Genomic DNA, 142372 nt, shown 5'->3' with positions numbered 1-142372 from the left:
TAGGTATAATCTCTTTTCCAAGCTTTGTTTGAAAACCGGATTTAGAATCCATGCTTTCATTCTCCATCTCCACCACTCTCATGCATGCTGATTCTTTCAGGTACGGAGAAGTTATCTCACGACGCAATTCAGTATATGGCAATGACACTAAAACTGTGGCCACAGTAGGATTGAGTTGTTTTCATCCAGATTATTACAGGTCATTGGTCCAGAATTGAATACATAATATCGAGAGTAACCGGAGGTTGACACCTATTTTTATACCTTCGTCTCGTCGAGATAACAATGAGGAAATATCGAATTGTACGGTAACCAATCGTTGACAGGTAGCTACTTTGCTGAATCCGAATCTATCGGGTGGCCATGATGCCTTCTAGGGGCCAATCTTGGTCTGTGTATTAGTGAGACGATCAATTGGTGTTAATCGCGATACTTACACTGCCGATATGATGAGGAGCCTATGGGTCACACACTAGAAGATAATTTAAGATCCAAGAAGAAAGAAAGGCATTTCGTCTTTTAAGGTAAAATGGTTTTTGATAATTTCACAGTGCAATTAAATTTGCTGAGGTCGTAGCCTTTATTTAATTGTTTAGAAAAATTAATAAGTGAAATTACGGTTAATGTGTGTTCGCATTATTTAATTAATCTCATTATTGTTAATGTTAATTATATTAATTGATTTTATTGAAGATAATGATAATTAAATAAATATCTAATTGGGAGTGTTTGGCAACATAGGGTGTTTGGTGTGTGCCCAAGCCCATCCGATGGGAATAGGACAACTTAAATAACACTATAAAAGAAAAGATTTTAGTTGAAATGTGTGTGTTTTTTATTATTTCATTTTTCATTGAAAAAGAGAAAACCTCCAGCCCCAAAATACTCTCCCACGCCAGGTTTGGTTTTGCCAAAATCAAATACCTTTTGTTTTCTTCTTGATTTCTTAAGGCCAAGAGGATCTAGCAAATCCTCCTTGGTTCTTGTTGTTGTCTTCGTGTGGACCTCCACGGTTCGATCCTACACTTGGATCGGTAGCAAACACGTTCAGAGACAATTGGTGGAGCCTCCAAACGTGGGTATGGTTTCTTAAACCTTGACTGATTTTTTTCTGCAGATTTGATTATTATATAAACTTGTGATTTTTGTACCCCTCTTGGTTCTAAGGACGATCCATAGAGTTTTATGTTTTTGTTTTCCGTTGCGTAACTGGGTCGTTTCCTAACAATAAGCACTCCAATGAACCCAATTCCCACTAGAAAGGAGTCAAATCTCTTGTACCATTCCTAGGGGATTGTTTGAGTCTATATAAGGACTGTGGCAACAGGCAGATGCTCAGGCAGGTTTCTATCTCTAAACCCCAATGGCTGACTCTATAAATTTTCTCTTCCATTCACCATGTAAAAATGTTGTTTTAACATCTAACTGTTCCAGTTCTAGATCATATTGAGTTACTGCAGCTAGCATAAGTCTAATTGTTTAAACTTAACCACAGGAGAGAAACTTCTTTAAAGTCTATACTTGCCCTTTGGGTGTAGCCCTTTGCCACCAGTCTTGCTTTGTATATTGTGAGACTTGAAAAAGATAAACTGAAGTTTCTAGAGAAAAGCACAATTTCAATAGCTTTATTTTCTAACTGAATGAATGAGCTTACATGAATTTGTTCTATACATTGAGAAAGAGAAGACGTTAACTGAATAATTGGAAAAGAGTAAAGTACAGAAAGTAAAGAGAAGAGTAAGTTAATATGATTGAAAACGACGTCACTTTGCATTTAGTAAAGTGCCAGCAGAACGGCACCGTCTTGACCTTTTGCTGATACTTCCCCTTAAGCAAAACTGGTTCACTTCACTCTCAACTACTTCCCAAACATTTTAACCTTTTGCTGATACTTCCCCTTAAGCAAAACTGGTTCACTTTTCAACTCTCTCAATGTTCCACTCAACAACTTCTCAGATTAGATCAAATCAATTTCTCAAATCTGCATTAATCTTGTAACTTAAACCATCTTCTGAAATCACTCTAAAATAAGCCATTAACTTCAAAAAAAAAAATTCACATTTAATCTTGCACCATATCAGCTCCTCATTACAACCAGCTCCTATAAGCACATTAATCTTCAAAAAAAAAAAAAAAAGAGGGCAGCAAATCTGCAGCTCGGCACCAATTAACCCTCAAATCATCTGCAACAATTAACTCCTCAAACCAACCTACATTAATCGGCATTTTACACTAATACTTGCAGCAAATCTGCAGTTCTGCAACAATTACTCCTCAATCATCTGCAACAATTAATATGCAATGTGACTCAACGCATCATCTGCAACAATTAACTCCTCAAACCAACCTACATTAATCTGCAGTTTTAACACTAATACTTGCAGCAAATCTGCAGTTCTGCAACAATTAACTCCTCAAATCATCTACAACAATTAATCTGCATGTGACTCAACTGCAATTCAATCATTAAACCTGCAGTTTTACACTAACACTTGTAGCAAATCTGCAGTTCGTTCATTTTGCAACAATTAATCTGCAGTGTGACTCAACTGCAATTCAATCATTAAACTTACTTTTTACAATAACACTTGCAGCAAATCTGCAGTTCTGCAATAATCAGCTCCTCAAACCAACCTGCATTAATCTGCTTGCAAGTAACATAACTCAACCATTAACTTGCAGTTCAACTTAACCTAAATCTGCAGTTCAACATTAATATTCACAGCAAATCTGCAAAATCAGAACACCATTAAACCTGCAGTTCAACTCAACCATTAAACCTGTAGCTTGCAACAATTAATCCCTCTAATCAACCAGAGCCAGGGCCCTCTGTAAAGCTCGAATTTCCCTCAGTTTCAGTCACTCCAACAACAGTGAGCTACCCTTTAACTCATGAACTGAGCAGCAGACATGCTTTATCAAAACATCCAATTTGCAGCTTTGAAGGAACATACTGCACAACTATTTGTTTTGACAGAACCTGATCTCTGATGTAGTGAGCGTCGATTTCGATATGTTTTGTTCTTGCATGAAAAACAGATTCGCTGCCAAGGCTCCTGCACTGACATTATCACACCATATCACTGGAACAGTAGGCATTTTCTACCCTAATTCTGAAAAAACACTTTGCAGCCAACGATTTCAGTGGCTGTGAGGGCTAAGGCTCTATACTCAGCTTCAGTAGAACTAAGAGCAACAACTTTTTGCTTGCGAGAGCTCCACTGTATCGATTAGGTCCTAGGTAAATGTATACCAATTGTTGACCTTCTATCATCCAAATTACTTCCCCAATCCGCATCTGCATAACATTCAACACTTAAGAGGCTGCTGGTTTAAATTGCAGACCATGATATGTGTTCCCTTGATAAATCTGAGCACTCTCTTGCAGGCTTGCCACTGGAGCTCTGTAGGTGCTTGAAGGAACTGACTGAGTTTATTAACACAGAAGCTTATATAGGTTTGGTTTAGTAAATATTGTAATGCTCCCACGTACTTCTATAGAGACTAGGATCCTCAAACAAAGGACTATCGGTGGAAAAGTTTGTGCCAACAGTCATGGAGTTGGACAGGCATGTGCTTCAAGCATTCTGTTTTGGTGTAGATCAACAACATATTTTGTTTGCCGAGGTGAATTCCTCTAAGTGTTCTGAGGGCTTCTAACCATAGAAAATATTTGATTGATCCAAGTGCTTTTAGGGAGAATTAAGGTTCAAATCTGTAACAAGTTAAGAATAAATGAATGGTTGGATCCAGTGATGAGAATATCATCTACATAGATGAGAATATAGGTTACTTGATCCCCATTTTTAAGTGAAGAGGCTGGAATCAGATATGGAATCTAAATCCTTTGTCAAGAGTGCTCCCTTCAACTTGTCAAACCAAGCTCTAGGAGCTTGTTTAGACTAAAGGGCCTTATTGAGCTTGCATACATGAGATGGAAACTGAGGACCTCAAAGCCTTCCGTTGCTTCATAAATACAGCTCATTCAAAGTGCCATTAAGGAAAGCATTATTTACATCAATTTGTTGTATGTCCCAATTATGGGTGACTGCTAAAGTAAGTACAATTTTGATGGTTGAAGGTTTGATACTGGGCTGAAAGTTTCAAAGAAATCCAAGCCAGGTGTTTGTTGAAAACCTTTTGCAACTAGCCTAGCCTCGTACTTTTGTAAAGTCCCATCAGCATTAAATTTAACTCTAAAACCCACTGTTTCCACAATGTTCATATCAGAACTCTTAGGCACTAATGTCCAAGTGTGTTCTTGACAGAGCATCATACTCACTTTGCATAGCTTCTTGCCAAGCTTTGCTAGCTAAAGCCTCTTGAACTGTAGAAGGTTCAGCTGAACCTCTATATTTCCAGAAGTGATAAGGGCAGTTTCATGTTACAGCAGCCTTTGCTCTATGACCATAAGATGTTGATTCTTACACCTTCAGAACCAATGGATAGAGTAGGAATTGTGAGATCTAAATCAACTACAAGTGAGCATGTGGGAAGTTTGTGGGTATGTGGGGATGATGTGTTTGGAAAGTGAGAAGGGGCTAAGTCACAACACAAGAACGATTAGGTAAAGATGTGGATGGGATAGATGAGTTTACCAATGTGAGGAAACTGTATTGGAATATTTTCAGAATTGAAATTGTTACAATCAGGGGCAAGAGTGGAATTTGGAGAACAGAGAATGAGATTGGAGTTACCTTGCCTTGTTAGAGTATAACTTGGTTGAAAACAGTTTTCTACTGACAGTTGTGCAGGAGCTATATCATTTGAAGATAAGTTTGTGTAATGTATGACAAAAGGAAATTGAGAAACGGATTATTTTGAGTAATGAAGGCTGAGGTGACAGATGGATTTAGATTGTGAATGATGGCTAGAGGAGTTACAATTCCAGCAAATGGAAACTCTTCTTCATGAAACCTGACATTAGGAGTGATAAACAGCTTTCCTGTAGGACTTAAACACTTAAAACCTTATGCACAAGACTATAACCTATGAAAACACATTTCAAAGTATGGAAACTAATTTTATGTTGATTAAAGTCTCTAATGTGAGGAAACATGAACATCCAAAAACTTTGAGAGAAGAATAAAGAGGTGATCTATGAAACAATGTTTGATAGGTGACACAAACGTAGAACAGAGAAGGCATTCTGTTGATTAAAATACTGCAGTTTCAAAGGCACACCAAAAATGCAATGGCATGGATGCTGGGCAAGTAGTGTTAAACCTGTTTCAACAACATGCCTATGTTTTCTTTCACTTCTTCCATTTTGGAATGAACATATGCATATGAATGCCTAAACATTGCCATTTTGTTCAAGATATGGAATTAGACCTTTATATTCACCACTTGATCGGATTGTAAGCATTTTAGTTTGTAACCAAATTTGCTTTCTACTAAATGATGAAATTTAATGAAAACTGAATGAGTTTAGCTTTAGTTCTTAGAGGAAAAAGCCAAGTGAACCTACTGAAATCATCTACAAATTGTACATAGTATCTAATCCTTCAATGAGAACTATAGGAGCAGGTCCCCAAAGATCACTATGAACTAAAGCCAAAGGTTCAGTACTCTAGATGAAGAGGAGGGAAACTATTTTTATGCAACTTTCCAAGTGACAACATCACAAAATGACATGGAGTGAGGATTTTTTGCTTTACTAAGGATCCTGTTAATTTGACTTTAATCTGACTGAAAAACTTCAGTATGAGGATGGCCAAGTCTTTTGTGCCAAGTTAAATTCTTTTCTAAACTCTTACTAGTTTGAATTTCAATGCTAGTGTAGATTCGGGACTTAAGTCAGAATCTTGTATAACTACAGGACTTAAATCAGAACTAGATTTATACTATCAACCTTCAAGTTAGATTCACACATGCAGTGTTCAATAAGTAATTCAGTAGAGGAATCAATAGAGGAATGATCAGTATTTTATTATGAGCAGAGGAATATTACACATACTCAAATGAGACTTACAATTGTCATTTAGATTCTCAGAGTTATTAGAGTCTTCTAACTAGACTTATTATACAAAAATGAACTGGAACAGATTTTACTAGGCTGAGATTGTAAGGCAGACACAAAGGATTTACACCAATTGAGACAGACTGATCATTGCAATTTGCGATAGGTAGAAGGTAAGATTCAACTGATATAGTCCTGCTTTAAGCTCTCTTGCAGAAGGACTGTTTTGGTAACCTTGTCCTTAACAACACACAATCAGAATGAAACTCAACCACAACATTATTGTCTTTAGTAAACTTTGAAATACTAAGTAGGTTTTTTGTGATTTAGGGACACAAACATTTTTCAAATGGAGGCATTTAGATTGCAAGGAACTAGGTATGATGTAAAGCCAATATGAGAAATGTTTGGAACTCACCATTGCCAACTTGTAATTGCTCAGCTCCCTCATAATTCTTGCTGCTATGCATTTGACTCAGATCAGATGTGACATGATTAGTAGCTCCGAGTCCATATACCAGGCTGATCCTGTGCGTAGTCTGGTTTGCAACCAATGGAGACCATTTGACAAGTGAGAGTTGCAAAATAAGCCTGACTAGGTGAAAAGACTGCTGAATGGGAACTTTGAACACTGAATTTCCACCAATGAGATTGATAAAGTAAGTTGTTGGCCTCTGAGAATTCTTGTGTAGAGTGAAATCCATGGAGGAATGAGCAGGATTAGGTACAAATTGAGACTGATTCCCAGTATAGAATTACCACAGTAAAATTGTCAGCTGTTGATTTCCAAAGTTACCATATCCAAACCGACTGCCATATCCAACAGAATTATGTGTAGGAAGAAGTTTCCTAAATTTCCAGAATTGAAAGAGCCAGAAGACTAAAACTGTGGTGGAGATCCAACTGTGGAGGAGCTCCATTGTAGTTGGGTTGTATCTATGGTAACATTGGACTGCTGTATGTCCTATCTTGCTGCAGACTTGACAATAGGTCTTCCTTTAGCATTGCCTCTACCACGACCTCTGTTGTGTTATTGAAACCTGATGGTCTATAGGTATGAACCTGTTATCAAACTGTCCTGAATAGAGTTGGACGAAAGTGACCAGGTGAACCAGCAAATCCAGAGGGTATATAGTGAGAGGAATAGTCTGATACGGCTATGAAGTAGGCATTGTAGTTACAGCAGATGCAGGCACAGAAGTATTACCAGAATTACTAGATATGCCTGACGAATTACCAGAATTACTGATTGCAGCAAGATGTACTGAACTGTTTGGAAATCCATAGTGTTGAATTTTTCAATACGCATTTCATACTTTTGCAGCAATATTTGTGCTTCTTGCAACGTAACAGAGTCATTTAGATTCAATTCTGGATGTTAAATTGACGCCAACAGCGTCAAATTCTGGTCCTAATCCATCCAGAATATGTTGAAGTAAATCTTCATCCAACCAACCTGACCACTGGAGTTCAAACTTTCGGCAATTCCTTTCATCTTTTTAAAGATCACCAATTGTTAAATTTCCTTTTGAGTACTTTGTAATAAAGTTTTCAAATGTAGAGCTCTAGCCTTTGATCACTCAAAATTCATGTTCAAGTGTAAGCCAAATGTCAGTAGACGTCGACATTTTGACACAGAGCTAAACATGCATTCTGAAATAGATGCTAATAACCAAGTAACAAGGAACTTACCAGTGCATTTCCAAGCTAAATAAGTTGGATTAATACCTGTCCAGTACTAGATTTTACCTCATCTATTGACCTAGATTCAGTTTGATTCACTAAGATTCAGGCTCAGACACAATTAAAGGTTTTGGACAGGAGATAAAACCTGTTAGTGGCATCAAGCTCATGTGCTCTTACTGCAGAAAGAATTTGACTTCAGAATCGATAATTGTCTCTGTAATTATCTCGTGTGAGCTTCAGATGAACCACCTGGAGACGTTCGAAAGCTGAAAGAAAAGGTCGGGGAGCTCTGCATGACTTCATTCAAATTACGGAGGAATTGCTAGATGAAGAAAGTTCGCCATTGACGCTAGTCTATGGCTCTGATACCATGAGAACTTGAAAAAATAAACTGAAGTTTCTAGAGAAAAGCACTTTCATAGCTTTATTTTCTAACTGAATGAAATGAGCTTACATGAGATTTTTTCTTATACAATTGAGAAAGAGAAAGACGTTACGATAATTGAAGAAAGAGTAAAGTGCAGAAAGTAAAGAGAAGAGTAAAGTTAATATATTGAAAACGACATCACTTTGCATTTAGTAAAGTGCAAAGCAGAAACAACACCGTCTTGACCTTTTGCTGATTATTGGAGGGTCTGACTTGTTAGACCTTCCTTCAGTTTATAAAGCCACTTGAAGTCAATTAGCTTCTAGTCAGTAGGTTTTGGGACCAGAGTCCAAGTACTGTTCTGTCTTAGATTTCATCTCCTCCTCATTGCTTCCAGCCACTTTTTACTATCTTTTGAACTCACAACTTCCTATATGTCTCTGGTTCAGACCTCAGTGTCCTACCCCAGCCACAAGGGCTATATAGATCAAATCTGCATAACTGTATCTGTTTGGGGGCCTTATTTCCCTTATGACTCTGTCTTTGGCTAGTTGGTAGTCTACTAGGTTCTCATCTGTTCTTCATATTGTTCTCAGGCTGCTCAGTTTCTTCATATTGGTCCCTAATGTTCTACAGTTTGGTACTTTATGGTTCTGTTTGTTAGGTTGTTATAAGTGTTCTGTTAGGTTTTGTGGCTCCACCTCAAACTGTGATCTCTCTGTTTATCAGTAGTTCAGGATCTGTTCTTGTTACCTGCATTGTCGTAGACACTTTGCAAAAGAAGGTTACTTTTAAAGAACTACTCTCGGCTTATTATGATCCTAACTCTTGTACATTTCTCTCCCACAACTATAAACTTTAGTACCATCCTGGTACCTAGGAAGACACATTTTAGAGACCTGAGTTCAAGCTTACCCTCTCTTGCATGTGCATATTCTGCACACTTAGGTGGTTTAGGTTAGGTTTCCTTCTAGACCATCTCTCTCAGGGCATTTAAAACCTATTGAGCTGGATGGACTTCTATTGATCAAATAAGTAGCTGTAGTTAGGGCTTCTCCCAAAAGGTCTTGGGTAGCCCACAGTGAACAGAGACACCTGACTCTTTCTAGGAGAGTCCTATTCATTCTCTCTCGCAACCCCATTCTGTTGTGGTTGCCCTAACAGTTCTATGCCTTTGTAACCCCTGATTTTGGCAGTAGGTGTCAAACTCTATTCAGAACTTCAACCATTATGCATTCTAAGGGTTTTGACCTTTCTATCCAATTGTGTTTCTACAAGGGTTTTCCAACCTTTGAACTTGGTTAGGGCTTCGTCCTTAGTCCTAAGGAGGTATACCCATACCTTTCTACTATAATCATCCACTATGGAGAGGAAGTATATGTTCCCTCCATGTGATTTCACCTTTTCTGGACCCCAAAGGCCAGCATGGACATAGTCTAGACAGTTTGCAGCAAGATGAGTTCCTTTTTGAAAACTCATCCTGTGTTGTTTTCCAAGGATACAGGTTTCACAAAAATCTAGAGCAGTTATAACATCACTACCAAAATAACCTTGCTGTTTCAGTGCATTCATACCATTCTGGCCTATATGGCCTAATCTCAAGTGCCATTTTGCTGCAGCAGATATGTTAGTAGACAATAAAACAGAATTAGAAACATCATGATAGAACTGTCCACACAATATATAAAGCCCATTTTTCTTAACCCCCTTCATTAACACATTTCCATTTTTGTAGACTTCCAAACACCCATTTTGTGCCTTAAAAAAACAACCTGATTCATCCAAGGTTCCCAATGAAATTAGGTTATGTTTTATTTCAGGTATAAACCTAACCCTAGTTAGTAATACTAACTTACCATTATTCACCCTAATGGTTATATCCCCTATCCCTTGAACCTCACAGGAGTGGTTATTCCCCATAAAGACAGTTTCCTGCTCCCCAATTTTAAGTCTTTGAAACCAGTCTTTGTTAGGGCTCAAATGGAAGCTACAACCTAAGTCTAGTACCCATTCACTGCCTCTAGATGTATAAGAAATGGTAAGGGCTTCTGATATTTCTAGGTTACTACTAGAGCTGGCTAGGTTTGTCTCTGTACTATTCTGTTTATTCTTTTTAATCCAATCATAGCAATTTTTCTTTAGGTGTCATACCTTGTTACAGAAGAAACATTTCCTAGATTCTTTCTTAGTTCTACTATTTCCTTTACTATTCTTTTGTTTTTAAAACCTACATTTCTCTGATGGGTTTTTCCATTATCTTTACTAGATTGCCCAATCTTAACTTTACCTTTCACAAACAAATTGCTACCATTACGCTTCTGGATCTTTAATTCTAATTTCCTAGATTTTAGTCCAGAAACAATCAGGTCCACAATAGGTACTGTCCCACTATATTGGAGTGCATTCTTAACCACTAAATATTCTTCAGGTAGGGAATTCAATAGAATCATAGCAAGGCTTGAATCTCCTAGTTCTTGGTTAGTACCTTTTAGGGTTAGGGTCATTTTTAAGAATTCGTCAAGATTGTCATCTAGGGATTTACCTATGTCCATTTTATAAGAAAATAAAGCACCTTTCAAGAAAGCTAAATTAGGGGCAGATTTAAGAGCATACAGAGATTCGAGTTTACCCCAGAGTGGAATTGGAGATTCCACACCATCCACCTTTCGCAGCACGGTGTCTGACAGGTTCATAATGATCAAATTGTATGCTTCTTCATCCACTTCTGCCTTTTTCTTTTTCTTTTCTTCTGGCCATTTGGGCTCATCCTTTTCAAGTGCGATCCTGACCTTGTTGTGAGATAACAAGGCCTTCATTTTCTTTTTCCATGTATTAAAATCGATCTTCCCATCGTATTGGGAGATCTCCATACGAGTAGTGCTCATTATATTGTAATGACAGGGCAAAAAAGAAAAAACAGTTTAAGAAGTACGTGGCGTTGTTATACCAGAGGTTGCCAAGTACTGCCAGACAATTTTTAAGGCGGTCACTGGTGTTCCAGCCGAAATACTCTTAAACAGATTCAATAAGATTTGAAACCCTAATTTGAAAGAAAACCCCCAAATTCTAACGAAACCCTAATTTTGATTTTGCCCAAAATTTGTCGATTCCTTATGTTTGTGACCTAATCTCAAGAATTAATCCTGCGATTCAGCAAGATTTGAAGTCCTAATGATCTAGGAACCTTTAAATCAAAAACCCCCAAATTCTAACGAACCCTAATTTTCGAATTCATCAAGATTCCTAAACCTAGATACACCTTAGACCTAATACAAGGCTCTAATACCACTGTTGTAAATCCTCTTAATCAAATCAAGCAAACATCAACTAACAAACACACAATCAACGTAAACCAAACAGATTCAACACACAGTATTTACCGTGGTTCACTTGTTCAATATTGAACAAGCTACGTCCACGTTGAGCTCCAGAATATGGATGCTCGCTGCACTTACTATTACGATCAAGAATGGTTACAACCCTCAAACTCTCTCTCTTACAAGATTTCAACCAAGATCAACCAGGATTTAGAGTAACAATAGTAAACCTACAATCTGTAATAAGGACACTACACCAGGTTCCCACCCCACTAAGAAACACAACTTAATGGACAAATTTCCCGCAGATTTACACCCATACAACAAACCCTAATCTTGAACCCTAATTTGTAACTTAGAGAGATATCAAAACAGAGAACAAGAAACGCGTTACTTTGAAACTGAAGAGTCATCAGCTTTTATAGGTTTGACTCAACTTAAGTCTTTAGCTGTCAGATCTGTTCTCAAACCAACGATCAGGATTGAGTGTTGGTTTAAGTCACAACGGTGTCGTTTTGGACTTTCTTGGCTTAAGTTAAACGGTGTCGCTTTAAGGGTTCACATTTAACAACAACAATTAGTCCAAAAGCCATTAGGATGTCCCCACCCGGACATACAGTTATTATGGAAGCTGACTGTAACAACTTCTTTCTACTATTATATTCATAAAATATATCAATAAAAAGACAAGTATATTTATCAAAAAGGTTGGGTCCAAAAATTTTCTTTACTTAATAAATACATTCTTTACATAGTATAACATCATTTGTACAAAAGACTCTAAAAAAGACAGTGGACAGTGCAGTCAAGTCTCCCCGCTTGCCGACGTCCATCCGACCACGTCCTCACCTATGTCCTGAAAAATAGAGAAAACAATGGGGTGAGCACAAAGATGCTCAGTAAGTAAATCTTCTACTCTATAATCCCCGAACAAATCTGTTCATACTCTTGTTACTTTCTCTAATTCTAGTTCTCGCTATTCTTTTCCTTCTTTCTATTCTCATCACCCATGGAGAATATCATAACCATGCATGGACGAGATATTAAAGCATAACAATGCATTTTCTTTCTTTTCTTTTCTTTCTATTCTCATCACCCATGGAGAATATCATAACCATGCATGGACGAGATATTAAAGCATAACAATGCATTTTCTTTCTATTCTTTTCTTATTCTTATTCTTTGCCGGTCTTGGTCGATGCATGGATTTGGAACCCTTGGTCATGTGAGTGTACTCTCTCTCTCGTGTATAGCCCTCATCCGCATGTATTCTCACGGCTATACAAATTCTGTTTCTCATTCTCATTCCGCTCTCTCATGGCGGGGACCGCTCTCTCTCATGGCGGTTTACATGCGGATAACTTTACACTCATGGGTTCCCCATCACACGACCTATTTTCTTTTCTTTTCTGTAGCATTTAGTAATCATTTAATTCTCTAGTGCTAATTCTTTCTTTCTTTTTATTCTAAGAGAATTGGTTCTTTTCTTTATCTCTATTCTTAGAGAGTTTCTTTCTCATTTCTCATATTTCTTTCTCATGTGATTACTCAATTAAACATATGCATAAGGATGGCTCATGCCTAAAATCTTTCTTATATGCATTCATGACATCCAAATATGCTATGTTGCATAAAGTAAGGTTCTCTACTTCTACTCATGCTTCTTTTAGGCATTTCATCAAACAATATGTGTGCATACATAAACTCTATTCTATCTTTAATTATACTTCTTTCTTAACCATTCAAAATGTCCGGAGTTCAACTCCTTTAAATCATCACACATCCCTGCAAAGAAAACACACTTCAAATATTCCCCTCAAATTCTTCTTATTCTACCCATACTTTACCAAAATTTAACAACACAATCACCCTTCTCATGGTGGAAATTCTTTCATATAACAACATTGAACTCATTCATGAATTCATCAACTCATTTCAAACATAAAAATTCAAGCCATGGATAATATATAAAATCTCTACACATCATTCATCAGAAATCACACAACTTAGGGGGATTTACTTACTTTAGCTCAAGGAGAAACCACTTAAGCTCTCTACTCTTGATGTGCTTGAAACTTCCTCTTAAACCTTAAACACAAACTCGAATAAGGATTCTACTCTTTCAACAAAAAACTTACATCTAGAGTAAGGATTCTCACACTTTTAGTGTTAGGATCAACTGTAACAATTTACTCGTCAAAGCTCTTCAAAGATCCTTGTGAAAATTGAATGAAAATTTGAGAAGAATTGAAGGATGAAAGAGGCAGGGTGGTGAAGAGCAAATGAAAGGGTTTCTAAAGCTAACCTTAATATCTCATATTTCTCCACTCTTTCCTAATATACTTGCTCCTTCTTTGAAATTCACACCTAAGACCTTTCATTCTTTGCAAAAACAACCCCATTCAAACTATCTCCATGCCATTTCCTTGCATTTCACTCCCCACACTTTCGCTAATAAGGGGGTTAGAATGGTCATTGGTCCCAAAAGGAAAAATTCTCTAAAACTCAAGGGAAACATTCAGCGAGTCTTCGCCGCGGTGAGCTAAGATTTCTTACGCCCTGTCGAAAAAACACAGAACTACACGGGATGTAGCACTTCATCGCCGCGGCGAAGCTTCTTCTTCGCCCCAGCGAAGCTGTAACATCAAGATTTTGCCAACGCTTCTTCTTCGCCCCCGGCGAAGACTTGTAACATCAAGATTTGCCAAAGTCTTACAAATGTTTCAGGGCAATCCTCAACCAAACCAAATACACCCTTTCAACTAAAGGGTAAACCAAGCAATATTAACAACCTACAGACTCAAATGAGGGAAATCAACAAACACAAGCCATTCATAAATCTTAATACACGTACCTCAATGGGGCGTTACACCGACAAAACAAAACATAAAACTTTTACACCAAAAAGATTAGCTTGGGATGAATTATTAACAAACAGATTGGAAATTAGAAAAATTATGCCCTCCACAAAACTTTACATGAATCAAAGAATGAGATACAATAAATAATACAAGAACCAGATGGTACAATAAGATTAAATTTGGAGAAAACTCCTTAGAACAAAATCAACACCACATTACCTACAAAAATCCTCACAACCCTAGGATTGAAGAAATTGTTAACCATAGGCCTTCGTCAGCCAACTTCAACAAGTCAATAGTAGGAGTCAATTAGTGCCCCTCCAGTACCAAAACCTGCATATGAAAACACATAAAATCCACCTAATTCACCAACACAATCAGAAGGTACTAGGAAATTATAGTCAAATCAACACAATAACAAACCTTTTGATATTAACACAAGAAGTATTAAAACAAAGAATTCAACTACAAAACCATAATAAAGAAAAAAGACAAAATTTTTAAAAAATTAATCTAGAAGAAACCAAAAATACCCTCAGATCTGATGAGCTACAATACACAAGAAAAATAAAACAAAATATTTATTTCTTAATTGCGTTAGTAGAAAATAGAAACATTTCAAATTTAAGTGAAAGAAACTATTTTTAACTACTAATGCCAACAAATATTGGCAAACATCAACCAATAAGAACTATTACATCTGTCCATCACCTTTAGAAGAAACTAAAATAGAACATCAACAAGAGAAATAATAGCATAACACATTTAAAAAAATCTAATATTATAGATGATAATCACCAAACCACCAACTTTACGACGACATCAACAAATTCAACATAAAACAAGTACTTAATAAATTTCTCCACACTATGAAGGCAACAAATGAATAGGATAGAAGATAATACTACAACATAATACACAAATTTCAAAAGCCCCCGGGAAAGGATAGCGTAGTAGGGAAAATTCATAATTCACATTCAACATACACTTAGGAAATTCAAAACTCCATTATTCACAAAAAATATGATTAACACATGTTTTGAAACCTTGAGCATTCCAAAGGAAGAATATACTTAAATTCAATAACACATACGTATTGTTAGAAAAATATTAGGATAAAAAGACTTAGTGAATATCATCCTCTAACATCAAACATGTAATATCCTTTCACAACTTTAGCCCAAACACCAAACAAAATCATAGGAAAAGAAAATATTTTATTACAATAATAAAATAAAAAGAAAATAAGTTGGAAATGCAAACAAGAAGGATACGATGCTTTGAAATGTCCAAGCACGAAAAGAAACAAATAAAAACGTCCTGCATTAGAATCCCAATAGTAATCCACATCAAAAGTATCATTTGAAATGCTACCTCTCTCAATGACCTTGTACCCTAAATTATTCATCCAATCAAGACAATTCTAACAAAAACTTGCCAAAACTCAATAATTCTTTATAAGAAACTCGCTAGATATTAAGAGTAAGCCTTTACAAAATTGTAATAATAGTGACCCCTGTAAGCTTGCTACTGTGCAATGAAAATCAATAAATTGATATCAAAATCTAAACCAAGTCATCTAAATGTTATCACTAAATCAAAAGAATTTTTATTAGATATTATTTGAAAATTCAAGATGAAGATAATTAAAAAAGAATAGTTATTAAACTTAAAGAATTAATTTTATCTGAAGGAAAACAAAAAGAGGTAGATTCTTACAATTTTTAACAAGACAATTCAAAAGATTTTAGACCCAACAAGTCACATTAGAGTGATTGCAAGAAGAAATCAATATTCTGAAAAATCAAGTTAAAAATTACAAAACGATAATATTGAAATCAAGACAGATTTATTATGTTTAAGACCTCCAAAGAAACTATAGGACAACCATCAACCTCAAATCAGAATTAAAATAATAGAAGAAATGAAGAAGCATGTATTAATGAAATCTCTCGAATTCAATGTTCAAAAATTGCAAGTTTACATTAGGATCAATGTCTATCAATAGTTAGTCTTATTGACACAAGCCTTAGTAGTACAGGACGCGATCAAAATTGCATAAGAGAAGATTAATTCCAACAAAATATTATTAAAAAACAAAAGAAAAAATATACTGAGCTAATGGTCAACAATTAAACAATTAATTATAAATTATCTAATGCACAATGTAGTATACAAAATTGTTTGTATTAAAAGTACCTTTATCCTCAGCAAAGATTTAGAGTCAAGATGTTATATTAGGTAGCCCCTTTATGACTCCAATTTACCCTTTTACAGTAACTGATAAAGGAACTCACGACCATATTTTAGGAAAAATGTCATATTTGAATTTGTTAATCCTCATTAATAAAGCATATTAATAATTTAAAAGACTTGTCAAATATCAAACATAAATCTTATTAATTATAAGAAAAAACAAATTAATTTCGTAAAGGAAGAATTAAAACATGAAAGGATAAAGCCACAATTAGAAACTCCAAAAATTCAAGAATTATAAAAAATTTAGAAAAGCGATATTCACGAGACATATGCTCGACAATTCGAATGCCTTTGGGATAGAAAACAACACGTAGTTTGTCTTCCTTGTATTAAGAACTTTGAGAGAAAAAATGTACCAACAAAAGCTAGACCCATACAAATGAATAAAAATTACTTGAATATTGTCATAAAGAAATCAAGATTTACAAATAAAAAATTAATTAGCCCAAGTAAATCCCAGAAGGCTTCTGCCTTCTATGTCAATAATTGCACAGCCAGAAAAGGAATGGGAGTTCCAAGTTAGTAATCAATTATAAACCATTAAATAAAGTATTACAATGGATTAGTATCCAATTCCCAATAAAAAGATTTAATCTAACAGATTATATAATGCCAAATATATTGCAAAATTTGACAATGAAATCAGGATTTTGGCAAGTTAAATAGATGAACTAGATAAATACACAAAACGGTAGTTAATGTTCCTTATTGGTCAATATGAGTGGAATGTTAGCCTTTCGGATTAAAAAATGCACCTTCAGACTTTCAAAAGATTATGATGATATTTTTATCCTATATACAATTACAATAGTAATATGATGATGTCTTAGTTTATCACTTGTCAGAGAGTAAGAAGACAAATTGTCAACATATTGCTGGCCAAGATTGAAGACATCCATCAGACTTACTCTTTCACAAAGTATACAAGTGTCAAGCTCCCCTAACAAAAACAACCGAGTTTTTGTAGGTTCCATTAATAAGAGTCTAATCCTTTGCCTGCCACCTTCAAAGTAGGTCTGTAATGCCCCACTCGCGGTATTGTAGCTAATGTTTCTTATTTTGCTTTTTGAAGTCGGTTTATTATTAATATGTTTGGTTGGCCCTTAGTTGAAGGATGGTATTGGTTTGGTTGCGTGTTTGCCTTGGAAATTATTAAGAATTGGCGAAAATTTTGGGTGTTACAGGCTTCGCCCAGGCGGAAAAAAGAAGCTTCGCCGCGGCCGAAGAGGTTGTTTTAGACTGCACGTGAGCTGTTGCGAGTGTTTCGCAGGCCAGTGACGGAATTGTCTTGCGTGGCGACGGGTCAGCTGAAAAATTAGGAAGTTTAGATATTTTCTTCCAAGGGCAATTGACCATTCTACCCCTAATTAGTGGGAAAAGTGGGTGAGTAAAATGTAGGAAATTTCATGGAAAATATGTTGGTGTGGGGGTTGTTGTGATGACTTAAGGATATAGATGAGGATTGCCCAAGGAAGAGTAAGGGCAATATGAGAATGCTTGCCATAAGTTGAGTTAAAAGGGGTTAAATCATTGCAAACCTTTCATTCTTCTTCTCAATCCATTCTACCTTTCTAACTTCCTTCAACTCCTCTTCATTAGTTCAAGGATTTTTAGAGGGCTTTTTTGGAGTGATTAGGGTGGAAAATTAAGCTAAGGCATCATAAGGTAAGGATATCTTGCTTGGATGTGAGGTTTTGTGTATATTTGTATATTAAAGTTGTATGGTTTATTGTTTAAAGGGTAGGAAAAGTCAAGCAAGCAAAGGAAAAGAAAGTACTAGGAGAGTTTCCATTACAAGGCTAAGTAAATCCCCACCCAAGTGAGATTTGAGAACTTTCTTGAGTAGAGATTTAATGGCAATTATGCATGCATGTTATGTGCATGTTATATGTTATGAAATTGAGATTAATATCCATGTTGTGATTGAATATACTTCATTAAGAGAGTGTTGATATGTGATGCGAAGAGGTAGTTGAGTTGAGGTTTGGAAGGTTTTGAGTAAACACTTTTTAGAAGTGTTATTCCTTGGCAGGATTATAGCTATGTGAGCGGGAGTTTTCTCCCATTTGGGATGGTTAGAGAAAGGAATAGAGGATTGTTATAGTAAAGTCTTATATGCACTTGAGTTGTTTGATTGAAATGCCTAAGAGAGGTTTGAGTATGGAGGTAAGCCTAAATTCTTGCAATATTGCACATGTTGGCATCTCATAAGTGTATTAGGGGAACGGAAAGAACCTCCATATGCATTAATGTACATTAAGGAGGTGACTTAAGAAAGAGTAGAAAACTTTGTGAAGAACTACTCTAAGAGTAGAGGAATGAGAAGTGCTAGTGCTAGAGTAGAGTGAATGAGAAAGAGCCACTAAAACAGGTAGGTGCTTTGTGATCTCCACCCGATAGCTATGAGAGAGGGTTGAAAATGTGATCTCCACCTGATAGGTATGAGAACGGGTTGACGCTTTGTGATCTCCACCACGATAGTTATGAGAAACGGGTTGATGCTTTGTGATCTCCACCCGAAAGTCATGAACATGGGTGGTGCTGTGTGAACTCCACCAGGCCGTGCCTTCGCAAGATGAAGGCCATGACATATAGTAGAGAGTTAATAAAAGAAAGTTGTGTGAAAGAGAAACAGAAACAGAAATTGTGTAAGGAAAGAATTTAGAGAAATATACGGGAAAAGAATTTCGGCTCGAGAAGTAGAGGACTTACTACTGGAGCATTATTTTGTGCTCACCCCGTTATGTTTTCCTTTGTGAGTTGCAGGATCTAGGTGAGATTGCAGTCGGTTGGGACGTTCAGCAAGTGAGGAGCGCAATAGCCACATGTCCCCCTGTTTTGAATGGCATTTGTAAATGATACTCTTTTGCTACAAAGAAGTATATCATAATACAAGAAAATTTTGGGCCATTTACTTTTATTATTGTACTGCATTTTATTATTTATACAATAGTTATTACATTTTTGGTATCAAAGCAAAGATTTTGGGATTGGACATATGTAGTATTCTCTTCGCCACGACGTCTGCTAACGCCGTGCAGGTGACCACCAATACCGAATGTGGAAAGAGGCCAACCAGTACCTCCCTCGTACAAGAACAGCAGTTGAACCGATTTACTGCTTCTAGTCAACGTCAACCCTTAGAGTTTAAGGGTACTCCAAGATCAGTAATAGCAGAAGATGGTTTAGAGTCCGTAGAATGCACCACAAGTTTATTCCCCATGACAAGACCGGGAGAAGATCCGGCGTATGCGAGTTTTTGTTTCGGGGTAATGCCCGAATTTGGTGGGGAATAATGGAAGAAAGCCATGATGTGGCAACGATGAATTAGGAAGACTTAGGCAAGAGTTGAGGCGAGTATAAATCGAGGACCAAGTTCATGAGAGCGTCCAAGAATTTATTAGCTTACAGCAAGGTCGAGTACGTGAAGAAGTACTCGGTGAAATTAACTCTCTTGCAAGGTTTGCACCGGGAATAGTTAGTACTTCGGCATTAAGAGAGATAAGTTTGTGCACAAGTTGGAGCGGAGTGAGATAGCCTAAGATTGATGCGTGTTTACTAAACAATGCAAAAATAGCAAGTGCACTAGTAGCCTCAAGTATAAATGAGGGGTAGGATATGTGCCCACGAGGACTGCAGCAAAGCACTAATTTTCTAACGTTACAAGTTTGAAGCAACGAATTCCTTGGATTGGTGGGAGCAAATTGTAATGAAAAAGAAGCAAAAATGAAATTTAACAAAGATTAAATACTTAAAAAGAAGGCAAATGAAACACAGAATATCAATTAAGCAAACGGGTTAGGGTTTTGACTTGTTTGGACTTTTATGGTTAAATCGAAGAGTTACACTATTTTCACATCATGCGCAATGGTTGCTAAATCGGATTCACTAATATGTTAACATACCCTCTCGGGGTTATGCTTTAACCGATTATCGTATGTAACCTTCCGCACCCCAACAAATGAAGCGTAATAATTCTAAATCATTAAGCACAAGAATCCTAAATTGTTTCATTAATTCTTGGAATCTATCTCTAGAATCCAATTATATAAATGGAGGATTACCCAGAAGAGGAACATGAATTATTTCTCAACCATCATCATGTTCCCCCCCTCCCCCCTCCCCATAACACTACAGCATTAATTTCAGCAGTTAGTAGTAACACACAAACCAAAGCGTATTCACATGGAAATAACATACAATCAAATAACTTAACCCATTTAAAATCCAACTACACCATCAAAACCATAACCCATAGAAGATTAGTTCATAGATAAATAACAATACAAAACGAAAAAAAGTCAAAATAAACAAGACGTAAAATATGAAACTGAGATGTGAACGCATCGAAATCTCCCCAAAAGATGAATCTTCTAGTCAAAATCTGAATCTTCCCTCCTCAACAATCCGAAAAAAAACTCAAAGCTTTACTCTCAGAAAAGGTTAAATAAACCCGGCCTCACCCTAAAAAGCCTGAAGATCCCTCAGACAAAAAGGTAAGTTTTTCTTTTATACTTAGTCCAAAAACCTAGCCAAAAACACGCACAACACGAAACTGTGCGTTTACAAAACTGAATAAGTTGACTGTCGCCGCGGCGAAGAATGAAAAATTCCACATCGTCTCTGCCTTACTTCGCCGCGGCGAAGACAATTTCTTCGCCGGGGCGAAGCTCCTTCAAAAGTTTTTAAATTTATAGAACTGCCACTCTGCTTGCTTCTTCGTTCGATTCTTCGATTTTCGGCTCTCTTCCTTGGAAACAAGCTTCATCGTGCATTGTCCTGCTCCGGAACTCTACTATCTTCTGAAATCCGCTCATTTCTGAATCAAAACTATCCAGTTTTGTCTTTATTCGCTCAAAAACTCCATTTTAACCTGAAACTCGAAAAGTAAAGAATTAAGCACCAATTCAGGTAAAAATGCACTAGAAAGTACCTGAAATCCGACAGAAAGATCAAATAAAAACTGTATAATTTATGGATTATCAAAGATATAATGACAAGTTCTGATCCCCCTCGAAGTGAGGCCTGAGGCGGGCAATGAAGGTAGAGATTTTCGAGAAAAAAATTCCCCCAGTAGGTTTCTCGACAAGAGGACCAAGTGAGCCATCCTCCATCCCACAGAGAGAGAAATAGGAAGGTGTGAAAGGCAAGAAATGAAGAATCAGAAGAAGAAGTTTTAGTTTAGACAGAACAAAAAAGAGTGGAAGAATAAGCGGCCCCGGATGGAAGGGTTTCCTCTTTGCCTTAAATGTGGGAGGAACCACCCAAGAGAATGTCTGAGGGACCAAAGAGTGTGTTATAGGTGCTGACAGCTAGGGCACATGATGAGAGATTGTAAAGATTCACTTCCACCACCCACATAGAGTTCTGGAGGTACTACGAATGCCAGGGTGTTTACAGTGGCACAGGGTGAAGCAGAGACTAGTCCATCAGTCGTCACTGGTCAGTTATTATTTCATTCAGTTCCTTTATATACTTTAATTGATTCAGGAGCCACTTATTCCTTTATATCGTATGGGATGATTGAGAGGTTAGGTTTGAAACCTATTAGAGTGACTCAACCCATTAAGATAGATCTTAACACTTTGTATGTACCAATCGTTGGTGTCTAAATCATGCATCAACAAGTATATATTTCTTCCGATTCTAACAATAGAGTCCAGTTAAACGAAAAAGAAACCTTACTGAAGAGTCTTGAGTCTTGACTCGAGAACAGGGACATTGATATGGCAACCGTTCAAGCACGGTAGAGTTAATTACACGTTTCTGTGATGGCCTTGTCCTCATTTTCCAGGTGCCCTGGCCAGATCGACTATCAGCCACAAACACAATTAGGATGTGAAGTTAGCATCTTATTTCAACTTCATACAGATTCTAAACTTTACTAGTTTCATTGTTCTTTGATTCCTTGTAAACAACATGGCAACTTCTCACATGCGGCATCTGGAATCTGAGCCTTTTAAAAAGAAATTCGAACTTAAAGGGGCATCTTATTAAATTCGAAGCATAATAGCAAGATTAGCACACGTTCCATAGGATTTCGAATAATTAAAGTGGTTCATGTTGCAGTTTCAGATTCTTATCAAAATTTCTTATTGACAGACTAATTTCTAATTGCATATCATATCGTCCATAACTAGCCAGGACAAAATTAAATGAAAAAAGTAAACCAATAAATGAAAAGATATAAAGTTGGGACACCATTCAACTAAAAATTATCAATCTCATCTGTCATCCACAACTTTAAAGAATCTCACCCATTCCGATGAGACAACTTGGGCCTACCACCGAATAGAATTTTGGCAGGTTATTCTGACTCCTTGGTGTTGTTTCTGTATATATATCCACTCAACTCTCCACTCATAGTTCTAATATCTTAGCCAAATTACTAAACATCCTTATCTTTTGACAGGCAAGGATGAAACACCAACACGTCTCCGGTGATCATCATCAGGATTCAAAGAGAACGATCGGAGAAAAGCTTAGGGAGGCTCTGAAAGCGGCCAGGGTTGCTGTGGCTGGAGATGGGATTGAAGGAGGGCATAACCCTTCATTTACAAGAAGAAACGAGAGACGAAAGCCCAGCTATCGTGCAGAAGATCCCATCAGAACTATGATGTTCTTGGGATCATGGAGTCACACATAATCTGTGATTGTGAACATTGAAATGAATTACTCACCATCAAGTTGCATAAACAACTTTTGGATCTTGGAATCAATGTCTAATGGTTCATGAAAACTTTGGCTGATGAGGGTTTATTAAATATATTTGTTCAAATATTATATGTATGTATTATCGGCCAACATATTAAACCTGTAAAATAAGCGTGTTACCTAGTTTGGCTAGTGTAATAATCAAAGAAAACCTTTCCATGGAAATATACAGGTCATCCTCAACTTTTCCTGTGTTGCGTATAAATGGAATTTACTTTACATTGTGTGTCCATTTATGCTAGCTATATTAAAAATATCTGTAGTCCTATTAATGAGACTGATTTTTAGCAATTTTGCAAGTATGCTTGAAAGATAAAGATTTATTTTCAGATATTTCGAAGTATCATCTCAACCTTTCAATTGACAATCAAGTGAGTACAAAGAAGAATATGAAAAGTAATTTTTTGTTTTCTTTTACCAGTAGTAAACTTAGAAAATCACCTGTTATCGATAAACGATTCGTAGGAGATAGCTATACCTTAGAACAGCAACACAAAGAATATAAATAAAGATGTATAAATAAGAATAAAATCTTGATCATAAAATATATTTTTAATTGGATTGATAAGGAATCGTTTTTTAATGTATATATAGAAATCCTATAACAGCTTACCATATCAGCTTATCTCGTAGTTTGATTGGTTATTGATTTGTCGTAATCCAAAATGCAGGGAAGATTTCTCTCATTATTCTTCCACGTTATGTATGAACCCAACATAGTTATTCAATAATTCCCAGTAAGGACATGTTGAGACAAAAAGGCCAGGGCGTGTTTAATTCTGCACCAGCTGTTAAATCCATCGAATAGCATGATCCAGGACCGAATCAGTGCCAAATCAATCCGGGAAGCCAGGTGTACATCGTTTGCGATTAAGTTACGGGTCAATACTCTTAGGCTGTAGTTGGTATTTGAACCACCTAATATTTCTGATGACGGCAAAGCTGTCGCTCAGACGATCCTATCTGAAATTGCTAATTATGCAGTAGAAATTACTTGAACATTTTAATTAGAGTTTGCTTTACCAGGGGCCTGTGGGCTTTCCTATGAACAGGTCCAGGCCAGGTTGCGTAGTCTTTGAAGGCTTTGCTATGGGCTGTAGGCCTCTGGCTTAATTCGTTTGTTGGGCTCATATCATGTTTCCATAAAAGCCCATTTATGAAGGATACTAATTTTTTTTTTTTGGCTGCTTATGGGGTTCAACATAACATTAACTACGGTTGAGACAAGTAATATAAGCCAGGTTAATTTTATATTTTTATCTAATCCCTGATATTTTAGAAGCATCTTTTATTTAAGTAAATCTCCACAAGTCCAACCAAGATAATTTAAATAAATAATTAACTTTAGTAACTAATATTGGGTAAATCCCACTTGAAGGGCAGCATATCAGTTACAACTACTCTAACCGAAAACACTCACTTGAAAAGAACATCAATCTAATACAAGGAAAATTAGAATCATATTCATTTCTCTCCTGTTCTCTCTAGTCATCTTCGTATTATAATCTCACATTGTATTGTTGGCTTTACTTAATGTCTTAATCCAGGAAGTGTGACTTAAATAAGAGTGACATGGAAAGATATATGCCTTTCTTCCTGTAATCAAAGATTAGTTGTGAATTTGCTACTTTTATCACCAACTTATATTAAATTATTAATTGGTAACGCAAAGTGGGTAGACCCCCGCTTTACAAGAGCTCTAATGACCCTAATTACGCTAATCCATTCATGGCATTTTCCTGCTATAATTCATAGAACCATATTTTATATCAAAACTTAATCTATATTTCATACCAAGTTTAAAAACAGTATACACTCTTTAATTAAGTTTTGTCGCTGTACATCATCGTACTTTTTTTCACAGATATGGATTATTTTCAGTTGATTTGTACAGCAAATATCAAGTTAATTTATACTTGATAATTAGTTAAATAAATAATAGTTCATAATATAATATGGTAATGATTCGTATTGTAATATCTTTTAAGTTGAGGATAGAAATTTATCTACTTGTATGATTATGAGATTATCAAAATGTTATGGAGCTTAATTAAACTAACCAGACAGTAACCATGCCTGAAAGTATGTACATACTGTTTATTATCCAGCACAAATACTTTAAGCAAATCATATACTAAATTTATCAACTTATAATATATAGATTGATCACGTGATATTCCTGCAATTTCATTGACTCTCTTCTCTAACCCACAGGACTTGTGTCTATAAAAGCAACTTATGGCTCCCTCAAGCGTGCACTTATAAATCTGAATCAGTAGCTGATCGTTTGGTTAGATATGAATTTAAAGGAAATAATGGCTACTTCATATTTTCTGTCTGCGTTACTTCTGAGTATGAATATGGGTATGGTCATGGTCAGTGGTGATCCTTATTGTGGTCCAATTGAAGCTGATGATAAGGATCTTGTTCATGTGGCTCTCAACTTGGAATTCTTAGAAGCTGAATTTTTCCTGATTGCTGCACTTGGCAATGGTCTTGACTCTATAGCTCCAGAGCTGGCAGAGGGCGGTCCTCCTCCTATTGGCGCCAGAAAGGCCGACCTTGACGACCTTACCAATCGAATCATAGAGGAATTCGGTTACCAGGAAGTTGGTCATCTCAGGTCGTGTTTTCACTTTCCTCCTTTTCAAACAGTTTTTTGTCATGAATAATATAGGATATTGGGTAATCATTTATAATAATTAATTAATTTAGCAACAAACAAATGCTATTGCAATATTAATTTTAATTAATTTTGAACTAGCTTCTTGTTAATAACTGATGTCAGGGGCATTTCAGATCAATTATAACAACCATTGGTGGATTCCCAAGGCCTCTGTTGGATCTCAGCCCTCAAAATTTTGCCAACCTATTTGACCAAGCAGTTGGTTTCAAATTGGATCCTCCATTCAATCCATATGTGAATACAATCAACTATCTCTTAGCATCCTACGCTATTCCTTATGTAGGACTTGTAGGTTATGTTGGCGCTATACCGCAACTTCTCAACTACACTTCTCGAAGAGTAAGAAGTAGAAACCTCTATCTCTGTGTTACTTCTGAATATTTTGATTATTTCATTCAAGAACCTCGTATATAACATACATTTTCACCTTTTACACATTTATATAGTTAGTTGCGGGGCTTTTGGGAGTGGAATCTGGACAAGATGCAATATTGCGAGCGTTACTATACAAGAAAGCTGATGAAAGGGTGTTACCTTACGACATCACAGTGGCTGAGTTCACTAACTATATCTCCGACCTTAGGAATCGGCTGGCCATGTGTGGTATCAAAGATGAAGGACTAATAGTGCCACTAAAACTTGGTGCTGAGAACAAGACAGAAAGTAACATCTTATCGGCAGATGTTTATTCTCTATCGTATGCGCGAAATCCGCAAGAGATTTTAAGGATAGTATATGGAAGTGGCAGTGAATACAAAGCGGGTGGATTTTTCCCCGATGGTGGCAATGGGAGGATTGCAAAAGAGTTTCTTGCCAAAGCTTAATTATGATGAGCTTTTACATGGCAACGCTTCTGGGCTGTGATTCGGAAGCTTACAATAAAATTGAAGCTGATGCCTATCAGCGTGTGACCAGTTCTCGGCTATGAGTGAGGACTGAGAAGCCAGCTAAATATAAGTCGAATAATTAAGCTTATAGTACTTGCCAACACTTGTTTATCAATTATGACTATAACTTGAATCATTAATTATTAGCATCTCGCATTGATCTTAGTAAAACTATATACTATCAATTCACAATATTAAATCGTATTTTACTATCTCATCTCACAATAATGACATTTTAAATTCTAAAGTAGAATTCAGTCTAGTCATTAGTTGGTAATTGGTTATTTGTTAGGAGATCACCCAGCGAAAAACATACATTCGAGATGAATAACATAATAATATAATCACACTACACAAAGAGACACGATATTTACGTGATTTGACATAATCCGCTTATATCCACGGATGAGAGAAATCCACTATAGTTTCATGAACACGAAATACAAGAGTACATAACACCCTAAACCTGGTATATAAAACAGAGCAGAAACAAACCTAGTTTCTAACCACGCTTAATCCAGTACCTAGAGTGGAAATGATTTTAGTTCCTAAGACACTCTTCCCATGGTGTTTAATAACCCTTACATCAAATACTCTATGTTCTCACATTCCCTTATTCTGTCATAACTTTGAATTGGTCTCACCCTTATATTTATAGGTAGTATATGGGATATTCTATTTCTAATAGGATTTATATTTCAATTCTTAATTGGACTCTCATAATTCTATTCATATTTAGAATTATATTCTTTACTAAAGAGTTTTTCTAGAGATATACAATTTTACATGGGAACAAATAGGAAAATGAGCCACAATATCTGATGTAAACCCTCTAGGTGAATTACCCTAGTAACCCACGAACTCAATAGAATAGGAACAAGTTGGTTTGCTAGGAACGTGTTGAGGATGATCGAATTAGAACCCTAAGGAAACTAAGTCCTTAAAACCCTAATCTTGAGACGCCACAAAGGTTGATCACTCCCTTTGATAAGTCGAGATTCAAACATTCAATCAAGAGCACAAGAAGGCAAGCAAATAGCTTTCTGAAATAAACTTCAATTGATAATAATATGTCTCCCTCCCAAAAAATAACATGGCTGCCCCTTTTTATAAAGAGCAAACTCTAAAAGAAAACCCTAGCTAATTGAAAAATGGGTTGGGCCTAAGTACAAGTGAATTGGGCCTAAATAAATCTTAAATAAATAAAAGACTAAAGAAATCTAATGCTAATTAAAACCTCAACAAAAAAAAAAAAAAAAAAAAAAAAGCACAAGATTAAATAAACAAAAATTAATTCCTAAATTAATCCTTAAATCCAACTTGATCTTCCAAATCTACCCCTTGCATAAAAAGATAATAGACCATCCTTGGTGAAGTTTTGAAATCTTCGAATTTAGTCTTAGAGTCTTCTAATACAGTCTCTTTATATTGCACTTCCATAATCAAGCCTTGCAAAGCCTCTTTCATCCTCTTTGTCTTTGCCCTAGTCATTGGACTGTCAATTCCTTGCAAAAGATCTTGAGAATATTTGGAAACATCAACTTCGTGAACACCTCAATCTCCATTAATATCCTAACATTATTCTCCTAGTAAAAAATCTAAAATAGCAGGTCACTCATATCTTAAGTCAATGAATTCTCTCATAATAATATTAAATTAAAAAAAAAATTATCCAGAGGATGAGCATTAGCAAGATTATAATTTATAAATGTCAAAAATTTTCTTTTCAACCACTTTTGAAGTAAAAAACGCTACAAAAGTCAAATTTTTTTGCCTTCTACGCTTCCTTTAATTTGAGTAATAATGTTGTGTAATTGTGTTAGTCTCTTCATATTTATATTATATTGAAGTTAATTAGGTTATGGTAGCTGAATATATATGACTCCCAGTACGTAGGCAGTTGCCCCACACTCACACTCAACAAATTTCTCGCAATCTTTACAGTAGTTAATTATTTGGTCCACTACTTACCTTAAGCTTCCTTCGATCATCGGGTTCTCCAAATTAGGCAACTCCTATTGTCAAAAACCCAATATTGGTAGTCCCATTTTCATACGCAACTGCTACGGCATGCAGTTTGGTTGATTCTCGATTCTGAGCTTTACTTTAAGGCTAGCCAAAGTTACAGTATTTTCATATATGTATATATTTGTAATAGAAATCATTTCAACGTGTTGGGATGGATGCATGTAATGTTCTAACTCAGTTTGCTAGAATCAGGTCTATAAAAATATGTCGTTGTGACGCTCCAAAAGATATTAATCTTAAATTAGTTGCGAGTTTGTTCCATTGGTTAACCATCAAGTAACCTCATCATATGATTAATTAGTAAAAGCTTTTTCAAAGGTTAGCTCTCCTGACTAAATTACGCTAATCTCTCTAGTAAGTAAAAAACTTATATTTATTTGAACAATCCTTTTCATAAAAGTTTGCTTGAATCAGTTGGCAACATTAAGTTTTTGTCCTCTCTCATATATCTTATTTTTAATCTCATCTATCTTTACATTAAATATGATTAATAATTTTTAAATACACTAAATGTTTGACATACATATACTAACTAATAATACCACATTAACAATTATATTTCCCAATAAACAAGCAAGCCAGGAATTCTCTCTCTCGGCTGATTGTTTCTATAAAGCTACTTATTGTCGCACTCTTATGCAAGCTCGAGAAATTAGTCTAGTACTTGATCTCTTTGTTTAGTTATGTATTCAAAAGAAAAAATGGCTACTCCGTATTTGGTTTTTGCCCTATTCACTACAATATTGAATGTCCAGATGGTCATGTGTGCTCCTGCTGCTTCCTGCGGACCAATTATAGCTGATGATCGGGATCGCATTCAAGTAGCTCTCAACTTGGAGTTCTTAGAAGCCGAGTTTTTCTTGAACAGTGCACTCGGTAAGGGGCTTGACAGTATAGCTCCAATGTTGACAGCCGGTGGTCCTCGTCCGGTTGGTGCTAAAAAAGCCAATCTTGACGCTCTTACGAATCGGATCATCGAAGAATTTGGTTATGAGGAAGTTGGTCATCTCCGGTCAGCTCTTTAACTTTCTGATAATGTTTACTAATATAAAAGCGTTATTTAATATCAATAAAGTTTATTTATTCCTTTAATAATAGTTTTTTATTTTCATTATTTAGGGCTATTATAACAAGAATTGGTGGGTTCCCAAGGCCTCTATTGAATCTGAGCACTGAGAATTTTGCTAATATGTTTGACGCAGCAGTTGGTTACAAATTGGATCCTCCATTCGATCCTTACTTGAACACCGTCAACTATCTTTTAGCATGCTACCTTATCCCTTATGTGGGACTTGTCGGTTATGTTGGCACTATTCCAAACCTTGTCACCTACACTTCTCGTGAAGTAATAAATAGAAGCCTCCTCTCTCTTTCAAGAAACTATATTTATTTTTAGTTAATGTATACAATTAACCTAATTTTCAATTTTGTAGTTAGTTGCAGGGCTCTTGGGAGTGGAGTCTGGCCAAGATGCAGTGATAAGAGCATTGTTATACGAGAAAGCAAATGAGATGGTGCTACCATATAACATAACAGTGGCAAAGTTCAGTGGCTATATTTCCCAGCTTTGGAACCGGCTGGCCATGTGTGGCATCAAAGATGAAGGGCTAATAGTGCCACTACAACTTGGAGCCGAGAACAAGACAGAAACTAACGTCTTATCCGCGGATGCAAATTCTCTTTCTTATGCACGAACACCACAGGAGGTTTTAAGGATAGTATATGGAACTTGCAGTGAATACAATCCCGGTGGATTCTTCCCTAATGGTGGCAATGGAAGGATTGCAAAAGGATTTCTTGCCAAAGCTTAATTACGAGCTTTTACATGTTTGATGCTTCTGTGATCCAGAAAATTTAGTATAAATTGAAGCTCAGGCCAATTTGGACTACTTTTAATCACTGTAAACAGCACTCAGCTATATATATATATGACCGAGAGAAGCTATAAATAAATTTATCTTAATAGCTTATATATATAATATACTTGCCAACGTTATTCCCAGCTAAGCCGGGAACTGGAAGCTTTTAATTATTTAAAGATATGAATTTTGGTAACTGCATGCACCTAGCTGCCACATGCTTTGAAGTTTGAATATAAAGTTTTATCATTAGAAACTCAAAAATAAAATTGGTATTGTCAACAAATAATGTGGTAATTGATAATAAGTTTACAGCTGCACTACCATTTTCTTACTGTTTCTGGCAGCATATCGTGGTTTTCCATAAATCTTAACAAACACGTCTATAATTTGGCTTCCTTTTGCATTATCATTTTCAACCTGCAGCAATAATTTCATATTATTTACAGTTGTATCAATTAATTTAAATGGAAATTAAGTCTCAAGCATCCTACCAAGGGGGTGTTTGTCTGAGCTTATTAAAATTAGCTTATAAGCATTTGAAATTTTAAGCAATTCGTGTTTAGTTAAAGTATTTATAAGTGACTGATAAGTAGTTGACGTAGTTGGTAAAATGTGGCTTATAAGTACATTTTATTATAAAATGACTAAAAAAGGTACTACATTAACAAGGGTATACTATAAAATTTTAAAATTAAACAAAGATAATGTGGTAATATACTTGGTCAAACTAACTTATAAGAAAACCTCAACCCCCCCCCCCCCCCCCCCCCCTCCAACTTATTTTTTTTAGCTTATAAACTCAACTTATAAATTTAAAAAAGTTATAAACAAACAGGTCAGCTTAATTTTAAAACTTATAAACTAATTTGATCAGCTTATAAGCTTGGACAAACACCCCCCAAATTCTATCACAATTCAATCATTTAGAGCTCAACAAACCTATATATCCTCGTTGTTGAATCCACAGTCAAACACATGCAATGAAATAAAACAGAAAAGTAAATAAGACATTTAATTTACTCTGGTTCGTTCTGATTAAGGAATTATGTCTAGCATTCAAATAAAGATTTTTGTATTAAGTTTTAGAACTTTGTAGCAATTACATTTTATAGTGACGACAGTTCACTCTCTCTATTTTTTTTTAACCTTGGTTTCTCACTATTACATCATATAATAAAAAACCCTACTCCACTTAGACCTACCCGAATCTAACATTGAGACCCTCGAATATGTCTGCATAGGAGGGCTTTAAGCTTATACAAAGTATGAACCACATCCACCATTCGGGAATTAGACCACTAAGTTTGTTACTTACAAAGCGAAGTTTTATGAGATTGGAAAGATTTGATGGTAATAGTCCTTGGAACAGATTATCTGTGAGATTTAGGCAATGAAGCTTACCTCGATTCGTCACTCAATAAGTTGAGTGGTCAAATACCAAAAAAAAAAAAAAAAAAAGTTCCCGCAGTTTAATACACCGGTGTTGCAACAAAGGCACGGCTGAAAATTTTGACCAGTCAGGGGATTAAGGTGTTGAAACAATGTATGGGAAAAAGGGGAATTAATCAATTATAAAGAAAAAAGAAAAAAAGATATAAACACAATAACACATGTATTACATAATAATTATAAAAAGATAAAATAAGTGGAGATGGATGAAGTTCATATGGGTTTCTGTTCCGATAATAGTTTAGGGTGTTAGGAGATTCAACTCGGCCCATTTTATTCTTTATAGGTTTTATGTTAAGCCCATCCGATAAATGAATATGACAAACATGTTCTGAAATGGATTGACCTACACATCCTTTAATTAATCTGAATTTTCAAAACCTAACTTTCGCTAATTTCAATGGTTGCTAACGGGATCATGCAACTAACGTAACTTTTCAAAGTTTTAGTTAATTTCCATTAGTCAAAAGAATTACAGTAATTGAATTATTACATATTTATATATGCTTGATAATTTTCATTAGGAAGATTACAAATGTCACTTTTTTTGTTTTTTTTTTTTCCAATTACGTAGCATGCTTATTTTGAAATATAAAGCAAGACTGAAAATGTCAAACTTTTACTATCCACGCTGTTGTGCCAAAAAATTCCTGATGTATGGATTCACGCTATATGTCCTTTCCATTATAGATAAACGTGAATGCTATGCTGTCACACAGTTGGCTCCCATAAAAATCAAGCTGTCATCAACAACGGGTCCCTTGGCACAACCCCCAGAAGTCATCCGAATTTGAGGAAGAAACAATTGCTACGCGTTGCAATTTCTTCAAGCCAGCAAGTAGATAATCATTTGATTAACAACAAAGCTACAGACACAGAATATTTTGTACCGAAAATATGTATTGGCCTACGTGTACCCTAACTCATACCAACAGTCCAAACACCTGATTTTTCTATAAATATTTTTCTAGTAAACGGTTGTCCATCAAATAGGGACGGCCGTTCACTCACATGGACTCTCGTCTATATTATATGGATGGGGGTCCATATACCATGGACGGACGTCCCCATTTAAAGGATGTTGTAAATACTCTTAAACAAATCAAGCAAACATCAACCAACAAACACACAATCAACGCAAATCAAACAGATTCAACACATAGTATTTACAGTGGTTCACTTGTTCAATATTGAACAAGCTACGTCCACGTTGAGCTCCAGAATATGGATGCTTGCTGCACTTTCTACTACGATCAAGAACGATTACAACCCTCAACCTCTCTCTCTTACAAGATTTCAACCAGGATTTGGAACAACAACAGTAAACCTACAATCTGAGATAAGAACACTACACCAGGTTCCCACCCCACTAAGAAACACAACTTAATGGATAGATTACCCGCAGATTTACACCCACACTGCAAACCCTAATCTTGAACCCTAATTTGTAACTCAGAGAGATATCAAAACAGAGAGAAAAACGCGTTACTGCAAAACTGAAGAGTCATCAGCTTTTATAAGTTTGACTCAACTTAAGTCTTCAGCCGTCAGATCTGTTCTCAAACCAACGATCAAGATTGAGCGTCGGTTTAAGTCACAACGGTGTTGTTTTGGACTTTCTTGGCTTAAGTTAAACGGTGTCGCTTTAAGGCTTCACATTTAACAATCTCCACCTTGAAGCTTTATTCTTTCCTTTGTCAGTAACCGGCAGGTGCAGCAAGCAGTTCTCATACTCCTTATTTGCTTTGTTGAATTCAGTTGATGTGAAGAATGTTCAAGCAGTGCTTGAACTTTACAGCAGTTACAACTTTGGTTCCCATATCAGATGGATTTTCTTCAGTTGGAATTTTTAGCAGGCTGACAGTTCCCTTTGAAATCTGATCTCGGACAAAATGATATTTTACATCCACATGCTTCGTCCACTCATGGTATATTGGGTTTTTACTTAGATGAATGACACTTTGACTGTCAGAACATACAGTCACAGGGCCATTCATCAAGTTTATCTCTTTCAAAATCCCTTGTAGCCAAATTGCCTCTTTGAAAGCATCAGTTACTGCCACATACTCAGCTTCTGTTGTGGACAGTGCCACTAATGGTTGAAGTTGGGATTTCCAGCTAATGCAGTTTCCACCTAAAGTGAAATAATAAGCTGTGGTGGACTTCCTTGAATCACGATCTCCTGCAAAGTCAGAATCCACATACCCAACAAGATCAAGTGCAGGAGTTCTTTTGCAGTACTCTAATCCAACATGCATTGTAGTGTTAATGTATCTAAGTGTCCATTTTAAGGCAACCCAATACTCTATTCTTGGATTTGACATAAACCTACTTAATAGAGATATTGCAAATGAAAGATCAGACCTAGTGCTTATCATTGAATATATCACTGATCCTTTGGCACTAGAGTAAGGGATGTTTTCCATTTTAATCCTATCTACGTCAATTTGGGGGATTGATCTTTGCTTAAGGTGAAATGACCTGCTAAGGGTACATTTACAGTTTTAGCATCAGTCAAACCAAACCTAGATATTAGTTTCTACAGATATGGGAATTGATGTAGTTTCAATCTATTTTCTTTTCTATTTCTATCAATCATCATCCCTAATATCCTTTTTGCAGATCCTAGATCTGTCATCTCAAATTCAGCATTTAATTTTGTTTTTAATTCATCTATTTGAGGTTTGGACTTACTGATTATTAGTATGTTATTAAAGCAACCATAATACAAACAGTTATCATAAGCACTCCTAATGAACCCAATTCCCACTATAAAGGAGTCAAATCTTTTGTACCACTGCCTAGGGGATTGTTTGAGTCCATACAAGGACTTGTGCAGCAGACAAGCATGTTCAGGCAGGTTTCTATCTCTAAACCCTAATGGTTGACTCATATAAATTTTCTCTTCCAATTCACCATGTAAAAATGCTGTTTTAACATCTAACTATTCCAGTTCTAGATCATATTGAGTTACTGCAGCTAGCATAAGTCTAATTGTTTTAAACTTAACCACAGGAGAGAAAACTTTTGTAAAGTCTATACCTGCCCTTTGTGTGTAGCCCTTTGCCACCAGTCTTGCTTTGTATCTTGGAGGGTCTGATCTTGTTAGACCTTCCTTCAGTTTATAAAGCCATTTGCAGTCAATTAGCTTCTAGTCAGTAGGTTTTGGGACCAGAGTCCAAGTACTGTTCTGTCTTAAGGATTTCATCTCCTCCTTCATTGCTTCCAGCCACTTTTTACTGTCTTTTGAACTCACAGCTTCCTGATATGTCTCTGGTTCAGATCTCAGTGTTTCTATCCCAGCCACAAGGGCTGTGTAGATCAAATCTGCATAGCTGTATCTGTTTGGGGGCCTTATTTCCCTTCTGACCCTGTCTCTAGCCAGTTGGTAATCTGCTAGGTTCTCATCCTGTTCTTCTTCATTGTTCTCAGGCTGCACAGTTTCTTCATATTGGTCCCCACTGTTCTGTAGTGTGGCATTTTCTGGTTCTGTTTGTTCAGGTTGTTCTAAGTGCTCTGGCAGGTTTTGTGGCTCCACCTCAAACTGTGATCTCTCTGTTTGATCAAGCAGTTCAGGCTTTGTCCTTGAGTTTCCAACATTGTCAATAGACACTTTGCATAGGAAGGTTAGCTCATTAAAGACTACATCTCGGCTTATTATGATCCCAACTCCTGGTGCATTTTTCTCCCACAACCTATAACCTTTTGTACCATCCTGGTACCCTAGGAAGACACATTTTAGAGACCTAGGTTCAAGCTTACCCTCTCTAGTATGTACATATGTTGCACACCCAAAAACCCTTAGGTGGTTTAGGTTAGGTTTCCTTCCAGACCATCTCTCTTTAGGGCATTTAAAACCTATTGAGCTTGATAGACTTCCATTGATCAAATAAGCAGCTGTAGTTAGAGCTTCTCCCTAAAAAGTCTTAGGTAGCCCAACAGTGAACAGAAGACACCTGACCCTTTCTAGGAGAGTCCTATTCATTCTCTCTGCAACCCCATTCTGTTAAGGGGTTGCCCTGACAGTTCTATGCCTTTGTAGCCCCTGATTTTGGCAGTAGGTTTCAAACTCTAGGTTACAGAACTCCAGACCATTATCAGTCCTAAGGGTTTTGACCTTTCTATCCAATTGTGTTTCTACAAGGGTTTTCCAACCTTTGAACTTGGTTAGGGCTTCGTCCTTAGTCCTAATGAGGTATACCCATACCTTTCTACTGTAATCATCCACTATGGAGAGGAAGTATATGTTCCCTCCATGTGATTTCACCTTTTCTGGACCCCAAAGGTCAGCATGGACATAGTCTAGACAGTTTGCAGCAAGATGAGTTCCTTTTTGAAAACTCATGCTGTGCTGTTTTCCAAGGATGCAGGTTTCACAAAAATCTAGAGCAGTTACAACATCACTACCAAAATAACCTTGCTGTTTCAATGCATTCATACCATTCTGGCCTATATGGCCTAATCTCAAGTGTCATTTTGCTACAGCAGATATGTTAGTAGACAATAAAACAGAATTAGAAACATCAGGATAGAACTGTCCACACAATATATAAAGCCCATTTTTCTTAACCCCTTTCATTAACACATTTCCATTTTTGTAGACTTCCATACAACCATTTTATGCCTTATAAGAACAACCTGATTCATCTAAGGTTCCCAAGGAAATTAGGTTACGTTTTAATTCAGGTATATACTTGACCCTAGTTAGTAATACTAACTTACCATTATTCAGCTTAATGGTTATATCCCCTACCCCTTGAACCTCACAGGAGTGGTTATTCCCCATAAAGACAGTTTCTTGCTCCCCAATTTTAAGTCTTTGAAACCAGTCTTTATTAGGGCTCATATGGAAGCTACAACCTGAGTCTAGTACCCATTCACTGCCTCTAGATGTATTAGAAATGGTAAGGGCTTCTGATATTTCTAGGTTACTACTAGAGTTGGCTAGGTTTGTCTCTGTACTATTCTGTTTGTTCTTTTTAATCCAATCATAGCAATTTTTCTTTAGGTGTCCTACCTTGTTACAGAAGAAACATTTCCTAGATTCCCCCTTAGTTCTACCATTTCCTTTACTGTTCTTCTTGTTTTTAAAGCCTACATTTCTCTGATGAGTTTTTCCATTATCTTGACTAGATTGCCCAACCTCAACTTTCCCTTTCACAAACAAGTTGCTACCATTACACTTTTGGATCTTTAATTCTAATTCCCTAGTTTTTAGTCCAGAAACTATCAGGTCCACACTAGGTACTGTTCCACTATACTGGAGTGCATTCTTAACCACTAAATATTCTTCAGGTAGGGAATTCAACAGAATCATAGCAAGGCTTGAATCTCCTAGTTCTTGGTCAGTACCTTTTAGGGTTAGGGTCATTTTTAAGAATTCATCAAGATTGTCATCTAGGGATTTAGCTATGTCCATTTTATAAGAAAATAAAGCACCTTTCAAGAAAGCTAAATTAGGGGCAGATTTAAGAGCATACAGAGACTCGAGTTTACCCCAGAATGGAATTGGAGATTCCATACCATCCACCTTTCGCAGCATGGTGTCTGATAGGTTCATAATGATCAAATTGTATGCTTCTTCATCCATTTCTGCCTTTTTCTTTTTCTTTTCTTCTGGCCATTTGGACTTATCCTTTTCAAGTGCGATCCCGACCTTGTTGTGAGATAACAAGGCCTTCATTTTCTTTTTCCATGTATTAAAATCGATCTTCCCATTGTATTGGGAGATCTCCATACGAGTAGTGCTCATTATACTGTAATGACAGGGCAAAAAACAAAAGAAAAAACAATTTAAGAAGTACATGGCGTTGTTATACCAATGGTTGCCAAGTACTGCCAAGCAGTTTTTAAGGCGGTCACTGGTGTTCCAGCCTAATACTCTTAAACAGATGCAGTATGATTTGAAACCCTAATTTGAAAGAAAACCCCCAAATTCTAACGAAACCCTAATTTTGATTTTGCCCAAAATTCGTCAATCCTTTGTGTTTGTGACCTAATCTCAAGAATTAATCCCACGATTCAGCAAGATTTGAAGTCCTAATGATCTAGGAACCTTTAAATCGAAAAACCCCCAAATTCTAACAAACCCTAATTTTCGAATTCGTCAAGATTCCTAAACCTAGATACACCTTAGACCTAATACAAGGCTCTGATACCACTTTTGTAAATACTCTTAAACAAATCAATCAAACATCAACCAACAAACACACAATCAACGTAAATCAAACAGATTCAACACACAGTATTTACCGTGGTTCACTTGTTCAATATTGAACAAGCTACGTCCACGTTGAGCTCCAGAGTATGGATGCTCGCTGCACTTTCTATTTCGATCAAGAACGGTTACAACCCTCAACCTCTCTCTCTTACAAGATTTCAACCAAGATCAACCAAGATTTGGAACAACAACAGTAAACCTACAATCTGAGATAAGAATACTACACCAGGTTCCCACCCCACTAAGAAACACAACTTAATGGATAGATTACCCGTAGATTTACACCCACACTGCAAACCCTAATTTGTAACTCAGAGAGATATCAAAACAAAGAGAAAAACGCGTTACTGCAAAACTGAAGAGTTATCAGCTTTTCTAGGTTTGACTCAACTTAAGTCTTCAGCCGTCAGATCTGTTCTCAAACCAACGATTAAGATTGAGCGTCGGTTTAAGTCACAACGCTGTCGTTTTGGACTTTCTTGGCTTAAGTTAAACGGTGTCGCTTTAAGGCTTCACATTTAACAAAGGACGTAAGTAAAATACAATAAACAAATTTTATAAACATTCGAGACGGCCGTCCATCCATTATGGACGGCGTCCGTCCATGGATGCTTGCAAATAAGAGAGGCTAGTTCTTAACCAAAATATGAAAATAAAAAAAAAAAAAAACTTTGGGGACGGCCGTCCATAAATTTTGGACGGCCGTCCCTTATGTTTGGAGAATGGACGCATATCCATACTTTTAAAAAAAAAAAATTTCTATTCCCCATCTCCTCTCTTTTTCTTCATCTTCATTCCCCATCTCCTCTCTTCTTCTTCGTCTTTGTTATATGAGATAGGCGTGCCAAATCCAAAGGCTCCAAAGCCCAGAAAACTACAGAAGCAAAACTGGAATTTCATTCTCTCTCACTTCATTTTTACTTCAGCAAACTTAACATGGCGTTTTATATTAGGGTCATACTTCTTGATATCAAGTTTCTTCGTGTTCTAAGTATTCTTTTTCTTGGCGTAGAAAAATCCTGTCCCAGCTGATGAAGCAAGCCTGATTACTTTTACATTCTTTTTCTTCCTTGTCTCACCCCAACCTTTCCTTTTCCCAGTCCTTTTCCTCTTCCTCGTCTTTTTCTTCTCCGGATCACCACCCCTTTTTCTGTTCTTCATCTGTGGTGGAAAAAACTCTTGTCAGGTGTATTCAATTAGTTGTAGTTTATGGATGAATATGGTGCTTTTAGTTGAACAAAACAGGGGCCATGAATCGAACTACAACACTAAAGCAGCAACTCTACTGCAAGCAACATAAAACACTAGAAAAAGCACAACAATAGATCACTCAAATTACAAGCCAAACTTCTACATTTTCTCCAAGGAATTGACATAAAATAAACAAGCGAAAACATGAAAAAAAGTTTAACCGAATGAACCCTTTGATCTCCCTTCTTGTCATTATATTTTTGCATTCACCCTCTGATTAGCTCTTGCTTTCGATGGCTTTTTAGCTAATATAAGGCTATGTAAATTGAAGTTAACATTTTTTTCCCCAAAAGCTTTAGAAATGCTTTAGACTCGTTTACAACATTTGAACCACTCTAAAAATCTCTCTTGTCAATCTTTTATTTATTTTTCTTCAAACATATATTATCATAAGCAGTACTATATTTACAATTTTTTCATACAACCCTAATGTAACAGTTCATGATTTGTCAACTTACAGTGGGTCTTATTTGTCTAAATGCAAGCTAACCAATTATGAGCTGCCACGTCAGGGTTGTATAAAAAGGTTGTTTGGAAAAGTTGTAAGTATAGTTTTATTGTATTATCACTACATCACAAACACTCCCATAATCATCTCACGTGTAGATTCGTAGCAGTTTGTATATGCTTATTTTATTAGTGTCAAAATCATGCATCAACATACGCATTATTTTGAATAATAATGTTGATGAATAGTGTCGGTGTATTGATATATATAACGTGTACATGTTGAAGTTGAATTCGAAATTTCTTTGAGATATTTGAAAACATGTCATTTTCCAATCACGGTAATATGATGAATATCCAGTCCTTTGGTCCGTTACGTATACGGTATACCTTGAGCTTCTCCCCTAGCCGACTATCCAAACTAGCTGCAGATGGGAAAAAGCCAATTATTAAGGCAGTATTTGAAACTCCATTTACAGCTCTACCTATATCTATATAGGCTGCTAGCCAACTTAAAATTTGGAAATGATTTATGTCCACAATTCAAGGAAATGGGCTCGTTCCCCTGTCAACATCTTCATATATGTTTGTAAAATATGAGCATCTAATGTTTTAACTCATTTTGCTCATATTAGGTTTAAAAACAAAGGAAAATGATAAAACCACTGAAGGTTGTGCATCGAATCTGTACACCGAATGACGTGACAAAATCTTGACCGTTGATTAATATTAACTGATAATGAATCAACGGTCAGAATTTTATCACGACATTCAGTGTGCAACCTTCGGTAACTGTAGCATTACTCAAAAACAAAATAAGTCATTCTTGAGTTATCGTCACATCTTCATAATTATAGACACGTAATGTTGAACATTTCAAATTTGACATCACTAATTAATACGTATCTTATAAATGGCATTATCATGTCAGTTAACATGCCAATTTTAGATTACCATTTAGAATGTCTAACATTATTTTAATATAGTTTAGGATACATGTTATATATTACTGATTCAAACAAGAGTGACACTTACACATAGAAATATGATAATAATCCAAAATTAGTTTCCAATTTGCTACGTTAGTTAGCTATTATCTTGTATTCATTCGTGTGTTGCGTGACAATAATGTCTTTCTTGGTCAAACAATATTTAAAGCTTGAAAAGCATATATTATAAAAGTATCTACCGAAACATGTGTCTATCACGAAAACACGTGTGCCCTGGAATTTTCTCTGTGTGCTGATTGTTTATAAAAGCTACTAATTGTTGCTCTTATGCATGTAAAATTAGTACTTCATCTGTTGGTTGGTTATATGTGTTCAAAACAAAAATGGCTACTTCATCTTTGCTTTTTGCCTTATTCATTACAATATTGAATATCCGGATGGTCATGTGTGCTTCCTGCGGACCAATTATAGCTAATGATGAGGAACGTATTCACGTAGCTCTCAACTTGGAGTTCCTAGAAGCCGAGTTTTTCTTGAACGGTGCACTTGGTAAGGGGGTTGACACAATAGATCCAAGTTTGGCAGCCGGCGGTCCTCTTCCAGTTGGCGCTAAAAAAGCCAATCTTGACGCCCTTACAAATCGGATCATGGAAGAATTTGGTTATCAGGAAGTTGGTCATCTCAGGTCGGCTCTTAATGATAATTTTACTTATATAAAGTGTTACTAAAAATTAATATATAGTTTTTTTATTCATAAATTAATGGTTTATTATTTTTCACTTTTAGGGCTATTATAACAACAATTGGTGGGTTCCCAAGGCCTCTATTGAATCTCAGCACTGAGAATTTTGCTGATATATTTGACGAAGCAGTTGGCTACAAATTGGCACCTCCATTCGATCCTTACATGAACACTGTCAACTATCTCTTAGCATGCTACCTTATCCCTTATGTGGGACTTGTAGGTTATGTTGGCACTATACCAAACCTCGTCAACTACAATTCTCGAAAAGTAATTAATAGATCAGAAGATTCTCTCTCTTTCGAGAAATTATTTATATATATGTTAATTAACGCATATACTTAATCTCTATGTACAATTTTGTAGTTGGTTGCGGGACTCTTGGGAGTGGAGTCTGGACAAGATGCAGTAATACGAGCATTGTTATACGAGAAAGCAAATGAGACCGTGTTACCTTATAACATAACAGTGGCGGAGTTCAGCAACCATATCTCCCAGCTTAGGAACCGGCTGGCCATGTGTGGCATCAAAGATGAAGGGCTAATAGTGCCATTACAACTTGGAGCAGAGAACAAGACAGAAAGTAACGTCTTATCGGCGGACGCAAATTCTGTATCTTATGAACGAACTCCACAGGAGATATTAAGGATAGTATATGGAACTGGCAGTGAATACAAGCCCGGTGGATTTTTCCCCAGCGGTGGCAATGGAAGGATCGCAAAAGGATTTCTTGCTAAAGATTAAGGGTGTGTTTACTTCAACGAATGCATTATATGAATGTTATATAAATTTTGGGAAATATGTTTGTTTGGTTAGAATATATTGGTGGGTATGTTATATAATTTACTAAATTGTTTTTCTTTTAAAATATTAATATAATATTAGTTTTATTATTATTTTTTAAATAATTTCTTTTAACTCCGTACGTTTAAGATATTGCTAAAACACCTTAACAACAAAAAAAATTTAAAACTTAACTAAAACACCCCACCCACCCCAAGCCATTGCCGACCACCTGTGACCATCGTCGACGACATCAGAAGTGGCCATAACAACTCACGACCGGCCGGATCTGGCTGGCCATGCGCTAATATGGCTATTTCCGGCTAGATCCATCATCCATCATGGATCTGTCTGGAAATGGCCAGATCTGCCGCCAAAATTGACTGCTAATAACGGCTAGAGTTCTAGTTGTTGATGGCCATAATCTTTTGATCTGGCTAGAAATGACCATAATAGTTCTGGCTGTTTCTAGCTAAATCTATGGCCATCTTGCCGCTTCTGGCCATCAATATGGTCGAAAACGTCCATATCAACGCACGAAGGTCATTTCTAGTGAATTCTCTTGGTGGTGGTTGGTGGGCGGCGATGCTCCTGGGTAGTCTGCAATTTGTTTTAAATATAAGGGCATTATTATCCAAAAACTTAATTAAATAGGGGTAAAATTATAATGGCAGATAAATGTAAAATAATTTTTAAATAAGGGCATTATTGTCCAAAAAATTTATTAATAAGGGATATAATTGTAACAAAAATAACATTACTAAATAATTTTAAAATACTTAAAAAAATTGAGATAATCAGATTATTTCTAATATTATCAACAGTAACAACTATTGGTTTTAGAAGATCACCAGAATCTTATATTATTTGACAATCAAACGTAGTAATCAAGTAATAAAATATAATATTATGTCAGTAATTGGGGATTACCTTCAACCAAACACGCCCTAAGAGTTTTTACATGTTTGATGGTTATACAGGCTTCGTGATTTAAAAAAATTTAGAATAAATTGAAGCTCAGACTAATTAAGACTGCCTTTACTGTGAATAGCGCTAAGCTATACTTTTACATAATTGCTAACACTTATGATGTCAAAAAAAATTAAAATAAAATATAACTAGTTAGGATATATGCGACGTTAAAAGATCTTCTGATTGTTCTCTTTATTATAAAGAGTATCTTTATTTTAAATAGCATCTCCAATTATTCTCTTTATTTTAAAGAGTATTTTTCATATAAATAAAAAAATATTTTCATTAATTTTTAAATATACAAAACAAATTTTTTACTCAAAATTCGACTCTTTAAATTTTAGGAGAGAGAATTTTTTTTTTTTCAAGAAAGAGACTTAGAACATCTCCAAATGACTATTTATATAACCCAACCTCTTTATTATAAAGAGTTTTTTCATAAAAACAAGAGTCCAACAGACTCTTTATTTTTAAAATATAAATCAGAAAGTGAGTTTGACTCTCCACATTTAGAGAATCAAATTTCACTCTCTATCCTAATTTTAATTAATAAGCTACAACTTCCTATGCATTTTATTTATTAATTTTCTCTCCCATTAAGTTTATTTCTTAAAAATAAAGAACATCTTCATTAAATTTAAAGAGCCTATTGGATTTAAATAAAAATTGTGTTCTTTATATTTTAAAATTAATGAAGATGTTATTTATTTATATGAAAGATGGTCTTCAAAATAAAGAGTCATTTGCATATGCTCTTAAGAGCATATCCAAATGACTCTTTATACGACTCAAACTTTTTACTATAAAAAGTCTATTTATAAAAACAAGAATCCAATAAACTCTTTATCTTTTAAATATAAATTAAAAAGTGAGTTTGACTCTCCATATATAGAGAGTCAAATTTTATTATCTATCTTAATTTTAATTAATAAACTGCAAGTTGATTGCGAACCCTTATTCTCAGCCAAGCCGGAAACTTACATAATTAATGATTGAGTAATACTACATTTACAAAGATCTCCATACAAAGTGATGTAACAAAAAATGAATGGAAGAGTGAATTTAATGAGTTTAACTTTTTGTTTCACTCTTACATTCATTTTTTTGCCACTTCACTTTGTATATAAATCTTTTTAAGATTTCTTTGTAAGTATAATATTATTGTTAATGATTTGACTTAACCTATTTATATTTTATCATAATATTCGGGTGCATTTGTTTCCCTACCCTATTCATATTCCAAATCAAAATGCATATTTGTTTCTCTATTCTCAAAATTCTATCCTAAATTATTCAACTATTTTTAATTTTCAAATCCTACCTTGTAATAACTACCCAACTCTATCTAACAATAATATTTCAAAAATATTGCTCCAAATAACTAAACAAACGCATTTGTTTCCCTATCATATTTCTATTCCAAATCAAAATGTATATTTATTTCTCTATTCTCAAAATCCTATAATAAATTATTCAACTATTTTTAATTTTCAAATCATATCTCGTAATAACCACCAAACTCTACCTAATAATAATATTTCAAAAATACTACTCTCAATAACGAAACAAACGCTTTTGTTTTCCTATCTTATTTATATTCTAAATCAAAATGCATATTTGTTTCTCTATTCTCAAAATCTTATCCTAAATTATTCAACTATTTTTAATTTTTAAATTTCATCTCATAATAATCACCAAACTCTACCTAACAAGTAAACAAACACGCCTAGTTCATAAAGTATTAAAAACCTCATCATTATCGACAGCAATAAATTTTTTTTTGGAACGAAACAAACGTGTTTAATATTTAAAGGATCTCATAGGAGAAAACGTAACCTATGTTTTTTTTTTTCTTTTTGTATACATGCTTTCTATAAAATTCAGAACTATCTCTTAATTAAGTTTAATTTTAAAGAAAAAAATATACCATATTTATAATTAGATATGTATATTAATGGTATTTATATTTAAATTTCAGTCTAATTCTTTTTACTCACTTACCAAACAAGCCATATGTTAATGCAAATTTTAAGTTAAATTTAAATATTAAGTAAAGCATATTTCATTTGGATATAAAAGAAAATTCATATATTTATGTTTATAAAACTTAATTTTTTAATTAAAATTGAAATTGAAATTGAAATTCTCGCTCCGCCCTTAACCTCGGCAAAACATGGTTGATTAATTATCATGATATTCCAACTGGTGTTCCCTCTGCAAATAATGTATTTATCATGTTTGAAGATTCAATTATCACATGAAAGTAGAGATTTATGAAACAACGTATACCTGACATGCCAGATTTACCTGACGTAAATGAGCTTGTTTCCAATCCGAAATAGAAGGGGTATATATGATACAGTACAACCAGTTATAATTAATTGGTTGTATTGCAACATATTATAGGACTCTCTCTTTTTCACGATACTTAAAAAAGGGAACAAAACAGCCATTAGGTTGTTGAAATTGATAGTAGCCTTCTAGGGCATCCAATGAAGTGCATGATTAATGATATATATATATATATAGAAGTGATCTTTTAAGCCGTTGGTGGTATTGCACATGGAGGCCGCTCGAGAGCTGCAACTACAAACCAGAGGTTGGTCACTCACCCAACTTAATTGATTAGAAATTTATCGTGCGGGTTCATCATACATCTGCCTATTCTCACTGCTATTAGTTTTCCGAGTAGATTGAAAATATCTAAAATTAGTATGCTTCTTTCACAAGATCGGAAAAATACAAAGTGAATAATTACGTAAGTAAACTCAAGAACTGGGAACTACTTGATTTTTTCAAATGTTTGATTGAAGAACTAACAAATAAATAAATAGAAAGTCACAATTTTCAAGATTTAAGCAGGTGATTATTATGGTGGGATGTTGTGCTAGTTACACTTTTTTTTTTGTTAAGTAGAAAGATAGAGAATGCTTTTCCATTTTACCCGAGCATGACAATATATATGAAATTAGAATATTAGATAAAATAACATATATTAATTAATTAATTAGCTCAGCTTTGGCAGCAATCATTCCAAATGTATCTTCCTTGAGAAGATTAAAGTATTATTTCTATAATTGCAATCGATTTGATTCTCCAGAAGTCTTTGAATCTAATATTTTATTAATTTGTTAACTTCACCAGTTGACGGCAGAAAATGGGGACTTCCAAAGCTAATACACTACAAATGGTGGCTTCGTGTGATTCTCTACATACTCTTTCTTCTTGTTGGCCAAACAGCTGCTATTCTACTAGGAAGGTTTTACTATGACAAAGGTGGAAATAGCAAATGGATGGCAACATTTGTTCAATCAGCTGGCTTCCCAATTCTCCTTCCCCTTCTGTTTTTCTTCCCATCTTCCACCAAATCAAACAGCGATCCGGTTGCTTCTTCCTTCACAACTAAGCCAAAACTCACCACCCTTCTGTTTCTCTACGCCGCATTTGGCCTGCTATTGATAGGTGACAACATGATGTACTCATACGGACTATTATACGTTCCTGTTTCTACTTATTCTCTACTTTGTGCAACCCAATTGGCCTTTAATGCATTCTTCTCCTACTTTCTCAATTCACAAAAGTTTACTCCTTTCATAATCAACTCCTTATTCCTTCTCACAATTTCATCCTCACTTCTTGCAGTCAATGCAGACTCTGATAACACTACTGGCATTAGCAGAGGAAAGTATGTAATCGGGTTTTTATTCACAGTAGGAGCATCTGCGTTATACTCATTATACCTTTCCTTGCTGCAGCTTTCTTTTGAGAAGGTTATAAAAAGAGAGACATTTTCTGTTGTTTTGGATATGCAAGTATACCCATCTTTTGTTGCAACGTGTGGCTGTGTAGTGGGATTATTTGCCAGTGGAGAATGGAAAGGTTTGTCAAAAGAGATGAAAGAATTTGAAGAGGGCAAGGCATCCTATCTAATGACTCTGATTTGGACAGCAGTTACATGGCAAATTTCATCCGTGGGTTTATTGGGGTTGATTTTTGAGGTATCTTCTTTATTTTCCAATGTCATTAGTACTTTGGCATTGCCTATTGGTCCCATTTTTGCTGTGATATTTTTCCATGATAAGATGCAAACGGTGAAGGTCTTTGCCATGCTGTTAGCAATCTGGGGCTTTGTTTCCTATATCTATCAGCATTATTTAGATGACTCTAAATCTGATGCAAACAAAACCAAATCCAATGAGGTTTCTGGGTCAGCTAGAGAGATTTGTTGACAGTTCTTACATGGAAAATTTACAGTTTGGGAACACAATTGAGATGGTAACATGAATTTCTTGCGTTGATGTCTGAATATAAGGTGCTCTTTAGCTTTATTAATTGCTCGTCCACATGACTATTATATGTACAGACTTCAGAACTTCCTTTTTCTTTTCTTTTTTGGATTGGAATGCCAAATTCTTTTGCTGTATATTGTACTGTTAAAGAATTTTACGTTTACCATTCTCCAAAGTTTATAACGTATGATATATTTACTTTTTTGTATCATATATAATTTTGTTTCTCTCTTACTGCAAGTGTTGAGAATAAAAGAAAAAAGTGAAGCATACAAACTCTATGAACTAACCCCTGACTGCAAGTCAATAAAGATAATTCCAGAATTCCCTTCGTTTTCTTTGTAGTCCCACGCTCATTATATATGGAGGAGGAGGCTGATAAGCGTGGACTGCAAAACAGAAAGGAAGGGAAGAAGAAAAGCATTCCTTTCCCGGCCTTTTGGCTAAGATCAAGGCTAGTATCTGTTCTTTTCAGTTTAATATCTGATATTATGACATTTGCTGCTGGATTCCTCGAGCGTCAGCTAGAGTACTGGCAGAATCTATCGAATTTTTATTAATGCCGTCTCAATTCACAAGTTAATCATATGAGATACGCAAATAATAGTGTTACACATGATTTTATAATATTATTGGAATAAATTAAAACTGATCTAAAAATTGCTTCAGCTTAAAGGATTTAATCAATATAATTGATACTATTATTACTTATTAGACAACATTATGGTTTCCTTTGAACTCGAATATTACAAATTGGATAACATCATAACGGGAAGAAATTTATGAACACACATGATTTTTTTTTTTAAAAAAAAAATTAGAATGTAATGATCCATAAAGTGTATGACAGCTATTTGCTTAAAGGATTTAATAAATATAATTAATACTATTATTACTTATTAGACAACATTATGGTTTCCTTTGAACTCGAATATTACAAATTGGATAACATCATAACGGGAAGAAATTTATGAACACACATGATTTTTTTTTTTAAAAAAAAAATTAGAATGTAATGATCCATAAAGTGTATGACAGCTATTTTATCACAAGGAAAGCTAAACCTGGTAGCTTAGATAATTTATGATTTGAATGTGGTAAAAGCATCTAGCCATGTGTTATAATAATGTCACTGTGCATAACTTTGTCTTTCGCCATCGACGAGAACTGAGTGTTTTATTATTATTATTATTATTATGGTTGAAATCTGATCAAGGAAAGTAAGGCTTTATATATGATGAAATAAGTAGTGAAGAAAATCACCTAAAATAACGTTTTAGATCTTTTGTGGATTTAGTTTCAGATTGGTAAAAACCAAAGCCCAAATCCTGAGGCCCAAACAGTGAGAAGAAACAGAGCCCATCTACTGAAATAAAATATGGCGGTATTCCCATTTGAGCAACATGGACAATATATCAAAAATAAAAATAAAAATAAAAAATAAGATAATATACATTATATGTTTTAACAACCGTAATATAATTGAACTCCTTTTGGGTAACCACAGGGCATACACTTTACTTGCCGTTCATTTACTATATTTTAGGGAATAAACAGGTTAGATTTCACTTGAATTCATTACCAACAATGGTATAACCATTATAGATTTACGTAATGATCCTCGTCATTTACAAAATCATGATTGATATAATTTGAGATGGGTCTGACTCTTCATCCAATAAGGCCTTATTGAATGTGAGGATTACCCCCTCTTATAAATCAGTAGGTTTGAGTGTGACTAGTCGGTGTGGGACTCTAATATTTCCTCTCACGGTCAAGCCCATACGTGATAAAATTTTAGGTGGGTTTGACTCCTCACCCAATAAGGTATTGTTGAATGAGAGGATTACCCCCTCTTATAAACTAGTAAGTTTGAGCGTGCCTAGTCGGTGTGGGACTCTAACACTTCCTCTCAATGTCAAACCCTTATGTTGGGTAATGTCTGTTATTGGAGGTAGTTGTCGGCTCTAACTCTTCACCCGCTGGTCAAGCACTCAGCTCAATTGAACCTGGGCTCTAATACCATGATAGAATTTGAGGTGGGTCTAACTCCTCACCCAATAAGGCCCTGTTGAATGAGAAGATTACCCCCTCTTATAAACCAGTATGCTTGAGCGTGTCTAGTCGGTGTGGAACTCTAACACTCCCCTTCACGGTTAAGCCTATATGTTGGGTCATGTCTGTTAAATGGAGGTAGTTGTTGACTCAAAGTACTCCTCACTAGTTAGTCAAGCACTCGGCTCAACTGAACCTGGGCTTTGATACCATGATAGAATTTGAGGTAGGTCTGACTCCTCACCCAATAAGGCCTTATTGGGTGAGCAGTCATGCCCACCTCAAATTCTATCATAGTATCAAAGCCCATATTCAATTGAGCTGAGTGCTTGACCAGCGGGTGAGGAGTTAGAGCCAGCAGCTACCTCCAATAACAAGCGTGATCCAACATATTGTTGGAAATCTGAATCTGCTCTAATATCATGTTAAAAATCGGAGGAGTAAAAAAACATTAAAAAAATAAAGAACAACACACAAAGGCACACGAAATTTTACGTGGTTCGGCATAACTTACCTACATCGCAGCGGATGAGAGAGTTTTCATTATAATAATATGAATACGATACAAGTGTTTCATCACACCATCAACCTAGTTCCTTTACTTAAGAGGACATCCCATTCCTATGGTGTTTAATACCCCTTGGTATTTACGCGATACCCGTAGTACCCTTACATCAAAACCCCTTGTATCCTCATATTATCTCTTTCTCTTATTTCCTCTCTCATAACTTTGAATTGATTCTAACCCCTCTATTTATAGGTAAAATAGAACATTCTTTTTCTACTAAGATTTATATTTCTAATCCTAATAGGACTCCTCTAATTTAATTCATTATCCTATTTTAACTCTAAATAAAATCCTAAATCAATTCTTCTTTCCTAGTAAAACTCAAAGTAAAAGGAAAACAAATATTCTCAATTACAAATTCCTAAACTAGAAATTTGCCTAAAACATAAATTTCTTTTTTTTCTTGTTTGCCTTTTCTTCTTGATTGCCTTTTCTTCATCAATTACCAAAAAGTGTTCACATTCCAACACTCCTCCTTGAACTTTTTTGGTAATTCATCTCCTAAGCTTGTTCTTCATTCTCTTACTCCTCATTTCTTCTACAACTTCAGCCTTTCACCCTTAGTGTTAGCTTCTTCTTCTTCAACCCACTATTGGTTTCTTCTTCTCTCCAACCTGTGTTAGAGTCTCTTCATTTCTTTCTCATGTTCATCTTCTCAAGAGCATCCTTCCTGCCTGATGTGAGAATTTTGGAGTTGACCACCCTACCTACCTTCATCAGCTTCGGGCGCTCGGCGTGACACTCTCTCCCACTCAAATCCAATGACACCTTTGTCGTCGTGGCCACCCTGCCTACCACTCCCTTGTGGCACTTGGTGTGAGTCGGGTCTAAGATAGTTTGGCTATGATAGGCCCCAAGTTTCATCTCCCACGAGTCCTTTAAGAAAATAAACTCTAATACCATGTTGGAAATTTGAATCTACTATGATACCATGATATAATTTGAGGTGTGTCTGACTCCTCACCCAATAAGGCTTTGTTGAATGGGAAAATTACCCCCTCTTATAAACTAGTGGTTTGAGCGTGCCTAGTTGATGTAGGACTTCAACACTCTCTCTCTAGGACTTTAACACTCTATCTCATGGTCAAGCTCATATGTTAGGTCATGCCTGTTATTGGAGATAGTTGTCGGCTCTAACTCGTCACTCGCTAGTCAAATACTCAGCTCAACTGAGCATGAGCTCTGATACCATGATAGAATTTGAGGTGGGCATGACTGCTCACCCAATAAGGCCTTATTGTGTGAGGAGTCGAACTCACCTCAAATTCTATCAATGATCTCATTATTTTACGCAAAACGGTTTAGTAGTCGCTTTCTTCTTTTAATTCATTGATGGAGTTGCCAATGAAATTGTTTTGAAGTGGTCCTAGTTGGTGTTACAACTCAAAAGCAAGCACTAAATGTGGTGAGGGGAAAGTAAGATGAGAAGAGAAAACAATTGATATGCTTTTGAAACATGAAGAAACAAAGATATACAGCCCCTTGTGGCCTTGTCTTCTAAATCCTACTAATGGATGTTCTACTCACCTCACACAATTTGCCTGTGTATTTTGTTCCAACATGTGCGCTTATACAATTGCTGGGGCCTTCTCTCAACCCTAGCCTGTATTAATGGGTTTTTTTTTTTTTTAATGATTAAAAGTGTCTAAATCAGTTTACGCGCATCTTAACTAATCTCTCGAGATCCTGAAGTTAACCATTGACTAAAATTAACGATCAAGTATACCTCCAGTAGTCATCCTTATTAGCAACCAAGGTGGATTGAACTCAAAATCTCCGAGTTGACCACTCGACCATCCAACGTCAGTGGTGGTTAATTTCACTCTCAAATTAATCTTAGAGGAATAAACACTTGTTTATTGATGATAATATATTTTCCTTTTAATATATTTTTTCATTAACCGTAAATTTTGTTGAAACAAAAATCAAATGGGTCGGGATGGATGAGGTGGACACATATAATTAGTTGGTAGAAAATTAACTTCTTACTACTGTTACAATTTCTGAATAAACTTTATAGACAACTTAGGGTATAGGCACCTATATATTCTGGATCCATCATTCGAGTTGAAAGTTTGAAAAGAGGAAAATGCATGCGCATGTTACGGCACGCTTGAAAATTATGTCGGCCTGGTAAGTCAGCTACTGAACTTTATGGCACTATCGTTCTATGTATACTGCCCAAATTTCCAAGGAGTGGGGTAGTAGTAACTAAAAATTTCATGATCAACAGTAGCACAAACTTTGATTGGACTGTCTTAAAGGTAATGTCATGACGCACAACTCAAGCATTATCTTATTGACATTATACATTGAATGATTAATTGCAGGATCGAATTGTGACCGAAGCATAATGGTTGTGTTGTATTGTATTGGAGCTAATGCCAATCAATCTGCATGTGGTTTCAGTTGTTGCACGTATTTTCTTTAATGAATTGCGTACATTGCCAGGATATACACATTAGGAAGTCCGAAATCAGATCATCACCATATATGTAACAAAAGGGCAATTATAATATTGATAAATTGTATCTNACCCCTCTATTTATAGGTAAAATAGAACATTCTTTTTCTACTAAGATTTATATTTCTAATCCTAATAGGACTCCTCTAATTTAATTCATTATCCTATTTTAACTCTAAATAAAATCCTAAATCAATTCTTCTTTCCTAGTAAAACTCAAAGTAAAAGGAAAACAAATATTCTCAATTACAAATTCCTAAACTAGAAATTTGCCTAAAACATAAATTTCTTTTTTTTCTTGTTTGCCTTTTCTTCTTGATTGCCTTTTCTTCATCAATTACCAAAAAGTGTTCACATTCCAACACTCCTCCTTGAACTTTTTTGGTAATTCATCTCCTAAGCTTGTTCTTCATTCTCTTACTCCTCATTTCTTCTACAACTTCAGCCTTTCACCCTTAGTGTTAGCTTCTTCTTCTTCAACCCACTATTGGTTTCTTCTTCTCTCCAACCTGTGTTAGAGTCTCTTCATTTCTTTCTCATGTTCATCTTCTCAAGAGCATCCTTCCTGCCTGATGTGAGAATTTTGGAGTTGACCACCCTACCTACCTTCATCAGCTTCGGGCGCTCGGCGTGACACTCTCTCCCACTCAAATCCAATGACACCTTTGTCGTCGTGGCCACCCTGCCTACCACTCCCTTGTGGCACTTGGTGTGAGTCGGGTCTAAGATAGTTTGGCTATGATAGGCCCCAAGTTTCATCTCCCACGAGTCCTTTAAGAAAATAAACTCTAATACCATGTTGGAAATTTGAATCTACTATGATACCATGATATAATTTGAGGTGTGTCTGACTCCTCACCCAATAAGGCTTTGTTGAATGGGAAAATTACCCCCTCTTATAAACTAGTGGTTTGAGCGTGCCTAGTTGATGTAGGACTTCAACACTCTCTCTCTAGGACTTTAACACTCTATCTCATGGTCAAGCTCATATGTTAGGTCATGCCTGTTATTGGAGATAGTTGTCGGCTCTAACTCGTCACTCGCTAGTCAAATACTCAGCTCAACTGAGCATGAGCTCTGATACCATGATAGAATTTGAGGTGGGCATGACTGCTCACCCAATAAGGCCTTATTGTGTGAGGAGTCGAACTCACCTCAAATTCTATCAATGATCTCATTATTTTACGCAAAACGGTTTAGTAGTCGCTTTCTTCTTTTAATTCATTGATGGAGTTGCCAATGAAATTGTTTTGAAGTGGTCCTAGTTGGTGTTACAACTCAAAAGCAAGCACTAAATGTGGTGAGGGGAAAGTAAGATGAGAAGAGAAAACAATTGATATGCTTTTGAAACATGAAGAAACAAAGATATACAGCCCCTTGTGGCCTTGTCTTCTAAATCCTACTAATGGATGTTCTACTCACCTCACACAATTTGCCTGTGTATTTTGTTCCAACATGTGCGCTTATACAATTGCTGGGGCCTTCTCTCAACCCTAGCCTGTATTAATGGGTTTTTTTTTTTTTTAATGATTAAAAGTGTCTAAATCAGTTTACGCGCATCTTAACTAATCTCTCGAGATCCTGAAGTTAACCATTGACTAAAATTAACGATCAAGTATACCTCCAGTAGTCATCCTTATTAGCAACCAAGGTGGATTGAACTCAAAATCTCCGAGTTGACCACCCGACCATCCAACGTCAGTGGTGGTTAATTTCACTCTCAAATTAATCTTAGAGGAATAAACACTTGTTTATTGATGATAATATATTTTCCTTTTAATATATTTTTTCATTAACCGTAAATTTTGTTGAAACAAAAATCAAATGGGTCGGGATGGATGAGGTGGACACATATAATTAGTTGGTAGAAAATTAACTTCTTACTACTGTTACAATTTCTGAATAAACTTTATAGACAACTTAGGGTATAGGCACCTATATATTCTGGATCCATCATTCGAGTTGAAAGTTTGAAAAGAGGAAAATGCATGCGCATGTTACGGCACGCTTGAAAATTATGTCGGCCTGGTTAGTCAGCTACTGAACTTTATGGCACTATCGTTCTATGTATACTGCCCAAATTTCCAAGGAGTGGGGTAGTAGTAACTAAAAATTTCATGATCAACAGTAGCACGAACTTTGATTGGACTGTCTTAAAGGTAATGTCATGACGCACAACTCAAGCATTATGTTATTGACATTATACATTGAATGATTAATTGCAGGATCGAATTGTGACCCAAGCATAATGGTTGTGTTGTATTGTATTGGAGCTAATGCCAATCAATCTGCATGTGGTTTCAGTTGTTGCACGTATTTTCTTTAATGAATTGCGTACATTGCCAGGATATACACATTAGGAAGTCCGAAATCAGATCATCACCATATATGTAACAAAAGGGCAAGTATAATATAGATAAATTGTATCTGTATCATAAACTTGTGAACAAATGTATTCATTCATCCAAGAGAAAGGGAAATACATATGTATTCATAATTCATCACGGCAACATGTAATGTAATGTGCCTTCAATACAAACTGGCGTCCTGCTGACTGTAGAAGACAAAATACATAAAATTCATAAGATTATAAGTAGCGTAAGAAAGGAGAGGGAAGATGATCAGCTTAGAATAAAAGCAAATTCCTAATTCACATTTAAGGGATCCATATTGGATCCCTAGGACTGAAGAATGATGCCGTCACATGAGAGTTAAGCAACTTAAGCGCAGCATTAGACTTGATGCAGCGTGGGGTCTTATATTGATTGATTGAACTGCCTTGGCTGATGCATAAATCCATCAATGCTTCAAAAGTACCAGGCTCTACCACACGTATCTCAAGAGGTCCCACAGACTTATCGTATGCACGGCATCGCCTATACACATAATCAAGTTGTTCTTCCACAGCAATGCAACAATCTTTAAGTACATTTGCATCAAGGGGGATTGCTGAATATACATGTTGAATCTCCCAATACAATACATAGTGTCCAGGCACAGTCGACGCATCAGCATAGCTAGTATATTCCAAGAGTAGAGCATTGTATGGTTCCAATAATTTTTTGGCTTTTGTAATGCTTTTGTGTAGATCTTCTTCGTTTGTTTTGTCAATGTCAATGCTCAGAACAACGTTCCTCCTGCAGATGAATCGGAATTGGGGGGCTTGATTGTGGAATCCAGTCACTTGGAGTACATCACCAATTCGATATCGATATAGTCCTGTCTCATTTAAAACATTAATATTTTTAACGGGAGAAAGATTAATAGTTAATACAATAATGCAACATGCAATGATTAACAAAAAGATAGAATAATGAAAGATTATATTCTCACCAGCAAAAGTAGTAATCACTAACTCATAGTAACAGCCGACTCTAACATCCACCAAATCCACAAGCTTATCCATGGGCACCTCCTTTTCTTCATCAATGTCCATAAAAAGCGTACCATTCTCTCCCAAGGGTATAAATTCAAAGTAACCCATGTTAGGCAACAGGGTAAATGCTACATCATCTGGATGACTCAAGGGTTTCAAGTTTACTCCGAAGTAACATTCAGAAGAAGCATACATGGTACACACCAAAGGCAATTTTCCTTCACTATAATACTCCAGTGATGGTATATATTGTGCCATAGAACCAGTGACCACGGCCTCAATGTACTTAGCCTTAGGCCAAAGCTGGCACAATATTCCCTTCCATGATGAACGGCTACAGATCTCCTCGATCTCATCAGCAAGACTTGGATTTGGAGTTGAAAGTATGGACATCATTGATGACCGGCATCCCGGGTCTGTGATCATAAGGTCAAGATGACCGGAGCGGATATCATTGGATAATTGAATCCATTTACGTTCAAGAAAAGATATGGCTCGGAGAAAAGCGGAGGCAAATACAGCTCCTAGTCTCATGACTTGATGACGATGGACTAGACCGGCTAGCAACTGACAGTACATGCTTTGGTTGCTATCAATGCATAAGATGGCTTGATCTGGACTAGTGAAATCGTTATATGGGTCGCGGGTTCGACACTTGAAGTGTTTGCTTTTATAGTAGCTGGTGAGCACAGTGCGAGCTGGTAAACCACAAGGTGTGGACATTTCAACCTTGACAAAATAAAGAAACATGGCCTTGCCTTCATCTAGGCCGTGAACGTACCTGGGATTGAAATGACAATATAAGCATTATTGGAATCAAGAAGAAGTGCCTGCCTAGAACATTACTGGCTAAAGTTATCTTATCGTGTGATCTTCTATAAAGCTTTTTTTTTTTTTTTTTTTTTTTTTTTTTTTTTTTTTTTTTTTTTTTTTGCGGATCTTTTACGATCACTATATATAAGGATAATGGGTATAGATAATGCTGCTGATAATTCTGAAGGATATATATATAAAATGATTTGCGGGATATCTTATCATGCGTTACACGCCACTTGCACTTGTAAGTACAGGAAGTTCATGAATCCAGTGTTTTAACTTCAACGTCAATATACTCTAAACAAATAAAATTTCGTTGAATTCAGAATTATATATTTTGCATATAGATTCTTCCCGCTGGTACTATGTATAGTACACTACTATACCGAATTGATTCCTTCTCAAATCAATGTGGCTTTAATAACATTATATCATGATCGATATTATCGATGACACTGAATTTCTTATAACATTATTTTCATGAGTAAGGTGTTATAGTGTTATGCAAGAGGGGAAAAGGAGTTAGCCTTTTAGTTTAGCTCCTCAGTACCCTTCTAGAGATTACTAAAACTAACTGGTGTAAATATTGAAACTATGTCTACATGTGGATTCAAACACACAAAAAAAAAAAAAAAAAGAGAGAATGAGAAAAAACTGATAATAAATAAAGGGTGTAAAATTTTAACTGGTTCATGATAGGCGTGATGAGATTATAGAGAAAGGTGCGGCGGTCAAGATCTTCTTCTATTGATGGCATCAACTTAGGATCTCCGCCGGAAGTCCCTGAGCTGCATATATATGTACACAGAAAATCACCCTTGTGCATATATAAAGAGTTTAGCAGAAATAACAAGGTATAAGGGAAGAGATATCGTTACGTACCTGCATAACATTTCAATTATAGGTCGTCCGGTGATGAGAGAAGAGTCTTCTCCGTTAGAAATTCTCCGGATATAAGGATAAATATTCTTGTAGGTAATAACAGGGATGCATCGCTTGAACTCTGAAACGTCTTTTGAACCTTTCATATACTTCTTCATATATTCAGTTTCCACATTTTGGGTTAGGATCTCTTTCAAAATCATATTTTGTACTTCATCGGCCTTTGAAGTTAGCTTTTCAATCTCCTTTAATGCCTCCTCACCTTTGTACTCCAGTTTCTTCCCATATTCCATGATTGTGCCCGAAGGAAATGAGCACAAGGTTGAAGGAAAGTACGGGATGTAACTATACTCTCTGTTGATTAATTTGGTAGTCTATATATAACACAATTTTTTTTTTTTTTCGTTTCTATTGGAAATGTGCTTTTGTTTTTTTATCTCCACGTCATTGTACACGGTAATGATAATACTATAATCTTGTAAACAAAACAATAAATAATCCAATTTAATGCCATGGATTTATTTGATTTATCATCGGTAGCGTAGCTAGTTGGTGCACTTTTTATGAATACCGCACCCCATTTATGCTAGATGTCGTGGAAATTAAATAGAAAATTTCAAGATCGCAGTATCTGGTTCTGGTTCTACATCACGGATTATCCATCTACTTTTATAGTGCTCTTTTAATTATTATTGTCTCTGGAAAGCTAATAATATAATATTGTTCTTTACGGAATCTGCTCTTTCTCTCACTCAAAATCAGAATATTTAAACAAAATGGAAACCCTACATTAGTCCTTTCCATAGTTATACTCTGGATGTTAATTAAGAATATATTATAGTTATTAGATAGGTATATTGTATGAACTGATGATGGATGCATGAACCAAGTTGCGGCAGGTATCAAAAGGTCATTCAAAGCTCCTGTTAACTAAAGAAAAATTATTCTTAATACCATGTTAATGACCAAGGAATATTTGATTCCAACGAACAGTACACTGACATCGATAACCATAGACTAAAAGGGCTTGAAAAGAAAATAACCTTATCCAAAAGAGGATCAATTAAAATTAATTAACTACTTTCATAATCGACGTCTTTTAAACACAGCCAACAAAGTTATTGATATCCAGGGCATATCCATCTACGATCTTCAATTCGTGAATTGGTGGAGTGAACACATGATAATCCCGGCATAAAACCATACAATAGTCAATAGTGCAAGTGGCATAAATAAAATTGTATCCAGATGCGGCTTGACCTAGGAAGAATTGTGTTGGGATAGTGCAGGAGAAAGTAAAACTTTATACAATATGACTAGATGAACCACAAAGATGGAGAGAGTGCCATTATCTTAAATCATGCTGTTCTCCAATACCACATTGGAAGTATTCTCCGTACACTCACCACCTTTCTAATCCCAATAAATATATGTCCTTTCTGAATTCATATTAAATTTGTGTTACTGTATAAAATTTTCTGAAAACTAGACTTTATGTGATTTGATGATTACTTGTAAGACTCTCTCTATGTGACCAAGGAAAGAGGATGGAGGGTTTGTTATCGACGGGGAAGATAGAGAAGGAGATTCGTAAGTAGTAAAGATATAATTGTAAAATTTTGTTTAACTAACTTAACTATATATTCATCATATATTCAAAACAAGTTGTATAGGATCGTGAATGTACAAAATCAAATCATTCCGGATTGATATTTCAAAGATTATATTTAGATATGAATGAAATGTGCTTGTACGGCCAACTTTAACAACAAAAGTAGTTTCTTTTTTGGAGGATGAATATTATCCACACACTGTGTGGCTCATTAAGTGGATTGGATTTAGCGACGTAGGTGACCTATTTACAGTTGTTGTAATGTACTCAGACATATTACAATGTTTCGATGAAATATATTATTACACAGAATAATGAGTAAAAAAGAAACAATCAAAACACATTTATTTCGTTGTTTCAGTATTTGGGACTACTGCTTCTAACTCCATTAATGGACATTTATATTATATAATTAATATTAATAATACATATATTGGAATACAAAATTTTGCAAAAAGAGCTTCAATAATAGGACAAAGCAAGGGCAATTGCCTCATTCAACCATTGCATTATTGATAACGTTAAGATATAGTTCAGAATTTCAACTTGATTTTATGTTTCTGTTATCTTTGGGCTTTTAGCCCAAAATTTTGGTTACAGGTTCTTCAATTTTCCATGGCCCAAAACAGCCTCCGGATCGGAGTTCAGTTGAAGGTCTTTCCACATCATTTCCTGATAAACCTAAGCTAATAAGCAAGTTGGATTATAGGGAAAACATTGTTAGATTTATTAATACCGAAATGTGAATGGTAAAATCATTTTTAATGGATCACCATAACCTTAATCTCAAAACTCTTTATATGTGTATTCAATTTGAGAAAGGAAATTAATTATTAGCATTCCAATTTATCTATCTACCATAAGGAGTATTGTTTGTTCCCAAATTTTTATAATAACAACAATTATTTTTAAGTGTTCAATTGATTCGATAGGAAGTTTAATAGATCTTGAATTTGAATTTATTCTCGATTGTTAATAGAAGTAGGTACTAAAACTATTATCTGAATAATAGTTTCATGATTACGAAATATTAATTGAAGTATACGTAAACGTAACTGAATCAAGCAACCGGCCGTTAAAAAACAAAAAAAAATTCCTAACAACTCGAAAATGGAAATAGTTGTGACGTGACTTAATAACGGTCTTTGCCGTAGGAAAGCAATCCGCTGTCGTTTCGGACTGGAAGCACAACAAAATGTCTGGAAAGAGTCGAGATAAAGCGTATTTGGTGGAGGTACGTGGGAAACTGAATGGCTGTGGCTGCTCTAAGCCAGCAACTGCTCTGCTTCTCAACTTCAACAAAAACAAGAACTACAACTACAGCAAAACCATGGTTTCCCAACTCTACTACCCTTTTCAATTCTCTAAAGAAGACTCATGCCTCTTTCATTTCTTCTTCTTCTTCTTCTTCTTCCTCTTCTACTTCTCCGTCTTCAGAAACCAATGCAGAAACAGCTGAGTCTTGTGTCAATCTGGGCCTCTCTCTATTCTCAAATGGACGAGTATGTACTTATACTTTCACTATTTCAATCTTTACAATTCCTTATTTCCAAATTTTTGGACTCTAATTGTGGTTCTGTGACGTGGGTTTGTGGATTTTTTGTCCAACATTGATGTTCGTTCACATTTTATCGCAATTGTAATCACTCAGTGGTTGAAATCAGCGGTTTTATCAAATCTATGAAATGATTGTGGAATACTTAGCTTTTTCTGTCATTTCATAACAATATTTTTTCTGTTATTTCATAATAATATTTTGCACCAGTTTCTAAAATGCATGACCTGTAAATAGTTGGTTTTTTTTTTATCACTAGCCTTCTTCATGTAGGCCTTACATTATCCAGTATTTTGTATCTGGTATGTAATGTGGACTATTTTCTTGCTAAGCTTTATGGAATCTGAACAGTATTGAAGATTTTTTTTTTCCTCATGATTCAATTGCTTGCCAAGAGAATATTGTTGTAATAGTTACATTTGTGAGACAGTCGTATAATTGAACTCATTTCAGGTTCTTCAATGTCAGCAATAGCATGTCCTTGCGTGCTATGCTTTTATTTAATTATTTTGACTGATTGTTAGATACTTATATTTAGCGAAACTTTTCTAGCGATCTGTTTTTTATGACGTGGAACTTTATCATACTGTATAAAACTGTATATGAATTTAATATCAAGTCTGTGATTGTGGATTTTACAGGTTAAAGACGCCTTAATACAATTTGAAACAGCTCTTAGTTTAGATCCCAACCCATTGGAGGCTCAAGCTGCTCTATATAACAAAGCTTGTTGTCATGCATACCGGTATTAAGTCTACCTTTCTTTCCTGGATATGTATGGTTTTTCAATGTGTTTTTTTATTTATTATGTTCCCTAAGGCTGATTATTGTTGTTTCCCAAGTGACAAACAATGTCTCTTAAGTGCAAGCAATGTCTCTTCGTGGAAAAAAGAATGATCTCATGTAAATTTTATTAACTTATATGAGCTTCAGCTTAAAAGTCCGTCAAATTTTATGCTTCCTTCTCTCATGCCAAACTACCCAAGAAAAAATGGAGCATCCCTGCTAAAACTTAAGATTAGTCATCATGAAAAAATAGAGCATTTCTGCTAAAACTTAAAATTAGTTATTATCTTTCAGGAAAAGGCCTTTAGTGAGTCAAACATAGCAAAAGCGTATCTACAAATGTCTCAGCTTCCTCATACAAAAACACCATGTAAACATGATCTTGGTTTGTTTCCTTCTCTAGTTTTGTCTTTGGAATTTTGATTTTTGTTTTTACTTTGAGGAAGAGGGGAAGGAAAGAAAGCTGCTGACTGTCTACGTACTGCATTGAGAGAGTATAACCTGAAATTTGGCACAATTCTAAATGATCCTGACTTGGCCTCTTTTAGAGCTTTGCCCGAATTCAAGGAATTGCAGGAAGAGGTTTGTCTGTCATTTGGGCTGCTGTATTTGTTAATTTCTACTTATTTTACCAGCTGGAAGCTTTAGTTCAACTTGCTCTGTAGAGTTAAAGATTGCTTCTCATCTATACATTTTCTTAGTTTCTTGGATGCTGAAAGCAATAGAATCTTTAAATCCATAACTTCATTTGGTTATTGAAACTGCAACTGGTATATCTAGAAATTATTTGTTATGCTTACAGGCTAGGCTGGGTGGGGAAGATATAGGTTACAGTTTTCGAAGGGATCTCAAACTCATCAGTGAAGTCCAGGCTCCATTCCGTGGGGTTAGGAGATTTTTTTATGTGGCATTCTCTGCAGCTGCTGGAATCTCCTTATTCTTTACCATACCCAGGCTAATTCGTGCGATTCAAGGTGGTGATGATGCTCCGAATCTTTTAGAAACTGCTGAAAATGCTGCCATTAATGTTGGAGGTAAAGTAGTAGATTGTGCTATAATTATGATATATTTTGTCATTGGGTATATTTAATATTTTTTTTGGGGGGTAATTTAGGGTATATTTAATATTACCCAAATTGTTAGTGTTTTTAATATGTTTATTGGGGACATGCTTTATAAGTGGCTAATTTTTCTTTGGTGAGCGGAATTGAATTAGATACACTGGACTTTGTATATGGCTTTTTAACATGACTAAGCTATTGAATCAGCAATCTACAGGCATCATTGTTCTTGTGGCATTATTTTTCTGGGACAACAGGAAGGAGGAGGAACAACTTGCACAAATATCCAGAGATGAAACTTTATCAAGGTTGCCTCTGCGTCTCTCCACAAATCGCATTGTTGAACTTGTGCAGCTGCGAGACACTGTTAGACCAGTTAGTACCAACACTTCTTTTACCGCTCTTATTTTAACACTGTAATATTATGTTTTTCTTGTCATCATAGAATTTGTCCTAATTATTGAGTTGCCTGCTGTTCAGACTATTGCTTCATTATCCATTAGGAGTAGCATGAGATGTTTATATGTTCTCATATTTTTGGGTTTGGATATCTGTTCTACTAATTGATGGACATGTTGGAATTTTGATACTGGTAGATAAAAAAAGTTTTGTGGCTTGGCTGCTAGTGATTTTATGAAAGATTTGATATTATATTTGCATTATCAAAAATAGAAAGATTTTACTGTGTATCCAGATTCTAATTAACTGTTGTTTTCTTTTCCTTGTTAAGTATCACCTGATTGCATCTCATTTGTAACTTTAAGATAAAAGTTCCTTTTTTTACCAAACTGTACGTATCACTGTCTATAGTTAAATTTTTTAATCATATGGAGACTTGGTTTAGGTTATTTTGGCAGGGAAAAAGGAAACTGTTTCCTTGGCCATACAGAAAGCGGATAGGTTTCGAACTGAGCTCCTTAGACGCGGTGTTCTTCTAGTTCCTGTCATTTGGGGTGAAGGTAGGGAACCACAGATGGAGAAGAAAGGCTTTGGTCTTCGTTCAAAGGCAGCTGCTGCTCTTCCTTCTATTGGGGTAAGAAACAGAGATTCCCCATCAGTGAAGAAAAATGTCATGCACAGTGTTTCAAATTGCCATCAGGTGTATGGTTTCACTTAGTGCCCCCCAAAAAATTTCTTGGTCAAAGTCAAAACTCGGCCAAACATCATTAGCAGACTTTCAAATATTTTTTTTTTAATTTTTTTTTTCATTTATCATATATTTCTATGGTGTAAAAGAGATTTGTTCAACATATAGCTTTACGTTCCTGAAGTTTGCTCTGTTTCTCTTTTTGATGCTCCTGAAATTTGGTGTCTAGATATACAACTTATTGCATTGGATAATGTAACAAGTAGGGTATATTCTCTAGTAATGAATTTGACATGGGGGTTAGAATTGTGATGCATTTTTCTAATGTGCATTTGCCTTTCTTGACTCTGTATGTTAATCAACACTGCAGGAAGATTTTGAGAAACGAGCTCAGTCAATAACTGCAAAATCAAAATTGAAAGCTGAAATTCGATTTAGGGCAGAAGTTGTATCACCTGCTGAATGGGAAAGGTTTGGTGCTACTCTTTCTTGTTCACCACTTGTTTACTATCTGGTTGGAAAATTTTGTTTTATGGTGCATCTGTATGCAGTACATAAATCTGTTATCCTTTTGTTAGCTTTCCTTTACCTTTAAGAGGTTGAACTTGAAATATTGTTATCAATTATCCAATTATAATTGATGAACTCAAATTTTTTAATGGACTTTGCAACTGTTCTTTTTTGTTTGAATTTTGATATCCCTTGATTAAAGATTCCCTGTACTGATTTAGGTGGATCAGAGATCAACAAAAGTCTGAAGGAGTTACACCTGGTGAGGATGTCTACATAATCCTGCGCCTAGATGGTCGAGTTCGGAGATCTGGAAAAGTGAGTGGATGTGGACTGACCTCGTGCTACTTCTTTAATTGAAATAGAACTGGTTATTTATTAGCCTGCTTGGTAGGGAGATTTGGTAAATTACTACCACTTAGACTAAACTGTATACCCTGAAAAGTTTTTAAATTGCTGAGAACGTAGACTTCCCTTTTTTCATCTGCAAACTGCATTTCAAATGACGTAGGTCATTAAGAATCTGTTGTGTGACAAGCTCTAAATTTTTTAAAAGAGATTCTTGTGATCATTGTAATGAGGTTTTATGCATTTTGTCCATAATTTTATATTATAACTGTTGTCACTAATAAACTCTGATATATTTGAAGGGCATGCCTGACTGGCAACAGATTGTGAAAGAGCTGCCACCCATGGAAGCATTGCTAAGCAAACTAGAAAGATAAAGAGTTTTCTGCTTGCTAACTCTTGAAAGAGAGAAATTTGAACAAAAATCAGAAGTAATTCTCTTTGTGTATTTATAATTGTTATAGTGATTCTATATCATATTATTGTTCATGCCTAATGGGGTCTTCTCTTTTGTACAAGCGATGTAATGAGATAGATTGATCTCTTGGAACCCCTTTGTAAATCATATATAAGGGTGAAATTTTTAAGTAGAAAATAATTGAATTTTGGTTATGTTTGAGTCTATAATGAATATTTGTTATTTCATGTTTTTGTTGAGTTCGATTGCATGGTAAACGTTTTTTGGTTTTAAGTTTATGCCGTCTCTTTATAGACTATCTCTGTGATATGCCAAACTTTAACTTTTGCTGTTTTGGGAATTTAACTCAGTTTTCTTTACATGATTTGTTTCTTTTACTGTATGGGTACTCGGGTTACATGCCACTACACGAGGCACCATTATTACTAAATTTTATACATTTTATCATAGAGTAAACGACTTTCTCCCACCCAAGTAATGGGTTAATGATGTTTTTCATGCCAGGCTTCTAAAATGTCACTTTGTTACCTAAAAAACACATTTAATGACATTTTCTTATTAACCCCACCAATCGCTAGCCGATTTCAGCATCGTAGTAACCTCACACCGCTATTATTTTCTTCCCTAATCATCACTCACCAAAAACCCTCAAATCTTACTCTCATTAACCCCGTCAATCGCAAACAATTGAGAGATTAAGATTTGTGCAGCCATCCCTCTCAAGTTAAATTTCAACCAATCACGATCACTTAAATTCAATCTTCTACCACCAAAACACTCACTTGCCTTCCCTCTTCAAAAGCCCCAAAAGAATAGATCAAGTTCGCTCTTTGTTTGCCGTCAAATCGGAAGTGTATTTTTTTTTTTTTTTTTTTTTGTGGAAAAGTGGTATTAGAAAAGTATTATTAAATCATTATTTGGGTGAGAAAAAGTCATTAACTCTTTATCCGAAAAGCTGAAATTTAAACAAATAAAAGTTAACCATCTGATTTTGTGATCAAATTGAGATGCTTCATCTTCACGATTACAACTCTATTATTTCTTGCAAGCAAAAAATTATTCCTAATTTTCTTGTCTGAGGGCAAAATTGAAATTGGGTTTAAGTAATTGTGTACATGTCAAAAACCATTAATTAGAGAAGAAATTTAAGAATAGAATAGAATAATAATAATAATAATTGATGGATCCAACCTAAAAAGAAGTGAAATTTGAAGGAGGCAAGATGGGGAAAGGGATTGGATCTTGAGACAGATGAGATGAGAGAGGCAGTTGCTTCTTAAGTTAAACACATCTTTTTATTAAGCGTGGGTTTGGTTTGGGCATCGTCGTTCTCGTTTCATACAACATGATAGGACTTAGAGAAACCATGAGGTTCGTATTTTACATTTAAAAAAGGAAATGGTCCTTCCAGAACCAATTCAACTTTGACATTTGCGTAAATGCATATTAAGTATTATTTCATATGCATGCATGGTATTATGAGGTCATTTTATTTATTTATTTATTTATGGTTGTATTAGTAGAGTAGGTTTTGAAGAGGTCAGAATCAGGGTGATATTCAAGAATCCAGCTTTCTTTCACAGCAATAAGAGCGGGTTTGAACTGGTATTAGAGTCATTAAACTAATCAGACTTATCAAAGAAATGACTTCTCAATTCACTTAACAATTGTTCTTTGTGTTAGGTATTTCCTCTAAACCAATATATAATCTCGATTGGGACAGGCCAACTGTAGAAGTTTGTTGAGCAAGACCAAGAATAAGCACCCATCCATATTCCTCCTCCATTAGTCAACTCTAAACTTATGCCTCCTTCTCAATTTAATTACACAACTGCCATCACCGAACTTCAAAGATTCCAACTTGAGGACATGATTTTAACAAATTTCAATTTAACGTGCATTTGTTAAATTATGAAATCAACAAACGAATTGTGATAAATACTAAATAAAAATGAACGAAGCGAAATGGCATATGTGGTAAATATATGGAAAAACAATGTCACTATCTTAAGTGAGAATTGTTTTAAAAGTAATGGCCGGCTCGCTGTCTTGTCCCAAGTATCATACATAAATACAAATACAATATAGAACGAAAGTTGGAAGGACACAACACTACAATGGCAAGAGCCTCTGGTTTGGTTTTGATGGTTTGCCTGGTCCTTGTAGGACTGGCAATGTCGTGGAGGAGCGTGGATGCAAGTGGTGAGCAGGAGTTGAGTTGGATGGCCATCAAAGGACGTTGCCAAGGATCCATAGCTGAGTGCATGGCTAAGGATGAATTTGAAATGGATACTGAGATCAACCGCCGTGTATTGGCCACAACACAGTACATAAGCTATGGAGCGCTGCAGCGAGACACTGTGCCTTGTTCTCAAAGGGGTGCTTCCTACTACAACTGCCAAACTGGTGCGGAGGCTAACCCCTACGATCGTGGCTGCACCGAAATTACGCGTTGCCGTAGTTAAGTTGCTTGTTTTCTGTGTCTTATATCATATTTGCTTTTCATTTGTAAAATAGAATTAGTAGAATAATTAAGAGGATTTAGTAACTCCTGGATGGAAGAATATGTACTCACATGGTGTCTCTCCATTACTGTCATGCCCAAATGACTGTTTCTATTATTTGTTCAGACTTTCTTTTCTCTTTCTACGACTGAGCCTATTACCTGTGAATTGATTTCCGTTTCAGAAACATGGTTAAAATGATCCAATAGTTCTGCTTCCAGCAAAACATAAACTCCACTTCTCATCTTTGACTTTTATAAAAAAAAACCTCCACCTTCCAAGTATCGTACAAAGTAAGATAAAATTCACAGGAAGCCAACCCATCTGTGTGTGCCGACTGCCGAGTCGACCACAAGATGCCCCCCACAATCTGAAGTATAGGAATACCGGTTAACCGCTTTTGAACACCCGCATATAGGATAGAATGATAGATCTGTCTTAGAAAGGGCTTCCCACTCGTTGCAGAGCACAAAACATGAACCAAATCATAATTCAGCACAATGATCAATAGGCAACCGTGTCTTTGCTTCTTATGAATTAAGATTAAAATGACTATCGGAATAGATATTTAAAAGCATAGATTCGGTTAAAACCTTTTGAGTTCGTTATCCATGGATAAACTGATTAAAGTCACACCCTAAGTATCATTTCCATGAACAAAGATGTACAAAAAAGTTAACAGAAAAAGCAATTCTGTATCAACATAAATGGTGGTAAATGGATGATATGGCATAGCTGTTTCACGTGACAGTAATTAATGGCAATACATTGGAAATAGTTACTCTCAGTTGTCAGTGCAAAGGAAAAACCAGGAAACATCAAATATGAAAACAGCTGGGGCACTCATAACTCGCCGTTCAATCTATCTCCATAGCAAAATTACAAACTTTTACTAATTCTATGCAGAGCTTTCATCTTGACTCCCGTCACCCTGCTTTGGCTTGGATGGGGCCAATGGTGATGGAGAACCCTCTACTCCCATCTCAGCTCTCAGATCGTTGATGCTCTGCTCCAGCTCGTTTATGCGGCCTCCCATTTCATCGAGTGCTTCGAAGTCAAGGAAGCAATTAATCTCCCAAATTTAAAATCATGCTTAAGAAGAATATACTTATAAATTACACAGATAACAGAACAGCAAATAAAATGAATCCAAATTGGAACCCAATGATTTCTTCCTTGTATGATAAAACCAAGAACACAAAGAGGTTTTCAACCTCATCCCTACCATAGTTACTACTCTTTAGTTCAAGGACATCTTCTCTAGAGTTTAGACCATAACATGCAACAACTGTCGTTTACACTACCTAACTTACCTTGAATATCTGTTTGCATATTTTTCAAAATTTAAAATGTATATGGGCAACAAAAATGTTTAAAACTCTGCTAAAAATTATTGACAACTCATTGTGAATACTCAATAAATTTGAAGAAACAAATTAAACACAACACACAGAAATCTAATATGAACAGAAAAAGTGAATTTTATTTGATGTTCCTAGCTATTACCATCAAAATTTGATATAAGAGAAAAGGATATTCTTTGTAACAATGGAATCAGACATTGTCTGAAACCTGGATTGCATCTGCTGAAGAAGATTTTGCACCTGAAAAGAAAAAATATAGCAATCAAGTCAATTACCGAAGCCCCATCTAGACAATCCCACTGAAAGTAACAAGATTGCAGAGCCTTGCACTAGCTCAATCATTTATAGCAAATAAAAGACAATCAATCATAACTCTTAAGTGAATCATAGCACAATGTGTGAAGCCAAAAGTTTTTGAAGTATTAAGACCTGAAATTAAATCTGTGTAAATTGGTTATAAGAATAATACCCAAATGTCTATATTATAGTTTCAACCAAAGACTTCAAGTACTAAATGAATCGTTTATATGAATTAAAGAACTCACAAAAACAGTCATGTCAGCCGTACTCTGCTTTGGATCTTCTGAATCATGCCCGTCCTGCCAACAAACAACCACTTAGTGCATTCAAAAAGAAATATTCCAAAACAAAGAGATAGGACTAGCCGCCGCTTCAAATTTAACTGCGCAAACTTGAACAAGAATATAAAACTGAAACTAGAAATCAACACTAAACCCAATCTTAAATGCTCAACAAAATTTAAATTAGTTTAATCGTAAAGAATGAACTATATAAAATAGCAGTTTTGAAAATGCAGAAAAAGAAAATCACGAGTGAACAGATTTTGTAACTGAACATTACATTCTACACCGAAAACATCACCATGTGTGGAGTGAAAACAGATCCAAACAATTCGAAATTCTAAACCAAAAAGTTATCAAACCCTAATTATACAATGCGAATTACAACTTTAACCACAAATGAAACAAATCACAATCGAGTTGGACGACTTATATAGGATTGAGAATTAGCAGGAATAAGGCTTACCATTGTTCACGAGTGGATCTCTTCCGTTCAGTGGATTCGATGCGATGCGTTTGCGTTCAATCTCAATTCAAGTGCCGATGACGGGGGAGTAGGAAATGATCGTCTGTATTTATTATGTGAGAACCGCACAGGTTCCTTTCTTGTGTAATTACCAATGTACCCCTTCCGTTCAAAAAATAAAAAAGACGGTAGCGTAAACAATAATATTCCTTCAATCTTTAATTATATGAGACTAATTACAAATTTAGAAGTTTATGGATTTTAGATGTGAGCGTGAATCCTCAAAGAATTTTACTTGTTTTAGTGAAATTAAAAATTTATCTGTCAATATAATGGAAGTTTTATGAATAATGTAAAAGCAAGAAGCAACTAGCCAAGATGGGTATTTCTGTCATTGATCATTTTCATTTAAAGATCCTTTAAATTTCAAATAGCTTGAAGCATAGCTAAGGGAGCGCCATTTGATTTGAATTTTAAAACCGTAGCCTAGAAACTCTTTTCTTCCTTTTTCTTATTATTATTATTTTTTTTTTTTATTTCCCCTTTTGGGCAATATTCAACCACAAATACATCAAATAAGAAAAGCAAATATAGTAGAGATTAGCCTTTAACTAGTTACTCGTGTGTAACAATAATATCTAAAAAATACAACGTAACAAAAATGAGAAAAGTTAATAACATTTGTCTGTTATCCTTCAATAACTATTTTGTATGATTCGTTCACAGTAGGGAGAAGAATATCAACCCTTGCAAGTTCATTTGTTCTTTCTACTTGAAGGCTTATCCTCTACATAAGGATATTCGGGAGGAGCTGACCATAATCCCCACAGTATAATTAAGTGTAGACACAGAAGAAGAAAAGATGAATAAATGTTTGAAGGATAGACATTCCAGCACAATTCCACTCCTATAAACAATATCAAACTGCACAACACAAGAATGGAATTGTGAGTATATGCGGTAGAAGTTGTTAAACAAATATTAATTAGGGAGCAATGTCAGCAATGTACCGAAGCAATGTATGAAAAGATGTTTTCCACAACAGGTAAGGCAAGCTGTAGAAATACCTGCACAAGAAGACATTATGGAATCAGTGCAATTCCAGTTAAAATCAAAGAGGCTTGACCTCAAATCGCAATTTTACTATTATCTTATTCCATCATTCTAAAAATGACATTTGCATGCACATTCAAGCAATCCATGGAAATTATTCTAGCAAATTCAACACAAAACATATGAAAAAAAAAAAAAAGAAATAGAACCACTAATCTCAAGTCATTGGAACATAAATTTGAAGAATAATAGCTGAACATCAACCAACTAAAAACAATCTATAATACTACAAATCAAATCACATCAGGCTTCAAATGATAGACTTCTGAATTCAGTCAGCTTTGAAGTTTTCTGTCCACAAAAAAAAAAAAAAAAAGAGCCACATACCACGAGTAAAACTGATAATGCAATGAGCGAGCGCACACTATGCCAATAAAGTTCCCAACAAACATAGTCGTTACAATATCTGAAATCATATCCCCAAAAAGAAGGAGAACATAGGTCAAAGAAAAAGATACTCTCAAGAAACTGATTAATTCATTTTGGATGACAGTACTTACATTCTTTCTTCAGGATCCTAAATGATGAACTGCTAGAACTTGAAAGAGCAAATTTCAGCTTTAGAGAGACATATTTGGAGTGCAAAAAATTGAAAAGTCCTCCTTCAGTCCTGCAGAGAACCAGACACAGAAAAACATTGGCAAATGATGCATCTGCTAAGTATTTCCATCTAGATATACATGCCCCAGTCAGCCCAACTATCCATCTATAAGCAGCATCTCAGAAGAATTGCACCTCACAGTTTAATGGACAGATAGTAGTACTCATCACATTTTAACATACAACGATATGAGCTCTTCCAAACGCAAGGCAATAGTTTCCCCATTACTATTTTTACAGTTGGAAAACTTAGCATGTTGATTATCAAGAAAATTGCAATTTAACACTCATCAATCATAATGGAGAACAAGAGCCCCTTTTACTTACTTGCACCATCTATAATGAGCAAAAGCTACAAGTAACACAAGATGTGCGATCAGCAAAGAAACTGCAAATCCCTTTGACACAAAAAGTGGTTCTGGAATGAACTTGAAGTTAACAGACCTGAAAAGACAAATCCAAAAGCTATATCTGATCACAACATTCAACCAGCTCAAATAAATAATAACAATCAATAAGAAACCATCAAATCTTCCAGACCATAAATGCCAAATGAAAAGTACCAGAAGTGGATGAAAACACGCCCAAGATTGAAGGATCTTGATATATATGCAATTGGATGTGAGGCTATAAAAGGAAGCCCCAAAAGAATCTGCCAAACCATCCATCAAGTATGTTGAAATGAGTGATCAAATTGAATAAACGGCTGCCCAGGAAACAAAGTCAATTGCGGTAGTAGCCCAACTCACCTAACCACAGCAGGAAGGAAAAACAGTAAGGTCTTTTGCAGATTAAAAAATCTCTTATATAGAATTCAAAAAGGCCTAATGTAGGAAATAATTCATGTATCCACAGATGATTAGTCTCCAAAAAAACAAAAAGGGATGGGATAGATACCTGCATGAGTGCTGCACCAGCTAAAGCTGATATCACACCACCAATACTCATAGCCTACAAAATAAGTGTTCCCAAAAAAGAAATAGGGAGTTGAGTGATTCTTACAGGTGATTTAAGTACACACTTCAATAAATATAGCCAATCTGAACTCTGAAGTTAATTTACCTTTAACAAGAGCAGTAATAGAGGTGGAGCATAGAGGAGCACATTCATTTTTATTGAGACAGCTGTGCTGTACAAATACAGAGGGATATTACACCAAATTCACTTAATATATTAATCATGCAATATGAATGGAACACTACCTGAAAACAATCAAGCCCAAATTCCATCTCTGATAAAGAAGTAAGGCTATTGCAGCATGGAGGAGTGTCATGGCAAAACAGTCGTTAAAAAGACGAAGCACAAAGATTGAGTGTACTCTTTTGGAAAGACAAAGCAAGCTAAGCGCCCACCACGGTAGCTGCAATACATGTTACGTAAAACTAAAGCTCATTTATCAATGGTAAGATGTGAAGAAAAAGTTGAAAATGGTTCAAAGAGATTAAAAAAAAAAATGTTTTTACACACAAGAAATATTCTTCCAAGACAAAAAAATTTAAAACTTAAAGGAGTAGCATTTCACAGAAAACCTGGGTCTGAAGGGCCTTAAATTTCCTAACTGAGGGCAGAGTGGAAACTCTAAGAGACCAGAGAACTGCACAGGACAAGCCTCACAATGAAACACCCCTAATACGGAAATCATAACATGGTAAGCGAATAATAATACCCTGAAAACAGACAATGATGTGAGCTATAACTAAAATAGCTCATTTCACTCTTCACAATAGCTCATATAAGCCACTAAATTAAAATCACATTACCAACATCGTAAAAGCAAGGTAACATCAATTTACACTATTGCCTCCACAAGATCTTAGCAGTTAGGCCCCTAAATCTATTCTGCTGCTCACGAAGTTCATTCTCTGGTTTGCTGGTGAATATAATGTAACATTGGCCCTTTTTCACGTAGACTTCATTCATTAACTAACATATATGTACTTAATACATATATCACTGCTGCATACACATCAGTGGCATGCAGAATTCTATTAAGGCAAATTAACTAGCACAACATATTTACAAATGCAAGTAAGTTACCATACCACATTGGTCTTCACGTATATGAATAAGATAATTGCCAGATTTATAAAATATAAAACGCCAAAAAGAATCTGCAACCACAACCAAAAAGAAAATTATGTAAGCATATAAGAGAGCACAACCTACAATTTTCAATATGGATACATTAAAAGCCAAACAAATATTAGAGGCAAAGGAAACAAGTTTTGAACTCGAAAAATACCCAATCAAGTATAGTTTCTATGGATTTGCTAGTAACTTTCCTCTAAGACACTGATAATACTGGCCGTGGAGGATCAGAATTGCACTTGGGCCATAGATAAATTAGTATTTTCGACAATTAAAATGCGAGGAAGAATAGGATTACCTGAGCTGAATAGACTTTCCCTCCAGTAATATACTGAATAGCAGAATAAAGATATAGAAAGCCAGCTGGATATACCAGAGGCCCTGTGTCCCCTTTCAAATTTTTATAATCCCTTTCTCCTCCGAGAAACCCACTTACCTAATTACAGCAAACCATATCAAGACTTGAGCAAACTAAGAATTGGTGTGATTTTTTGAACTCAACTCAGAAAAAAATAAAAAATAATAATGTTGTAAAACCTGTGCCATGTAAGCGTCCCAGTCAATCTTGGTATCTGCAATTATTCAGAAAAACAATTACAAGAAGATACAATATCACAGAAAAGAAGAAGAGTTAGAAAAGAAATTGATCTTACATGGGACATATTTGATAATAAGAGCAACGAGAAGTGCATCCGCCAATATTAAACCAAAAGCGAATGCGATTTTCGGATTTCTGAAAATTTTGAGAGACGAAGCATCATGTTTAACCCGAGTCGTTGATCCACCCGCCATGCTCTTTGTTGATTTTGATTTCTATTTTGCTATGGTGAAAGTATTTCTTGGAAGCGTCATTGAAACGGTGAGTTTAATTTTTGAAAAATTGCTCAGAATCAAAGATAGGTCGAAATATCCATGCCCTCGACCAGGTCACTTTCTATTTTGTCCGGTTCATGCGACCCGAACGGTTTGCAGTTTGGTCGGTTCAGCGCACCGGTACAGAAATTACATAAGTGGCTATTAAGCTCATCTACATAGAAAAGAACATTTGCCTTTTGTTTCACTCTTTTGAATCATTTTTCTATTATCCTATTTGGATTAAAAAAACAGAATAGGTGTTTTTTTTTTTTTTTTGGGTAAGTAAGTTTTATAACAAAAAAGAAAAAGGTTACAAAGTAATGCAAATGGCCCATAGGCTAACACAAACTAAAACGACAAAGGTACACAGGCCCCTATCTCAAAGGCATGCAAGCTCAAATAAAAAGTCATAGATGCCTATAAAGGAGCATGCAAGCTCGAAAACAAAAACACAAAAAGAGGCACAAATGCCCAAAGAGAGCGTGCAGGCTTTACAAACAAGAAACTAAGATCATCATCCTTTCTTCTTACTTTTAGGCGCTGGCAGATCTGGAGGACGAGAGGATTGGGAATGAAGCATGGGCCATCCCATGTCAGAGTGGAGGTCCACCTCGACATCTTCGGTAGGGATAGCATGAAGTAGGGGTGAAATCGAGTAGATTCGAGTCGAGTATCATCAAGTCAAGTCAAGTCGAGTATCTGGTTAGTCAAACTCGACTTGAGTACTACTGTACCGAATTCTAGTTCAAGGTCGAGCCTAAAAAATCAAGTTCAAACTTGAACTCGGTACCTAAAATTGGAATTCGAGTTCGTATAATTGAGCTTTAGTCGAGTTTTATTTGAGTTTCATTACTCGAGTTCGAGAATACAAGCTTTAATTGAAATCGAGTATTTGAGCTTCGAACGAATTCAAGTATTCGAGCTTTAATCAAGTTCGAGTTCGAGTTCTACTATAATCGAACTCAACTCGAATGACTACTTGAACTAGAACTCAACTCAACTAATGTCGAGCCGAGTTTGAGCCAAAATCAAGTCGAGCTCGAGCGGCTCGACTTGATTTTCACCCCAAGTCCAAGGCTCAGTAGCCAAGTCTCGATTGGAAACACATTTAGCAAATATATATGGTTTTCTATTTGCCACCATCATTTGGCTTTGCATTTGCAGGAGCTTATACAAACTTCTCGCAGTCTCTATTCTTGAGCATTATTGGTTTATAACAAGTTCTCTTTCTTTGATTTCTTTAGCACCTATTACCGTCCCGCACTAGTTTTCATACACCATGTTCATTTTATGGGCATTTGGTCCTTTCGTTGCTGTTTATCGTCATGCCACCGTAATCACGGAGGTGTATAATTGGCTTCTCTAACTATACACCTCCGTGATTACGTGCATTTGGTTTGTGTACACCATATTGATTTTATGGGCATTTGGTTCTGCCTTTGTTGTTTATCGTCATGCCATCGTAATCACGGGGGCATATAATTGGCTTCTTCAATTATACGCGTTCATGATTTCAAGCATTTGGCTTGCGTACACCATGTTCATTTTATGGGCATTTGGTTCTTCCTTTGTTGTTTATCATCATGCCACTGTAATCACGAAGACATATAATTGGCTTCTCCAAAAGAGCAAGAAGATATATGAGAAGATAAGTAGCTCGTGGAGAGGCCGGATACTATCATATTAGGAGTATAGGGAAGTCATATATATGTGACGTTTATATAAAAATGTATCATATCATATCATCACATCAATATTAAATTATTAATTGTGAGAATATTAGCACCTGAAATTGGAATTCGAGTTCGTATAATCTGGTCTTAGGCGAGTTTTATTTGAATTCGAGAATACAAGCTTCAATCGAATTCAAGTATTTGAGTTTCAATCAATTTGAGTATTCAAGCTTTAATCTAGTTCGAGTTCGAGTTCTATTGTGATCGAACTCAACTCAAATGACTACTCGAACTCGACTCATCGAGCCGAGTTCAAGCCAAAATCGAGTCAAGATCAAGCCGCTCAGCTTGATTTTCACCCCTAGTCCAAGGCTAGTAGTCAAGTCTCTATTGGAAACACATTCAGCAAATATATATGGTTTTCTATTTGCCACCATCATTTGGCTTTGCATTTGCAGAAGCTTATACAAACTTCTCGCAGTCTCTATTCTTGAGCATTATTGGTTTGATAACAAGTTCTATTTTTTCAATTTCTTCAGCATCTATTATCGTCCCGCACTGGTTTGCGTACACCATCTTCATTTTATAGGCATTTGGTTCTTCCTTTGTTGTTTGTCATCATGCCACCATAATCACGGAGGAGCAATTGGCTCCTCCAAAAGAGTAAGAAGAACTATGAGAAGATAAGCTGCTCATGAAGAGGCCAGATGTTGCCATATAGGAGTATAGGAAAATCCTATAGCTGCAACATTTATATAAAAATATATCATATCATCAGCATCAATTTCAACATATTAATTGTAAGAATATTGAGCGTTACAATACTGAGTTCGAGTTCGAGTTCGAGTATGAAAAGTCGAGTTCGAACTTGATACCTAAAATTGGAATTCGAGTCGAATTTGAGTTCGTATAATCGAGTTTTATTCAAGTTCGAGAATACAAAATTCAATCGAATTCGAGTATTTGAGCTTCAATTGAATTTGAGTATTCGAGCCTTAATCAAGTTCAAGTTCGAGTTCTAATGTGATCAAACTTGACTTGAACTAGAACTCGACTCAACTCAACTAAAGCTGAGTTGTGTTTGAGCTCAAGCCACTCACGAGAAACTCGACTCGATTTTCACCCTAAGTCCAGGCTCAATAGCCAAGTCTCTAGTGGAAACACATCCAACAAGTATATATGGTTTTCGATTTGCCACCATCATTCGGCTTTGCATTTGTAGGAGCTTATACAAACTTTTCACCATTTCTATTCTCGAGCGTTAGTGATTTCATAACAGGTTCATTTTCTTCAATTTCTTTAGCGTCTATTATCGTCCCGCACTGGTTTGCGTATAGTATGTTCATTTTATAGGTATTTAGTTCTTCCTTTGTTGTTTATCATCATGCCACTGTATTAATGGAAGCGTATACACAGCTAGTGAAGAAGCCAAATACTGTCATATTGGGAGTATAGGAAAGTCATATATTTGTGACATTTATATAAAAAAGTATCACATCATCGCATCAATTTTAATATGTTAATTGTGAGAATATTTAGCGCTACATTCGAGTTCAAGTCTGAACCTGAAAAAATCGAGTTCGAACTGGAACTCGATACGTAACATTGAAATTCGAGTTCAAATTCAAGTTTGTATAATCAAGTTTTATTCGAGTTCGAGAATATAAGCTTCAATCAAATTTGAGTATTCCAGCTTTAATCGAGTTTGAGTTCAAGTTCAAGTTCTACTATGATCGAACTCGACTCAAATGACTACTCAAACTCAGACCAGACTTGACTGGACTTAACTCAACTAATGACGAGCCAAGCTCGAGCCAAAATCAAGCTGAGCTCGAGCGGCTCGACTCGATTTTCACCCCTAGTGCAAGACCCAGTAGCCAAGTCTCTATTGGAAACACATCCAACAAATATATATGGTTTTTTATTCGCCACCATCATTCGGCTTAGCTTTTGCAAGAGCTTATATAAACTTCACGCAGTCTCTATTCTTGAGCATTATTGGTTTCATAACAAGTTCTCTTTCTTCGGTTTCTTTAGCATCTATTATCATCCCGCACTAGTTTGTATATACCATGTTCATTTTATAGGCATTTGGTTCTTCTTTTTTTGTTTATCATCATGTCACCGTAATCATAGAGGCATATAATTGGCTTTCCAAAAAAAGCAAGAAGATTTGTGACAAAATAAGCAGCTCGTGGAGAGGTCAAATACTGTCATATTAGGAGTATAGGAAAGTCATATATCTGCGACATTTATAGAAAATTATATCACATCATCGCATCAATTTTAACATATTAATTGTGAGAATATATAACGCTATCGTACCGAATTCGATTTCAAGCCTGAAAAATCGAGTTTGAACTCGAGCTCAATACTTGAAATTGGAATTCGAGTTTACATTCGAGTTTGAGAATACAAGCTTCAATCGAATTCTAATATTCGAGCATTAATCGAGTTCGAGCTCTACTATGATCAAATTCGACTCAAATGACTACTCAAACACAAACTCAACTCGACTAATGCCGAGCCAAAATCGAGCCGCTCGCGAGCCACTTGGCTTGATTTTGACCCCTAGTCCAAGGCTCAGTAGCTATGTCTCTATTAAAAACATATCTAACAAATATATATAGTTTTCTATTGGCCACCGTCATTCGGCTTTGCGTTTGTAGAAGCTTATACAAATTTCTCGCAGTTTCTATTCTTGAGCGTTATTGGTTTCATAATAGGTTCTCTTTCTTCGGTTTCTTTAGCACCTATTATTGTCTCACACTGGTTTGCGTAAACCATGTTCATTTTATGGGCATTTGATTCTTCTTTGGTTATTTATCGTCATGCTACCGTAATCACGATAGCGTATAATTGACTTCTCCAAATTAAAGAGCAAGAAGATATGTGACAAGATAAGCAACTCGTGGAGAGGCCATATACTGCCACATTATGAGTATAGGAAAGTCATATATCTACGGCATTTATATACAATTATATTACATCATCGCATCAATTTTAACATATTAATTGTGAGATTAATGCTACAATACCGAATTCGAGTTCAAATTCGGGCCTGAAAAATCGAGTTCGAACTCAAACTCAATACCTAAAATTTGAATTCGAGTTCCATTATTCGAGTTTGAGAATATAAACTTCAATCGAGTTCAAGTATTCAAACTTTAATCGAGTTCGAGTTCTACTGTGATCAAACTCAACTCGAATGACTACTCAAACTCGACTCGACTAATTCCGAGCCAAGTTTGAGCCAAAATTGAGCTGCTTGCAATCAGCTAAGCTCAATTGTTACCCCTAGTCCACGGCTCAGTAGCCAAGTCTCTATTGGGAACACATCCAACAAATATATATGGTTTTTTATTTGCCACCATCATTTGGCTTTGCATTTTAAGGAGATTATACAGACTTCTCGCAGTGTAATTGGTTTCATAACATATTCTCTTTCTTCGGTTTCTTTACCACCTATTATCGTCCCGCACAGGTTTGCGTACACCATTTCATTTTATGGGCATTTGCTTCTTCCTTTGTTGTTTATCTTCATGTCACCGTAGTCACGAAGGCGTATAATTGGCTTCCCCAAAATAGTAAGAAGATTTGTGAAAAGATAAGCAGCTTGTGGAAAGGCCAAATACTATCATATTAGAAGTATAGGAAAGTCATATATTTGCGACATTTATATAAAATTATATCACATTATTGCATCAATTTTAACATATTAATTGTAAGAATATTTAACGTTATTGTACCGAATTTGAGCCTGAAAAGTTTGAGTTCGAACTCAAACTTGGTACCTGAAATTTGAATTTGAGTTCGTATAATCGAGTTTTATTCAAGTTTCATTATTCAAGTTCGGGAATACAAGCTTCAAACAAATTCGAGTATTCGAACTTTAGTCGAGTTCGGGTCAAGTTCTACTGTAATTGAACTCAACTCGAATGACTACTCGAACTCGACTAGACTAATGTAGAGCCGAGTTTGAGTCAAAATCGAGCTTAGCTCGAGCCGTTCGACTCAATTGGCACCCTTAGTCCAAGGCTCTGTAGCCAAGTCTCTACTGGAAACACACCCAACAAATATATATGGTTTTTGATTTGCCACCATCATTCGGCTTTGTGTTTGCAAGAGCTTATTCAATCTTCTCGTAGTCTTTATTCTTGAACATTATTGGTTTCATAACAGGTTCTCTTTTTTCAGTTTCTTCAGCACCTATTATTGTCCTACACTAGTTTTCATACCCATGTTCATTTTATGGGCATTTGGTTCTTCATTTGTTATTTATCGTCATGCCACCGTAATCACTGAGACGTACAATTGGCTTCTCCAACTACACACCTCTGTGATTACAGGCATTTGGTTTACATACACCATATTCATTTTATGAGCATTTGGTTATTCCTTTGTTGTTTATTATCATGCCACCATAGTCACGGAGGCATATAATTAGCTTCTCCAATTATACGCCTCCATGATTACGGACATTTCATTAGCGTATACAATTTTCATTTTATGGGCATTTCGTCTTTGCTTTGTTGTTTATCATCATGTCACCATAATCACGAAGGCATATACTTGGCTTCTCCAAAAGAGCAAGAAGATCTATAACAAGATAAACAGCACGTGGAGAGGCCATATACTGTCATATTAGGAGTATAGGAAAGCCATATATCTGTGACATTTATATAAAAGTGTATCACATCATTGCATCAATTTTAACATATTAACTGTGAGAATATTTAGCACTATAGTACTGAATTCAAGTTCAAGCCTAAAAAATCGAGTTTGAACTCGAAGTCGGTACCTGAAATTGGAATTCAGTTTGAATTCAAGTTCGTATAATCGAGTTTTATTCGAGTTCGATAATATAAGCTTCAATTGAATTCGAGTATTTGAGCTTTAATTGAATTCCAAAGTTCGAGCTTTAATTGAGTTCTACTATGGTCGAACTCGACTCGAATGACTACTTGACTCGACTAATGCCAAGTCGAGTTCGAGCCAAAATCAAGTTGAGCTCAAGTGGCTAGCGAGTGGCTTGACTGGATTTTCAGCCCTAGTCCAAGGCTCAATAGCCAAGTCTCTATTAGAAACACATCCAGTAAATATATATAGTTTTCTATTTGCCACCATCATTTGGCTTTGCGTTTGCAGGAGCTTATACAAACTTCTTGTAGTCTCTATTCTTGAGCGTTATTTGTTTCATAACAGGTCTCTTTTTTCTGTTCCTTTAATGTCTATTATCGTCTCGCACCGGTTTACGTACACCATGTTCATTTTATGGGCATTTGGTTCTTCCTTTGTTGTTTACTTGTTTATTGTCATGTTACCGTAATCACTGAGGCATATAATTGGCTTCTCCAAAAGAGCAAAAAGATATGTGTGAAGATACACAGCTCGTAGAAAGGCTAGATACTGTCATATTAGAAGTATAAGAAAGTCATGTATATGTGACATTTATATAAAAATGTATAACATTATCGCATCAATTTTAACATATTAATTGTGAGAATATTTGTGATATAAAGTTGGGATATTTATTTAATAAAATGAAAATGTATTATTTATTAGGCAAAATTTTGGTTTTGTAATGCGATTCAATTTTTTAAGTAATAAAATAAAAACATGATTCAATTTTATTCATTTTGTATATTAACTTGGAATGTTTTTGCAAGTCCGTCAAAGCACAAGCTTTTAAAACTCATGTCTCCTCCACCAGCCAATAGTGCAATGTGCCAGTTTTCTTATTTGTGTTTGTAAGAAGTAATCTCAACAAGATGTGATCCACCCAATCCATCTTCAAAGTCAAACCCCTACAAGGTTTTACACTTCTACTCTCTTCCTTGTTTTCATAATATTTTAACTAAGATAAATGGTCAGAACTTTTCTCCAAACATTTTTATATATTTTTGGTTGGACTCCTTTAATGGGAAGATACTCTACACAACTTTTCTCAGGAATTAAAGTTACTAATGGAAGGGCATTAATGTCATTTCTATGACATATAAATCATTAAAATAATAATAAAAAATATAAGATTATTTATTCTTGAGTTGAACTTAATTTTAGGTTGTTGATTTGATATTTGGTCCTCTTGCGTTCATTTGGTTCTCCTCTGTGGAAAGTCATTCTAGCAGGTTCAGGTTACCTCTATGGCGACATGGTATTGGAGGAAGATCCTTCTTAGCAGGGATTGGTGTCGTGGTCTTATTGTGACTTGTATAAGTGATGGCAGAGATACCTCTTTATGGTAGGATTACTAACTTGTATAGGGAAGGATTAGTCAAACTAAAACTTGACTCAATTAATGTCAAGCCGAGTTCGAGCCAAAATCAAGTCGAGTTCGAGCCAAAATCAAGACGATCTCTCTTACAGAACAGAGGCTTTCCCTTACCATTCTCACTCTCGACCTTGGAAATCATGATTGGATTGGTGAAGGCACTTAACCTATTCCATGAGATTAGGAAACTTGTGGCATATAAGTTTCAAAACCAGTTGCAGAAGGGCAGCTAAGCATCAAAAGATAGGAATAAAATAGCTGATCTTTACTCCTCTGGACGCTCTAAAGCTCCTCTTCTTGTCTTGAAGGGAATTCACGCACTCAAGCACGTCCCGGGGCGAGAAGCCACGCTTTGCTTTTGATGGTCATATCGAAAAAGGTTCTAATAACTTATGTTGGAAGGGTTTGTCCCCGGTCTTGTTCTCCTAACTAAGATTCCATTCTTCGAAAGAGAAGGCCGGCCCCTGCCCATCTGGAGGTGCACACCCATTTAGGAACATATGCAAAGGGATAAAGAGAAAAATCAATGGCCAAATCCAATAACTTTTATTTATTCGTACCATTCTGTCATCGATCACTGCTGGGTCGGTTTGTAAGTCACCCAAAAAAAAGCATCGAGAAAGGTCAAGCAGATATGTTTTATGAAATGATCAGCGGTCTCATTTATGCTATGCCCTGCATCGTGTTCGTGTGTGTTTATTGAGCTTTCCTTAGCTTGCCCTAGAAAACCGTTAACACTAGCAAGGAAAAAGACAAAAGCAAGGAACTGCCTTCAAATACTTAGTTCCCCCATAACGTACTTCACTGATCTAATTTTAACTGAATCTCAATCCTAAGAAAGGATGAAAGAGGAAGAGGTTTTATCACATGTTTTCTTTCTATCCCTAACTTGACTAAGATAAAATTGCATTTGATTTTGCTAAGGAAAAACCTAGTGGGACCAAAAACTTAAGCGATAAAATACAATTACATAATGAAAAATTGGACGTTTTTAAACTGTCTCATTAAAAATTTTGCCAGTAAAACGGAATGGGATAAAACCTGGTTAAGTGAAAAAGAGTACAATATACTTTAATCTATACAATAGTCTCCAAGAAAATATGCTCCCCCTCATAAGTGCTCTCTCTAGTCATGACAGGAAATCATGAACCATCTTGGTTACTTCTAATTATACCATCCACTTTACATTATCGATTATCATAATAGAATAAACTAATGGGTATCATACACTTTTAATTAAGTTATCAATTATATAAAGTTCACACTAAGAAATAAATCACATTAATAACTGAACTTATGCTTTTCCCCACAAGTTTATAAGTTGTGCAACACATTTACCTATTTTCCCCACAAGTTTATATTTCTTGTAGGGCGGGTTTGATCTTTTGAATTGTGCATGAGATTAGATTGTTAACCGTCTCAACTGATTCTATTATAAATTTGGCGGTTGGAAGGTTGTTCACTAAAATCTGAAATCCTACAGTAAGTAAGCATCCACCACTTCCATTACTATTGCCCTCATTGTAGTTGCTTGGCTCGCCATGTCCGAATCAACCATCGGGGAGAATGGCAAATCCTAATGACAAGAGTGCCACACATGAAGAATCCCTACCATTCATCACCATACCCATTGATGGTACATCAACTAGTGCATACACTATAAGCAAGCCCAAGGCGTCATTCCATGTCTATAAAAATGTATTAGCATGTTGCTTTCATTCGCAATCATGAACTGAAAAACCAAATCAACAAAAACTAAACATGTCATTGAAGCATAACAAAATAGAAGAATAATGCAATAATTGTTTATCAATTTATCAAAATTTTATTAATGATCACTCACACTAGCATGAATGAGAGAAACATAGTTGCCATATCCCTAACCCTTGGCAATATGGACCATCTCTTGCATGGCCCAACATTGGATAAAATGTCACACTCACTCCTCATTCAGTCATTGCGCATAAAATCAAACAACCTCTGTCTTGTTGCTAGAATCCAAACAAAAGTTGTAGCACACGACAGAACACCAGGTGGCTCACCAGGATCATTTATAATTTTCTGGGTCAACACCCTCACATCCTCACTGATATTTCCAACACATAGCTTGTCCCACCTGCGTGCACTTGAAGCACAAACCCCAACACAAAAGTTATATGTCATGTGATGTGCCAACTTAAGCATGTTTTTCCTACCATTTTGATTTATCCTTGTGACACAGTAGTAAATATTAGAAAACTGAAATTTACCACAAATGTCAGATAAATGAAAAATGACTTAGCCTTAAAATAAACCTGAATGATCTTGGCCAAGTAGGGTAGATGACATGAGAATTGCAAAGCCCTCACATTGCCTTGGTAGGGTCGCAAGCCACCTTTGTGCACCAAAACCCATGTCGGAGGCCCGGAACTTAAGTAATGGCCAGCAGAGACTGTGAATGTTACTCTCACCATATTCAGTATGCTTAATCCAAGTAACCTACGTTACCACATATTAACAAGCTAAAGTCGCATTCTAGTTAAAAGAAGAAACATCTACCTACCAGCTACAGCTACCAACCATCAGAATTTCTTCACTACTTATGAAGCACACCTTAATTGATTATTTTATTTAGTTTTTTTTTTAATTGGAAAAAATTATCTTATTTGGGAAAGTTAGGATATCGTTATTTTGTGTTTTGGTTTTCTTTCATTGTACTTATTCAAAGTTTGAATTTCTATCTTGTGTTGAACTTTGCTCCTATAACTAGGTTTTAAATTTTGGAAAACATAATTAGATAAGACAAAGAATGGAAATCGTTGAATTTTCCACCATCATTCGACTTTGCTTTTATAGGAGTTTATACAAACTTCTTGCAGTCTCTATTCTTGAGCTTCATTTGACTTTGCTTTTATAGGAGCTTATACAAACTTCTTGCAGTCTCTATTCTTGAGCTTTATTGGTTTTATAACAGATTCTCTTTTTTCGGTTTCTTCAATGCTTATTATCATCCTGCATTGGTCTGTATATACTATGTTCATTTTATGGGCATTTGATTCTTCATTTGTTGTTATTGTCATACCACCATAATCACGAAGACATATAATTGGCTTCCCCGAAAGAACAAAAAGATATGTGACAAGATAAGCAACTCGTGGAAAGGCCACATACTGCCATATTTGGAATATAAGAAAGTCATATATTCCCGACATTTATATAAAAATGTATCACATCATCGCATCAGTTTTAACACATTAATTGTGAAAATATTTAGCATTACAGTACAAAATTCGAGTTCGAGTTTGAACTCAAACTCGGTACCTGAAATTGGAATTCGAGTTCACATAATCATGTTTTAGTCGAGTTTTATTCAAGTTCGAGAATACAAGCTTCAATCGAATTCGAATATTCGAGCTTCAATCAAATTCGAGTATTCTAGCTTTAATCGAGTTTGATTTCTACTATGATCGAACTCGACTTGAATGAATACTTGAACTACTTGACTCGACTCGACTCGACTAATGCCGAGCTGAGTTCAAACCAAAATCGAGCTGCTCGACTCAATTTTAACCCCTAGCCCAAGGCTTAATAGCCATATCTCTATTGGAAATACATCCAACAAACATATGTGGTGTTCTATTTGTCACCATCATTCGGCTTTGTGTTTGTAGAAATGTATACAAACTTCTCACAGTCTCTATTCTTGAGCATTATTGGTTTCATAACAGGTTCTTTTTCTTTGGTTTCTCTAGCATTTGTTATCATCCTGCACTGGTTTGTGTACACCATGTTCTGATGTTCATTTTATAGGCATTTGGTTCTTCCTTTGTTGTTTATCGTCATGCCACTATAATCACAAAGGCATATAATTGGCTTCTCCAAAAGAGCAAGAAGATCTGTGAGAAGATAATTAGCTCATGGAGAGGCTAGGTATTGTCATATTAAAAGTATAAGGAAGTCATATATCTGTAACATTTATATAAAAATGTATCACATCATCACATCAATGTTAAAATATTAATTGTAAGAATATTTAACGCTACAGTATCAAATTTGAGTTTGAGTTCAAGCTTGAAAAATCGAGTTCAAGCTTGAAATCGGTGCTTGAAATTGGAATTCGAGTTTATATAATCAAGTTTTAGTCGAATTTTATTTGAGTTCCATTATTCGAGTTCGAGAAACAAGCTTCAATCGAATTTGAGTATTCGAACTTTAATCGAGTTCTACTTTGATCGAACTCGACTCAAATGACTACTCGAACTCGACTTGACTAATGTCGAGCCGAATTCGAGCCAAAATCGTGACGACCTTAAGCCATTCACGAGCGACTCGACTCGATTTTCACCCCTATCAGGAACCAAGGGTAATGACCTTCGCGATCGGCAACAAAAGACTCGTCACTCAATTGGTCCCTCATCACGCTTATAAAGGCTTTGTTGGCTAAAAGATCATGAGCTTCGATAAATGAGTCACCACCTAGGAGGATATCCTCCCGATTAGGGAGGGAGGTGCACACGAGGGGAATCTTTGAGGCCCTAGGAGGTCTCAATAACAAGTCACCACCATGGAGGGCATCCTTTCGGTTAGGGAGTTGGGTACTCATGGGGGAATCTCTGAGGCCCTGGGAGGTCTCAATAACAAGTCCCCACCTAGGAGGTATCCCTCCCGGTCAGGGAGGTTGGTGCTCACATGTGGAATCTTTGAGGCCCCAGAAGGTCTTGGATGAGAGACATTCTGAGGGGGCTTCGTCAAGGCCCTGAGAATGCGTTGGTGCCTCCTTTGGCGGGTGGTAAACATGGTCAAACACACAACACTTTAGACACTACTCGACTTCCATTCATAAACAACTTCGACTTCATCAACTATGCCGAATATACTAACTGTAAATCGATGAAGTATATGACTATCGACATCGAGCTCCACACACACCCAGACATAATCAAGCTAATTGAGCTCATAAGTCGATTGGTTGCACCATAGGGGGCGGCCAACTAAACTGGATGCAAAGCCTAAACCCTTATGCAATCAAAGAGCAGAGGGCAAATCGTGTAAACGGATCCAAATAGAAACTTTTTTGATCCGAGAAGCTCCAAGACATTCAGTAGGCTGCCGTTGCCGGAGGATGATATGCTTCCCCTCAAATAGCCATGGGCCATCCATTAAAACTAAGCGGATTGGCATCTTTGTCCTTGAAACGAAAGAAAAAATCATCCCCAACTGACTGGACTTGTCGAAGTCTATAAGAAGTCCACACCCTTGTGGCTATAGACTTGACAGTGGGATCATTCTTCTGAAAATTAACCTAAATCAAATAAGATTTTTTCTATTGAAAATGAAAAGAGAAGGACTTATTTTCTGTTATCCTATTCTATTCAACTCAAAACATTTAGATTATATTTGTTAATTTAGCTAAACACCCCCCACAATAAAAGTTTAAAATTTACTAAAGCACCCCAACCAGCAACCACCATCGGCTATTGTCGCTACCGTTAGCGGCTACCGACATCTGAACAATGCACGGTCAGTCAAATTTGGCCGATCGTCTGCCGATCTTACTATTTCCTACCAAATCCATCATGGATCTGGCCGTTGCCGTCCAAACTTTGGCTGTCAACATCGTTGACGAAGGCCAAATTTTGGCCATCCTTGACAGCTTCATTTTTAGGGGTGTTTTTGTTAATTTTTAAAGTTTTATTGTGGGGGTGTTTTGCTAATTTAACAAATATAGGGGGTTAAAATTATCTAAATATTTTCAAAAAATGTTTTTCAAAAATATACCAAACAATTATTCGACATTTTATCCAAATCTGATATAATTTTCAAATATTATATCAAACACATTGTCAGAATTATATCCTATTATATTTAATCCAACTCAACTCAACTTAAAATGGTTTTTCAGAATATCATATTTCAAATAACTTACCAATCAAGCCCTTTAGGGTGTGTTTGTTTTGTTATTTTGGGTATGATTTTTGAAATTCTACCCAAAATACATATTTGTTTCCTATTCTGAAAATCCAATTCTATTTAATTCAACTATTTTTAAACCTCCTAGGTTTGTTAATTTAACTGAACACCCAAAAAAGTTTAGAAATTGACAAAAACACCCCCACCTATTCACATTTGCCAGATTCTGGCCACCACCACCTAAAGGTGATCAGAATATGGTGTAATAACGTACTATTGGCTTGATCTAGCCAGTAGTGCACCGATCTAACCTTTTCCGATCAGATCCACCATGGATGACCAACTACGACCAGATCTTGGTTGTAGATTTAGTATTTTCTGACCAGATACATGGTGGATCTGGTCGAAAAAGGTCATATCAACATACGACCAACCAGATCCAATCGATCGTGCTTCATTACGACGACTTTCAACCACCCTCCAGTGGCGGTGGCCGGCTGGCGACATTTAATTGATTGGTGAGGGTGTTTTTGTTAATTTTTAATATTTTATTGTATGGGTGTTTAGCTAAATTAACAAAACCATTGAGTATTTTTATTAATTTTCAAATCCTACCCCATAATAACCTCCAAACTCAACTTTTTCAAAAATTTACCAAGAATAACCACTTATATGATTTTTTAATCACTAGATCAATATATAATATAATGTAATGTATTGCTACGAATATAGAGTGTAAATGCCATATCATCCAATTTAACACAACAACACAGAATATCTAAACGCAGCACAATCTGAGATGAGTATGCAAAATCGAGAATGTTGTTTAGAATTAGATCTTATCTATTGTGCACTTTCGTTAATATTCTTCTATTCTTGTCCACGCGTTGCTCCATCTAGCTGCCACAACTCATCTACAATATCAGCAGCATTCGGCAAACGTAATATTAAAAGTTGAAAGTGAAGGAGAAGGAGAAAGAAAAGACCAAATCACACATGCATTGCTGGCACTCCTGTCTCCTCCACGTGTAAACCTTTTGTCCACTTCTTACCATCTCGTCCACCCACGTGTTAAGTCTTACCTCCTCTTTAATCAGAGAGATTCACGCTCTCCTCTATTTAACATCCACCTGAAATTCCTCTCGTAACACATATTTCACTTCCACTCTCTCTCTCTCTCTTTCTTTCTGTATTGACATACACGTAACACAAACGTCATTCATGGCTTCCCACTCCCAGGACCTGAAGCAACGTATCAAGGATGGCCCGGCCGACACGCCCACCCCGGATAACAACTACACCAAAACCAAACGAGAGAAGAGAACGGACATGGCCAAACGTGGCCTTAGATCGTTGTCCATAGCCGTTGCTCTTCCTCTTGCTCTTGTCCTTTTTGACATCTATTATTTCGGTTCAAGTCGTAGCTATGTCGCCCTCAAGAAACCACTTTGGTTCCCTCCTTTGTGGGTAATACACACAGCCTGCATGGCTTCGAGTTTCTTGATGGGTCTGTCGTCGTGGCTTGTTTGGGCTGAAGGTGGTTTCCACAAGAACCCAACGGCTTTGTCTTTTTGCTTGGGTGAGCTTTTATTGAGTTTGGCTTGGCATCCTATTGTGTTGCATTTGGGAGCCAATTGGGTTGGGTTGATTTTGTGTTTAGCTATGTTTGGGGCTTTGGCTGGATGTTGTCAGGCCTTCAGGGAGGTAAATTAGCAGCGATCTTGAAGCTTTACACAAGGAACCTTCACTCTCAACACCTATGAAGCTAGCAGCAACATGGAAGGTATTCATTGTTACTTATCTTCATTGACTGAATGTGAAACCTGGATCCTAGACACAGGAGCAGCCATCATAGTTCCTTGTCTTGATAAGCTAGTGGAATTAGTTACACCAAATCCACCTCCTTCTGTCAAGTTGCCAAATGGACACACTTCAATGGTCCTCACATAGGTTCCTGCCACTTGAATCAACATTAGAAGATTAGCAAGTGCTTTATGTACCAGCGTTTAAATTAATCTGATATCCATTGCTAAGCTAACTAAAGACCTAAGCTGTTTTGTGAGCTTTACCCTGACTTTTGTCTTCTCCAGGACCTCTACAGTGGACAGGTAGGGGATTAGTAAAGAGGCTAAAGGACTTTACTACTATACCTTCTTCAGTTCCATATCCACAAGATCAAGTCACTCAACTGTCGCGAGCTTACAATAAATGTTTAAATTCACTAGTTCTACAATAAGCATGTGAAATCTTTAAATTCATTTGTCATTTTGCTGATGTTGAACTGTGGCACAAAAGGCTTGGACATTTTCTCCTGCCAAGCTAAATTTTTTCCTTCAATAAAAGTAAATTCACATTTGTCTTCTTGTTCTATTTGTCCACTTGCTAAACAAACGAATGCCCTTCCCTGTTAGCACATCTAAAATTTCACATGTATTTGATCTTGTTCACTTAGATGTTTGGGGCCTTACCATCATTCTACACATGATGGCTATAAATTCTTTCTTACTGTGGTGGATGATTACAGCAGAACCACTTGGACTTTCCTTATGAGGCAAAAATAAGAAGTGCAGAATAGTTTTCTACTTCGTCAAGGTTTTTGTTCAGATAATGGAACTGAGTTCTTCAACTTACAGTGCTCAGAATTATTTTCTTCCTTGGAATACTCATCAGAGTTCGTGTATTGCCACCCTCAGCAGAATGGAGTGGCCGAAAGGAACAGGCATCTTTTAGAGGGTGCCAGATCTCTGAAATTTAGGCTACTATTCCCTTAAAATTTGGGTGATTGTGTGCTTATAGCCAGATTTGATTAACAAGATGCCTTCTCACTCACTTCAAGGAAAGACTCCTTTCACCTAAGAATCTTTGAGGTTTAGCTTATGAACTAATCATATTTGCAAGGACAAGTTTGTACCAAAGTTGTTCCATCAGTGTTTATGGGTATCTCATCTACTCAAAGGGTTACAAGCGCTATGGTCTCTCTACTCAAAAATTCTTGTGAGTAGGGATGTAAGTTTTTGGAAGATAATTTCCATTCAGACTTTGCTACCATCTACTCCATGATTTTCTCTCTTAATGCGACACCCCCCCCCCCCCCACCCCCCAAATGATGTTCCTGATATGGATTTTCTTCATTCAATCCCACTCCTGATATACCAGGAACATTCTTCTAATTCTTTTCCTCACCAAAAGATCCCCTCTCAAACTTATAGTACTGATATTGCACCAGTGCCTCCTGCTCCTAACCTACTACCATGACACCATACCTCTTCAAGGTCTACAAGGCAAGCCAAGCCTATATATGGCTAACTAGCTTTGTTTTCAACTTACGTCAGTATGATATTCAAGTTACATTGCCTACTCACATTTGAATCCACCTATCAATGTTTTTTGTCTTTCTTTCCAAAGTTCCTGAACCCAATAGCTATGAAGAGGCATTCAGAATTTCATTGGATAGAAGCCATGAAAACAGGAATTTTAGCCTTAGAAGCCAATCACACCTGGCAGCTTGTTCTCTCTTCCACCTGGCAAGCAAGCCAGGCTGCAAGTAGGTATATAAGGTGAAATATAATTCAGATGGCAGCCTAGAAAGATATAAAGCCGTTTAGTGGCTAAAGGGTCTACATTAGAAACCTGGAATTGATTTTTAAGACACATTCTTCCCTGTTGCTAAGATGGTCACCGTGAGATCAGTCTTAGCCCTTGCTGCCATTCACTCTTGGCTCTTTTCCAGATGGATGTCTAATGCCATTCTACAAGGGGATTTATATGAAGAAGTTACATGGAATTGCCTAAGGGATTTCGCAATTAGGGGGAGCATAGGGTTGTAGACTGCTCAAGTCTTTATATTGTTTAAAACAGGCTAGTAGGCGTAGTGGAATCCAAGTTAACAGAAGCCTTAACCAAGCATGGATACCAGCAGAGCAAGCCTGTTATTCAATGTTCACTAAAAGAGAAAATGAGAAGATTGTGGTATTATTAGAATATGTGGATGATCTTCAATAACGGTAATTGCCAAGAGATGTTTGCAACATCTAAAAAAGATTTTAAATGACAGCTTCAAGATCAAAGACCTTGGGGAGTTGAGATATTTTCTTGGAATAGAAGTGGCCAGGTCCAGGAAGGAATTGTGTAATCAAAGGAATATGCTTAGAATTATCTCAGAAGCTGGTTTAGGAGCAGCAAAACTGCCAAGACACCATTAGAGCAGAATTCTAAGTAACTCCTTTGAATATGATCAAGCCTTCCTCAGTCACAGAAGACAAGTTGTTGCAAGATCCTACTGTTTACAAAAGACTCATTGGAAAGCTACTTATTTGACTATGACAAGGCCAGTATAGCTTTTACGTTCAAATTTAAGCAGTATATGCAGCCCGAAGGAGTCTCATTTAGAAACAGCCTTGAGAGTAGTAAGATACATCAAGGGCAGACCAGGTCTTGGACTTTAATTTCAGCACAAAAGTGAATTAAAACTAAATGCCTTCTATGATCAGATTGGGGTGCTTGTCAAGTTAGCAGGAAATCAGTAAGTGGCTACTACATCAAGTGTGGAATCATTGTTTCATGGAAACAAAAAAACAGTACGTGTCTAGATCATCACGCTGAGGCTGAATACAGAAGTATGGCATCTTCGATTGCTGAAATTGATTGGCACTGGTCGTTAAAGATTAAACACAAAGGATTTAGCCATGTGCAGCTACATTGTGATAATAAGCGGCAATGCAGATAGCAGCCAATCTAGTGTTTATGAGAGGACAAAACATATAGAGATTGACTGTCATTCATCAGGGAAAGGATCATAATGGAATCATTGCACAAATTAATTCCCACAGGAGATCAGTTAGCAGACATCTTAACAAAGGCCTTGGGGAAGCTACAACATGAAAAGCTAAATCCAAATTAGGGGTGAAAGACATTTATAGGCGATGCCAACTAAGGGGGAGTGTTAAAGAATAAGTTGGCAGGATCAACAAGATTAATGAGCTGACTAAGTTAGTTATTTAAAGTAGTAAGAGTTAGTTACATTTTAGAAAAAGTTTGTTTTAGTTTGTTAGTTAGTTACAGGCATCGTATATAGTCATGTATTTTTCAAGGTTTTTAATGAAGAATGATTTCATTTTTTACTTTCTCTAGTATTATATATATTTTCGTGATTTCAAGCATTTGTGCGTACACCTGTTCATTTTGTGGATATTTGGTTCTCCTTTTTGTTTATCATCACGCCACCGTAATCACGAAAAGTATAATTGGCTTCTCAAAAGAGCAAGAAAAATATGAGAAGATAAGCAGCTTGTGGAGAGGCCAGATACGCCATATTAAGAGTATAGGGAAGCAATATCTGTGACATTTATATAAAAATGTATCATATCATACATCAATATTAATTATTAATTATGAGAATATCAGCACTTGAAATGGGATTCGAGTGTATAATGGGTCTAGGCAAGTTTTATTTAAATTCGAGATACAAGCTTCAATGAATTCAAGTATCGAGCTTCAATCGAATTCGAGTATTCAAGCTTTATATAGTTTGAGTTCGAGTTCGAGTTCTATTGTGATCGAACTCAACTCAAATGACTACTCGAACTCGACTCGTCGAGCCGAGTTCAAGCCAAAATCGAGCCGGGCTTGAGCGCGCTCAACTTGATTTTCACCCCTAGTCCAAGGCTAGTAGCCAAGTCTCTATTGGAAACACATTATCAAATATATATGGTTTTCTACTTGCCACCATCATCTGGCTTTGCATTTGTAGAAGCTATACAAACTTCTCGCAGTCTCTATTCTTGAGCATTATTGGTTTGATAACAAGTTCTCTTTCTTATTTCTTCAGCTCTATATCGTCCTGCACTAGTTTGCGTACACAACTTCATTTTATAGGCATTTGGTTCTTCTTTGTGTTTGCCATCCAGCCACAATAATCACAAGGAGTAATGGCTTTTCCAAAGAGCAAGAAGAACTATGAGAAGATAAGTAGCTCATGGAGAGGCCAGATGATGCCATATTAGAGTTTAGGAAGGTCTTATAGCGCGCACATTATATAAAAATATATCACATCATCAGCATTAATTTTAACAATTATTGTAAGATATTGAGCACTACAGTACCGAGTTCGAGTTCGAAATCGATATTTGAAATTGGAATCGAGTCGAATTTGAGTTCGTAATCAAGTTTTATCAAGTTCGAGAATACAAACTTCATCGAATTCGAATATTTGAGCTTCAATTGAATTTAGTATTTGAGCCTTAATCAAGTTCAGTTGAGTTCGAGTTCTACTGTGATCGAACTTGACTCGAACTAGAACTCAAAACTAAAGCTGAGCTGTGTTTGAGCTAAGTCGCTCACGAGCAACTCGACCGATTTTCACCCAAGTCAAGGCTTAGTAGCCAAGTCTCTATTGGAAACACATCCAACAAGTATATATGGTTTCGATTTGCCACCATCATTCGGCTTTGCATTTGTAGGAGCTTATACAAACTTTTCGCCATTTCTATTCTCTTGAGCGTTATTGATTTCATAACAAGTTTCATTTTCTTCGGTTTCTTTAGCGTCTATTATTGTCCTGCACGGTTTGCGCACAATATGTTGTTTTATGGGTATTGGTCTTCCTTTGTTGTTATCATCAGTCACCGTATTAATGGAGGCATATACACAGCTGTGAAGAGGCCAAATACTGTCATATTAGGAGGATAGGAAAGTCATATATCTGTGACATTTATATAAAAAAGTATACATCATCCGCTCAATTTTAACATATTATTTGGAGATATTTAGTGCTACATTCGAGTTTGAGAACAAGCTTCAATCAAATTCGAGTATTTAGTTATCGAGCTCAAGTTCAAGTTCTACTGTGATCAAACTGACCTCAAATGACACTCGACTCGACTCAACTAATGATGAGCCAAGCTTGAGCCAAAATCAAGCCGAGCTCGAGCGACTCGCCGATTTTACCCTAGTTTAGACTCAGTAGTAGCCAAGTCTCTATGGAACACATAGCAAATATATGATTTTTATTCGCCACCATCATCAGCTTTACTTTGCAAGAGTTATACAAACTTCACGCAGTCTCTATTCTTGAGCGTTATTGGTTTCATAACAAGTTCTCTTTCTTCCATTTCTTTAGCGTCTATATCGTCCCGCACTGGTTGTGTATACATGTTTATGTTATAGGCATTTGGTTATTCCTTTTTGTTTTATCATCATGTCACCATAATCACGAGGGCTAATTGGCTTTCCCAAAAAGCAAGAAGATTTGTGACAAGATAAGCAGCTCGTGGAGAGGTCAAATACTGTCATATTAGAAGTATAGGAAAGTCATTATCTGTGACATTTATAGAAAATTACTGCATCATCGTATCAATTTTAACATATTAATTGTGAGAATATCTAACCTATAATACCGAATTGATTTCGAACCTGAAAAATCGAGTTTGAACGAACTCGGTACTTGAAATTGGAATCGAGTTCATACAATCGGTTTTATTCGAGTCATTATTCGAGATCGAGAATACAAGCTTAATGAATTCTAATATTTGAGCATTAATCGAGTTCGAGTTCTATTGTGATCAAACTCGACTCAATGACTACGAACACAAACTCAACTCAACTACTGCGAGCCGAGTTTGAGCCAAACTTGAGCCGCTCGCGAGCACTCGACCGATTTTGACCCCTGTCCAAGGCTCAGTAGCCATGTCTCTATTAAAAACATCCAACAAATAATATAGTTTTCTATTTGCCACCGTCATTCGCCTTTGCGTTTGTAGAAGCTTATACAAATTTCTCCAGTCTCTATATTGAGCATTATGGTGTCAATAGGTTTCTCTTCTTTGGTTTTTTTAGCATTATTATTGTCCCGCACTGGTTTGCATAAAACCGTTCATTTTATAGGCATTTGGTTCTTCCTTCTACCGTAACATGGTAGCGTATAATTGACTTCTCTAAAAGAGCAAGAAGATTTGTGACAAGATAAGCAACTCGTGAAGAGGCCATATATACCACATTAGGAGTATAGGAAAGTATTATCTACGGATTTATACAATTATATTACATCATCGCATCAATTTTAACATATTAATTAGAGATTAGCGCTACAGTACCGAATTCAGTTCAAATTCGGCCTGAAAAATCGAGTTCGAACTCAAACTCAATACCTAAATTTGAATTCGAGTTCGTATAATCGAGTTAACGAGTTCATTATTCGAGTTCAAGAATAAGCTTCATGAATTCGAGTATTCAAGCTTTAATCGAGTTTGAGTTCTACTGTGATCAAACTTAACTCTAATAACTACTCGAACTCAAACTCGAGGACTAATTCCGAGTCAAGTTTGAGCCAAAATTGAGCTGCTTGCAAGTGGCTCAGCCTTGTCACCCCTAGTCCAAGCTCAGTAGCCAAGTCTCTATTGAGAACACATCCATAAACATATATGGTTTTGATTTGCCACCATCATTTGGCTTTGCATTTTAAGAGATTAACAAACTTCTCGCAATGTAATGGTTTCATAAAAGATTCTCTTTCTTCGGTTTCTTTACACACTATATCGTCTGCACAGGTTGCATACACCATTTCATTTAGGGCATTTGGTCTTCCTTGTGTTTTAGTCATGTCACCAAATCACGAAGACATATAATGGCTTCCCCAAAATAGTAAGAGAGTTTGTGAAAAGATAAGCAGCTTATGGAAAATCAAATACTATCATATTAGGAGTATAGGAAAGTCATAATCGCGACATTATATAAATATATCAAATTATGCATCTTTTAACCTATTAATTGTAAGAATATTTAACACTAGTACGTATTTGAGTTCGAATTGAGCCTGAAAAAGTTTGAGTTCGAACTCGAACTTGGTACCTAAAATTTGAATTTGAGTTCATATAATCGAGTTTTATTCAAATTTTTATTCAAGTTCGGGAATACAAGCTTCAATCAAATTCGAGTATTCGAACTGTAGTGAGTTCGGGTCGAGTTCTACTATAATCGAACTCAACTCGAATGACTACTCGAACTGACTAGACTAATGTGAGCCGGTTGAGTCAAAATCGAGCTGAGCTGAGCCGCTCGACTCGATTGTCACCCCTAGTCCAAGGCTCAGTAGCCAAGTCTTTATTGAAATCAATCCAACCATATACATGGTCTCGATTTGCCATCATCATCCGGCTTTGCGTTTGCAAGAGCTTATTCAATTTCTCGTAATCTTTATTCTTGAGGTTATTGGTTTCATAACAGTTCTCTTTTTTCAGTTTTTTTAGCACCTATTATGGCATGCACTGGTTTTCATACACTGTGTTCATTTTTGGGCATTTGGTTCTTCATTTGTTATTTATCGTCATGCCACCGTAATACTTAGGCGTATAATTGGCTTCTCCAACTACACACCTTTGATTACAAGCATGGTTTACATACACCTATTTATTTTATGAGCATTTGGTATTCCTTTGTTGTTATTGTCAGTCACCAAACACGGAGGCATAAATTAGCTTCTCCAATATTACGCCTCCATGATTATGGACATTGATTACGTACACTATTTTCATTTTATGGGCATTTCGTCTTGCTTTGTGTTTATTGTATGTCACCGTAATCACAAGGCGTATAATTGGCTTCTCCAAAAGAGCAAGAAGAATGTAACAAGATAAGTAGCGTGGAGAGGCCATATACTACTAATTAGGAGTATACGAAAGCCATATATCTGCAACATTTATATAAAAGTGTATCATATCATTGCATCAATTTTAACATTAACTATGAGAATATTTAGCCCTATAGTACCGAATTCGAGTTCGAGTTGAGCCAAAAAATCGAGTTCGAACTCGAACTCGGTACCTGAAATTGGATTGGAATTTGAATTCAAGTTGTATAATCAAATTTTATTCGAGTTCAGATATAAGTTTAATCGAATTCGAGTATTTGAGCTTTAATTGAATTCCAAAGTTGACGTTTAATTGAGTTCTATTATGGTCGAACTCGACTCCACTAATGCCAAGGTGAGGTTCGAGCCAAAATCAAGTTGAGCTCAAGTGGCTAGCGAGCGCTCGGCTGCGATTTCACCCCTAGTCCAAGGCTTATAGCCAAATCTCTATTGGAAACACATCACAAATATATATTGGTTTTTATGTACCACCATCATTTGGCTTTGCGTTTGCAGGAGCTTATACAAACTTCTTGTAGTCTCTATTCTTGAGCATTATTTGTTTCATAAAGGTTTCTTTTTTCGTTCCTTTAATGCTATTATCGTCTTGCACCGGTTTGCGTACACCATGTTATTTTATGGGCATTTGGTTCTTTTTGTTGTTTATTGTCATGGCACCGTAATCACGGAGGCATATAATTGGTTCTCCAAAAGAGCAAGAAGATAGTGAAGATACACAGCTTGTGGAAAAGCTAGATTGTCATATTAGGAGTATAAGGAAGTCATATATCTGTGACATTTATATAAAAGTATCACTCATCGCATCAATTTTAATATTAATTGTGAGAATATTTATGATATAAAGTTGGGATATTATTTAGTATTATTAATAAAATGAAAAATATATTATTTATTAGGAAAATTTGGGTTGTAATGCGATTCAATTTTAAGTAATAAATAAAAACATGACTCAATTGCATTCATTATGTATATTAACTTGGAATGTTTTGGCAAGTCCGTCAAAACAAAGCTTTTAAAACTCATGTCTCCTCCCCCAGCCAATAGTGCAATGTGCCAGTTTTCTTATTTGTGTTTGTAAGAAGTAATATCAACAAGATGTGATCACCAATCATCTTCAAACGTAAACCCCTACAAGGTTTTACACTTTACTCTCTCTTGTTTTATAATATTAAAATGCAAAACAGTTATGTATATTTTAACTAAATAAATGGCCAAAACTTTTCTCCAAACATTTTATATATTTTGGTCGACTCCCTTAATGGGAATACTCTACACACTATTTTCTCTGAATTAAAGTTACTAATGGAATGGCATTAATGTCATTTCCATGACATATAAATCATTAAAACAGTAATAAAAAATATAAGATTATTTATTTTGAGTTGAACTTAATTTTAGGTTGTTGTTTGATATTGGTCCTCTTGAGTTATTTGGTTCTCTCCGTGGAAAGTCATTTAGTAGGTTCGGTTACCTCTGGGCTAGGCTACATGGTATTGGAGGTAGATCCTTTTGGTAGGGATGGTGTCGTGGTCTTATTGTGACGTGATACGGTGATGGCAGGTACCTTTTATGGCAAGATTACTAACTTGTATAGGGAAGGATTAGGGAACTCGACTCAATTAATGCCAAGCGAGTTCGAGCCAAAATCGAGTCGAGTTCGAGCCAAAAAATAAAGCACTAAAGGAAAATTGCATTTGATTTTGCTAAGGAAAAACCCAGTGGGACCAAACACTTAAGTGATAAAAAAATTACATAATGAAAATTGGACGTGTTTTAAACGTCTCCTTAAAAATTTCGCCAGTAAAACGGAATGGGATAAAACTGGTTAAATGAAAAAGAGGACAAGTACTTTAATTAACAATAGTCTCCTAGAAAATATCTCCCTCATAAGTGCTTTCTACAATGACAGGAAATCATGAACCATCTTGGTTACTTTTAATATACATCCACTTTACATTATTGATTATCATAATAGAATAAACTAATGGGTATCATACATTAATTAAGTTTCAATTATAAAAGTCACACAAGAAAATAAATCACATTAATATTGACACTTAAGCTTTTCCCCACAAGTTTATAAGTTGTGCAATACAGTTACCTATTTTCCCCACAAGTTTATATTTCTGTAGGGCAATCTGATCTTTGAATTGTGCAAAGATTAGATTGTTAACGTCTCAACTGATTCTATTATGAATTGGCGGTTGGAATTGTGCATGAGATTAGATTGTTAACGTCTCAACTGATTCTATTAGAATTTGGCGGTTGGAAGGTGGTTCACTAAAATCTGAAATCCTACAGTAAGTAGGCATCCACCACTTCCATTATTATTGCCCTCTGTAGTTGCTTGGCTCGCATGTTCGAATTGACCATTGGGAAGAATGGCAAATCCTAATGGCAAGAGTGCCACACATGCAAGATCCCTACATTCATCACCATACCATATTGAGTATATCGACTATGCATACACTATAAGCGAGCCCGAGGCGTCATTCATGTCTCTAAAGTATTAGCATGTGTGTTCATTCGCATTCATGGACTGAAAAACCAAATCAACAAAAACCAAACAGTCATTGAAGCATAACAAAATAGAAGAATAATGTAAAATGTTTATCAATTTATCAAAATCTTATTAATGATCACTCACACTAGCAGAAGGAGAGAAAGTAGTTGACCATGTCCTGGCCCTTGGCAATATGGACCATCTCTGCATGGCCCAACTTGGATATAAAATGTCTCACTCATCTATTGTTCATTGCGCATAAAATCAAACAACCTTGCCTTGTTGCTAGAATCCAAACAAAAGTTTAGCACACGACCAGCGCCAAGTGGCTCACCAGGATCATTTATAATTTTCTAGGTCAACACCCTCACCTCTCACGATATTTCCAAACAGAGCTGTCCCAAATGCTACACTTGAAGCACAAACCCCACACAAAGTTATATGTCATGCGATGTGCCAACTTAGCATGCTTTTTACCATTTGGATTTATCCTTGTGGACAATAGTAAATATTAGACAACTGAAATTTCCCAAATGTCAGATAAATGAAAAATGTTAGCTAAAGGACCTGAATGATCTGGGCAGTGGGTAAATGACATGAGAATTGCAAAGCCCTCACATTGCCTTGTAGGGTTGCAAGCCACCTTTGTGCACCAAAACCCATGCCAGAACTTAAGATGGCCACCAGAGACTGTGAATGTACTTCATCATATTCAGTATGTCAATCCAAGTAACCTGCATTACCACATATTAAAAAGCTAAAGTCGCCTATCTAAAAGTAAAAAAGAAGAAAAACATCTACCTACCAAACCATCAGAATTTCTTCACTACTATGAAGAACACTTAATTGATTATTTTATTTAGTTTTTTTTTAATTGGAAAAAATTATCTTATTTGGGAAAGTTAGGATATCGTATTTTGGTTTTGGTTTCTTTCATTGTACTTATTCAAAGTTTGAATTTCTATCTGTGTTGAACTTTGCTTATAACTAGGTTTTAAATCTTGGAAAACATAATTAGATAAGACAAAGAATGGAAATCATTGAATTTTCTACCATCATTCGACTTTGCTTTTGCAGAAGCTTATACAAAATTCTTGCAGTCTCTATCTTGAGCATATTGGTTTTATAACAGGTTCTTTTTTTCGGTTTCTTCATCGCCTATTATTTCCGCACTGGTTTGGTATACATGTTCATTTTATGGGCATTTGATCTTCCTTTGTGTTATTGTCATACCACATAATCACGGAGGCATATAATTGGCTCTCGAAAGAGCAAAAAAGATCTGTGACAAGATAAGCAGCTCGTGGAAGGCCATACTGCCATATTTGGAAATAAGAAAGTCATATATTCCAACATTTATTAAAATGTATCACATCATTGCATCAGTTTTAACAATTAATTGTGAAATATTTAGCATTATAGTACAAAATTCAGTTCGAGTTTGAACTCAAACTCGATACTAAAATTGGAATTCGAGTTCATATAATGTTTTTTTATTCAAGTTCGAGAATACAAGCTTCAATCGAATTCGAATATTCGAGCTTCAATCAAATTCGAGTATTCAAGCTTTAATCGAGTTTGATTCTACTGTGATCAAACTTGACTTGAATGATACTTGAACTACTCAACTCGACTGACTCGACTAATGTCGAGCTGAGTTCGAAACCAAATCGAGCTGCCGACTCAATTTAACCCTAGTCCAAGCTTAGTAGCCATAGTCTCTATTGGAAATACATATAGCCAAAATATATATGGATTCTATTTGTCACCATCATTCGGCTTTGTGTTTGTAGGAGTATACAAAATTCTCACAGTCTCTTATATTGAGCATTATTGGTTCCATAACAGGTTCTTTTTCTTTGGTTTCTCTAGTGGTGTCATCATCTGCACATGGTTTGGTACACCATGTTCTGATGTTCATTTTATAGGCATTTGGTTATTCCTTTGTTGTTTATCGTTCATGCTACAATAATCAAAGGCATATAATTGGCTTCTCCAAAAGAGCAAGAAGATCTGTGAGAAGATAATCAGCTCGTGGAGAGGCTAATATTGTCTATTAAAGTATAAGGAGTCATATATCTACAACATTATATAAAAATGTATCACATCATCGCATCAATTTTAAAATATAATTGTAACAATATTAACGCTACAGTACTAAATTCGAGTTCGAGTTCAAGCCTGAAAAATCGAGTTCAAGCTTGAACTCGGTGCTTGAAATTGGAATTTGAGTTTTTATAATCGAGTTTTAGTCGAATTTTATTTGAGTTCCATTATTCGAATTCGAGAGAAACAAGCTTCAATCGAATTTGAGTATTCGAACTTTAATCGAGTTCTACTTTGATCGAATTCGACTCAAATGACTACTCGAACTCAACTTGACTAATGTCGAGCCAAAATCGTGACACCCAAGCCATTCACGACGATCGTAGGCTCGATTTCACCCTATCAAGAACCAAGGCTAATGACCTTCGCGAACGGCAAAAAAAGACTCGTCACTCGATTGGCCTCACCACGCTATAAAGGCTTTGTTGGCCAAAAGATCATGAGCTTCAATAATGAGTCACCACCTAGAGGATATCTCCCGATTTGGGAGGGAGGTGCACACAGGGGGAATCTTTGAGGCCTAGGAGGCTCAATAACAAGTCACCACCATGGAGAGCATCCTTCGGTTAGGGAGTTGGTACTCATGGGGGAATCTCTTGAGGCGCCCGGGAGGTATCATAACAAGTCCCACAACTGGGAGGTCTCCTCCCGGTCAGGGAGGTTGGGTGCTCACAGAGAGGAATCTTTGAGGCCCTAGAGGTCTTGGATGAGGGACATCTAGGCTTCGTCAAGGCCCTAAGAAGTGTGGTGCCTCCTTTGGCAGGGTGGCAAACATGGTCAAACACACAACACTTTGGACACTACTCGACTTCCATTCATAAACAACTTCGACTTCATGAACTATGTGAACATACTAACTGTTAATCTGATGTAGAGGACTATTGACATCGAGCTCCACCACACCCAAAAATAATCAAGTCAGTGACTCATAAGTCGATGGTTGCCACCATAGGGGGCGGCCAACCTAAAAAGATGCAAAGCCCCAAACCCTTATGCAATCAAAGAGCAAAAGGGCAAATTGGTAAATAGATCCAAATAGAAACTTTTTATCCGAGAGAGCTCAAGACATTCAGTAGGTTGCATTGGCTATAGAGGATTGATGGGCCCTGTCTCAAAGGCACACAAGCTCAAATAAAAAGGCATAGATGCCTACAAAGCAGCATGCAAACTCGAAAACAAAAACACAAAAAGAGGCACAAACGCCCAAAAAGAGCATGCAGGCTTTACAAACAAGAAAATGAACAAGAAACTAAGATCATCGTCCTTTCTTCTTACTTTTCTTACTTTTAGGCGCTAGCAGATTTGAAGGACGAGAGGATTAGGAATGAAGCATGGGCCACCCCATGTTAGAGTAAAGGTCCACCTCAACGTCTTTGGTAGGGATAGCATGAAGTAGGGGTGAAATCGAGTCGATTCGAGTCGAGTCAAGTCAAGTATCTAGTTAGTCAAACTCGACTTGAGTACTACAGTACCGAATTCTAGTTCGAGGTCGAACCTGAAAAATCAAGTTCAAACTTGAACTCGGTACCTAAAATTGGAATTCGAGTTTGTATAATCAAGCTTTAGTCGGGTTTTATTTGAGTTTCATTACTTGAGTTCGAGAATACAAGCTTTAATCGAAATTGAGTATTCGAGCTTCAAACGAATTCAAGTATTCGAGCTTTAATCGAGTTGGAGTTCGAGTTCTATTATAATCGAACTCGACTCGAATGACTATTTGAACTGGAACTCGACTCGACTAATGCCGAGCCAAGTTTGAGCCAAAATCGAGTCGAGCTCGAGCGGCTCGACTTGATTTTCACCCCTAGTCCAAGGCTCAGTAGCCAAGTCTCTATTGGAAACACGTTTAGCAAATATATATGGTTTTCCATTTGCCACCATCATTTGGCTTTGCGTTTGCAGGAGCTTATACAAACTTCTCGCAATCTCTATTCTTGAGCGTTATTGGTTTTATAACAGGTTCTCTTTCTTCAATTTCTATAACGCCTGTTATCGTCCCGCACTGGTTTTCATACACCATTTCATTTTACGGGCATTTGGTTCTTCCTTTGTTGTTTATCGTCATGTCACCGTAATCACGGAGGTGTATAGTTAGATTGGCTTCTCTAACTATACACCTCTGTGATTACGAGCATTTGGTTCTACCTTTGCTGTTTATCGCCATGTCATCGTAATCACAGGGGCGTATAATTGGCTTCTCCAATTATACTGTTGAAGTATAAGTTAGCAGGATCAGCAAGATTAATGAGCTGACTAAGTTAGTTATTTAAAGTAGTTAAGAGTTAGTTACATTTTAGAAAAGTTTGTTTTAATTTGTTAGTTACTTACAGAGCATATGTATTTATAGTCATGTATTTTTCAAGAGTTCTTTAATGAAGAATGATTTCATTTTTACTTCTCTCAATTTCATCATGGTATCAGAGCTAAATTAGCTCCTGATTTTTTTTCCTCTCACGAATTAGTTCGTTTCTTTACTGAAGCTATTCCTCAGCTCTTTACTCTATCCTTTTTTATTCCATTTTCAATTACCAAACCAATCATGTCATGGCATCTTCTACGAACAACAGCAGCAGCTTACCAGAATCGAATTCATCTCCAGTAACAATAATTGACTTCAATCATCAATTTTATCTTCATCCATCAGATACTCCAGGTTCTACTCCAATTTCATTTCAGCTCATAGGACTTGACAATTATGCTTTACAGAGTCGATCAATGAGAATTGCTTTATTAGCAAAAAACAAGCTAAGGTTTATTGATGGCACATGTACAAGGGATTCAGTTTCAAAGAATTTACAACCATAGTGGGACAGATGCAATGCTATTGTGTTATCCTGGATCATGAACTCTGTCATGAAAGATTTGCTTAGTGGAATTGTTTACGCTTCAGATTCTCACCTGGTTTGGCATGATCTCAAGGAAAGGTTTGACAAAGTAAATGGCTCCAAGATATTCCATCTACACAGAGAGATTGCTACTTTGACTCAAGGTACATCTACAATTTCTGCTTATTTTACATGTTTTAAGCTTCTATGGGATGAGTATTCTTCAATAGCTCAATTACCTACATGTGAATGTGCAATGTCCAAGATTTATGGTGACCATATGCAAAGTCAGAAATTACTTCAATTCTTAATGGGGCCTAATGAGACTTACATCCAAGCTAGAGGACAGATTCTTATGATGCAACCTTTGCCTTCAGTTAATCAAGCATATTCTATGTTGATTACTGAAGAAAGTCAGAGAGTAATTACAGTGTCTTCCTATAATGACTCACCACTCGAATCCACTGTGCTATACTCTACATCTCAATCACAAACTAAGCCAAAAAAAAATTAGAATGTGGTGTGTGAACATTGTCATGTTAAAGGTCATCAGAAGTCCAACTATTATAGAATCATTGGATACCCTGCAGACTTTAAGTTCACAAAGAAAATGTTTCAAAACACCCAATCATCCTCAGCCAATCATGCAGCCTCATCTAAGCAATTTGAAATGTCATCTGCAGCACCTGCAAATTCTTCTCCATCTATATTTTCTAAGGAGCAATATGCAGAGATCTTGAAGCTTCTACACAAGGAACCTTCACTCTCAACACCTATTGAAGCTAGCAGCAACATGGAAGGTATTCATTGTTACTTATCTTCATTGACTGAATGTGAAACCTGGATCCTAGACACAGGAGCCAGCCATCATATGTCTCCTTGTCTTGATAAGCTAGTGGAATTAGTTACACCAAATCCACCTCCTTCTGTCAAGTTGCCAAATGGACACACTTCAATGGTCACTCACATAGGTTCCTGCCACTTGAATCAACATTAGAAGATTAGCAAAGTGCTTTATGTACCAGCGTTTAAATTTAATCTGATATCCATTGCTAAGCTAACTAAAGACCTAAGCTGTTTTGTGAGCTTTTACCCTGACTTTTGTCTTCTCCAGGACCTCTACAGTGGACAGGTAGTGGGGATTAGTAAAGAGGCTAAAGGACTTTACTACCTATTACCTTCTTCAGTTCCATATCCACAAGATCAAGTCACTCAACTGTCGCGAGCTTACAATAAATGTTCTAATTCACATAGTTCTATCAATAAGCATGTGAAATCTTTAAATTCATTTTGTCATTTTGCTGATGTTGAACTGTGGCACAAAAGGCTTGGACATATTTCTCCTGCCAAGCTCAAATTTTTTCCTTCAATAAAAGTAAATTCACATTTGTCTTCTTGTTCTATTTGTCCACTTGCTAAACAAACTAGAATGCCCTTCCCTGTTAGCACATCTAAAATTTCACATGTATTTGATCTTGTTCACTTAGATGTTTGGGGGCCTTACCATCATTCTACACATGATGGCTATAAATTCTTTCTTACTGTGGTGGATGATTACAGCAGAACCACTTGGACTTTCCTTATGAGGCAAAAATAAGAAGTGCAGAATTAGTTTTCTACTTCTGTCAAGGCTTTTTGTTCAGATAATGGAACTGAGTTCTTCAACTTACAGTGCTCAGAATTATTTTCTTCCTTTGGAATACTTCATCAGAGTTCTTGTATTGCCACTCCTCAGCAGAATGGAGTGGCCGAAAGGAAACACAGGCATCTTTTAGAGGTTGCCAGATCTCTGAAATTTCAGGCTACTATTCCCTTAAAATATTGGGGTGATTGTGTGCTTATAGCCAGCTATTTGATTAACAAGATGCCTTCTCACTCACTTCAAGGAAAGACTCCTTTCACCTAAGAATCTTTGAGTGTTTAGCTTATGCAACTAATCATATTTGCAAGGACAAGTTTGCTACCAAAGTTGTTCCATCAGTGTTTATGGGATACTCATCTACTCAAAAGGGTTACAAGCTGCTATGTCTCTCTACTCAAAAATTCTTTGTGAGTAGGGATGTAAAGTTTTTGGAAGATATATTTCCATTTCAGACTTTGCCTACCAATCCTAACTCCATGATTTTCTCTCTTAATGCGACACCCCCCCCCCCCCCCCCCCCCCCCAAATGATGTTCCTGATATGGATTTTCTTCATTCAAATCCCACTCCTGATATACCAGGAACACTTCTTCTTAATTCTTCTTCCTCACCAAAAGATCCCTCTCAAACTTTCATAGCTACTGATATTGCACCAGTGCCTCCTGCTCCTCAACCTACTACCCATGACACCATACCTCTTCAAAGGTCTACAAGGCAAGCCAAGCCTCATATATGGCTAACTAGCTTTGTTTCTCAACTTACTGCTCAGTATGATATTCAAGATTACATTGCCTACTCACATTTGAATCCTACCTATCAATGTTTTTTGTCTTCTCTTTCCAAAGTTCCTGAACCCAATAGCTATGAAGAGGCCATTCAGAATTCTCATTGGATAGAAGCCATGAAAACAGGAATTTTAGCCTTAGAAGCCAATCACACCTGGCAGCTTGTCTCTCTTCCACCTGGCAAGCAAGCCATTGGCTGCAAGTAGGTATATAAGGTGAAATATAATTCAGATGGCAGCCTAGAAAGATATAAAGCACGTTTAGTGGCTAAAGGTTACAATTAGAAACCTGGAATTGATTTTTAAGACACATTCTTCCCTGTTGCTAAGATGGTCACCGTGAGATCAGTCTTAGCCCTTGCTGCCATTCACTCTTGGCCTCTTTTCCAGATGGATGTCTACAATGCCATTCTACAAGGGGATTTATATGAAGAAGTCTACATGGAATTGCCTAAGGGATTTCGCACTTAGGGGGAGCATAGGGTATGTAGACTGCTCAAGTCTTTATATGGTTTAAAACAGGCTAGTAGGCAGTGGAATCTCAAGTTAACAGAAGCCTTAACCAAGCATGGATACCAGCAGAGCAAGCATGATTATTCAATGTTCACTAAAAGAGAAAATGAGAAGATTGTGGTATTATTAGAATATGTGGATGATCTTCTAATAACCGGTAATTGCCAAGAGATGTTGCAACATCTAAAAAAAGATTTTAAATGACAGCTTCAAGATCAAAGACCTTGGGGAGTTGAGATATTTTCTTGGAATAGAAGTGGCCAGGTCCAAGGAAGGAATTGTGTTAAATCAAAGGAAATATGCATTAGAATTAATCTCAGAAGCTGGTTTAGGAGCAGCAAAACCTGCCAAGACACCATTAGAGCAGAATTCTAAGCTAACTTCCTTTGAATATGATCAAGCATTCTCTCCAGTCACAGAAGACAAGTTGTTGCAAGATCCTACTGTTTACAAAAGACTCATTGGAAAGCTACTTTATTTGACTATGACAAGGCCAGATATAGCTTTTCCAGTTCAAAATTTAAGTCAGTATATGCATGCACCGAAGGAGTCTCATTTAGAAACAGCCTTGAGAGTAGTAAGATACATCAAGGGCAGACCAGGTCTTGGACTTTTAATTTCAGCAAAAAGTGAATTAAAACTAAATGCCTTCTATGATCAGATTGGGGTGCTTGTCAAGTTAGCAGGAAATCAGTAAGTGGCTACTACATCAAGCTTGGAGAATCATTGATTTCATGGAAAACAAAAAAACAGTACACTGTGTCTAGATCATCAGCTGAGGCTGAATACAGAAGTATGGCATCTTCGATTGCTGAAATTGATTGGCTACTTGGTCTGTTAAAAGAGTTAAACACAAAGGATTTAGCCCATGTGCAGCTACATTGTGATAATAAAGCGGCAATGCAGATAGCAGCCAATCCTATGTTTTATGAGAGGACAAAACATATAGAGATTGACTGTCATTTCATCAGGGAAAGGATACATAATGGAATCATTTGCACAAATTATATTCCCACAGGAGATCAGTTAGCAGACATCTTAACAAAGGCCTTGGGGAAGCTACAACATGAAAAGCTAATATCCAAATTAGGGGTGAAAGACATTTATAGGCAGATGCCAACTTAAGGGGGAGTGTTAAAGAATAAGTTGGCAGGATCAACAAGATTAATGAGCTGACTAAGTTAGTTATTTAAAGTAGTTAAGAGTTAGTTACATTTTAGAAAAAGTTTGTTTTAGTTTGTTAGTTAGTTACAGAGCATCTGTATATATAGTCATGTATTTTTCAAGAGTTTGTTAATGAAGAATGATTTCATTTTTACTTCTCTCAATTTCATCATATACATATTCGTGATTTCAAGCATTTGGCTTGCGTACACCATGTTCATTTTGTGGATATTTGGTTCTTCCTTTGTTGTTTATCATCACGCCACCGTAATCACGAAAACGTATAATTGGCTTCTTCAAAAGAGCAAGAAAATATATGAGAAGATAAGCAGCTTGTGGAGAGGCCAGATACTGCCATATTAAGAGTATAGGGAAGCCATATATCTGTGACATTTATATAAAAATGTATCATATCATCACATCAATATTAAATTATTAATTATGAGAATATCAGCACTTGAAATTGGGATTCGAGTTCGTATAATCGGGTCTTAGGCAAGTTTTATTTAAATTCGAGAATACAAGCTTCAATCGAATTCAAGTATTCGAGCTTCAATCGAATTCGAGTATTCAAGCTTTAATCTAGTTTGAGTTCGAGTTCGAGTTCTATTGTGATCGAACTCAACTCAAATGACTACTCGAACTCGACTCGTCGAGCCGAGTTCAAGCCAAAATCGAGCCGGGCTTGAGCCGCTCAACTTGATTTTCACCCCTAGTCCAAGGCTAGTAGCCAAGTCTCTATTGGAAACACATTCATCAAATATATATGGTTTTCTACTTGCCACCATCATCTGGCTTTGCATTTGTAGAAGCTTATACAAACTTCTCGCAGTCTCTATTCTTGAGCATTATTGGTTTGATAACAAGTTCTCTTTCTTATATTTCTTCAGCGTCTATTATCGTCCTGCACTAGTTTGCGTACACCATCTTCATTTTATAGGCATTTGGTTCTTCCTTTGTTGTTTGCCATCATGCCACAATAATCACAAAGGAGTAATTGGCTTTTCCAAAAGAGCAAGAAGAACTATGAGAAGATAAGTAGCTCATGGAGAGGCCAGATGATGCCATATTAGAAGTTTAGGAAGGTCTTATAGCTGCGACATTTATATAAAAATATATCACATCATCAGCATCAATTTTAACATATTAATTGTAAGAATATTGAGCACTACAGTACCGAGTTCGAGTTCGAACTCGATATTTGAAATTGGAATTCGAGTCGAATTTGAGTTCGTATAATCAAGTTTTATCCAAGTTCGAGAATACAAACTTCAATCGAATTCGAATATTTGAGCTTCAATTGAATTTAAGTATTTGAGCCTTAATCAAGTTCGAGTTTGAGTTCGAGTTCTACTGTGATCGAACTTGACTCGAACTAGAACTCAACTCAACTAAAGCTGAGCTGTGTTTGAGCTCAAGTCGCTCACGAGCAACTCGACTCGATTTTCACCCCAAGTCCAAGGCTTAGTAGCCAAGTCTCTATTGGAAACACATCCAACAAGTATATATGGTTTTCGATTTGCCACCATCATTCGGCTTTGCATTTGTAGGAGCTTATACAAACTTTTCGCCATTTCTATTCTTGAGCGTTATTGATTTCATAACAAGTTCATTTTCTTCGGTTTCTTTAGCGTCTATTATTGTCCTGCACTGGTTTGCGCACAATATGTTCGTTTTATGGGTATTTGGTTCTTCCTTTGTTGTTTATCATCATGTCACCGTATTAATGGAGGCATATACACAGCTTGTGAAGAGGCCAAATACTGTCATATTAGGAGTATAGGAAAGTCATATATCTGTGACATTTATATAAAAAAGTATTACATCATCGCATCAATTTTAACATATTAATTGTGAGAATATTTAGTGCTACATTCGAGTTTGAGAATACAAGCTTCAATCAAATTCGAGTATTCTAGCTTTAATCGAGCTCAAGTTCAAGTTCTACTGTGATCAAACTCGACTCAAATGACTACTCGACTCGACTCAACTAATGATGAGCCAAGCTTGAGCCAAAATCAAGCCGAGCTCGAGCGACTCGGCTCGATTTTCACCCCTAGTTTAAGACTCAGTAGCCAAGTCTCTATTGGAAACACATCCAGCAAATATATCTGATTTTTTATTCGCCACCATCATTCAGCTTTACTTTTGCAAGAGCTTATACAAACTTCACGCAGTCTCTATTCTTGAGCGTTATTGGTTTCATAACAAGTTCTCTTTCTTCCATTTCTTTAGCGTCTATTATCGTCCCGCACTGGTTTGTGTATACCATGTTTATGTTATAGGCATTTGGTTATTCCTTTTTTGTTTATCATCATGTCACCATAATCACGGAGGCGTCTAATTGGCTTTCCCAAAAAAGCAAGAAGATTTGTGACAAGATAAGCAGCTCGTGGAGAGGTCAAATACTGTCATATTAGAAGTATAGGAAAGTCATATATCTGTGACATTTATAGAAAATTACATCGCATCATCGTATCAATTTTAACATATTAATTGTGAGAATATCTAACACTATAATACCGAATTTGATTTCGAACCTGAAAAATCGAGTTTGAACTCGAACTCGGTACTTGAAATTGGAATTCGAGTTCATACAATCGAGTTTTATTCGAGTTCCATTATTCGAGATCGAGAATACAAGCTTTAATTGAATTCTAATATTTGAGCATTAATCGAGTTCGAGTTCTATTGTGATCAAACTCGACTCAAATGACTACTCGAACACAAACTCAACTCAACTAATGCTGAGCCGAGTTTGAGCCAAACTTGAGCCGCTCGCGAGCCACTCGACTCGATTTTGACCCCTTGTCCAAGGCTCAGTAGCCATGTCTCTATTAAAAACACATCCAACAAATATATATAGTTTTCTATTTGCCACCGTCATTCGCCTTTGCGTTTGTAGAAGCTTATACAAATTTCTCACAGTCTCTATTATTGAGCATTATTGGTTTCACAATAGGTTCTCTTTCTTTGGTTTTTTTAGCACTTATTATTGTCCCGCACTGGTTTGCATAAAACACGTTCATTTTATAGGCATTTGGTTCTTCCTTCTACCGTAATCATGGTAGCGTATAATTGACTTCTCTAAAAGAGCAAGAAGATTTGTGACAAGATAAGCAACTCGTGAAGAGGCCATATAATACCACATTAGGAGTATAGGAAAGTCATATATCTACGGCATTTATATACAATTATATTACATCATCGCATCAATTTTAACATATTAATTATGAGATTAGCGCTACAGTACCGAATTCAAGTTCAAATTCGGGCCTGAAAAATCGAGTTCGAACTCAAACTCAATACCTAAAATTTGAATTCGAGTTCGTATAATCGAGTTTAAATCGAGTTCCATTATTCGAGTTCAAGAATATAAGCTTCAATTGAATTCGAGTATTCAAGCTTTAATCGAGTTTGAGTTCTACTGTGATCAAACTTAACTCTAATAACTACTCGAACTCAAACTCGACGTGACTAATTCCGAGTCAAGTTTGAGCCAAAATTGAGCTGCTTGCAAGTGGCTCAGCTCGATTGTCACCCCTAGTCCAAAGCTCAGTAGCCAAGTCTCTATTGAGAACACATCCAGTAAACATATATGGTTTTTGATTTGCCACCATCATTTGGCTTTGCATTTTAAGGAGATTATACAAACTTCTCGCAATGTAATTGGTTTCATAACAGATTCTCTTTCTTCGGTTTCTTTACCACCTATTATCGTCCTGCACAGGTTTGCATACACCATTTCATTTTATGGGCATTTGGTTCTTCCTTTGTTGTTTATCGTCATGTCACCATAATCACGAAGACATATAATTGGCTTCCCCAAAATAGTAAGAGGATTTGTGAAAAGATAAGCAGCTTATGGAAAAATCAAATACTATCATATTAGGAGTATAGGAAAGTCATATATCGCGACATTTATATAAAATTATATCACATTATTGCATCAATTTTAACATATTAATTGTAAGAATATTTAACACTACAGTACCGTATTTGAGTTCGAATTCGAGCCTGAAAAAGTTTGAGTTCGAACTCGAACTTGGTACCTAAAATTTGAATTTGAGTTCATATAATCGAGTTTTATTCAAATTTCATTATTCAAGTTCGGGAATACAAGCTTCAATCAAATTCGAGTATTCGAACTGTAGTTGAGTTCGGGTCGAGTTCTACTATAATCGAACTCAACTCGAATGACTACTCGAACTCGACTAGACTAATGTTGAGCCGAGTTTGAGTCAAAATCGAGCTGAGCTTGAGCCGCTCGACTCGATTGTCACCCCTAGTCCAAGGCTCATTAGCCAAGTCTTTATTGAAATCACATCCAACAAATATACATGGTCTCGATTTGCCATCATCATCCGGCTTTGCGTTTGCAAGAGCTTATTCAATCTTCTCGTAATCTTTATTCTTGAGCGTTATTGGTTTCATAACATGTTCTCTTTTTTCAGTTTCTTTAGCACCTATTATTGGCATGCACTGGTTTTCATACACTGTGTTCATTTTATGGGCATTTGGTTCTTCATTTGTTATTTATCGTCATGCCACCGTAATCACTTAGGCGTATAATTGGCTTCTCCAACTACACACCTTCGTGATTACAAGCATTTGGTTTACATACACCATATTTATTTTATGAGCATTTGGTTATTCCTTTGTTGTTTATTGTCATGTCACCATAATCACGGAGGCATATAATTAGCTTCTCCAATTATACGCCTCCATGATTATGGACATTTGATTTACGTACACTATTTTCATTTTATGGGCATTTCGTCTTTGCTTTGTTGTTTATTGTCATGTCACCGTAATCACAAAGGCGTATAATTGGCTTCTCCAAAAGAGCAAGAAGATCTGTAACAAGATAAGTAGCTCGTGGAGAGGCCATATACTACTATATTAGGAGTATACGAAAGCCATATATCTGCAACATTTATATAAAAGTGTATCATATCATTGCATCAATTTTAACATATTAACTATGAGAATATTTAGCACTATAGTACCGAATTCGAGTTCGAGTTCGAGCCTAAAAAATCGAGTTCGAACTCGAACTCGGTACCTGAAATTGGAATTGGAATTTGAATTCAAGTTCGTATAATCAAATTTTATTCGAGTTCGAGAATATAAGTTTTAATCGAATTCGAGTATTTGAGCTTTAATTGAATTCCAAAGTTTGACGTTTAATTGAGTTCTATTATGGTCGAACTCGACTCCACTAATGCCAAGTGGAGTTCGAGCCAAAATCAAGTTGAGCTCAAGTGGCTAGCGAGCGGCTCGGCTGGATTTTCACCCCTAGTCCAAGGCTTAATAGCCAAATCTCTATTGGAAACACATCCAACAAATATATATGGTTTTTTATGTACCACCATCATTTGGCTTTGCGTTTGCAGGAGCTTATACAAACTTCTTGTAGTCTCTATTCTTGAGCATTATTTGTTTCATAATAGGTTTCTTTTTTCGGTTCCTTTAATGTCTATTATCGTCTTGCACCGGTTTGCGTACACCATGTTTATTTTATGGGCATTTGGTTCTTCTTTTGTTGTTTATTGTCATGTCACCGTAATCACGGAGGCATATAATTGGCTTCTCCAAAAGAGCAAGAAGATATGTGTGAAGATACACAGCTTGTGGAAAAGCTAGATATTGTCATATTAGGAGTATAAGGAAGTCATATATCTGTGACATTTATATAAAAATGTATCACATCATCGCATCAATTTTAACATATTAATTGTGAGAATATTTATGATATAAAGTTGGGATATTATTATAGTATTATTTAATAAAATGAAAAATATATTATTTATTAGGAAAAATTTTGGTTTTGTAATGCGATTCAATTTTAAGTAATAAAATAAAAACATGACTCAATTGCATTCATTATGTATATTAACTTGGAATGTTTTGGCAAGTCCGTCAAAACACAAGCTTTTAAAACTCATGTCTCCTCCACCAGCCAATAGTGCAATGTGCCAGTTTTCTTATTTGTGTTTGTAAGAAGTAATATCAACAAGATGTGATCCACCCAATCCATCTTCAAAGTCAAACCCCTACAAGGTTTTACACTTCTACTCTCTTCCTTGTTTTCATAATATTAAAATGCAAAAAACAGTTATGTAATATTTTAACTAAAATAAATGGCCAAAACTTTTCTCCAAACATTTTTATATATTTTTGGTTCGACTCCCTTAATGGGAAGATACTCTACACACCTATTTTCTCATGAATTAAAGTTACTAATGGAATGGCATTAATGTCATTTCCATGACATATAAATCATTAAAACAGTAATAAAAAATATAAGATTATTTATTCTTGAGTTGAACTTAATTTTAGGTTGTTGATTTGATATTTGGTCCTCTTGAGTTCATTTGGTTCTCCTCCGTGGAAAGTCATTTTAGTAGGTTCGGGTTACCTCTGTGGCTACTGGCTACATGGTATTGGAGGTAGATCCTTTTTGGTAGGGATTGGTGTCGTGGTCTTATTGTGACTTGTATCGGTGATGGCAGATACCTCTTTATGGCAAGATTACTAACTTGTATAGGGAAGGATTAGTCGAACTCGACTCAATTAATGCCAAGCCGAGTTCGAGCCAAAATCGAGTCGAGTTCGAGCCAAAATAAAGCCACTAAAGGTAAAATTGCATTTGATTTTGCTAAGGAAAAACCCAGTGGGACCAAACACTTAAGTGATAAAATAAAATTACATAATGAAAAATTGGACGTGTTTAAACTGTCTCATTAAAAATTTCGCCAGTAAAACGGAATGGGATAAAACCTGGTTAAATGAAAAAGAGTACAATGTACTTTAATCTATACAATAGTCTCCTAGAAAATATGCTCCCCCTCATAAGTGCTCTTTCTAGTCAATGACAGGAAATCATGAACCATCTTGGTTACTTCTAATTATACCATCCACTTTACATTATTGATTATCATAATAGAATAAACTAATGGGTATCATACACTTTTAATTAAGTTATCAATTATATAAAGTTCACACCAAGAAATAAATCACATTAATAATTGACACTTAAGCTTTTCCCCACAAGTTTATAAGTTGTGCAATACAGTTACCTATTTTCCCCACAAGTTTATATTTCTTGTAGGGCAACTCTGATCTTTTGAATTGTGCATAAGATTAGATTGTTAACCGTCTCAACTGATTCTATTATGAATTTGGCGGTTGGAATTGTGCATGAGATTAGATTGTTAACCGTCTCAACTGATTCTATTATGAATTTGGCGGTTGGAAGGTTGTTCACTAAAATCTGAAATCCTACAGTAAGTAGGCATCCACCACTTCCATTATTATTGCCCTCATTGTAGTTGCTTGGCTCGCCATGTTCGAATTGACCATTGGGAAGAATGGCAAATCCTAATGGCAAGAGTGCCACACATGCAAGATCCCTACCATTCATCACCATACCTATTGATGGTACATCGACTAATGCATACACTATAAGCGAGCCCGAGGCGTCATTCCATGTCTCTCACAGTATTAGCATGTTGCTTTCATTCGCATTCATGGACTGAAAACCAAATCAACAAAAACCAAACATGTCATTGAAGCATAACAAAATAGAAGAATAATGTAATAATTGTTTATCAATTTATCAAAATCTTATTAATGATCACTCACACTAGCACGAAGGAGAGAAACGTAGTTGACATGTCCCTGGCCCTTGGCAATATGGACCATCTCTTGCATTGGCCCAACATTGGATAAAATGTCTCACTCACTCCTTATTTGTTCATTGCGCATAAAATCAAACAACCTTTGCCTTGTTGCTAGAATCCAAACAAAAGTTATAGCACACAGCACAGCGCCAAGTGGCTCACCAGGATCATTTATAATTTTCTAGGTCAACACCCTCACCTCCTCACCGATATTTCCAACACAGAGCTTGTCCCACATGCATACACTTGAAGCACAAACCCCAACACAAAAGTTATATGTCATGCGATGTGCCAACTTTAGCATGCTTTTCCTACCATTTGGATTTATCCTTGTGGCACAATAGTAAATATTAGACAACTGAAATTTACCACAAATGTCAGATAAATGAAAAATGGCTTAGCCTTAAAATGGACCTGAATGATCTTGGCCAGGTTGGGTAAATGACATGAGAATTGCAAAGCCCTCACATTGCCTTTGTAGGGTTGCAAGCCACCTTTGTGCACCAAAACCCATGCCAGAACTTAAGTAATGGCCACCAGAGACTGTGAATGTTACTCTCATCATATTCAGTATGCTCAATCCAAGTAACCTGCATTACCACATATTAAAAAGCTAAAGTCGCCTTCTAGTTAAAAGTAAAAAATAAAAGAAGAAACATCTACCTACCAACCATCAGAATTTCTTCACTACTTATGAAGAACACCTTAATTGATTATTTTATTTAGTTTTTTTTTAATTGGAAAAAATTATCTTATTTGGGAAAGTTAGGATATCGCTATTTTGTGTTTTGGTTTTCTTTCATTGTACTTATTCAAAGTTTGAATTTCTATCTTGTGTTGAACTTTGCTCCTATAACTAGGTTTTAAATCTTGGAAAACATAATTAGATAAGACAAAGAATGGAAATCATTGAATTTTCTACCATCATTCGACTTTGCTTTTGCAGAAGCTTATACAAAATTCTTGCAGTCTCTATTCTTGAGCATTATTGGTTTTATAACAGGTTCTCTTTTTTCGGTTTCTTCATCGCCTATTATCGTCCCGCACTGGTTTGCGTATACCATGTTCATTTTATGGGCATTTGATCATTCCTTTGTTGTTTATTGTCATACCACCATAATCACGGAGGCATATAATTGGCTTCCTCGAAAGAGCAAAAAGATCTGTGACAAGATAAGCAGCTCGTGGAGAGGCCATATACTGCCATATTTGGAAAATAAGAAAGTCATATATTCCCAACATTTATATAAAATGTATCACATCATTGCATCAGTTTTAACATATTAATTGTGAGAATATTTAGCATTATAGTACAAAATTCAAGTTCGAGTTTGAACTCAAACTCGATACCTAAAATTGGAATTCGAGTTCATATAATCGTGTTTTATTCAAGTTCGAGAATACAAGCTTCAATCGAATTCGAATATTCGAGCTTCAATCAAATTCAAGTATTCAAGCTTTAATCGAGTTTGATTCCTACTGTGATCAAACTTGACTTGAATGACTACTTGAACTACTCAAACTCGACTCGACTCGACTAATGTCGAGCTGAGTTCGAACCAAAATCGAGCTGCTCGACTCAATTTTAACCCCTAGTCCAAGGCTTAGTAGCCATGTCTCTATTGGAAATACATCTAGCAAATATATATAGTATTCTATTTGTCACCATCATTCGGCTTTGTGTTTGTAGGAGCATATACAAACTTCTCACAGTCTCTATTATTGAGCATTATTGGTTCCATAACAGGTTCTTTTTCTTTGGTTTCTCTAGTGTCTGTCATCATCTTGCACTGGTTTGCGTACACCATGTTCTGATGTTCATTTTATAGGCATTTGGTTATTCCTTTGTTGTTTATCGTCATGCTACCATAATCACGAAGGCATATAATTGGCTTCTCCAAAAGAGCAAGAAGATCTGTGAGAAGATAATCAGCTCGTGGAGAGGCTACATATTGTCATATTAAAAGTATAAGTAGGTCATATATCTACAACATTTATATAAAAATGTATCACATCATCGCATCAATTTTAAAATATTAATTGTAACAATATTTAACGCTACAGTACCTAATTCGAGTTCGAGTTCAAGCCTGAAAAATCGAGTTCAAGCTTGAACTCGGTGCTTGAAATTGGAATTTGAGTTTTTATAATCGAGTTTTAGTCGAATTTTATTTGAGTTCCATTATTCGAATTCGAGAAACAAGCTTCAATCGAATTTGAGTATTCGAACTTTAATCGAGTTCTACTTTGATCGAATTCGACTCAAATGACTACTCGAACTCAACTTGACTAATGTCGAGCCAAAATCGTGATCACCTCAAGCCATTCACGAACGATTCGGCTCGATTTTCACCCCTATCAAGAACCAAGGCTAATGACCCTTCGCGACCGGCAAAAGAAGACTCGTCACTCGATTGGTCCCTCACCACGCTTATAAAGGCTTTGTTGGCCAAAAGATCATGAGCTTCAATAAATGAGTCACCACTTAGAAGGATATCCTCCCGATTTGGGAGGGAGGTGCACACAGGGGGAATCTTTGAGGCCCTAGGAGGTCTCAATAACAAGTCACCACCATGGAGAGCATCCTTTCGGTTAGGGAGTTAGGTACTCATGGGGGAATCTCTGAGGCCCCGGGAGGTCTCAGTAACAAGTCCCCACCTGGGAGGTCTCCCTCCCGGTCAGGGAGGTTGGTGCTCACAGAGGGAATCTTTGAGGCCCTATGAGGTCTTGGATGAGGGACACTCTAGCTTCGTCAAGGCCCTAAGAATGTGTTGGTGCCTCCTTTGGCAGGTGGCAAACATGGCCAAACACACAACACTTTGGACACTACTCGACTTCCATTCATAAACAACTTCGACTTCATGAACTATGCTGAACATACTAACTTTAAATTGATGTAGCACAGGACTATTGACATCGAGCTCCACACACACCCAAACATAATCAAGTCAGGTGAACTCATAAGTCGATTGGTTGCACCATAGGGGGCGGCCAACTAAACTAGATGCAAAGCCCAAACCCTTATGCAATCAAAGAGCAAAGGGCAAATTGTGTAAATAGATCCAAATAGAAACTTTTTTATCCGAGAAGCTCCAAGACATTCAGTAGGTTGCCATTGGCAGAGGATGATATGCTTCCCCTCAAATGGCCATGGGCCATTCATTAAAACTAAGTGGATTGGCATCTTCGTCCTTGAAACGGAAGAAAAAATCATCCCCAACTAACTAGACTTGCCGAAGTCCATAAGAAGTCCACACCGTTCTGGCTATAGACTTGACGGTGGGATCATTATTCTGAAAATTAATCTAAATCAAATAAGATTTTTTCTATTGAAAATGGAAAGAAGGGAACTTATTTTCTGTTATCCTATTCTATTCAACTCAAAACATTTAGATTATATTTGTTAATTTAGCTAAACATCCCTCACAATAAAAGTTTAAAAATTACTAAAGCACCCCTCAAAATTATTTGTTAATTTTTAAAGTTTTATTGTGGGGGCGGTTTTGTTAATTTTTAAAGTTTTATTTTGGGGGTGTTTTGCTAAATTAACAAATGTAGGGGGTTAAAAAAATATTTTCAGAAAATGTTTTTAAAAAATATACCAAACAATTATTCAGCATCTTATCCAAATCTGATATAATTTTCAAATATTATATCAAACATATTGTCAGTATTATATCCTATTATATTTAATCTAACTCAACTCAACTTAAAATGATTTTTCAGAATATCAGATTTCAAATAATTTACCAAACAAGCCCTTTAGGATGTGTTTGTTTTGTTATTTTGGGTAGGATTTTTGAAATTCTACCTAAAATACATATTTGTTTCCTATTCTGAAAATCCAATTCTATTTAATTCAACTATTTTTAAACCTCCTAGGTTTGTTAATTTAACTAAACACCCAAAAAAGAATTTAGAAATTGACAAAAACACCCCCACCCACTCACATTTGCCAGATTCTGGCCACCACCACCTAAAGGTGGTCAGAATCTAGTGTAATGGCATACTATTGGCTGGATCTAGCTAGTAGTGCATCGATCTAACTTTTTCTGGCCAGATCCACCGTGGATGACCAGCTACGGCCAGATCTTGGTTGTAGATTTAGTATTTTCTGACCAAATCCATGGTGGATCTAACCGAAAAAGATTATATCAACACACGACCAACCAGATCTAACCGATCGTACTCCATTACGATGACTTTCAACCACCCTCCAGTGGTGGTGGCCGACTGCCGATATTTAATTGATCGGTGAGGGTGTTTTTGTTAATTTTTAATATTTTATTGTATGAGTGTTTAGCTAAATTAACAGAACCATTTGGTATTTTTATTAATTTTCAAATCCTACCTCATAATAACCCCCTAATTCAACTTTTTCAAAAACTTAATAACCACTTATATGATTTTTTAATCACTAGATCAATATATAATATAATGTAATGTATTGCTACGAATATAGTGTAAATGTCATATCATCCAATTTAACACAACAATACACAACATCTAAACGCAGCACAATCTGAGATGAGTATGCAAAATCGAGAATGTTGTTTAGAATTAGATCTTATCTATTGTGCACTTTCGTTACTATTCTTCTATTCTTGTCCACGCGTTGCTCCATCTAGCTGCCACAACGCATCTACAATATCAGCATACAGCAAACGTAATATTAAAAGTTGAAAGTGAAGGAGAAGGAGAAAGAAAAGACCAAATCACACATGCATTGCTGGCACTCCTGTCTGCTCCACGTGTAAACCTTTTCTCCACTTCTTACCATCTCCTCCACCCACGTGTTAAGTCTTACCTCCTCTTTAATCAGAGAGATTCACGCTCTCCTCTATTTAACATCCACCTGAAATTCCTCTCGTAACGCATATTTCACTTCCACTCTCTCTCTCTCTCTTTCTTTCTGTATTGACATACACGTAACACAAACGTCATTCATGGCTTCCCACTCCCAGGACCTGAAGCAACGTATCAAGGATGGCCCTGCCGACACGCCCACCCCGGATAACAACTACACCAAAACCAAACGAGAGAAGAGAACGGACATGGCCAAACGTGGCCTTAGATCGTTGTCCATAGCCGTTGCTCTTCCTCTTGCTCTTGTCCTTTTTGACATCTATTATTTCGGTTCAAGTCGTAGCTATGTCGCCCTCAAGAAACCACTTTGGTTCCCTCCTTTGTGGGTAATACACACAGCCTGCATGGCTTCGAATTTCTTGATGGGTCTGTCGGCGTGGCTTGTTTGGGCTGAAGGTGGTTTCCACAAGAACCCAACGGCTTTGTCTTTTTGCTTGGGTGAGCTTTTATTGAGTTTGGCTTGGCATCCTATTGTGTTGCATTTGGGAGCCAATTGGGTTGGGTTGATTTTGTGTTTAGCTATGTTTGGGGCTTTGGCTGGATGTTGTCAGGCCTTCAGGGAGGTTAAACCAATAGCGAGTGATTTGGTAAAGCCATGTTTGGCTTGGACGGCGTTTCTGGCCATTGTAAATCTTAAGCTTCTTTTTCTTTGAAGTGTAGCTGATGATGTTCTTACTTTTGTTTGTAGTTTCCTTGTAAACAATATCTCTCAAGATATAGTTACATGGTTAGTGAGTAATGGATACATATCATACATAATTCAATTTCACAGTGTGGTTGGGCTTTAATGTTATCCAGAAATGTTAAATTTAATTAGATGGCAAACCATAATAAAACCTACATCAGTATCATCCCCTGGGAATCTATGGTGTTGAACTAATATGCTAGATTTTATTCTCTTTTAAATCAAATTTAATATTTTCGTTGCTTACACTTACAAGTTAAAAGAGTAACCGAGTTTCAAAAAATAAAATGGGCAAATCTACACGAAGGAGATAAGTCGATATTTAAGATGGCTTAGATATCATTTTTTATATAATTGGAATGTTCGGACAGTTTTGTGTGAATTGCAGTAACTAATTTTTTATTTATTGACAAGCTCATGAATCAGCTAAGTGAAAAATATAGTAGGTAAGTTTGGGTTTGGAATTTATCTCGGATTTGACAAAAGATTTCAATAATCTAAATGTGTTGAAGTGACCAATTTTCTATAGGTTAAAATTGACGTTACGTTTAGACAGAGAAGGAATTCCCTATCCAATAAGGTGTCGGTAATAACAAACTTAATCAGCCTAATCCAAATACTATAGCCATTGTTATCGTTAAGGTTAATGGTGCAGCTGTTAGGATATGGATAAGATAATTTTTGTTTTTTTGTCCTAAATTCTTCTCTCTGATTTCCAATTATACACTTGTTTCATGAAGTTGCGATTAAAATAATTCATACAATATTAATCAATTAAAACGTAGGGGAATTGCTTACGTGTCGAATAACCATGGATAGTGTAAGATGTTTACTAACCTATTAGTTCGTAGTGGGCCCGAGTCCCGACATATTCAATCGCTTGAAAATCTGAAAACAGTAAAACATTCTCTTTCAGAGCTATGTCGATTTTTAGTTAACGAAACGCGCGCTTTATTTGGTTAGGAAGAAACCATCAAATCCTAGGTTTTCATTCCCAGTCTGCAAAAAGCCAAACGCAATACTCAGCTGAAAAAAAAAAAAAAAAAAAAAAAAATTAGAAAGGGAAGAGGAAAATGATAGACAGGTGTTTAGGAGTTCAAAGATCGAGAAAGGTTCGTAGAGCTTTACGCAACTGCAAGGTCACAATCCTCTGCCTCGTCCTCACAGTCGTCGTCTTACGGAGCATTATCGGAGCCGGTAAATTTGGCACTCCGGAGCAAGACTTGACAGAGATCCGTAACCGCTTCTATCTTCACTCCAGAAAGCGCGGCGCCGAGTCGCATCGAGTCCTTAAAGACGACCGCCAAACGACGTCGGCCTCTTCTAATACTTCCAATACCACCAACTCCAACTTTCAGAAAGCTAACAACAATTACAATGAATTTGATACCAGCAATATTTCGGTCGACGAAGAAGAAGATGAAAACCCAGACTGGCACAAGCCCTACTCTGTCGGACCAAAAATCTCAGACTGGGACGAGCGAAGATCGAAATGGCTGAAAGAAAACCCAAAATTTCTGAATTTTGTAGGAGAGGAGAAGCCACGTGTCCTACTTGTTACGGGATCTTCACCTAGAGCGTGCGAGAATCCGGTAGGTGATCATTATCTATTGAAATCAGTGAAAAACAAGATTGATTATTGTAGAATACACGGAATAGAAATATTTTATAATATGGCTTTTCTAGATGCTGAAATGGCAGGGTTTTGGGCTAAGCTTCCGTTGTTAAGAAACTTAATGCTGTCTCATCCAGAGGTGGAGTTATTCTGGTGGATGGATAGTGATGCAATGTTTACTGATATGGCATTTGAGGTTCCATGGGACAGGTATAAAGACTACAATTTGGTGATGCACGGATGGAATGAGATGGTTTATGATCAAAAGAAATGGACTGGATTGAATACTGGGAGCTTTATGTTGAGGAATTGTCGGTGGTCGTTGGATATTCTTGATTCTTGGGCTCCAATGGGACCAGAAGGGATAATTCGGGATAGAGCTGGGAAGATATTAACCAAGGAGCTTAAGGATAGGCCAGCCTTTGAAGCAGATGATCAGTCAGCAATGGTTTACTTGTTGGCTACTCAGAGGGATAAGTGGGGTGATAAGGTTTATCTTGAGAGCGAATATTATTTGCATGGTTATTGGGGGATTTTGGTAGATAGGTATGAGGAAATGATTGAGAAGTATCATCCAGGTTTAGGTGATCATAGGTGGCCTCTAGTGACTCATTTTGTGGGTTGCAAGCCTTGTGCCAAGTTTGGGGAATTCCCGGTTGAAAGGTGCTTGAGGCAGATGGATCGAGCTTTTAACTTTGGTGATAATCAGATACTTAAGATTTATGGCTTCACTCATAATTCATTGGTCAGTAAACGTGTTAAGCGAGTTCGAAATGAGACAAGCAATCTACTTGCGGTTAAAGATCAGCTCGGATTACTACAATCACCCTTTAAGAAAGCTATCAAGGTATCCTCTTCATGATCAGACTCCTTGCTACTTTATTGCATAGATATAATATGTTGTATTAGTTGCACTGTTTTTATCCATGCAATTTGTCAAATTTGGTGATAATATTCTTTTGTTTCTTAACGAGTGTTAGATTTACTAATATGTTATCTTTCCCAATGGAAAACACAGTGCTATGCGTATACAGATTAATGTGTAATGAACTAGTTTTAATGGTGGTTATTATTGTTGATGCACCAACTGATTATCCCTGTGGTGGTTCCTAATTTGAAGGGCAGTTAGATGATCCAAATCCCAGGCTATGATATTTGTGCTGGCAGGCATTTTGTTATATGGTTTATAAGGAACATGTTCAGGATGATATTTATATGCATTTGATGTGTAACTTATTTAAGCCTAGTTATTGGAAATTCATTTATTAAAGCATAGTTGTGGAAATAATGACTCTCAGGTCACTTACTAAATCCTCTGACGAACTTATTTGTGTAGATCCTCTAGTTGAATTTCCCTAGTTGGCTTGAAGATTTGCTGAAACTGTTGGTTGCTGTTTTTTTCCATATCACTTTGCAAAAGGATTATTCATTTGTGCCCCTTTTGGGTAATCGTGTAATTTGGTGGGTAACTATGGAACAGTAATTTCATCATTGCTGGTTTTACTTTATCAGTTGCATTCATTTGTTTTTGGTTTGGGGAATTACCTTGTTAATACACACTTCTAATCAATGGACCATTTTTTTAATCCATTTTAGCATTCAAATCTAGAACCTTCAATAATACCAACCCAACTTTAAATCACCCGAGCTTATGTCCTGGTGCACAGGTGTGCACCAATCATGATAAATGTAGGTTCAGATATACTTTTTGTTCCTGAAGTTGCTCACCAACAGAGGTGAATCCGGATTGCTATAAGAACCTAACTTCAAGTTAACAAAGAACTTGGATTGCTTCATCTCTTATTCTGAAATCAACGAATAGATGAATAACTTGATACTGTCCTGCTCTGCATATGCTTTTAAATTACACAGCAAGTGTTCTGTATCTTGTATGCATGCTGTTTGGGGTGTGTCTAATAGATGCTATTTTGTTTTCTTGTGGTATCTCTGCATCCAAATACAAAATTCTAATGATTGGCTTTAGATTTTTAACTTTTTAGCCTTGTTGTGTCTCTGAAATTTGTGATAAAAGATTTGTAATTTGGTACCATCTATAATTTAATATTTGTATCGTGGAAATGCCTTTTATAATTCTTTTTAACAGTTCAAAAAGTTGATTGATGACATGACTTATTTTTTTCTACAGAAAATAGGATAAATCTGTCTTTGGGTCAAAAGGAATTTGCGCGAGGCAAACTTTCAGTTAAGCTATCTCTTACTGGAGTCAAGTGCAGAGATGAGTTTATGTAATTATAATCTTTTTAGGCTTCTCCAACAGTTAGCGTCTACCTGATGAGGAAATTTCATAGGTCAAATCATCCTGTATAACTCAGCAACTTGGTGGTGAAGCTTGCATCCAATTACACTTGACATATTAGGCGGCTGCCCACCCTACATCCCTCCATGACTAATAGTTTTGTTGTATCAGGCCTCATGTCTTGCTAATTAAATTGGCATTAGCATGTTTTGCAATGATGATGACTCAAATAAGTGAGGGGCTCAATTGGCGGCATCTGTCATGAACCTCAAGAAATCATACTTGTGAAAGAATTTTAACAATGTTTACGGGCTAGACATGGAGTTCCGAGTTCCAGCGTCTGCACTACTGCCTAAGCTTGCTTGCGGTTCTGATATGAACTGCTTCGTTCACATCTTTGATTGGCTATCATTACTAGGTTAATGCTTATGCATTTATGAGTATTGAGTTTTTTTCTTTCTTTTATTTGGTGATAAGAAAACATGTGAGAGTCTGGAATTTGCATGTGTTTTTTCTACTGCGCTTGGTGGTTTTGTTCTTTTCGGGTTATGGTAGAAGCTAAATATTGATCAATAGCTGCCGTGGAGTTCAATAAATTTGGCATAATTCCAGTCCGTTGGCCTGTGGCTGGTATGCTAAATAGTTTGTTATTGCCGTCATTTTACAAAGAGAATGCCACAAACGGAGATTTTGCATTAGACTAAAAATAAATAAAAACCTTGGCCAAGGGAGCCTACCAAAAGACAAAATTTTCGCAACACTACAATGAAACGAATTTTCACATCATCTCCCATTGTTTGGCCAAGGATTTATTAGTTTGTGAAACATTAATTTTAATAACAATAATTCGAAATACAATTTTATAAATTAATCCTTAAAGAATAACCTATAATTAATAAGATCATCTATTATCGTATAAAAAAGATATTTACTTAAAAAAATTAATTAGTCGGACGAGGTAATTACGTCTAAGGGCAAAATTTGAAGGATGCTGGGGTTGAGATTAAGAACCGTGTTGAAAGGTTGTATGTCCCTCTAAAGAAGAAATGGATGATCAGGAGACACTTCTGAAACAAGTGTTTGGAGAATCATCAGATTCAGACTCCGACGACTGTGAACAACCACAGCAGCACGAAAATAGATCTGAGAATTTCGGTCAAACTCCTAGCTGGCTCCGTATTAAGGAAATCAATGGATTATATTTGTGCGTAGACTTTCTGTCTCCTCAACACCAATCTTCTTTGCTCTCTGCTATTCAAAATGGTGCGTTTTCTTCTATATCTTGCTTCATTTAATAAGGATCATTCATACGAATGATGCTGATTCATATGTATTTTTACAGAAGGATGGTTCACCGATGCATCTCACAACCAGGTGCCGACACTGATTAGCATTTGTTTACATTTATAAAGTACTCTATAGTTTAAAATTATTAACTACTATTTTTTATTTGTGTTGTCGATATCTCATATCAGTTATAGATACATGGTACCAATTTCTAGTATATTCACTGGTTAATTCTTTTATGAAATTATTTGTAGTCCTAAACTGGTGCTTGTTGATGTTTCTAGAATTTACTTAGTACTAACTAAATCAAGAGTTTGGCAAAACCCCCGTGCTTCTAGTTGTTGTCAGTTTATCATTCAGAATTAAGCACTTCATAAGTGTTGGGCGGCAAGGTCAGGTGTTTTAGGTTGTGTTGATTGACTAATAGGTAAACTTCCTGTGTGGGTTGTATGGAAAATTCACTGGAAATCTTTTTTTTATTATTATTATTTTCTTTCTCCCATGTGAAAGAATTATGTTTTAGATGAAAATGAAATACTTTCAAGGGTTGGTTAGGAGCATTCTTGTATTGTTTTCAATATTCAGTCACCCATAATATTGGCCTATTGTGTTCCTACTCTCACATGGACAATATGAAGTGCTATCATGAACTGATGGATTCCATATGCCTGTTAAGTATCATAAATTTTATTTTTCAGCTCTTGCAGGTGGAAGTTAAATGTTTTGAAAGAAGGATTTATTGTTAAGAATGTGAAATCATTTTGGTATAAAGTTGTTCAATCCATGCCTTAGTAAAGCTCAATTTTTCTGTTCTCTTGCAGGCCATGAGGTTTGGAGATCTTCCAACATGGGCAACCAAGCTTTCTGATTCTATTCGTGAGGCTGTGCTTCTCAGTGGTAATGATTTGGCTACCTGTGATGGGGACAAGGAAGTCTGTCCTTTGCCATCAGATTTGTTGTGGAGGGAGCCTCTGTTTGATCAACTGATAGTTAATGTTTATCAACCAGGTGAGGTGCGATATGACTTTCTGAGTTGGTTATCTTGTTCAGAGTCCAGGTGCACCATCTAAAAAATTTTCTGTTGCAATTTAGTTTATAGATGAATAAAAATTGGCATCTTTCAACAAACCTTTCAAATTGTGTCATTGCCTGTGTTGTTATGTGTAGTGCCTGTCTTGCATGAGTTAAGCACTGTGCAATTTGTTTATTGATCAGTGCTGAGTCTTTATGCATCTTGTCTAAAATCATTATGAGATCTGGTTGCTCTTTTTGTAGTATATTCTTGCTCTTTGAGCATATTTAATTCTTCAAGTCAAGGTATATCTTGTATCTGCAGCTTAATGATTTTCGCAATAAGTATGCCCTGCATTCACTTGTCCACTGAGTTTCAACCCTTTTACAACTCATTGCATCGTATAGTGGCATGTGAAAATACTAGTTAGTTGATATGTAATTATGTATAGCTTATTGATGCTGAGGTTTTCATAATGATAGGGCATTTGTGCACATGTTGATCTAATGTGTTTTGACGATGGAATTGCCATCGTCTCCCTGGAGTCTTCATGCGTGATGCATTTTACCAGAGTCAGAGAAGCTTCTTCAACTGGCGAGAGAGGAATAGAGGATCCACCTGCCAAGAAGGTTCCAGTTTACTTAACTCCAGGGTCCTTAGTTGTAATGTCAGGAGAAGCTCGCTACCATTGGAAGCATGAGATAAGTCGCAAGCCAGGCTTTCAGATATGGGAAGGGAAGGAGCTAAATCAAAAAAGGAGAATCTCCATAACACTAAGAAAACTTTGCCGTGTTGAGTAGAGCATGTTTACCCCCAAATTTTGGGTACATATTGTTGTTCCTCTATATTCAAGTTCATTTTTCACGGAAAACATTATAGAAAGACGTAATTTCCAAATGTGGCACCGTATGACTTATTATTTATATCTGAATCTGATGCTTCTCAATCTCCGATTGGTCATCTTTCACAATGTCTGAGGTGTAAGGCAACAATTGCGCTGGAAATGATATGCTGGGCATTTATAACACTTGCTCGTGTTCCAATTATTAATTAGACAGAAGACTAATAATCTGAAAATCACAACTAAATAAAATATCATTTATTATGTAGTTAATTTTGAAGGAAATGATTATCTGTAATGTTTGGAAAATGATATTAGGCTTATCATGTTCATTTGTGATCGATGATAATTCAAAACCTATTATTATTAATGATGTATTTATTAGTTATGGCAATCTACAATTTCAGATAATATGAATTTGCGGGAAACAAAAATTTAGGAAAAAAATAAAATAATGAAAGTTTGTTGAGACGGTGGGACCAAGAGAATCAAAAGACAAGGAAGCTGAGGCTCACCTTCTCAATTCTCGTGCCAAAGAGGTGCATAACTATCCGTGCCATTCAGAGAATATGCAACTTCCCCCTCAACCCATCCTTGACACCTACTGGTGCACATCATCATATTTCTTTTACTTCCTCCACGTGTCAACTACAACATTCGCTCGCCTTCATCTCACCCTCCACTTTCACCGCTTTCTTCCCTATAAAACGGCTCCCTGAACTGCTCCTTCGTTACGTTCGAAGAGTCCCTTTCCTTCCCAAACACATAGTTATATTTCAAAATGTCTGATACAGATGTCAAGCAGCATACAGAGACGGTAAATCTTTTCCTTCATCTTATCTTTTAATTTAACAATAATTATTTTTACTTGGAAAAATAATATGTATATATAAATTTGTCATCGATTTTTGACAGAAGATTGAAGAAAATGAAAAAAGACTTAAGTATCTAGATTTCCTCCTAGTAGCGGCGATCTACATTATAGTCTGCTTTTCAACGCTCTACGAATACGCCAAGGACAATTCCGGTCCACTCAAACCCGGAGTGGAAACCGTTGAAGCAAACGTTAAAACCGTCATTGGTCCCGTTTACGAGAAGTTTCATGACATCCCCTTTGAACTCCTCAAGTTCGTCGATCACAAGGTACACGTCATGAAGACGTTATTTATTATTATTTTTTAAATTGTTTGGGTTGATAAATGAAATCCTTTTGTTAACTTGAATCCCAGGTGGACGAGTCTTTGAAGGAACTGGAAAGGCACGTGCCTTCTCTTGTGAAGCAAGCGTCAAGTCAGGCACGAGCTGTGGCTTCTGAAGTTCAGCGCGCCGGTGTGGTGGACACTGCAAAGCACATTACAAACAGTGTCTATTACAAGTACGAGCCGACAGCCAAGGAGCTATACTGGAGGTACGAGCCGATTGCCGAACAATATGCAGTTTCGGCTTGGCGGTCGCTGAACCGGCTGCCCATTTTCCCGCAGGTGGCTCAGATCGTTGTCCCAGCGGCTGCGTACTGGTCCGGGAAGTATAACCAGGTGGTTCGCTATGCAGAAGAGAGGGGCTACGCGGTGGCGGAGTATCTGCCGTTGATTCCAATTGAGAGGATCGCTAAAGCTTTTGACGAGAACGAGAGAGGGCCCACTTTTCGACCAATGGAGAGACGGTCATGGCACAATGAGAAATGAATAGCAGGATTTTGGTTTGTGTTTGTTACTTGTTACTTTTGGATTTGAGGGTTTGGTCCGTTTGCATCGGTCTGCTAAACCCTTTCTATTTGTTCTTCTTTGCTCCATGACTTTGCTGTTAACTTCTACCCAAATGAAAAAAAAAAAAATAGTTTGGTTAATGCGGTTGTTATTATTAATTCTGCTTTCAAGTTTTATTATCTTAATCAAAGTCTGTTTTAATAAATAGATTAACAATAACATCATGTCTAAAAAATAAACANAGACGGTCATGGCACAATGAGAAATGAATAGCAGGATTTTGGTTTGTGTTTGTTACTTGTTACTTTTGGATTTGAGGGTTTGGTCCGTTTGCATCGGTCTACTAAACCCTTTCTATTTGTTCTTCTTTGCTCCATGACTTTGCTGTTAACTTCTACCCAAATGAAAAAAAAAAAAATAGTTTGGTTAATGCGGTTGCTATTATTAGTTCTGCTTTCAAGGTTTATTATCTTAATCAAAGTCTGTTTTAATAAATAGATTAACAATAACATCATGTCTAAAAAATAAACACACTTCAGCATTCAAGAAAATGTTCACAGAATCAAGAATCGCAATAAGTTTTGCGAATCAATATTATGTACCTTAGTTTGCATAACAAATGATATATAACGGACGTGTTAGGTGCAGTGGGAGGATGGACGCCCACAATCACAGCTTAGAAGAAATATTTGAGTTGCCAAATAACGAAAATTAAAAAAAAAAAAAAAGTTTTCGAAACTTGATAATTCGTATCACCTGATCACCTCAGGTTCAGGTCCACCCACAAATATTTCATTTAGGAAAGCACAGGGAGGTATCTTCAATATTATTAATATGCAATTACATGGTATTTTGAAACAGTATCAATGGCTTCATGGATTGAATATCAAATCAAAACATCTTTTACAACCATATAGTTTGCCCGGATAAAGAAATGACAAGTCCCAAGAACATAGAAGGCACAGAGGTTAAAGAACGGAAGTAAACATAGCCATTAAAAAATTACCCAATTCAAAGCCAGTAAAACACACATCTTTGCTTGATAAAAAAAAAAACATGGTGTCTTATTTGAAAAAGAAAAATGAATTTATTCATATTTCCTCTCACCTCCACCTAATATTCAATACAATCCGGTATGCAAAATAACACGAACCTCATTAGAGCGATAACGTTCTACACCAAATAAACAAGCATTATTCAGAAAATTCAACTAGGACTAAATTATGCTTAGACATAAATCTAATTAATGGTGCCCCCTTCAGTGTAGTCTAAACACAGCAACAAAATAAAGGTTCTAGTACATAGAGTAATTCTCACTAAGCCCAGGGCGGAGGCTTTTATAAATTGTCATCACAACTGGAACAATACCCAGAAGTGCGATCTGAAGTTGATCTGATGTACTAGTTCGAACACTAATTTGTCCGCTGAGTTTGTTGTTCAATCCCGCACGTACAGCTATCTTAGAACCTCGCCCAACCGAAAATTGAGATTGAAGGTTGGCCCCCAAGGCAAGGTCACCTCTCCACTTCACTAATGACAAACCCAAAGATGATTGATCCTGGCCTATTGGAAAATCAGCTTCCCTGAGCCTAACTTCCAAATTGGCTCCATATGCAGAATCACCCTGAGATCGGACAGTCCCAGTGCTACCCACCAACATTAAACGTTTTCCAATTGCAATCTGATCCTCAAGTTTGAGCCCAGTGGCAACATTTTCACCTAAAAATGTAACAGATATTCCCGCAGCTGTCTTATTCTTTCTGAAATTTTTGAATTTGGTCTCCCCTCTGACGATATAAGCAAGCTGCTTCCCAACATTCTGGATGTCAAAGCCCATCATACTTGATCCATCCTCTCCATGCTTAGCAGAAACGGAAGAATCCAAATGAATGTTGAACTCTTTCTTATCCTTTGTGACTTGAACAGTAACTGCTGCTGGAAACCGACTAGCAATGGCCAAACTTTGTTCAAGGTTAACACCATCATACCCACAATCATGGTCCCAACCATGGGTATCCAGAACTGGCCTTGCCAAGAACTGTGATGTTGGTTCCAAGAACCTGTACCTGAAAGCTGGATTATCACCATCAAAGGAAGGCGGCAAGGCCATATCAGGTAATGGGACTGGCACAGCAGCTGGACTTCCATTTTCCTGATCAGCATCTTCTCCAATATACCCATAATCATCATCAGCAACTTTTCCTTTCTTCTTCATCTCTCTCATTCTTCTCGACTCCTCTCTCCACTGCTTTTTTTGTAGGAGTTTCACCCGATAATCATACTCCTCAAAGTATGCCTTCTTTTGCTCCTTGCTAAGCTTGGCAATCTGAGCTTTCCTGAGAGGTTTGAATGGTGGGAGCTGATCGTATTCATCCTCATCTTCTTCTTGATCAGAATCAGACAAGTCAGCCAAGTCAATATCAGAATCACCATTGTCACCACCCTGATCAGTGGGGAGTTTTGGGTGTGTACGAGACTGCAACAGCCAAGACAACAAGTATGGAAGCGGAGGGGAACGGACACGGAAGCCAAAGAGTTTCCGATGGTCTAATGTCTCTTGAGGCTTTGAAAGAGAACTAGCTTCAGATAAGATCTTCATCGAATAGCATAACAGAAGTAACTGAGGTCTCCAAGTTTGACCGTTAGGAAGCACCTTTTGTCCATCTCTATTCTTTCGACAGGCAGGATGATTCTCAACAAGAGAAACTGGGTTCATCAAACTTGGATTCATCAGACGCAAGTCACCAACAGCCTGCCCTATGGATTGCTGAACAACATGGGAACGTTGGGCAACAAAAACTTCGTAACTCAAAGGGGATCCTGATGGCCCATCTGGAGGTGCAGATGCAGCATGGGTCAAAGTGACTATGGCACTTCGCCAAATTGAGGGACCAAGTGCATTACTGATTGACCTTAACAATGGCAGATCATTAAGATCCCTGGTCTGGCTGTCCAACCGATCCACGTAGAGGACAATATCCGGGGAACACTTCTTTGTAAACTTCTTTATAGAAGTTAAGGCCTTTCTATTGGCACCTTGTTCCATACCAGAAGATTTCAAACCTGGAGTATCAATGACCCTGATCTTAACTCCATCTACTGTTCCAACGATCTCTTTCACTGAAGTTGTACCAGGTTCAAAAGCATCAATCAAAGTCTTCTCCTCACCAAAAATAGAATTTATTGTAGCACTCTTGCCCACACCAGTTTTGCCAAGAACCAGTATGTTCAAAGAAAAGTCTAAATCATCTTTCCCCTCTGCTTCAAGCTGCAGGGCTGTTCTCTTTGCAGCATCAAGGTTAAATAATTGGCCAGTTTGCCTCCCTGCAACAATTGACAATCGGTACAGTACTTGCGCTGCTATAGAATCCTCTGGAGAGTGACCTAGTCTGTGAACAAGCCTCAGAAATTTCACCCTTAATTGCTGTAGCTTCTCCAATTTCTTTTTCTCTTCTTCACTCAAATTCTTGGTCTCAGTCTCTCCCCCGGCTGTGAGACTGGAGGGTGTAAAAAGGTTAGTGCGGTTTGGTCGCGCAGCAGGTCTTAGAGTACGGAGTGACGACCCCAAACCAGCTGGACGCTCAACAGAGAAAAGCTTTGATCCGTCTTGAGAGGTTATAGTTATGCCACCACCATCTGCATCAGCACCGGTAGCTGCTTTCAATAGAGCTGCCAATGCAGCAGAATCAAATAACTCCTTCCCCTCCCCTTCCTCATCAGTGTCTACTTCTTCATCCGAGTCAGTGACAATTTGACCATCAATTCTCTGTGAGTTATCACGAGAACTCTCTGCGCCTGAATGAGAACCAACACCCGATGCTTGTTCCAACTCTTCCAGGAATTGTTTGGCTGCTTCTGAGCTTCCAAATACCATTCCTTCATTCTCTCCATCGGTAACTGAGCCTTCAATCTCATATTCTTCGTCAGGATGATGGTCTTCATCGTCTTCAGCTTCCAAAGAAACTTGTACATTCGAAATTGTACTCTTTTCTGCAGATTCAGGTGATTCTGATTTGCCCGATGTCCCATTTTCCAAGTTGTCATTATTAACACTAAAAAAAATCTGATCATTTTCAGAATGTTTAGCCTCGTATTCCGACATATCAGCAGCTCTCTCCACTTCAATCTCACTCTGTTTGGCTTCTGAATCAGCTTTTGGTTCGATTTCTATAACTTCTTTGTCCTCCTTATCGACGGTAACATTGCCAGTATCTGAATTGTCATCTTTGGCTACAACAGCAGAATCAATTTTCTTTCCACTGGGCAGCACTTCTGTGACTTCCATGTTATTATTGCTTACTACCTCTTCCACTGGCTTCAATTCCACAGGTTCTTCCACAACACGGTCAATCGGATCAAATCCATTTTCCAAGCCCACATTTCCATTAACTGGGAACTCCAACCCTTTAATTTCAACATCCTTAACTTCCTCCACATCCCCAACAACAACAGCTGCTTCAGACTCTAAAGTATCAAGATTGATGTCATTTACAACAGAGTCCCCACTGTCTGTAAATTCCACACCCTCTGCTTTAATGTCAACCACCCCACTAGGTTCCCTAGTTTCAACAAATTGTTGACCGTCAAAAACCTCAATTTTTCGCTCCTCAACGCCCTGAAGCTTCTCAGGCACAAATTCACCAGAATTATCCTTCTCACTCGAACCTGTTTCCACCAAACCATCATTTTCAGCAGAAGCCACACTCCCAATTTCAATGTTTTTCACAAAAACCTGACCCAAGATTCCCTTCAATCCTTCCTCACCATCACCAAATGACTCCTCCCCTCTGAAAACCCTAATTTTCGAGTCTCCTATAACATTATCAGCATCATTATCATTCACGGACACCTTCTCGATCGAGGCAACACTGTTGGGCATTGGAAACTCCGGAGAATCCACAAACAAAGCATCGGAATCATCCCCTTCAACCGTTTTTTTAATGGTTTCATCAACTGGTTCATCCATAACTAGCTTCTCCGACGGCGTTTCAAACTCCTCCTCTCCGCTCACAAACCCCCCATCCTCAGACCCAACATCACTATTAGCACCATTACTGTCGGTAATACTAGTAGTTTTACCATTATTAACAGCCACAGAATCATTGTTCTTCATAAAATTATGAGTATTCTGATTATCATGAGAAAGAGAAGCGGAAGAAAAACCTGATAGATGTGAGATGGTTTCCGGTGCAGAAGTGTTGGAGTCCATGGTGGAAATGTTTTTCCGGTACAAAAAAGGGAATTAGGGTTTTAGATTTAAATTGGTTGGTTGGTGTTTGAATTGGGTTTGAAGAAGAGATACGAAGTTGTTGGGAGAGAGCAACTGAGAGAGAGATAAGGTTACGTTGTTGGTGTTTGTGTTAGTGTGTGACCGATTTTTATGAAAGCCTCATGGAGTGGTTTTAAGCTCAGCTTTGGCCTTTAGGTGGATATTTCGATGTCCATACTCACCTCAAATTACATAAGTACCCTTCTCTTTGCTCCCATATTTTTCTGTCAACTACCGGCAACTGGTACTAGACCACTAGTGATACGTAAGGAAGATTATTTTCCAGTAATTTCTTTCAACTATCCATGAGAAATATAATTATCATTATCATTTTTTTTTTTTTTTTGGCTTTGGCGTATGACAACTATAAATACAAGGAAAAAACTTTTTAGTTATTGCCATAATGGTTCTTTAATTTAAATTTGTAAAATGTTTTTAATTAAAAAAAATACTTAATTTGTATTATGTTTACTGATACTTTTTTATCCCAAATTATAAAGTCTGCTTGTATTTGTATAAAATGGCAATGAAAAATGTTAAATGCGTTAAAGGTTTATTTCCTTTAAATTAAGGCAGTTGAACGAGAGATGAGACATATCACTCCACGCACTACTTAATTATAAATAAATTGTAAAATTTTATTCCATTAATGTGAATACATTTGATCATCATTAATAACGATACATGTGAATTGTGTGTGTATAAACTGACCCGAACATCCTGATTATCAAAAAAAAAAAAAAATCTCACTCTCTTTCTAATTGGTCATTATGAACAACTTTTCTTATCACCACAAAAGAAAGAAGGCAATGGAGAACTAATTAAACTCGCACATACATTGTGACTATAGTGATTTTTTTTTTTTTTAATTTAAGATATTTTCATATATCATTCTCCACTGTCCATTAAAAAGAAAAATAAAATAAAATAATAGCGTCCAATATTGAAAAACTGTTAGGATTAGGGTTAGGGTTGTTCTGATTGTTTGTTGGGTAGCCGTAGCCTCTCCAAGGATAACGTTAAGGATAGTGAAGTGATGAGTAATATTTGTTTTGTTGTGTATGGTTTTGTTTGTATTTGTTTGGCGATTACGTGTTTCTTATTACTCCCTCTTGATTCTCATCCTCAATGGTTGGCCAGTTTTTGCTTCTCTTCACTCATCACCCCAACCCATAACTACTGCTCCATTGTTTCCTCTTTTGCCTCTATAAACTCCAAACTCTTCGTAATACTCAACTCTATAGTCTATTCTTATTGAAATTGAATTCGTATATTATCTTGTTATAAGGCCATCATGGATAGAGCAAAAAGTGTTAGGTCCACAGCCCACTGGGCTAATTAAGTCTCAATCAGTTGGGTTAGGGCCAAGGCCCAAGAAAGGACAAATATTTCTCACAAAAGGATCTCCCTCTCCCTGGTCAAATAGTTAATATTATTCAGGCAAATGATTAAACCTAATCAACCCCATGCATGATTCCTTCTCCACTTTCTGAGGTCCATGTGATGTGACCACTTAAAAAAATTTATCCATTTCCTAATCACCATTGTTTGTAGGTTGGCGGGCGACTAATGAGACCCCTATAAATTCACATGACATTTATTATTTAATTGAAACTTTACCATACCCATTTCACCTAAAACCAAACAATAATTGCTTTTTGAGATATTATACATAAAATTATTGACTTCCAAGAACTTTACTACTTCTTCATGAATTATTATCACTTTTGGCATGCCACTGACTTGGTCAAACCAGACGGTTCCACTTACACATAACATTGCTTTGGCACAACTTGACCCAAACACTGAAGAAAAAAAAAAAGGCTTGCACTTAATCACCCTATTTATGCTACATTCATTTTCACTTTAATGTTGTTTATGCAGTTTAGATCAATTCAAAGACTGATTGTAAACGCACTGTGAAGTCTTATCTAATGAAATGAGAGACTTTGACTGGTTAATCTATTGACTATGACTATTTTAATTATTGAAGAAAGCAAGTCTATGTCAATCTTCGTTGGATTTTATCTTTAATTTTTAATATAAATGAATAAGGTGAGTAATATATTATAGTCGCATATCTTAATAATGGATTACGAGTCATTGTTTAATAATATGTGTTTGTTGACACCATAATATAATATGTATTATATATCATATAAATGAGATTTTCAAATCTACCAATATGTCCTAAATTAATCCAATGAAATCGAGAAAACCCAAGTTAACTGTAATAAAATTCAAACTCAGGAATAAATAAATCAATAATAAAAATAAGCAAGTTATGTTGATGAACTCTTAACTGTGGAACTCTATGTGGATGTGAGCTACAGTATAAACGATATTTCTTCTATAAGTTACTCGTATAATGTATCAATTTTGTTTGACTCTAATTTTAAGTTTTTGCATTTTCATTTAGTAATGCAAATAAGTTATATAAATTATTTATATTCTATAGAAGACGATTGAGACTTGTTTATATTACATAAATACATATATAATTTTTCATCTAATTCTGGTGTCACCAGGGGCGTAACTAAAATATACTCAATGGCATTACTTGATCCCACTAAAATTATTAAAAATATATGCATCCTCTTTATAGTAATACCCCACGTAAGAATGATTTGCAGATAGTCATAAAAAAATTTGGTTCCAAACTTGAAGCAATTATAAATAAAAATAAATTTTATATTGTAATAAGTTATAATTTTCTAGGTCCCGTCTTAAGAAACTTATCTCTACATAGTAATAATTATATGTATATTAGTAAAAAAAAATATATATATATATATATATATATTATGTTACCTTAACCGTTTAAGATGAAATAAGATATCTATCTAAAGTTGTCTGTGATAGTGATTTATGCTTTAGAGTTATTATCACATCTTTTATCCTATGGGTATATAATAAGTCGTCAGCATGAACATTTTCTTATTGAAACCAAAATATTTATAGCTTCTCAAGCATGTTTAAAGCTTCTTAGCACAAAACTTTTGGTATTTTCATACTATCATCCTTAAGGTCCGCTTGGGAGTTTCATGGTAGAGGTTATGAGGGTAAACCACTGTAGCGGTTTTGAAGGTAAACCATCATAACAGTTTTGAGGGATTTTTAATAACGGTTTTTAAAACACCCAACCTTTGTTTGGGAGTTTATTTTCCAACGATTCTAACCGTTTTTTAAAATAATAAATTTATATATGTGCCCATAAAAATACCCGAACTCTAACTAATACTTAGGAGTGTTGTTTTTTAAATTATAAGGTAAAAGTTCTTTATTTATTTTCTACTGATTAGTATTTTATAACTTCAAATGTGATAAAATCTTTTTATCCTTCTTTATCATTCTTTACAGCATCAGCATCTGGAATGATTGAAAAATTGTAACTCCAATTCTCTAAGAAAGCATCTAGATTTGAGATTTTAATAAATTTTTTTTTATGACTGCTTAATATTATTTTATATTTAATATAGTTGAAGAAGTCTATAATTTTTTTATATATATAATTGGGATAGTTTTATGGTGGATATGGTATTTATGGAATAAAATTTTAAAACCAATTAAAATACCCCAATTTGGGGTGTATTATAAACCACTAAAAATTACACAGCACTTTGAGCCAGCCAAAACCAATGCATAAAAAATATGGCAAGTAATGGTTTTAAAACACCTCAAAACCAATCTAATTAAACCCCTTAAAACCAATAAAAAAAAAACTCCCAAGTAGACCCTCAGGATTATCTCCTTCATCTTTTTGTTTAATTCCAGTAATGATTTTTTCTTCAGTTAAAATATACACAACTTGTTGCTCATTTAGATGATTGAGGAAGACATTAATGTTCATTCGATTAGTGTAGTGAAACTGTCCATTTTGATCACTCAATTCATTTGTACTACTAAAACATGAATTATAAAATAAGAAATCAAAATATAACATCTTTATAGTCATAATGTTAGGACCAACTAAATTTATTACTATAAGGAGGTTATAACTTAACGGAGGTATAATTACAAAAATTATTGTTTTGATTAAAAAATTATTGCTATGATTTCTCATTTTATAATTCATGTTTTAGTAGTATTAGGATTTCAATTAATATTTAAGTAGCATTAGAATTTCAATTCATTGTTTTAGTAGTATTATAATAGTACGGAATTGAATATCAAAGAGTCATTGCAGAATTGAGTCATCAAATTCGACAACTTCACTATACTAATCAAATGGATATGTTTTTTTCAATCATCCAAATGAGTAACAAGTCATGTATATTTTAAATAAAGAATAAATCATTGCTGAAATAAAACAAGAAGAGAAACGATAAATCTTGAGGATGATAGTACGAAAATACCAAAAATTTTATGCTAAGAAACTTTAAATATGCTTGAGAAGTTAGAAATATTTTGACTTAAACAAGAATGTGTCAATGTTAGCGACTTATTATGTATCCGCAAGGCAAAAAATGTGATAAAAACTCTAAAAGCATAAATCATTATCCCAAACAATTTTACATAAATAATTTATTTTATCTTAATCTCTAATGTAATATAATATATATATATTACTATGTAGAAACAAGTTTTTTAAGACAAGACTTAAAAAAATTATAACTTATTATAATGTAAAATTTATTTTTATTTATAATTAGTTCAAGTTGGGACCAAAATTTTGTTTGACTACATAAAGATTAATCTTATATAGAATATTACTATAGAGATGTTCAACTATATATATCTTATAATAATTAACAATTTTGACTCTACTAAAATTATAAATATTTTATTGACCCCTTCAAGATATTCTCATATTTTATTGATAAAAGGATTCGAAAATACTCATATTTTTTTTCAGGTTTTCTCTCTTCCTCAATTCCTCTCCTCTTCTCTCATAATTTATTCTTCCTTTGGCTAGATTAATAAAAAAATACTAGTAATCTGGAGGTCACAAGGTAAGATGACACTAATTTTTTGTTATTATGAGCAATTATATAACATTTTATGAATATGAAAAATCGTCAAAGATAATTATTGATTTTTTTTTTTGGTACGTGATAATTATAGAATTAATTATTTAGTATATATAACTTTTAAGATTATATTGTTAGATTATGTTTTTGTATATTTATTGTTTCAGTATATATTTTATTGTAAATTTATCAATTTAGATCTTTTGATCTTACACGCTAGAAATTGGAAATTTTAATTAGCTCTTTGCTGTCACATGACATACATCAATATTATTAAAAAATAGAATAAAACAAAAACTATAATAACTTTCATAAAATCATAT

The 142372-nt window shown here is 36.1% G+C and overlaps 16 protein-coding genes and 3 pseudogenes across 19 annotated transcripts; 12 read left to right on the top strand and 7 right to left on the bottom strand.

Moving 5' to 3' along the window:
- The first annotated feature begins 25439 nt into the window (after window positions 1–25439).
- Window positions 25440–26850, top strand: LOC116139054 (desiccation-related protein PCC13-62-like). Its single transcript, XM_031424732.1, has 3 exons — window positions 25440–25789; window positions 25966–26191; window positions 26299–26850. The coding sequence occupies exons 1-3, from the start codon at window positions 25464–25466 to the stop codon at window positions 26674–26676; spliced, it is 930 nt and encodes a 309-aa protein (XP_031280592.1). The 5' UTR covers window positions 25440–25463; the 3' UTR covers window positions 26677–26850.
- A 2511-nt stretch (window positions 26851–29361) lies between these two features.
- Window positions 29362–30741, top strand: LOC116139024 (desiccation-related protein PCC13-62-like). Its single transcript, XM_031424705.1, has 3 exons — window positions 29362–29779; window positions 29887–30112; window positions 30201–30741. Exons 1-3 carry the CDS (start codon window positions 29451–29453, stop codon window positions 30576–30578), a joined length of 933 nt encoding a protein of 310 aa, XP_031280565.1. The 5' UTR covers window positions 29362–29450; the 3' UTR covers window positions 30579–30741.
- Window positions 30742–33832: 3091 nt separating this feature from the next.
- On the bottom strand, window positions 33833–34504 carry LOC116139041 (secreted RxLR effector protein 161-like). Its single transcript, XM_031424719.1, has one exon. The coding sequence runs from the start codon at window positions 34502–34504 to the stop codon at window positions 33833–33835; it is 672 nt and encodes a 223-aa protein (XP_031280579.1).
- A 6799-nt stretch (window positions 34505–41303) lies between these two features.
- On the top strand, window positions 41304–42445 carry LOC116139025 (desiccation-related protein PCC13-62-like). The gene is made up of 3 exons (XM_031424706.1): window positions 41304–41631; window positions 41733–41958; window positions 42055–42445. The coding sequence occupies exons 1-3, from the start codon at window positions 41330–41332 to the stop codon at window positions 42430–42432; spliced, it is 906 nt and encodes a 301-aa protein (XP_031280566.1). The 5' UTR covers window positions 41304–41329; the 3' UTR covers window positions 42433–42445.
- Window positions 42446–45982: 3537 nt separating this feature from the next.
- Window positions 45983–47750, top strand: LOC116139051 (probable purine permease 11). The gene is made up of 2 exons (XM_031424728.1): window positions 45983–46042; window positions 46588–47750. Exons 1-2 carry the CDS (start codon window positions 46006–46008, stop codon window positions 47670–47672), a joined length of 1122 nt encoding a protein of 373 aa, XP_031280588.1. The 5' UTR covers window positions 45983–46005; the 3' UTR covers window positions 47673–47750.
- A 404-nt stretch (window positions 47751–48154) lies between these two features.
- LOC116139055 lies at window positions 48155–48321 on the top strand (annotated as a pseudogene).
- Window positions 48322–55278: 6957 nt separating this feature from the next.
- On the bottom strand, window positions 55279–58209 carry LOC116139034 (putative indole-3-acetic acid-amido synthetase GH3.9). The gene is made up of 4 exons (XM_031424716.1): window positions 57894–58209; window positions 57698–57799; window positions 56153–56976; window positions 55279–56038 (listed from the first exon to the last, which is right to left on the bottom strand). Exons 1-4 carry the CDS (start codon window positions 58184–58186, stop codon window positions 55476–55478), a joined length of 1782 nt encoding a protein of 593 aa, XP_031280576.1. The 5' UTR covers window positions 58187–58209; the 3' UTR covers window positions 55279–55475.
- A 2531-nt stretch (window positions 58210–60740) lies between these two features.
- LOC116139012 (protein LOW PSII ACCUMULATION 1, chloroplastic) lies at window positions 60741–65470 on the top strand. The gene is made up of 9 exons (XM_031424691.1): window positions 60741–61007; window positions 61702–61805; window positions 62293–62428; window positions 62649–62880; window positions 63125–63282; window positions 63752–63940; window positions 64365–64465; window positions 64726–64822; window positions 65155–65470. Exons 1-9 carry the CDS (start codon window positions 60756–60758, stop codon window positions 65227–65229), a joined length of 1344 nt encoding a protein of 447 aa, XP_031280551.1. The 5' UTR covers window positions 60741–60755; the 3' UTR covers window positions 65230–65470.
- Window positions 65471–67348: 1878 nt separating this feature from the next.
- LOC116139013 (protein RALF-like 33) lies at window positions 67349–67919 on the top strand. Its single transcript, XM_031424692.1, has one exon. The coding sequence runs from the start codon at window positions 67388–67390 to the stop codon at window positions 67733–67735; it is 348 nt and encodes a 115-aa protein (XP_031280552.1). The 5' UTR covers window positions 67349–67387; the 3' UTR covers window positions 67736–67919.
- Window positions 67920–68395: 476 nt separating this feature from the next.
- On the bottom strand, window positions 68396–70334 carry LOC116139014 (heat shock factor-binding protein-like). Its single transcript, XM_031424694.1, has 4 exons — window positions 70186–70334; window positions 69684–69737; window positions 69312–69378; window positions 68396–68818 (listed from the first exon to the last, which is right to left on the bottom strand). Exons 1-4 carry the CDS (start codon window positions 70186–70188, stop codon window positions 68673–68675), a joined length of 270 nt encoding a protein of 89 aa, XP_031280554.1. The 5' UTR covers window positions 70189–70334; the 3' UTR covers window positions 68396–68672.
- Window positions 70335–70787: 453 nt separating this feature from the next.
- On the bottom strand, window positions 70788–74896 carry LOC116139023 (dol-P-Man:Man(5)GlcNAc(2)-PP-Dol alpha-1,3-mannosyltransferase). Its single transcript, XM_031424703.1, has 13 exons — window positions 74640–74896; window positions 74524–74558; window positions 74285–74422; window positions 73941–74009; window positions 73101–73258; window positions 72961–73027; window positions 72796–72849; window positions 72462–72550; window positions 72226–72342; window positions 71799–71908; window positions 71626–71704; window positions 71196–71252; window positions 70788–71109 (listed from the first exon to the last, which is right to left on the bottom strand). Exons 1-13 carry the CDS (start codon window positions 74776–74778, stop codon window positions 70941–70943), a joined length of 1281 nt encoding a protein of 426 aa, XP_031280563.1. The 5' UTR covers window positions 74779–74896; the 3' UTR covers window positions 70788–70940.
- A 9247-nt stretch (window positions 74897–84143) lies between these two features.
- On the bottom strand, window positions 84144–85241 carry LOC116139039 (annotated as a pseudogene).
- A 4569-nt stretch (window positions 85242–89810) lies between these two features.
- Window positions 89811–90797, top strand: LOC116139038 (translocator protein homolog). The gene is made up of 2 exons (XM_031424718.1): window positions 89811–90381; window positions 90768–90797. Exons 1-2 carry the CDS (start codon window positions 89899–89901, stop codon window positions 90795–90797), a joined length of 513 nt encoding a protein of 170 aa, XP_031280578.1. The 5' UTR covers window positions 89811–89898.
- Window positions 90798–110045: 19248 nt separating this feature from the next.
- LOC116139037 lies at window positions 110046–118137 on the bottom strand (annotated as a pseudogene).
- Window positions 118138–122425: 4288 nt separating this feature from the next.
- LOC116139001 (translocator protein homolog) lies at window positions 122426–123195 on the top strand. The gene has a single exon (XM_031424680.1). The coding sequence runs from the start codon at window positions 122488–122490 to the stop codon at window positions 123058–123060; it is 573 nt and encodes a 190-aa protein (XP_031280540.1). The 5' UTR covers window positions 122426–122487; the 3' UTR covers window positions 123061–123195.
- A 761-nt stretch (window positions 123196–123956) lies between these two features.
- LOC116138998 (xyloglucan 6-xylosyltransferase 2-like) lies at window positions 123957–127503 on the top strand. 2 transcript variants are annotated; one of them, XM_031424674.1, is made up of 2 exons: window positions 123957–125554; window positions 126044–126168. In XM_031424674.1, exons 1-2 carry the CDS (start codon window positions 124166–124168, stop codon window positions 126050–126052), a joined length of 1398 nt encoding a protein of 465 aa, XP_031280534.1. In that variant the 5' UTR covers window positions 123957–124165; the 3' UTR covers window positions 126053–126168. The 2 variants fall into 2 exon arrangements, with proteins under 2 accessions (XP_031280534.1, XP_031280533.1); XM_031424673.1 differs by lacking the exon at window positions 126044–126168 and adding an exon at window positions 126854–127503 and having other exon boundaries at window positions 123958–125554.
- Window positions 127504–127591: 88 nt separating this feature from the next.
- On the top strand, window positions 127592–130107 carry LOC116138999 (alkylated DNA repair protein ALKBH8 homolog). The gene is made up of 4 exons (XM_031424675.1): window positions 127592–128227; window positions 128307–128338; window positions 129073–129264; window positions 129746–130107. Exons 1-4 carry the CDS (start codon window positions 128011–128013, stop codon window positions 130061–130063), a joined length of 759 nt encoding a protein of 252 aa, XP_031280535.1. The 5' UTR covers window positions 127592–128010; the 3' UTR covers window positions 130064–130107.
- A 529-nt stretch (window positions 130108–130636) lies between these two features.
- Window positions 130637–132229, top strand: LOC116139000 (stress-related protein). Of its 3 annotated transcripts, XM_031424678.1 has the most exons (4): window positions 130637–130921; window positions 131020–131247; window positions 131334–131803; window positions 132094–132229. In XM_031424678.1, exons 1-3 carry the CDS (start codon window positions 130886–130888, stop codon window positions 131787–131789), a joined length of 720 nt encoding a protein of 239 aa, XP_031280538.1. In that variant the 5' UTR covers window positions 130637–130885; the 3' UTR covers window positions 131790–131803; window positions 132094–132229. The 3 variants fall into 3 exon arrangements, with proteins under 3 accessions (XP_031280538.1, XP_031280539.1, XP_031280537.1); XM_031424679.1 differs by lacking the exon at window positions 132094–132229 and having other exon boundaries at window positions 130638–130921; window positions 131023–131247; window positions 131334–131938; XM_031424677.1 differs by lacking the exon at window positions 132094–132229 and having other exon boundaries at window positions 130642–130921; window positions 131334–131938.
- Window positions 132230–132854: 625 nt separating this feature from the next.
- On the bottom strand, window positions 132855–137206 carry LOC116138996 (translocase of chloroplast 159, chloroplastic). The gene has a single exon (XM_031424672.1). The coding sequence runs from the start codon at window positions 137017–137019 to the stop codon at window positions 133105–133107; it is 3915 nt and encodes a 1304-aa protein (XP_031280532.1). The 5' UTR covers window positions 137020–137206; the 3' UTR covers window positions 132855–133104.
- Between the last annotated feature and the right edge of the window lie 5166 nt (window positions 137207–142372).

This window comes from Pistacia vera, unplaced genomic scaffold (genome assembly GCF_008641045.1).
Source record: "Pistacia vera cultivar Batoury unplaced genomic scaffold, PisVer_v2 Contig346, whole genome shotgun sequence".
NCBI lineage: Eukaryota > Viridiplantae > Streptophyta > Magnoliopsida > Sapindales > Anacardiaceae > Pistacia > Pistacia vera.
The sequence above is the reverse complement of the archived record's forward strand: the minus strand, read 5'-3'. Positions and strand labels throughout refer to the sequence as shown.

Excerpts from the sequence above, each read along its gene's own strand:
- LOC116139054 (XM_031424732.1), top strand. The coding sequence starts at position 25,464 with ATGAATTTAAAGGAAATAATGGCTACTTCATATTTTCTGTCTGCGTTA. Across the intron at positions 25,790-25,965 it reads CAGGAAGTTGGTCATCTCAG|ATCAATTATAACAACCATTG; the intron begins GTCGTGTTTTCA and ends GGGGCATTTCAG. Across the intron at positions 26,192-26,298 it reads TCAACTACACTTCTCGAAGA|TTAGTTGCGGGGCTTTTGGG; the intron begins GTAAGAAGTAGA and ends ACATTTATATAG.
- LOC116139024 (XM_031424705.1), top strand. The coding sequence starts at position 29,451 with ATGTATTCAAAAGAAAAAATGGCTACTCCGTATTTGGTTTTTGCCCTA. Across the intron at positions 29,780-29,886 it reads GAGGAAGTTGGTCATCTCCG|GGCTATTATAACAAGAATTG; the intron begins GTCAGCTCTTTA and ends TTCATTATTTAG. Across the intron at positions 30,113-30,200 it reads TCACCTACACTTCTCGTGAA|TTAGTTGCAGGGCTCTTGGG; the intron begins GTAATAAATAGA and ends TCAATTTTGTAG.
- LOC116139041 (XM_031424719.1), bottom strand. The coding sequence starts at position 34,504 with ATGGAAAACATCCCTTACTCTAGTGCCAAAGGATCAGTGATATATTCA.
- LOC116139025 (XM_031424706.1), top strand. The coding sequence starts at position 41,330 with ATGGCTACTTCATCTTTGCTTTTTGCCTTATTCATTACAATATTGAAT. Across the intron at positions 41,632-41,732 it reads CAGGAAGTTGGTCATCTCAG|GGCTATTATAACAACAATTG; the intron begins GTCGGCTCTTAA and ends TTTCACTTTTAG. Across the intron at positions 41,959-42,054 it reads TCAACTACAATTCTCGAAAA|TTGGTTGCGGGACTCTTGGG; the intron begins GTAATTAATAGA and ends ACAATTTTGTAG.
- LOC116139051 (XM_031424728.1), top strand. The coding sequence starts at position 46,006 with ATGGAGGCCGCTCGAGAGCTGCAACTACAAACCAGAG. Across the intron at positions 46,043-46,587 it reads GCTGCAACTACAAACCAGAG|TTGACGGCAGAAAATGGGGA; the intron begins GTTGGTCACTCA and ends TAACTTCACCAG.
- LOC116139034 (XM_031424716.1), bottom strand. The coding sequence starts at position 58,186 with ATGGAATATGGGAAGAAACTGGAGTACAAAGGTGAGGAGGCATTAAAG. Across the intron at positions 56,977-57,697 it reads ATCACGCCTATCATGAACCA|GTACGTTCACGGCCTAGATG; the intron begins GTTAAAATTTTA and ends TTTCAATCCCAG. Across the intron at positions 56,039-56,152 it reads AGTGATTACTACTTTTGCTG|GACTATATCGATATCGAATT; the intron begins GTGAGAATATAA and ends TAAATGAGACAG.
- LOC116139012 (XM_031424691.1), top strand. The coding sequence starts at position 60,756 with ATGGCTGTGGCTGCTCTAAGCCAGCAACTGCTCTGCTTCTCAACTTCA. Across the intron at positions 62,881-63,124 it reads TGCTGCCATTAATGTTGGAG|GCATCATTGTTCTTGTGGCA; the intron begins GTAAAGTAGTAG and ends AGCAATCTACAG. Across the intron at positions 63,283-63,751 it reads TGCGAGACACTGTTAGACCA|GTTATTTTGGCAGGGAAAAA; the intron begins GTTAGTACCAAC and ends GACTTGGTTTAG.
- LOC116139013 (XM_031424692.1), top strand. The coding sequence starts at position 67,388 with ATGGCAAGAGCCTCTGGTTTGGTTTTGATGGTTTGCCTGGTCCTTGTA.
- LOC116139014 (XM_031424694.1), bottom strand. Across the intron at positions 69,379-69,683 it reads CGGCTGACATGACTGTTTTT|GTGCAAAATCTTCTTCAGCA; the intron begins GTGAGTTCTTTA and ends TTTTCTTTTCAG. Across the intron at positions 68,819-69,311 it reads TGATTCCATTGTTACAAAGA|TCGATGAAATGGGAGGCCGC; the intron begins ATATCCTTTTCT and ends ACTTCGAAGCAC.
- LOC116139023 (XM_031424703.1), bottom strand. The coding sequence starts at position 74,778 with ATGGCGGGTGGATCAACGACTCGGGTTAAACATGATGCTTCGTCTCTC. Across the intron at positions 74,010-74,284 it reads GGAAAGTCTATTCAGCTCAG|ATTCTTTTTGGCGTTTTATA; the intron begins GTAATCCTATTC and ends TTGTGGTTGCAG. Across the intron at positions 71,110-71,195 it reads TCTTTTCATACATTGCTTCG|TTTGATATTGTTTATAGGAG; the intron begins GTACATTGCTGA and ends TGTGTTGTGCAG.
- LOC116139038 (XM_031424718.1), top strand. The coding sequence starts at position 89,899 with ATGGCTTCCCACTCCCAGGACCTGAAGCAACGTATCAAGGATGGCCCG. Across the intron at positions 90,382-90,767 it reads GTTGTCAGGCCTTCAGGGAG|GACCTCTACAGTGGACAGGT; the intron begins GTAAATTAGCAG and ends TGTCTTCTCCAG.
- LOC116139001 (XM_031424680.1), top strand. The coding sequence starts at position 122,488 with ATGGCTTCCCACTCCCAGGACCTGAAGCAACGTATCAAGGATGGCCCT.
- LOC116138998 (XM_031424673.1), top strand. The coding sequence starts at position 124,166 with ATGATAGACAGGTGTTTAGGAGTTCAAAGATCGAGAAAGGTTCGTAGA.
- LOC116138999 (XM_031424675.1), top strand. The coding sequence starts at position 128,011 with ATGGATGATCAGGAGACACTTCTGAAACAAGTGTTTGGAGAATCATCA. Across the intron at positions 128,339-129,072 it reads CCGATGCATCTCACAACCAG|GCCATGAGGTTTGGAGATCT; the intron begins GTGCCGACACTG and ends GTTCTCTTGCAG. Across the intron at positions 129,265-129,745 it reads ATGTTTATCAACCAGGTGAG|GGCATTTGTGCACATGTTGA; the intron begins GTGCGATATGAC and ends TCATAATGATAG.
- LOC116139000 (XM_031424678.1), top strand. The coding sequence starts at position 130,886 with ATGTCTGATACAGATGTCAAGCAGCATACAGAGACG. Across the intron at positions 130,922-131,019 it reads TCAAGCAGCATACAGAGACG|AAGATTGAAGAAAATGAAAA; the intron begins GTAAATCTTTTC and ends GATTTTTGACAG. Across the intron at positions 131,248-131,333 it reads TCAAGTTCGTCGATCACAAG|GTGGACGAGTCTTTGAAGGA; the intron begins GTACACGTCATG and ends CTTGAATCCCAG.
- LOC116138996 (XM_031424672.1), bottom strand. The coding sequence starts at position 137,019 with ATGGACTCCAACACTTCTGCACCGGAAACCATCTCACATCTATCAGGT.